Source organism: Durio zibethinus, chromosome 6, assembly GCF_047325235.1.
Source record: "Durio zibethinus cultivar Kanyao isolate XHJ-2024 chromosome 6, ASM4732523v1, whole genome shotgun sequence".
NCBI classification, from domain to species: Eukaryota; Viridiplantae; Streptophyta; class Magnoliopsida; order Malvales; family Malvaceae; genus Durio; species Durio zibethinus.
Window position 1 is genome coordinate 27,908,381 of NC_143167.1, and position 144,179 is coordinate 28,052,559.

Consider the following 144,179-nt stretch of genomic DNA (forward strand, 5'->3'; position numbering starts at 1 on the left):
TTAGGTATATATTTAGTAGTATTATGCAAGCTAAAAGAGCAATTTAACAAACAATTTAATTGGAACTTTAATTCCAATCAGTTAACATTGATCAATTCAATTATATATATACATATATATATTATATCCATTTGCTTTCATTCTGTTTGATTAATTTAATTTAAGGCTGCACCTTAATTTTGACATGTTCTTCCAATGATTATTGAACTTAAGTGCTTAAATTTGGAATTATATGAAATTAATTTACTAGTATTATCTAACTTGTACATTTTTAATTATCATTATATATATATATAATAAATATATGGAGCTTGAACAGTTCAACACTTGATTCAGGATATATTTTTATTAGTGTTAGGTTCAAACCCTCTTTCACCCAAACATTTAGATTTGATAAATGATAAGGAAATAGAGAAATTTAAATATTAATTCAAATACACTTATTAATGAATTTGTTAAAGAAGTAAAATTATGTTTCTTTGATATCTATAAAACTTATATTTATTAATTTTAATTCTTATAAAATATGTAATTTTTTTTTGCATATAAACAAGTTTTTTACTTGATGAAAACAAATATAAATTAACGAAGGCAAAAACCAAGTAAATCTTAAATTTTAAGATGTGTCGTAAAGAAAATTAATTTCCTTTAACCTAGAAGCTATGAGTTTTGGAAGATTATGAAGGTAGTTAAGAAGTAACACCTGCAAAAAAAATTAAAAAATAATAATAAAAAAGAAAACTTGGTCTCATAATTAAGATTTATGAACCAGTAATTAGTAATTAATTAACCAAGGTTATATTTAGCTTAACATGTTACTGCACAGACAAGAAATATGTGTTTCTCTGGATTTAGGTTGGAGTGTCAAACAAGCAAAACGCAACAAAAGAAATCAACGGTCTTTTAGTAGGCCACCTGTTTTGTGATTGAGAAAGAAAGTTGCCTAATTTTCTAGCTAATCTATAAATTATTATTATATATTGATAATAAATTTTTTTCAGTTTTACAAAAGGATTAAAAAAATTATATATGTTTCGCTTTTTAATTAATTTTTTATTTTTAAATTTATTTTAAAATTTAATAATCAAAATTTAAAAATCTCTCTAAATCAGATAATCTCAAGTTAAAAAAAAAAAGTGATAGGAAGATATCATTACAATCTGTTTCTCTATTTCATAAGGTTGGATTTTTTTTTGTAATATATAACTTCCACAAGAAACAAAACAAAAGCCAAGATTTTTGAGTCTAGGCAAGAAATTAGTTCTAAATATAGATAGACTTATTAAGAAGGATTAATTTTATTTCTTTTTTTTTTTTTTTCTATTTAACGAATATACAAACAATTTACTCACTGCATGCTAGTTAATTTCGTGATTGATTAAGTTTCTCTAGAGATTTTTTTGTATTATGATTAACATTGCTTAATTTTAAACAAATAGACATTCTAGTTCATGATGATGAGCTTCATAAAATTGTGGCATTTATATATTGGTTTAATTATTAGGGAATGCATATTGTTTTATTCTAATCATATGCTTAAATATTGTTATATATCTTTAATTTATGAATTTCATTTTATAATGTCTAAATTATTACCTAATTGGATATGACAACATATCTCATGTGTTTTTTATACTAGGATGAGATTAATGTTCCCTTAAAAACCACCAATAACCAGATGAATTTATGGCATCCAATGTACCATCGATTTCAAAGAGTTGGGATCAAAATTTTTTCTCTAGTATATAAGATGTAAATCTGATGTATATAATGATCTATTAATAAAATATTAAATTTTTAATTTTTATGATAAAATTAAATTATTAATAATCTTAAATAGAATTAAATGTTAGTTATAAAAAATCTTAACGAATGATGTCGACCATGACGAAAGGAAAAATCCTCAAATAAATATTCCTTTCAACTAGAGATGAGATACCATACCTATATATCAATCTATCCATCCACGTATGTTGAAAAATCACCACTTGATTTAATTTTTGAAAGGGCACACAAGCAAAGGAAACTTGAAACTTTTTTTTTTTGTTTGTTCATAAGTTCAAAACTCAGTCAAGTAATAGGGTCATTTTCCGATTATCCCACATGCTTATTGATGACCTACCAACAACTTTTCCCCTTACTTTTAATTTCCTTTCCACACGCTTTGGTTTTTTGCATTTGCATGCAAAAAAGAGTCCCATACTAGCCACCAACAAGAAATTAACTTATAGGTATGCTCTAGACAGGGTTTCTCTGCCCCCCCTTAAATGTTGCAGTTGGTGTAGTTAGCTATCTGCTATCCTCCAAACTACGCTCCAAAAAGAATAAAAAATAACGAAAAACCAGAAGGAAAACTTCAGCTTTCTTTTCCATTTCCTGGAAGCTTTCTTTATAAATCTCTATCAGGGTTTTTTCCTAAGCTTTCAAGGTCATGACTTTTGTTGAAGATCAAGCTGTTGTTTTGAAGAGGAAAAACAAAAAGATGGATCCGACCCTCGATTCCAAGCTGGTTTCTCAACCTGTTGATGTGAAAAACAGGAAGAAAGATGATGACGACCAGGGCTCGAACAAGGCTAAAAAACGTTATGTTTTGGTGTCGTTCAAGGAGCTGCCGGAGTACATGAAGGACAATGAGTTTTTACTGAATTACTACAGGGCTAATTGGTCTCTCAAGGAAGCTCTCTTTAGCATCTTTCGTTGGCATAACGAAACACTTAATGTTTGGACGTATGTATGATGAAAACCGAAAAAAAAAAAAAAAAAACAAAGTTTCATGATTTTTTTATTGTCTTTTTTTTTTTTTTTGTTTCTGTTTAGTAATTTCTTTGATTCATTTCTTCTTACAAAAATTCTAAGTACCCCGTTTTTTCTAATTCAATTATGGTTTTGTGTTGGACTATTCAGGCATTTTCTTGGGTTTGTTCTATTTTTGGGATTGACCATGACCAATTTGATGGAAGTGCCACAAATAGTGGATCTCATTACCTTCTTAACCAGGTTCGTTTAAGGTTTTAGTCTTTAATTTTAACGTATTTTACATTTTTTTTCAGTGTTACTCATTGAAGCAAATAAACTGATTTTCAGACGAAATTCTGTCTTTTATTTTCAAACTAGGATCTCATTAGTACCAAAAAATTAAAAAAAATAAACTGATTTTCCTTTTTGTTTTTTTACTGTTTTTGGTAGAAATGGTAGTAGTATATTTCTATGCTGTCTTGAATTTTTTTAAAAAACAGAAGTTTATATATAAAATCATTTTTGTTTTGTTGCTTTTAACTTTCAAAGAAACAAAATTGAGATGATCATGCTAAGTATTTGTTCACACATCTTGAAAATACTAAAATAGCTAGGTTCTGCCGATTAATTAATTGTCATGAAATATATTAATGAGGTGGGATCCAACATTTTCCTACTGCCTTACAAGTTGCAAGGTAGATAAAAGCTGTTCGATGAAAATTCTATTTACTCTGAAGAAATTACTATATTATTTATTTATTATCACAACTTCATAAATCAATCTTAGAAAACTAAATTTTAATCATTATTTCTTTTTGCAAATTTTGTTAATGTTTTGGTAATAAACAGTAATATAAATTTTATCCATTCATCTGAGTCTAGAGGACTGGAAGGTGAACTGTTGAGAGAGGGGAAATTGAGGGAGGGAACTTACCACTGACCATTTGGAGGACAAGATTTTCTTCAGCTATTGCCATGACATACCTCATTAGGAAGTAACAAAATAAAACAAGAGCCGGTTCCAAACAAGAGTTTAGTTGTTTAATTTTGTTTTATGGATTTTCAGATGAGAGTTGGATCATCACAATAAAAGCTTTGAGTGATCATCAGGCAAGTACTAATTTGATGATTCAACGAAACGAAATGAATGCAATTCATGCTAGGCTCATTACTCACAAGAGTCAAACAGGCTGTCGATTCTGACATCTGAGAAAGGGCTCACCATTTTTGTGGCTGGAATTTGGTGTTCCATTTTCACAATTATATTTGTGGTCACTTTCACTTATCTGTAAAACAGCTCCCAATATCTCAGATCACAGATATATGGCAGCCTGCCTATTTCAATATTTTAGGTTTCATTTTAAAATATTGAATTTTCAGAATTCTATTAAAAATTTGCTAAAGACAAAAGTTGATCAATTACCTTCAAAAACTTTCTTAATTTTTCACCTTTCAGTGTTAATTTTTAATACTCATACTAGCTATAGATTTTCCTTGTCGTAAATCAAGAATTTATGTTATACAATTGGTGCAGGTCTTTTCCTATTAGTGGCGACACCAATGTTTCTCAGGATTCTGAAGACCTTTTTCTGGTGAGTTTGCCCCCATGGCATTTATTCATGATTATATAACTGTTATGCCTACTATTCACTTCATTTTTTGTTAATTTAATTTTGGTTATGCCATAGAGCTGATAGTTGGAAAATTACAGGGAACAGCAAATCTCATTGATTTGAAGCGAATAACGACCCCGGAATTGGATGTTAACCTTCCTGTGACGCCTGTTACACGGTGGCCATTCTATGTATTCTTAGGCGGCTCCATGTTCTGCCTCCTATCAAGCAGCATTTGCCACCTCTTTTCTTGCCATTCGCACCATCTAAACCTTACATTGTTGCGAATCGACTATACCGGCATCACTACCATGATCATCACATCATTTTTCCCTCCAATCTACTATATTTTTCAATGTGATCCAAAATGGCACTTTGTCTACCTTGGTGGAATCACAGCTTTAGGCTTGTTCACCATTATAACACTGCTATCACCAACCTTGTCAACTAGCAAATTTCGTGCATTTCGGGCTTTAATCTTTTCTTCCATGGGGCTCTTTGGCATTGTCCCTGGAATCCATGCTGCCATTGTCAACTGGTCTAATCCACGTCGCAACATCACTCTGGCCTATGAGTCTGCCATGGCCATATTCTATTTGACAGGGACCATGTTCTATGTTAGCCGAATTCCAGAGAGGTTGAAGCCTGGATGGTTTGACTTAGCAGGGCATAGTCATCAAATATTTCACATTCTCGTAGTAATGGGTGCATTGGCTCATTATGGTGCTTCTCTTGTATTTTTGGAGTGGCGTGACCGGAATGGCTGTTAAAAGTTTATGCATCACAAGATATAAGGTTCTTCTCTGTCTCGCCAAAAGGTGGGTTTACGTTTGTTCAATTAAGTCATGTAACTGTGAGTAATATTCATTTATTTTAGTTTTTTTTTTTTTTAATCTTTTGTGAGGTTGGGGGTGTTGGGATTTATGTTTTATGATAGTTCAGGTATTTTTCTCCCAATGTATATTAATGATAAGATAGCATCGTCATCAAGGGCCGGCTATCAGTAAAGCAGCAATATGCAAAGAATCATACTTGAAATAAATTTACTTCTTTTTTTTTTGTTTCATTTATTGGGTATTGACTTCATTCAACAAATTTTTAGACTTGTTGCCTATTCATTAATGATTTTTTTTGACTGTATCATCAGTTTATCATGCAAGAGTGTTCTTCTATGAACAATGCTGTACTTTATTTTGAACTGTTAGTATCTGATTGATGTTTGAAACATCTCATAAATGCTTCAAGGAGAGTATCCTCAGTCGGTAGTTACCAGTTTCATCCCAACCACACAAGGTTTTAAAAGTCCAGAAAATAAGCCAGCCAATTGACTGACTGTCTACAATCCACGACAATGTGTTAAATTGAAGCTTTAAAACCAAAATAAAGTACATTCTGGTTCAGTTGGAGCTCATCAGAATACAGCAACTGTTTAAACAGAGCAGCATTAACTGAGTTAGAGAAGCAATATTTAAAGACCAAGAAAAAAATCAGGACCATGTTCATAGCCAAGTTGGAGGATGAGATTTGAACTTGGAATCTCATGAATAATGCAATCGAGGGGGACGTACGACGGTCTCCAAGCTGGCTATTACATAAGCCATGACTTTTTGTTGGGACAATGTTATAGAAATGGTCAAAAGTCTGCTTATCACCTGAAACGTCGACCTGTTGGCGTCCTTTATCACTAGTTTAGCCGCTCGTGAAAGAATATCGATTTTTACCCTTGAATAAACCACTTTCAACTTATCTATCAGAGTTTGCATCAATATCTGTAAACAATTACAGAGTCCATCACCTATCTGCAGGTTGGACTTTTAGTATTGACTTCAATTTCACTTAAAGGGCACAAGACTCTAGAGGTTTGAGATCCAAGACTTAATATATATATTGCTGAAATTGATGTATAGTCATATGACTGACACCGTCTTAGCCAGCGAAATATTGTGGTTGAGTAAATCAGTAAGCACTCGGGCTTAGAGCTCAGACTATTCTCCAGAATATGAATTCAAAGCTTCACCATAAATATGGGTGACTTTTAAGGCCTACACACGTGAAAAGCCTAATGAAGCTGAAAAGAATATTTGTATTAATATTCACCATGAGAGCAACATCGGTCTGCAAAAGCAAGTACACTTCAATCAACCAAGAGTCAAAATTTGAATGGGAAAATGAACTTGTCATTTTTAATAGCACTAATCTGATTGAATTCAAGATTAGTAGTCAATACTATATTACTTCTTGTAGAAAAGGTAGGAAGTCCTCGATAGGTTTTTAATTTCGGATATGAAATAATCAAATCAAGATCATTGCTGAACTAAGCCTTGCTCAAATTGCCGTGTGATTAGTCATCATATCTTACTAATGTACGGATTAAGCAAAAGAATATGTATATATACTATAAGAATATATAGCGAGCAACAATATTCTTTTCTTGCTCATTTGAATATTCGGGGGCTGTAGTCAAAGGCATTTAGCTAGAAATATCCATTTAAAAATACTATATAGCAAACTGAAAGGTTGGCAATACTTATTTCTGCAACTTTCATATATAGCAGACAATATCTTCCTACCTTTCATGTATCCAATGGAAGAAACACCATAGACAAAGTGAGAAACAGGGAAATATTTCTTTAAGGCCATGGGAACCTCAAGTTGTCACTCGTCTTCCTTGCTTTTTCCAGTTTTTTTACTTCTTCTTCTGGTTCTTTACTGTTCGTCTCCCTTTAATAGCAACCATTTTACACAACTTTTCACTTCTTTCTCACCTTTCCGTCGAGGAGAGACCAACCATACAACAGCACCACACGTTTTCCTTGATGGGTTTTTGTCAACTTCCATGTACAAAAGCAGTAAATATAATGCTGCTATGATCAGGGTGAGCAATATTATATTAATGTTTGCAGGTTTTGTTTTAAAACCTCAACGATTGATGACTGTTTTGGTCCTTTTTAATCCATCTACTTTGTAATTGTCTCTCCATTGGCAGAAAAAGAGCAACTTGGGGAGGATTGAAGAAGATTTAGCTAGAGCACGAGCAGCCATTCTTAAGGCAGTTCAATTGCAAAACTTTACAATATCAGAGAAGGAAGAGATTTTTGTTCCAAGAGGATCCATTTACAGAAATGCATATGCATTTTACCAGTTAATTACCTTTGTTTGAACTTTTCCTCTTATAGCTTATGTTTGAGAGGCCTAGTACTAATTTCCGATGGATTAACATTTTCCTTTTCCATTTTTACATAATCAGAAGCCATGCAGAAATGATAAAAAGGTTCAAGGTGTGGACATACAGGGAAGGTGAGCTACCTCTAGTCCACAACGGGCCATTGAACGATATATATGCCATAGAGGGGCAGTTCATTGATGAAATGGAGAGCAAGAATAACCCTTTTAGGGCTAGCCATCCTGATGAAGCACATGTGTTTTTCTTGCCCTTTAGTGTAACAGGAGTGATTCACTATGTTTATAAGCCTATCACCTCAGTTAAAGAGTACTCTCGTGATCGATTGCAACGATTAGTGATAGACTATATAAATACTGTGGCAACTAAATATCCATACTGGAACAGAAGCAACGGTGCTGATCATTTTATGGTTTCATGTCACGATTGGGTATGTTAAAACTTTGTTTTCCCTTCATTTTTCTCTCATTTTGTGGATGTTTTCAGCTGATCTTTATATCTACGGATAAGTAGTTGGCTTAATTGACAAGTGAATACACATATTCAATAACCTTCCCATGAAGGAAGCAAGGTCAATTGAATGCTGCATTTACATTATAAAATGCATTCAAATATATATTGCTAGTTTGATATTTCAGGCACCGGACGTTTCACATGCCAATCCTGAACTCTTCAAGTACTTCATCAGGGTCCTTTGCAATGCTAATACTTCCGAGGGGTTCAGGCCCAAAACCGACGTCTCATACTCTCATTGCCTGAACTTTACGTACCCTTTGGAAAGCTTGGTCCTCCCAATATGAGCCAGAAGCCTAATAACCGGTCCATCTTGGCATTCTTTGCGGGTTCAGCTCATGGACACATCAGGAAAATCTTACTGGATTTTTGGAAAAATAAAGACAGTGAAGTCCAAGTCCATGCTCGCCTCCCCGAGGATGTAAATTACACCCAAATGATGGGCAGAAGTAAGTTTTGCTTGTGCCCAAGTGGGTTTGAAGTGGCCAGCCCAAGAGGCCAGCCCAAGAGAGGTTGAAGCAATTTATGCAGGGTGCGTGCCAGTCATAATCTCAGACAATTATACATTGCCCTTTAGTGATGTCCTCAATTGGAGCCAATTCTCAGTACAAATTCCAGTGGGGAAAATACGAGAGATTAAGACCATTTTGCAAGGGATACCAAATAGTAAGTACTTGAAGATGCATAAAAGGGTGAAGAGAGTACGCCGGCATTTTGAGTTGAACCGGCCGGCTAAGCCATTCGATGTAATTCACATGGTGCTTCACTCGGTGTGGCTAAGAAGGCTCAACTTCAGGTTGTCATCTTGATCTAACAGGAAAGCCTTGTGAAGAACATGCTTGACTGATTGTTCCTTTGGGACGTTTAAGTACAGTTTTGGACCACATTTGGGGCCAGAAAGGCAACGGCTAACCTCAAGTTTGGGCCATTTAAGGAAATTCGCAATGAAAAATGTTCTATAAGCGCACCCTTTGATCACAAAACATAAGAATCCGTATAGTTTCATTCTTAGATTTTTTTTTTTTTTTAAATGAGTTTTAGATTCTACACACGTCAATAAATCATATAATAATATTTGAATAAATATAAATTTTTATAAATTCTTAAAATAAATACGTAAAAATTTAATTTTTTAAAAGTTAGTGTTATGAATGATTTTTAAATTATAATAAAATGTTTAATATTACACTTAATCTTAATAATTTTAATATGTTACTTGAATTATGAATTTATTAATTAATTTAATACTCATATATAATGTGGCAAATGATGGTACACAAACAACATTTCAAGTACCACATTAGTTAATAAATTTATATTTTAAATATTATATTAGAAATTTTTAAAATTTAAATACCATATTAAACATTTTATTATAGTTAAAGAGATCATTTGTAATATTAACTTTTTTCATTAGTGAGGTGATATTATTTGATTAACTGATAGTAAATAAAATTTATATACTGACAATATATCAAATATAAATTCTAAATTTATTAAGAATCCATAACTATATATATATATATTATATTTTTATACCTAATAATTTAAAACACAACATGATAATAAGACACAAAAATAATACGAATAAAATATATGAAAGTGGTACGATTTAAAATGTTGACAAAATCATATATAGGTTTAATAAAATTAAAAAACTATATATCATATTTTCATATCAATATGAATTGTAACATATAATTTTCGTGTAAAATACGATACAAATATATAAATTATCAATATTTTATACAACGTAAATTTATAAATTACTAAATTTATATTTTTTTATAAACAAAAATCATAATTTAAAAATAGAGGAAGAGATTAGAGGTGATTTATATTTCTTTTGAATTCTTCAAATAAACTTACAAATCTATACATTCTCTCAATATATTTTTTTTCTTAATGTTCATTTTATTTTCATAAAGTGATTTTCATTCGGCCGAATATTAAGGACAACGAGAAGTACTGATCGATTTCACTTTTGAAATTCTTAGATTACATTCATTTCAAGCTCAACCTGATGATAAGCGCATTTAATTAAAGGAAGCAGCTGGCTCCAGAAAGCTTGTGATCCAAGGCAGAGTACTCTAAACTTGAGACATTAGTTCATGATCATGCTTCTCTTCTAAGTTTTAAACATGTTCCTCATACATAAAATGATGCATTGGGTCAACCTAGCTAGAGTAATATACCTTACGAGTTTGTCCTTTTCTCACAAATTATCCAAACCTTCAACATGTAAATTTTCTTCACCTTCTAATGATATATAATTACTGGTATGATTATTTAAGAGTTAGGGCTAGGGCTGAGTTATTATTATTATTATTATATATATAATTTTAGCAATGGAGTTTTAGAAAAATAATTTCTCTTTTAATTATTATTACTGCGTGGCTAGTCGTGTAATTTTTTCTTTTTTTTTGTAAATGAAAATTTGAATATTTGAGTACAAAAACCTATTTTCATAGGTCTTAGGGGACTGTAAATGACACAATATTTCAAAGACCATATGCATAAATACTAAATCTAATCCCATCATATGCAAGTAGTTGAAGTCTAAGAAGCACCCACAAACCCCTCCTTTGTATCCCAATGGAGATCTTATCATAACTCATATTATCCTTCGCTTTTATGATCACGTATGTATGTCTCACTGATCTGTAATAATACAGAAGGAAAATCTTGCAACGGATGGACCAAAGAAAACTCAAGAAAACACCCCATATGATTTTTTCCTTCAGGTCTTATGGATTGTCAGAAACTTAAAACTTAAGAACGTACGTAATAATTATGACTTTACATGGTTTGGTCTCTTCAATGACACCCTCTCCTCTGATTTTTCATCCCTCTCTAATATTGATCATGCATGATAAAGACTCGTATCATTTTCAAGAATTTATAGAGACATAAATTTATATTTAGAACTTTCAGAAATTGAACTTTGATTATTGCAATTAAGATTTTTCCTATATTATTAGCAGATTACAAGGCTTGTTGACTTAACAAAACATAATTTATACATTACCATCCTTACTTTGCTTGTATTAGAAGTTTTGTGGCGTTTTATTTATTAAGGAATATGGTAATTACTTATTAATTAATTGAAAATTTAAAAAACCAACAAAATATTTCATATTAAAAAACATATATATATATATATTATTAAAAAAATTAAAGTTTCACAAAGACAGAAAGATAGGGGCCGAGAAGAAGGAGAGGAAAAGAAAAGGCTGAATGTCATTGGACGTCATCCATAAATTAAAAACATTGGTGCTTTTCATTTTTCTGGTGCTTTTCAATTTAAAAAAAATTCATCATAAGCTAATATAGTCTCTTATTGACATATTAGAAATGTGTAGCCCAAAGAAAAGAAATGATGTAATTAAGAAAGGGAGAACAAGTTGTTTTCTCCATTATATATAGCATCAGACGTGTACATAATATAACAAACCTTTTATCATTGAAAACTACAAGAATCCCATTAACCACAAAAATCCCTTTAATTTGTTTGATTAAAAATGGATTGAATTAAATAAGTAATCATAAAAAAATAAATAAGTAATAAGAGAGTTTACTCTTTTCTATCTTAATTGTCTCGACTCTCAAGTTCAAATTTGATGGAAGTTGAGTGATAATATTTTTTTATAAATTGTTAAATCATATATAAATAAATTTATTTAGATTAATTCAGGAAGAGATATGCGATAAAACCTAAAAACTTTTATTATTAAAAAAAATTCCAGTATTAATTAAAAGATTAGTGAATCTTTTCTTACCAAAAGAAAACTATTATTCCATTAAAGACAAAGCTTAGTTAGGCAACTTCTTACATACCACCAAATAAACACCCTTCCCTGATCTCGCTCCATAATATAAAACATTTAAAGTGAAGGATTTTAAGCATCACAAAAAAAAAAAAAAAATACCTGAAGAAGTAGCCATGGCAACCTTTAGCTGCTCCTCAACACTTCTGCTTTTTCCGACTTTCCTTCTTCTCATTCTCCTCTGCTTTTCTCCCACAAACCAGATCAAAAATCTCTCCATCCCTTTCCCTTCATTTTTCACAACATTCACCAATGAAAATTCCAACCCCTCACCTTCCCCTTCTATACCAAGTCACAACGTTGTTAGCAAAGTAAGCTTACATATGTCAATGAGTTTTTATCTGAACATTTTATGTTTTTTTTTGGAAAGTTGATGATTTGATCTCCATCGTCGTTTGATGCATGTCGTAATTCATTGTTCGAGTAGAAGAAGAGTAGTTCGGAGAGGGTTGAAGCAGACTTAGCCAGCGCACGAGCGGCAATCCAGAAAGCGATCCGAACAAGGAATTATACATCAGACAAGGAGGAAACTTTCATCCCCAGAGGCTGCATGTACAGAAATGCATACGCTTTTCATCAGTTAAGAAAACTCTGTGACTTTAAACAGTTTTTTTTTTAATTTTTTATTATCAACTTTAATAATCTTAATTTAAGATACTAATTATAATATTATAATACTATCATATTATATATATAGTAGAAGCCTATGGAAGGTACCTGGTTTTAATTTATTTGGTAAATGCAAATACATTTTCCTCCACTTTCTTGGAAAATGTGTAATTAATTTGTGAGTTATTTCAGTGTTATGGTTTGAAAATTGCTTTATTTAAATCCAATACTTAATATTATTAGATCATGCAATTATCATCGTAATATTTAGTATATCTTAAATTTAAATCTTAAAATCTACAATATCCCATGCAAAAAGGATTCTTTTATTCTCAAAAGTTTATATGTAAAACAGTTCCTTAATTTCTACCAAATGCATTACATCGTATCATTTTTCTTTTTTTTTTTTCCCTTATATATTTCAAAGTTCAGCCACCAAAAGCGCCCCAAATATTTCAAAGGTTTTAGTTAATTATTCTCCTTCTGCTTCATTAATCAAATAAGATCAAGATGAATTAATGTTAATGGAGATTACCAATCTTTAGACAGATTGATATGCTTTAATTTACTTTTTTTTTTTGGGAGGGGGGGGGGCTCAGAATGTTTTAGATGTGGTGAAGCATGTGGCATGCAAAAGTAAAAACTGAAAGCCAGTTTGACAGTACAATGAGTAGCAATGTTGAATGCCTACGGAACCCAACTTATTCTTTCCACCCATACCTAGGCTATCCTTATATAGCAGAGACATGATCTCGTTTTTTCCGAATTTCCCTTCCTTCTAATTATAATATTCATTAGAGTCAAAATTTTCCATTTTGGTTTGGGGTCGCCGTCGTGGTTTATGACAAGAAACTGCAATTCTTGTTTGTCTGTTTTGCTTTGAATCAGGAGTCACATAGAAATGGTGAAGAGATTCAAGATATGGGCCTACAAGGAAGGAGAAAGACCCTTACTCCATAATGGGCCCATGAAAGACATCTATGCCATCGAGGGCCAGTTTATCGACGAAATAGATAATGGTAAAAGCCCATTCATGGCCCAGCATCCTAATGAGGCCCATGTATTCTTCCTTCCGGTTAGCGTAGGACACATTGTTCACTACATCTACTTGCCTATCACCACTTATGATCGTGAGCGTTTGGTGAGGATCTTCACTGATTCCATCAAAGTTGTAGCCAACAAGTACCCATATTGGAATAGAACCAGAGGTGCTGATCATTTTATGCTCTCTTGCCATGATTGGGTATGTTAATATTAACTCCATCATTCATATTCCCTTCTTTTTTTTTTTTACATAAAAAAAAAAATTTAAGTGTTGAAGTTCAAATTTCAAATATTTTAGATGTCATATATTTAAAGCGATGTATTGATTAATTTGAGTTCACTTTTCTTTTAACACATCCCATTACCTAAAGAGGATTGCCCTTAACTTGATGTTGCTCTGTTAATGTTTTAGGTACTAAACCTTTTACTTAAACCTGGATGTTCTTTGATTGTGATCAGTTGACGAGAAAAATAATCCAAGTGCCAAAATAAGCTGAAAGGATTTTCAATCTTACATGTATCTAACATTGTTTCCGCCACAATGTTTTAGGCACCAGAAGTCTCTATGCGGGACCCTGTACTGTACAAGAATTTGATAAGGGTGCTATGCAATGCAAACAGCTCTGAAGGATTTAATCCCCAAAGAGATGTTACATTGCCAGAACTCAACTTACCTCCAAGAGGGCTCAGCCAACGGAAGTTCAGCCAAGCACCTGATAAGCGAACCATCCTTGCCTTCTTTGCTGGTGGTGCCCATGGAAACATTCGTAAAATCTTGCTCCAGCATTGGAAAGGCAAAGATGATGAAGTTCAAGTCCATGAGTACCTTCCTAAAGGCCAAGATTACAATAAATTAATGGGACGGAGCAAGTTTTGCTTGTGCCCAAGTGGGTTTGAAGTGGCTAGTCCTAGATTGGTTGAGTCATTTTATGCTGGGTGTGTTCCTGTGATAATTTCTGATAACTATGTACTACCATTCAGTGATGTTCTTGACTGGAGCAAATTCTCAATGCAGATTCCGGTGGAGAAGATACCGGAAATTAAGACGATCCTGCAAAGTATTCCGGAAAATGAATATCTGGAAATGCGGAAGAGGGTGTTGAAATTGAGAAGGCATTTTCAACTTAACAGACCAGCTAAGCCTTTTGATATCCTTCATATGGTGCTTCATTCAATATGGCTTAGAAGGCTTAACCTTAGACTAGAGGATTGATGTCAGCCTCTGTACATATCTACTACTTTTTCAGTCTTTATGTGCTCCGAGATGTTGTGTTAAATGGCATTATAAGTGTAGGATGAGGATCCAATACGTTAATAAATTACAATTCCAAATCAAAGATATAAATAGTAGAATTCAATGATCACCTTTTATTTTTTCTCTGTATGACATTGCAAACAAGTCTTAGAAGGATTATAACAAATTCTGGAAACATGTACACCTTAATTGCCCTGCTTTGCAACCATTGTTTTATGTGTGGAATTTACTTGGAAAATGCAATCCCCCCCCCCCCCCCCCCCGATCGTCATCTCCCTTCCTTTTCATGTTTTCCAAAAGAAAAAAAAAATTCTATTGAAATAAGTGCACAATTCTTGCAGTTTCTTTTTTATTTACAGATTGTTGCCATCTCTTTATGAAAAAAAAAAAAAAAGTCCACCCAATACCTGTCATCAACAAAGATTATTACTTCAAATTAAAAGGTCAAAGCAAGTTTTGCTTGTGTCCAAGCGGGTACGAAGTGCCTATTCCAAGAGTGGCCACTGCAATTTCCATAGGGTGTGTCCCTGTTATAATTTCTGGTTATTATGCATTGCCATTTAACGATGTGCTTGATTGGAGCAAGTTCACAGTACATAGATACCGGAAATCAAGACGATTTTGGAAGGGATATCAGATAAGAATGCAAAAGAGGGTGAGGTAAGTTCAAAGGCATGCACTTTGTTTTGAACCAAGCAGCACAGCTGCGATTTGGTGCTATTCACATGCTGCTTCACTCGGTGTGGTTAAGGAGGCTGAATTTTAGGTTGCCAAAACCTTGATATCCCCATTTTTCATAGCATAACAACCTATCCCAAGCAATTTTTTGATATTGCCGTAAAGTTGTAGCTCAAGTTAAAGATGTTGTTTGTTTTTGTTTATTTATCATTTTTAACATGCTAATTACATAACTAATTTATCATCAATTAAAATTTCTTTTGCCAAAAAATTTCATCACACCATAATATCATTTTATAATTAAATTTATAATCATAATGCGATAAAAAATTTTCTCACTATGCTACTGAAGTAGCTTTAAATCATGTTACATTATAGAGTGAAAAAGAAATTTGGGAGAAGCAAAAGAAAATGAAATTTCGGTTGTTAATTTTTTAAATAAAACTTTGTTATAATCATTATTTTACTTAAATGTAATAAAAAACGATTAAAATATGACAGTGGGAAAGATAAAACCAAGAAAGCATTGAGATGGACCGAGGTGAGTGAAGTGGGGTCCAGGCCCGACCCCAAAGATGCCCTAAACCCTCTCAGTTGAGTTGTTTTGTGTACTTTGTGTTGGTTTACTAGGATTCTTGTGTTGTGTCGAACAAAGCAAAGCGAAGACTGAAAACAAAAGACCATCATCAAGAGTTAAAGACATCAACCTAGGCCAAAGACCTCACTGTTTCTGTTCCACAGCATAACAAACTATTCACACATTCCCCCTCAAACAACAAAAGGAAGTGAAAACTCAAAAACCAATGGCTGATAAGTCAGTTTCAGAAGAAGCCTCCATGGACGGCCAAGCACCGAAGCTTACTTCCATTCCTTCCACCGACAACACTGTCTGGGCCGACGCTTCGCCTCTCCTTCTAGCCGCCTGTAGAGGTTCAATCTCCTCCTCCCTCTTTACGTCTTTTATCCCCTCCTTAAACCTCCGTTTGGTTGATGAGAAAAAAGAGAAAAAGAAAATTTTTTGTTATCTTTTTCTTTTTGTTTTATATTTGTTATTTTGTGCTACGTTTTTTTAATTGGAGATCTAACAGTGAATCGCTAACCACTAGGGTTTATTTATATGAGTAAAGCATTTTTTTTTTCTTTTTTTTGGTTTCCTCAGTAACTGAAGGGTGGAAAGTTATTGCTTTTGGTAGTAGAGATGATAGATAGGGAAAAGGAAAGGTATTGGCATTATGAAAGTTAAGGCTTTTTCCTTGAAAATTTTCTTCTGTGATCACATAATGCAAGAAAATTATTATTAAGTGAAAATCTTTTATTGTCGTAAGTTTTTTATTAACCATAAATCTTATCATTGCCGTGGTCATATGCAAAATATGGAGTGGAAATGTGGGTGTTTTCAAGTGATAATTACATATTGTTTTAATTTCCTTTTCTGGGTTTCGCGTTACCACTTAGCTCTTCTGCAATATTTGGTGATCACAGGTCTTGGAGATGGAGAGCTCATTCATGGGGATAATTTCAATCTTTTTGCTGCCATGTCTGCTTTAGAGGTATTGCTACATGTTGATTCTTGATCAATCTTAATGTAATTTCCTTTCTAATTTTGTTAGTGGGTTGGAAGTTATCATTTTCTTACTTAAAGATGATACTTGTGATATTTTTGTTGTCATTTCTGCTTTGATTGTTCCTTGTGGGAATACTTTCTATCAACATGTTTCCAAATGAGGGTGTGTTGCAATGGTCACTTACATGCTTGATCCTATACTGGAACCTCAAGTGAACTCGTTACTTTCATAAATCAGACATAAATAAGAAATACTCCCATTTAAAATGTATTTTAATGACTTAGTTTTTCTTGTTTAGTTATGTTAAGTACTTCCTTATATATGTTTCCTATCTTCTTTTTTTTTTTTTTTTTTCTGGTTTAAGTATAAAGTTTTTTTGCCTTCATTGACAAGTTTTTTTTTTTTTTAATTAGATAATGGATCCGAAGATGGATTCAGGTATTGTTTGTGGATACTATTCTATTGATGAGGCCATCGAGAATGGTGCTGCTTCTGTTCCTATTAGCCTTGACAGCACTATTGATGTCCAATGCACTATTGATATCATGGATCATCTTCTAGCTTGTGAGGTATTAGCTTTTTCATTCTCTGTTCAATTTATTGTTGCAAAATTTAGCATATGTATGACTGTTTTGGTTTGTCTGGGATTTGTCTCACCCATTTCAAAATGTCCTAGATACTTCCCAAATAAGCATCTTATACATGAATGAGATTTCTATCCTCATTCATTGTGTGTGTTTAAGCTTATCCTGAAAGGAAGATAATAGATGAAAAGTTAACTGTAATGATTTTGTATTTATACTTATTCTGTGTATGTATTTGTTGTGTGTGTAATGTATTTTGTGTCTGTGTCTATACCAAATAGCTCCCTACTTGATATGTTTCTCTTCTTTTATCTAAATTGTAGTCTTTTGTGGCAGGCAGCATGGCATAAGGGTCATTCCTTGGCGCAAACTGTCTTTTCATGCATCTATCTTCTGAGGCTTGATAGGACAGCTTCACATGCCTTATTGCATTCTTATTGCAGAGTTATACGAACAACTTGCAAGGCAGTTCTGTCAGTTGTTTCAGATGCACGTACACATGAAGTAAAGTATTCCAACAACTTTTTTTGCCTCTTTTCATTTTAAAGGAAAATTTTCATATGTTTCAGTTTCTCACATTATTCTGAAGCAAAATCACTGTGGATGATGTATCCATAAATTGTGTTAAACTTAAGATTAATATTAAAAAGTGTTAGAAGTTTTCTTCTAGTTCTGATATTGAAGGGATCAGACTAAACAAATTTTATTTAACAAAATAATTGGTCCTCATATCCTCCCCAACAAAAAAAAAAAGAATTTGGTGGTGTGAAGAAAAGCGTGGGGCTGGGTAGATGAGAATTAGTTGAGGGTACTTGTAAAATTTCTCTATGTTTCAAAATATAATCTCATATTCTGGTGGCAGAAGAGTTTTTATGCATTCACAGTCATTGTTCATTGGTTGTAGTTCATGTATTGTCTTTAAAAATACATGGTCAGTTGTGAACATTTTCATTTGACAGGAGGAGGATCTTTTTACAATGGCATATGGTCTTCCTTTAAATGGGGATGGAGATGAGAAGTGCTTGTCAATGTTGAATGCTGTCGAAGAGACGATATCTCGCCAATTGCGTGCATGTAAAGCTACACCTTCAAAAAGAAGGTTATCTGAGGGTAGTTATCTCATCACTTGCCTAAGCTTTTCTTTATTTCTTTACTGAGGGAAGCCTAATATCTGGAAAATTACATTGTAAATCATCATCACCTTGGTCCTAATTTGCTTCCGTCAGCATTACTCTTAACTCTTTCTTGCAATTGATATGCATCTGCTTAGAGGCAGGATGATTATTTCTTGGAGAAGTCAGCTAGATCTGAATTACAAAGAGTTTATTGCAATATTTCTTAGAGAAGTCAGCTAGATCTGAATTACAAAGAGTTCGATTATCGAACTGTTTATTAATGTAAATCTTATATTCTAATGAGAGGAATATTTGAAAAGATTCACAAGAGAAATGGTAAAATTTGTTGTCCAGGATAAGATGTCATCTTAAAGGTAGGCTCTGGAATCTAAAGATTGGACTGGACTTCAGCTTTTCTCTTTTGGATTCAAAATAGAAAGATTTATGTATTATCTATGCATTCTAGCATTAATGGGCTACTGTTCAAAAGAATTGCCTTGTAACTGTTTCTTCTCAGTTGTGCATTTTACTTGTTTCTTACCATCACTCACTGTCAACTTCTATTATGAATTATTTCTTTAGAAATAATTAAAATAATAGTTTTGTATGATTTAAGTGGCTATATTGATGCAGATTTAGAGCCATTACAGTGCAATCCCAATCTGGAAGAAGGATTCTGCAAAGCTTTATTGTGTCGCTTACGTTTTCGTAAGGTTTTGAGCTGTGTTACTGTTTTACAATATCTGTGAATAAGACAAACTGTCCATCTGTGTTTGTGCTTTTGTTTAGAAGATTTGCAGGCCTTTAGTTTATTTCTTTAATGGATCTCCTTTCCAGTAATCGACTTTTTGCTCGATTGTCAAAGCTTAGATTGTTGATTGCATGCAACTGGCGAATTTCAATAAACTACTTTTTTTCCCTAATTTGAAGATGACAGTTATTAATATAGGACAATATATTGAGGGGATCCGTCATCAAATATGGAACAGTTATGCACATTGTTTTTTAAATTTAGATCGGCAACACTCTATTTGGTGCTTTCTTCTAGCAACTATTATTTTCTCTTTGGCATTCTTATCTATCTTACCCTTTCTAACAAACATATGCGTGATTGTAATATAATTTTTGCTGGCTTTTCTTTTGCTTTCAGCACTTTTTCCACGTTCTTACGTGTATGAAACGGCCCCAGGGGAGAGGTTTGGAGTTGGCGAGAAAGCATATAGCTTCTTGCATATCGGAGCTAGAGTCCATTCTTAAATCAGCAGAGTTTCTAAGGTCTTGTTCTGGTGAATCTTCTAAAGATGATATAGATGACAAAACAACTGCTTCTGGTTGTGAACCAATTGGGTTTGATGCTACATTAAACAGTAGACTATCTGCCCCTACACCACCACGTGCAATTAAAATTCTTAGTTGGAAAATGGTTAGAATTTGTTTTATTTAATTTTAATTTCTTTAAATCTACTTTCATTATTGTAATATTTTCCCTCTTGGTGCTTTGGCAGGCTGTTGAATATTTTGTAAAACTTCTTCATGATCTAGATGTTATGTGCTCTTACTCATTGGATGCTCAATTAGAAAATCTTCTGCGTTTTGTGGTTCAGTTCCAGAAGTCTCAACCTGATTTAGTGGCACGATCTCATCTGCAGGTTGACTTTCTAGCCTTCTTTCTTTTTGTGATTTGACAACCGTCCTTGTCTTTTAATCTGACTCATTATGGTACTCTTTATTAAGACATGTAGGCTTCTGCCAGTTTATTGGGAAAAGTTTCATGCAGGTGTTTCTTCATCTGTTTTAATGAATTTATTTAGTACTAATAAAGCAGACTGAAAAGAAAGATATGTTCTTCAGGACATGCAGCAATATTTATCCCATGAGCTGCGGTAGTCAAATATACACATGATGCTTCTTGATTGTGGAGTTAGTTACCTTCTTGAGGTTCATTATTTCCCTTTTTTCCTTCATGTAATGAGGATGTCTCTGTAAATATTTTAACATAAGGCATCACTTATCTAAACAAGGGAGTTTCACTAAGCATTTTCTCTGCACTTGAGAGTAGACAGCTGAACAAAGACTAAGACATAAGTCCAGCGCATAAAGAAATTAATTTGACTAATGTACTGTGGTGTTTTATCCCCCAGTTTTTGAAGAACATAGATTTATAGATGTTTGACTACTCATTTCAGAAACGATATTTTGTACTTATTACTGGTTAACAGTCAAAAATTGAGAATAAACAGTTTGGAATTCAATGTTGGTATAATCTTGTTTCTTGCTCAATTCAATCTATTTGGTTTTTAACATCATATCTTATTGTTGAACAGCTTCTACTGGTTCAAGATGGGAAACTCTATGGACGCGATCCTATCTTTGCAGTGATAACTAAAGCTGCTGCATTGCCGGAAGCCACCAAAAACCATGATATTGAGAAGAATGAATATATTGTGCAACTAGGACAGGTTATGACAATAATCATTTATGCTATACATTTCACTGTTGTTTTCTGGTACATTTTTATAATAATATTCTCTATGAAATTGATCTTTTTGAGATGGTCTATACGTTCATGTATCTCTCTTTTTTGGAGTTAGAAGTATCAGGCTACTGTCTTGATTACAGTGCTAAGTTTGAATGTTAAAATATGTGAAATTTCTACCAAGCTTTGGAAAATGTGGATATAGTTATCTTAACCTGGATTAATTTTCATGCAGATAGGATTCTTTTGATATCCTGCTGTAAAGCCTGAATAACAGCTTTTCATATTCTTTTGTCTCTTGCTCAAGGTGCTTTCATCTAACATATGTTCAATGTGTTATTGATTGCAGTTGGTAATGAATTTGCTCAAAATACTTTGTACAAATGCAGCCTGGCAGAGGCGTAAGCTTGGGAAAATTTTGCAAGATTGGCGTGTTATCTATGTACAGGTTTGTACCATGTCAGAGTTCCAAATGCAAATCATTGCATTGTTGCTCTGTCTTCTCTTACTATCTGGTCTTCTTTGGTACATTTTAGCCTATCTGTTTAATTATGTTTTAAATTTCTTGAACCTAATTTCTTTTGCTATTTGTATTTCTTGTGACTTTAACATTGGATGCCTCCTATCTTAACCAGTGGCATAATTAAGGGCTAAGTGGTCCCGAATGTTGCATTATTTATTTATTTTGTACAAAAGAGGCCAAAACTTAGGAGGAATTAGAAAAGGGAATTTGCAATGCTAGGATCAAATTCCAACATTGTGGGAATCCACCTCCTATGAGAGGTGGATGAACCATTTGGGCTAAGCTCCAGATTCCTAAATGTTGCATTATTTGCAAACATAATTTCCTCAAGTTTTTTCTTTTTTCCTTTTAATTGTTGAATTTTTTTAAAAGTAGTAATGCATCTTCAAGAGCACTATTTTTTTACCTTCTCTTCCACTCAGGAAATAAGAAAACATGATAAAAGGAATTCTTTTTTTTTTTTCTGTGGTATCTTACCCTGCCATATGCCTGCAGACTTTCGGCTATGTAAAACTTTAGTAACTTACTGAGTAATTCTAGCTGTTTTGTTGACTTGATGAGCCACATGGCTCAATTGCTTTTAAACTGGACTTTCTTACTTTGTCGTGTCTTTTGTTTAACAGCTTGAGCTTGCTTTCGGAAACGAGTTTGGAGAAGTCTTAAGCAGTTCAAATGATGAGGTGTGTTGCTCTTTCTTTTCTTTCTTTCTTTTTTATGATTTATGATTAACATAACCACTAGTTATCAAATAAATAGTAAAATTAATGCATTCTAATGCATTAGAATTGTCACTTTTCTGTAAGTCTTCTTTCTGCAAAGTAATCTCTTAAACCTTGAAGGACCTTTGCTGGAGATAATCCCTAAAAAATTGTAATTGAATGTGAAATTTGGCTACAAGTGTAGCACTGAGTTGTCTTACAGATTTGATATATGACTCTAATGTAGTACTTGGTTTAAAATATTGGGACGTCCAGGGTAACTACTTTGAGATATTTTAGTGAGAGAAAATGCAACCATTAACAACAATTTTGTATTTCTCTAGGAAAAGCTTAACATCCATGAAATTACAACGTAAAAGAGCCACTAAGCATGATTAATCAACATCTTTGTCACTAAGCAGGTCTTGCACACAGAGAATAGATATGTTGAGTTGATAGGTTGGTCTCCATTATAAGTGGGGGTAACATTTAGCAAAGTTTAGAACTTCCACAATGAAATAAATTGTAGGCTTTTCATCAACATTTTCTTTTTCTTTGATTTCTTGAGCAAGAGTTGAAGGTTGATAACAATAATGAACCTAAATTTAATATTTGAAACTTAATATCTGGGAAGAAGTATTATTTAAGAAACACTCTTTTTTAAAGTATTCTAAGAGAAAGACCTCTTTTTAAAAATTTCTCTAGTCAAAGAAGACAGATAAATACACCCTTAATATTTGTTAAGTTGATAGGTTGGTCTTGATTAGTGTGGGGGTAAATTTTAGCAAAGTTCATGCTTTAGAACTTCTACAATGAAATAGATTGTAGGCTTTACATCAACATATATTTTTTTTTCTTTGATTTCTGGAGCAAGAGTTGAAGGTTAATAACAATAATGAACCTAAATTTAGTATTTGAAACTTAATATCTGAGAAGAAGTATTGTTTAAGAAACACTCCTTTGTTAAGGATTGTTAAAGAAAGGCCTCTTTTTTAAATTTTATTATTCAAAAAGACAAATAAATTAACCATTAATTTTTTCAGTGTGAGCAAAAGTCTTAGCATGAATAATCTCTGCTTGGCATAAGGAAGCAGGAGCAGATTTGCCTGCAAGGACAAAGGAATATAAGACATCAATCGTTTTGAGTTTCATTATTTGCGTTCGTCTGTTCCACGTTGCCATTGGATTATTAGTGGGACACTTATTATCAATTTCCTTCTGTCACCTCCTCAAGCTTCTATTTTCCACATAACACCAAAAGTTTGACAAAAATTTACTTGGTTTTCCAGAATATGTGCATGAAAATATTCCAACATATCCTCATTTGGGTGGAAGAGCAAACGTACTGGATCGCTTGTCGATTTCTCATGTTGGGTTTTGAATTGGAACTCTATTCTGCCAGCGAATACTGCATGGTATATTGGTATTCATATGCTGTCTTAAGCAAGCTTGCAGAGAAAACTCATCTTAAGATGTCTGTCAGCTATGACACTGGTAACTGTTCCTTGGTACCCTTTCTTTGCTTTGCGATTGTCTATAAGGCACATGTAGATTTGTTCAATTTTCTCATGTATATATAAATATATATATCGATTGATAAGTCTGAAATCTGGTTATATGGTTTTTTTTTTTTTTTCTTTCTATGATCTGCATATCTTTGTTTCTGTATCTCAAGCAATGACCAAGCTTATAAATTGATTTTATGTATATGATCAGGTAAAAGAAAGGGAAAGAAGAGAAGGGACTCTCCTAAGGATTTGGCTAGGGAATCTCGGATACCACCAGTGGTCTTGTTCCTTCAATGCTATATATGTCTTGCTGAAGGACTTACAATGGTAACAGTGCTTTTTTTATTTAATTTCCATGCTTTACCCTGATTGTGACTTGTGAGTGGAAACAATTTTCCTGTCTAGACCTGTGTTTTGTATTATTGTCATTTTGGTCTAAACTACAGATCTTTGAAAAGAAATTAGTTTAATTTAAAATTGTCTTGAACATGTATATATAACCAGCAGATGCTTCCCATCTCTCATTTGAATGTTTTGCTTAAATATTGTCCACTCATGCTCTCTATTAATCTGTTCGGTCTCTTTCCAGATGCTTGCTGCTTTGAGGAATGAAGTCATGATCTTACAGAGTCCAAGCCCCTTTAATACCGAGCAGGAGGTGAAGAATCAAGTTTCCTCCCTAAATGCACACATGCATGGGTGCTCGCACACATATGCATGCACATATATTAAAAAAGATTATTAGATGTAAACCATGTGGGCATTACCTGATATTTCAGTTTTGGACTGATTAACTGCCTTAAGCCATATATTTTTCTAGAAGACTTTGAATTAGAATGGTTTCAGCTTATTACCTTGAGAATGTGTTCTATCATACTCTTGTAGCTATTTTCGCTAACTGCATCATCTTATGTTCTCACATGTTAACTTCTATCCAGAAATTCTTTCAGCATTTTGAGCTTTTACAAAGAGCTTGCATTCCTGATCACAATTCGTACCCATCATTCAAGGAATCAACAACTCATGCTCGCTTTTCTGTGAGTATTTGATAAAGATCTCTGCCCCATCAACACTCCCCCCAAACCCCCAACCACCCGTGGTTCTGTTTCCCCTTATATTTCATGCATTGGATTTCAAATCTTCTCTAATTCAAAACATAACTGAGTTACTTTCTATCCAGACACTAGTTATGTATAATTACTTCAAGGATGCTCAGCGGATTGCAAAGGAGGTCAAGAATAGTTTTTCCAATGATCCAGACAGATTGGCTGAACTCCGAAGACTAGAGCTGGTTGCAGAGCACAACAGCGTTGCTCTAAATCTCATTTGTCGGTTAGGAGCTCTTGACCCATCACTTAAGGTTTCTTTTGAGTTCAACCATCATCCATTCTTTGCCACTGCTGTTGTCAGGAGATCTTGAAGGTTTCTTTTGATGATCTCTACCAATTTTGAAACATTTATACAAGCTTAAGAGGCATTTGAGTCCTGTGTAGCAATTGTAATATTAGCATGTTTTAAATCAGTGTTCTTAATTGTTTGTTATAATAATAGTATTATAATTGGAAAATAAGAGCAAAAAAAAAAATAATAATAACTACCCACCCATCCTTTCTTTTCCTCTGATTTTGTATATTACAAAGGGATGTATCTGAAAACAAAATGAGGATTGTGCATTACAATGAAGGAAAATAAATGCATGTAGTCGGAAAGTTGGGCAACCGTCCATATCATGAAAGGAATGGTATTTTCAACTCAAACCAACATTTTATTTATTTTCCGCTTTTCTGTCAAATTCAGCACTAATGATTTCTTCGATTCAAAGTTATTTGACTTCTGTCATCAAATATGGCTTCCCAACCCATTTTTTAAGTCTCTTTTTCAATTTGTTTTTCTTAACGCTTGCTATTCTTCTATCTAGTAAGCAAATTGCATCAAAAAGGTTGCTATTAAGGCCCATAGTGCTCAATAATTCTGACGGAAAGTAAGTGATGTGTTGAGCGGACCGGCTGATATTCATATTTGGTGGATGATCAGGATTCACAATATTATATTCTTGTCGGCATGTTGGTACTTCATTGCTCCTTTAGTTCAAAAATGCAGGGGATTTGTCATTTATGACACTTTGACAGACCAATGGAATAAAAAATACTTAGAGAAAGGTCGTTTCCATAACCCTTCCGCCAGCACTGTCTATGCTATCTATGATTATATAAATATATATATTTTTATATAACTCTTCTAATTTTACTTGTAAAATTTAAAAATTTTATTATAGATGTATTTTATATTTATATATATAAGTGAATAATTTGTTACATTTGACACACTTTGATATGATTTTTATATTGTTAATTTAAGTGTTAAAAATTTAATTTTATATAACAAATAAATTACATATTTAAAATTTTAAAATTAATTAAAAACTATAGTAACTTAAAATTTTAAGTGTGAGATCTAAGCTTGAAATCTATGAATCATGATTTGATGTACATGTTCTCTAATAATTGGTATAAAAGAAATTCTTTGAGCTTCTATTTTATTTTTGTAAAAGAATGCATCTCTTGCAAATTGGATTCTTTGTGGACAAAATTTCATTTCTTTCATCTAAAGAAATGCAAATATACGATCAGTTTTGTCCAGCAGATGCCGGAACTCCCAATTAACAAAACAAATCCCTTTTAAGTCCTAAAATAGTAATCGGACGGTTTGGAAATTTAGATTCGAAAGGTGGAAATTTTAGGGAAATTTTTGTGGAGCCCACCCAACCAGTATCCGTTGTGACATGAAGAGGAAGTTGAACTCCAGGACCCAGGTTGTCAGTGGGGTGCACTCTGTTTTTTGTTTTTGTTTATTACAATCAGGACAATTTTCTAAAAGACAAATCTTGCCCTTCAATTTTGCCGAATTTCTGGGATTCTTTCCCAGTTTATTCCTTTGTTTTCTTCTTGTCTTGGAAGTGGAGGATACGATCGTCTTTTGATTAACAGCTACTTTTAAGAATTCTCTCTGGTTTCCACGTGGCATCTGCTTTAATTTCCAGCTCACGACACCGAATAATTGGTTTTAATTTTCTCATTTATGGCAATTCTTATTTCTTAATATTAATTCTATAGGTAATTTGTTTTCGTTTATCATGCCCTTTTTTGGGAAAAAGATTAATATTTATTTTCATTGTACTATTCAGAGAAATGTTGCTCTAACTACAAGTAGGTTGAAATTGAAGCATGTTTTACTCAAAATCTTATAAAGAATAATATTTTTTTAAATAAAGATAAAGCTTGTGCTCTACAATTATAAAAGTATAATCAATTCTTTTAATTTGGATTGGATAAATGTTCCAAATCAAGTATTTCAAGACCTTTTATAAAAATTTTATTCATTTATTGCAAGGGATGAAATAAGGCGCAGAATCTTTGTGTATAAAATTTAGTTGGTAATGTGAGATAAAATTTTATTCTATTGTAATTTGATTTTATGATCAAATTTTTAAAAATTTAATTATAAAATGCAAGTAAATATGACGATAATTTTTTTTATCATGTTACAAAGTAAACTTTTAATTGTGAAAATGATTAAAAGGGAAGATTGAATTTTTTTTTCAATATGTCCTCTAATTCTAGAGGTTAGTTTATTATCAAAATTATGAAGAAATAATATTTGTTGATGATTTTACGTTTTTTGTTGTGTGTGAGAATATTAGTCATTACTTTTATAATTAGGACTTAATAAAAACGTGATAAAAGTATGGGTAAGGTTAATAAATGAAGAGAAAAAAATAAATATTTATCACTTTAATTAAAAAAATATTTACTTGATTCAGAATTTGTTATTCTTTTTTTCCCAATAATTTGTTGTTCATTATATTCTAAATTGTAACTATATTTTATCTATATAATAGTTATTAAAATATATAAATATTTGCGTGTAGAACAAATACTAATATAAAAAAGATAAACTCTATCCTAATTTTTTTTTTTTAAATTTCAATACAAAAGAAAGAATACGAGAGATTCATTTATATTTGGGTAAGTTTTATTTTTTTAAAATTTTTAGATCAATATTATTAAAATTAAAAATATTATTTTAATCTAAATTAATTGTAAATTTAATTTAGATTTAATGATAAAAAAGAGTAAAACTTGTACAAATGTAAATAGATTCCTACTAAAAAAATATTTAATAGATTTTTTCTTAAAAGCTAAATTTAAGACAAAAAAAAATAAAGCAATTGAAAACAAATAGTTTTATTATTGTTTCAAAGTTGAAAGTTAACATTTTTTTTTAATTTTAAACCTATGATTAATCTTCAATATTTATCTAATTAATTCATTTAACCAAAAAATTATAATTTTAAATATTATCAAATTCACCATCTCTAAAAATCTAATAAACATGCATATCTTTTTATATTTTAATTTTTTCGAACCCGGTTCTCAATTAGCGTTCACATCTTTCATCTTGAACTAAACACGTGCATGAGTAAGGTGGGTCCAATCATCTTGAACTAAAAGTTTAGCTGAAAATAATAAGGTCAATTTTGCAAATAACATAAAAAAGCAAGGGTATAATTTTAGATTAAAATTTCAAAACTGGTGTCTTTCACCAAGCTGGCAGCATTAGTTTTGCTTGCTTCAAAGCGACTTCTTGCTCTAAAACACAACTATGGCTCACCACACTCTCCTTTGGTCATAAAAGAAATCCACCAACAAAAATCCACTACATACTAAAGAAAGAAAAGTATTTAGTGGATTTTACATCATTTTTTTCCCATCATCCTTAGGAAACAAGAATCTCAATAAAAAATCTATATTCAATATTTTTATTTTTTATAATACAATTATTGATATCTCCAAAAATTTTTTAAATCTCATTTTTTGACAATCTTAAAAATATATTTATGATTTTATCTCAAAATATTTGTCATAAAGATATTTTTTTTGTTGATAAGGAAAGAAAATCCATTTTTTTTGCAAAAAAAAAATCCATCTTTTTACCACCACCACCACCACAAGCAAACCACCTTTAATGCTTATTCTAAGTCAATTATTATTATTTTTTTAATTTTAAGAGAAAGCCACTTGAATCAAACTTCTTTTTATGTAAGGATATATAAATATATTATGGAGTAAAATGTTTTGATAAAATAACTATGTTAATCTCACTAGATAAAGCTATTTAATATATTTGATTTCTCAAGATTATTATTCCATTAAAGATAAATTCAAAATTGTTTATTTAATTTTTTGTGATATTAAAGTTTTTTAAAACCTTTATGATTAATATAAATGTCAAAACAATTTAATTTTATAAGGAGTTTTCACATATACATTTGTTAAAATTTAATTTAATCAAATATTTAAAATCAAAATTAAAAAATTTTGATTAAAATATTTAAATTAAAATAATATAAGTTTTTTTTTTAGATTTAACTTGATAAGTAAGGTAAGAGTTTGAGTTCAAATTATAAATATAATTCCAAAGGGATGATAAAATATATTAAAACTAAGAATAATTGTTGCAATCATTACAAGAAAATGAAACAAAAATGGGAAACAGGCGCAGCACATGAGAATGAGAGCGAACGCAGAGTAACAAAATCCCTCATTATTTGGCTCACCAAATTCACAGTACAAGTTCTTACAAGGCCGTATTCTAACAAATAGAAAGAGAGAAACTCAAAATCTAGAAGAAAAAAAAAAGATTTAAATATTTGCAATTTACAAAAATAAATATAAAATAAAAAAAAAATTAAAAAGGAAAAAAAATAGCGTCGCCGACTGCCCCCAACAACCCACACCAGAACTCAAAAAGCTCATTATTTGTTGGACTTTTCTTTGCTCTCTCTGAAAGACCATAACTCCACCGACCAATTTCTCTCTCTCTCTGATTCAGCATCAGGTAAAACGTTTTTAAGCTGTTTGATTTCTCATTTCTTCAATATCCATGTTGAAGATTAACATCATTCTAGGATTGTTGATTTTTTTTTTTCATTTTTATTTGGTTAGATCTTTTTTTTTTTTAATCTTTTTTTCTATTAGGTGGCAAGTCAAAGGTGGGTTTTTTTTGTTTGATTGAAGTTTGAAGTTTTTCGGCTTCATTTTCGTTTTGATGGGGTTTTATTCTTCTTTTGCTTTCTTTTTTATTTTAATATTTAATTTGGTTTTGATTGTATGTTTTTATTGTGCAAATAGTTTCATTTCACGGCATCAAAAGGAAATTTTGCAGGAATTTGTTTAAATTTCTTAATTTTCATTTTGGTTACTGCCGTTTTCTTCTGCGTTGAGTTTGTGTGTCTGTTTGTTTCTGATGGGAATTCTCAAATGTGCTAACGAGAGTTAAGAGTGCTTATTGGATTAATGTAGGTAATTATGAATTATTGTTTAATTAGATCTTAATTGGTTTTCTGCAAACTTCAAGATTTGAGGTTAAGGATTTTGTTTTTAATGAGTTCAGGGAAGTAATATTTATCTTTGATGTTCAAAGATGAATTTTGTTGTATAGTTCTAGGAAAATTGAAGTTTATATAAAGGAGAGTAATGTTGTTTAAATGATGTTTTTTGTTTAGAATTTTGTGATTGAGAGGGAGAGAGAATGTCTGGCGGGGGCACGCAGAAGAGCTTGAGGAAAGCACTTGGAGCCATCAAAGATACCACCACCGTTTCATTGGCTAAAGTCAATAGTGATTATAAGGTGGATTTATCTGTGTATAATAATAACCATCGAGATGGTTATATCAAATATGGATGTTGATGATCCTTATTTTTTCTGCATTTTTGTATTTTGCAGGAATTGGATATTGCTATAGTCAAGGCCACAAATCATTACGAACATCCTGCAAAGGAAAAACACATTAGAGGTGTGTACTGGATTGTCTTTTCTAAGTTTTTATTCCCTCCCAAGGTAGATGGTAATAGTAGTATTTATTTTGAGATTTGATCTGCCCATAGGGAGAGCACTTTATGGATGAGTTATATATAAGACCTGTTTTTTACCCTTTCCACAGCAATTTTCGCTGCCATTTCAGCAACTAGGCCTCGGGCTGATGTTGCCTATTGCATCCATGCTCTTGCAAGGAGGTTATCAAGGACACATAATTGGGCGGTATGTTAAAATTGCTAATAACATATTGTGATGGGATTACTGAAGATAGGGATGTGCAATGAGTTAAATGTGTTACTGCAAAAACAAAATTCTGGCTATACTTTCACAGAGAAATTATTGATTAACGGCTTGGGTTTTTGTTATATATATATATATTAATATTTTCTGTAAGCTTTAAAAAATCTTTAAAAGTATCTATGACTGTCATTATTGAACAAATGATAGGAACCGAGACTCTGTGTCTGATTCATTATCTTTTTCATCATGTTATAACGCATAAGATTTTAAATGCGAAATTTTACTTATGCTGAAAAGAAACTGAAGACAACTGAAGCTTTTAGTTCTTAAGAATCTGAGTAGATTTTGTGCTTGATTAGAAATATATCATCTTCTGCATGTTTCCTAACTTATAGACTATTAAATCTAATTCTGATAGAATCTATATTAAGATGGATTTTAGTTTGAATAGTTCCTTCTTTGACAGTTCATAGTCTTTTATTTTTTTAATATGTTTTCCATGGTCAATGCCTTTACTATTTTAAAGAAGAAAATACTGACAAGTGAAAATTTTGGTTCTATAGTATGCCAGATTACAAATATACTGTAATTAAGATTATTTCATTTGCAAGTTTCAGCTACATCTTTTATTATGGGAGTTGTACTTTCAAAACTGGGATTTATGATAGGTTATCGTTGTGAATACTGAGAGTGAGAACATCAGAGCGATGATTTGTTAATGGATTTATAGATTCTGTGTTAACTTGATGGTGACTTGAATATGAAGAATAATTGTTTAGCTTCAATGCTGATTTATTAGTTTAATTGGGAACCTAATATCTGTAAACATTAACAATTATACTGTAATTAATGGGTGTTGCCAAATTTTGGTTGACTGAATGTTTGTTTGGCATTTAGGTTGCATTGAAAACTTTAATAGTCATTCATCGTGCTCTGAGAGAGGTGGACCCTACTTTTCATGAAGAACTCATTAACTATGGCAGAAGTAGAAGCCATATGCTTAACATGTCTCATTTCAAGGATGATTCCAGCCCAAATGGTTCCTTATCTTATCTTCTGATAATCCATGCTATTAATTTTCAGAAAAAATGATGTTCCTTGTTTATGAAATCCTTAACCATATGCTGTGCAGCATGGGATTATTCTGCCTGGGTTCGCACTTATGCCTTGTTCTTGGAGGAGAGGCTGGAATGTTTCCGTGTCTTGAAATATGATATTGAGACGGACCGCCCAGTAAGAAGCTTATGTTTTATACATAATCTTTATTCTTGATCTACACTTCTTGATTTTTTCCCTTTCAGATTTTATTTGAGAGGCATTTGGATACCATTTTTTAATGAATTTTCTGCAACATCATAGGTAGTATTTGGTATGGCATTTGCATAGAGTTTCAAATTTTTGTATGATACCAAAAAAAGGGGAAAGAAAGTAAGGGTGAAGGATAATTGATGAATCAAGTTCATTGACAAAGATTGGGATTTTTCGTTGTGTGAAATTGCTCTCATGGAGAATTCTGATAGTTAGAACTCTATTTTTCCATTTAAATAAATTAGTGATGTCTCTCCAAGTTAACTCTTGAATAATCTACTTTTGTGATGCTTCATTTCATGGCACCATATATGGTTTTTAAACCATCATTATCAAAAACTGCTTTAGGTTTTGAAACCTCCGTCCTATAGTTTTTAGTGCCTGGAAGCATGCATGCTCATCTATAACCATGGGCTTTCAGTTTAAATAAATCAAACTACCTTGCGAGGACCTTGTCTTTGTCTTACTATTGTTAGAATAGTAACTATGTCTATTACAGGCTTTTTATGTTTTATTGAAACTGAACTATCTGGAGAATTCATAGATTTAAATCTTCCTGCAGAGAACCAAAGATTTGGACACTGCAGAGTTACTTGAGCAGTTGCCAGCTTTGCAACAGCTTCTGTTTCGTGTTCTTGGCTGTCAAGTAAGTATTTAATGCCTCTTGTTATGATATACATGGATATGGCATGGAAAATGGTTTCTGGTCGTGTGAGTTGTATATCTCTTTGTACAACATGTTCTACAAAATCTTCCGTTTTTTGTTCCCTTTATTTTAGTGGGAATATTAATGGAATTTCTGTGCAGCCACAAGGTGCAGCTGTTCATAATTTTGTGATCCAGTTGGCACTTTCAATGGTATGTTAATTTCTAAACATACTACCCGTCTATGCTCTCCTTATTTGTAGAGTTTAATTGGAAATGACCTTCTCTTGTCTTGTCCTTTTGTCATTTCAAACAGGTTGCTTCTGAAAGTGTCAAAATTTATCAAGCTATAAGTAATGGTACAGTCAATCTCGTAGACAAGGTAAGCTGTGGTATTAACTTTCTAAATAAGATGCTTTTCTATTCAGTGAATTATGTATATATGATGCTCTGAACAATGACAGTTCTTTGAGATGCAACGTCCTGATGCTATGAGGGCTCTGGATATATACAGGAGATCTGGGCAACAGGTAAGTTGCTTTTCCAGTATTGCTAATATTGTCTCCTAGTGTAAATGAAGAGGATTTCAAACTCTGCGGGAATTTAACACTGTGTATTTGCAGGCAGAGAGGCTTTCAGAATTTTATGAAGTATGTAAAAGTCTTGATGTTGGGCGTGGAGAAAGGTTCATTAAGATAGAGCAGGTTAGGATTCTCCGACTTTGGTGCTTTCTGAAATGGATTTGCTTTTCCTTGAATTCTCGTGAGTTTTTTTATTTTAAAACTAATTTTCTTTTGGCATTTGTGTTGAAGCCCCCAGCATCATTTCTACAAGCAATGGAAGAGTATGTAACAGAAGCTCCTCGGGCTTCAACAGTGCACAAAGATCAGGTCTAGAAATTCTCTTGGAAATTGATTTTGGTTTGAACTGGAGGATATTTTAATTTGTATATATTTCTATGCCTTTGCATGCATGCAATTAGATATAATATACGTATGTATTTATGTTTGTAAACCTCAACCTGTTTAGGTTATGAATTTTATAAAAATAGTTTTATTTGAATGGCTTGTGGAAAATATAGCAATATGATTTTAAGTTTTTTGTTGGCAAAGTAAGTTGAGAGAGTGGTGTTTGCTCATTTTCTTTAAATGAACGATGATTCACCCATTTGTGCGGATATAGACAATTATATTTAGTTGAACTAAGATTAGTATAAAGTATAAGGATCAACACAATGTTCATTGTTGTTCCATCCATTGAGTTATTATTCATATATAATATTCTATTACCATCTCTGTGATATATGTTCTTGTAATTGTTTATAAAAGTCCTGTTTTGAATTTTACTACTTTCTGTTAATCTTACAAAAGTTTACAATGATTGCCACACATTTTATTTTTGAACAAGCAGGTTGACAAACCCAAGGAAGTGTTGGCCATCGAGTACAAGAAAACCCAAGAGGTGCAGAAGAAACGATCACCGTCACCTCCTCCACCTGAGCCAGAAAAAGTGGAGAAAGTCGAAGAGTCTATTGTTGAACCGCCTGATTTGTTGGTAATTTTGTAGTCTCTTTTTGTTCTTGTTACCTACTATATTGTTATATGAGAACTTAGCAGTTAACCTGGACTTTTTCATTATGAGCTCTTCTTTTTGTTGCTAGAGTTTAAATGATCCTGTCCCAGTTGCTTCTGAATTAGATGAGAAGAATGCCTTGGCATTGGCTATTGTTCCTGTTGGTGAGTTTGAGTCCTCTTCAGTAATTCAATGATAGACAGCACGAAACTTCAATAACTCACTTTTCTACTGGTTTTAACCACATAAAACAAATTTGAATAGTTTCAAATTTGTTTTACAACTTTGAATTTATAAGTTCCTAAGCAATTTCTCTTGGGTTGTTTTAAATTGGATCAACTCTGCTTCAATGATTTATTTCTTGTTGGGAAATTGTGTTTGTGTTTCCATGGTGGTGTTCCAGCTGAGCAAACAACTTCTGCTGCTGCTCCTGTTCAAGCAAATGGTACTACAGGCTGGGAATTGGCACTTGTCACTGCTCCAAGCTCAAATGACAGTGCCACTGCTGCTAGCAAACTGGTACTTTTACTTTCGTTGTCTCTCCTCTTGAACCTTTCAAATTGCATGCTATACTGCAAGGCTGTCGCATATTACACTGTAATGGCTTTGTCAAGGATGACAAACATGTGTGTTCCCTCATATATAGGTAACATAACATATACATGCATGTCTCACTGATGCTATTTTAATTGTATGAATTGAAAGGCTGGAGGGCTTGACAAGCTTACACTGGATAGCCTGTATGACGATGCAATCAGAAGAAGCAACGAGAATGTTAGCTATAATCCATGGGAACCAGCTCCTATGTCTGGTGCTATGATGCAACAACCAGTGCATGACCCCTTTAATGCGTCAAACATGGTTGCTGCTCCACCCTCAATCCAGATGGTGGCAATGGCCAATCAGCAGCAGGCTTTTATGTTGCAGCAGCAACAGCAGCAGCAAATGATGATGATGATGGACCCACAACAGCAGCCTTCAAATCCTTTTGGCAATCCTTATGGAGCCAGTGTCCGCCCTTACAGCTCAGGTATGCCTGTTCAAGCGTACAATCCATATACAGGCCTTATATAGATGCATTGCACGAAGAACATGTGAATTTTGAGCATGGAATATGCTTGAAGAATAGGAAATTGTGTACCATATGTTGCGACTGTGCAGTAGTTAGCTAGATTAAGATTCTTTGTTAAATAATTAGTGAGAGAGAGAGAGAGAGAGAGAGAGAGAGAGAGAGAGAGAGAGAGCATTTTGTTATTGATTATTTTCATTGATGAAGGTTGGTAATAATGCTTGTAGACTGGTAATTTTTTTTAAAACCTGTTGACACATCGATTCTGAAGCAGAAGCTTTCATCCTGTTTTCTTTCAGGACTATCCGCTTCTTTTTCAGTTTGTTCATTTTAAAAGTGTAGATAATAGAAATGATTTGTAATATTTTCAACTGTTCCCACACACTTATATAATGAGGAGGCACGAGTTTGAAATTTCTGGCTCTTGGTTGTTAATTAGTTGAGCTTTTGTTTGTCTATGACCATCAAAAGAAGGTAGAGTAATTTTTAGGTACTAACATTTATGAGTCCCTGTAACTTGGGAGGTAAGGAAATGTTGATTTGCATTTACTTATGTATGAAGCCAGTGAAGGCAGCTGTCTCTCCCCATCAACCGAAGATGGCCTGATTAGTCAATTGCTTTCCAAAATTTCTTTTGTTTTTTGTGTGTTGAACATCAACAAAAATCACAACTGCAGCTTGATATCCACCGACTGTGATATCTATTATTGTAGGAGCAGGTAGGCAATCCCATTCTACCAAATGTGGTCCACTCTTGTGTTACGTGTGTTGAATTGAAGGCATAGAAAGAGCAAAGGACCGTACGTCCAAGAACTTCAGTTTCAAAGAACTTCCAATTTATTTGATTTTTGGAGAGAATTGTTTCTCTGCCCTCATCCTCCCCAATATCTCAAAAGCATGGTGAATATTCACAATGGAAACCCAAAATTTAAAACATATAACTCTAATTTTAACCAAATGCTTTTAAATCGTTATTAATCAGCATTGCCATATATTTATTGGATTGAAATTGAAATTAATGAAACAAAAAGAAAAAGGAGAAAATGTCTTGAAATGGTGATTAAATGCGAAAGGAAAATATAAGAAAGTTTTTAGGGAGGCTTATATTGAAATTCAGGCTACTAATTATTGATGAAATGGACGTTATGTAGGTCTTTTTAATTTAAAATTGATTGGAATTCATTTTTGAATGTAAAATGATAGCGATTGACACACATCTCCACTTCAAATAATTATACAAATGGTATATCATAACAAATATATATCACCAAACAATTCAATATTTTCATTGTTGACAAATTGTCAACGTGTTTCCTTTTTTTTTTTTTTTTTTAATGTATTTGAAGTTATTAATTTTTATCACGGGAACCAAGTCCAGCATTTTATTATTGTCAAGGTGTTTTCAACGCTAAATCTTCTTAATTCTAAATTGGTTTTTTTTTTAGAGTGGTATTATTTGGATATCAAGTTGTTTTCTTCGTACCCATTATTATTAACAACTAATTTTTTATTTGACATATCTCAAATCTATAGTATAAATTTATTAAAAAAATTCAAGCACCTCATCTCCTTGCACTTCATCTTTTTAAATCGAAAACCTAATCCTTTAAAGAATTAAACTCCAAATTAAGCCTCAATTATCCATTTGATGTTAAATAATTTAGAATTAGATGTAAATTATATTTTTTTAATTTTTTCGTTTAGTTTTGTTTTTAGTTTTAAAAGATTTAGAATTTTAAGTTTTAAGGTATGATTTAAATTGTGATTCAAACATTTTGTTAAATATTTTCGAAAATGAATGTTTGAAATTGTTCAAAAACTTTTGAAAATTTATTTTTGGAATCCTTTAAAGGTTTTTAGATATTTAATTTTGAAAAATTTTTAAAAATTTTAAAAAGTGTATTTTCAAAATTTCTTAATAATTTTCGGACATTTATTTTTGAAATTTTTAAAAACTTTCGAAAATAAATTTTCGGTACATAATAACTTGACACCTTATGAAATATTGATATTGATAATGTTATCAATTAACTAATAAATCCAACAATAAGAACATTTAATCTTTCAATCAATAGGTATTGTCTGTTTAATAATATTTACAATATTTTTATAATTATAACAAATATATATTTGAGAAGAATTGTGAAGAGACTGTTATATCATATGCAATAGAACGTAACTGTTTTATTGCACATGGTCCAATAATCACTTGCATGAATTCTTCTTTGCAATTTCTCTCAAATCTACATTTGTTAGAATTGAAAAATTGTTGCCTACATTATTCAATAGAAAGTACGATTGAAAGTTTAAAAGTTTTTACTATAAGATTTAAACAAATTATATTTAAGGAAAATTATTAGGAAATTATTTCGATATCGTAATAAGAGATATCTAATATTTTTATGCCAGACATTAATAAAAAGATTATAATAAAAAAAAGTAAATAATTACTTCACAAAATTGATTTTTAGATATAATATTTTTTAAAAATGTATTTTCAGATAATTATAATGTTTTTTTGAAATACAATTTTTGATATAAGAAAGAAGTTTTTGAAAATAAATTTTTAATATATTAAAAAAGTTTTCTAAATGAATTTTTAAAAATTTATCAAAAATGAGTATGAAAGACTAAAAAAATTAATTAACAAATATTTAAATAATTTTTTTAAAAATTAATTTTTTGAGATATATTAAAAAATTTTAGAATACAAATAGCATTACTTTATTTATTTATTTATTTATTTATTTATTTATTTTGCCGATTTGGAAGTGGTGCCATGGATTTTGTTTTGAAGTTCTTGAAAAAAGAGAATCTAAAAGGAAGTCTACAAGGGTGAGAAACGGTGACGTGTGGAGCAGGTGTTAACTGCTAAAAAGAGCGACCTAAGTATATCCAAAAGCAGAGCGAAAGAAGAAACAAGTTAAAAACCTCTCCAAAATCCAAATCCATATACTTTTACCAAACAACAATGGTTAGATAATAAATCACAGCCCCTCAGCCAACCAACTCTATCACAGCCGTCGCCACCGCCAAGCTCTTCTTAATATATATATTTTTTAATTTTACTATTCTACAGAACAATACAAATTTTGCAGAAATTGCCAACAGAAAAGTGAAGACTGAAAGAACAACAACTCCATGCTATTTTTTCTCTCAAGTTTTACCTAAAACCAAAAACAAATAATACTAATACTAATACTAATACTAATACTAATATTCCATAATGTCTTGGCTGTTGAAGTCTCTCCAATCCGACGTTTCTGATTCGCCCACGTCTTCACCCGATCACAGTCCCACCAACCGAAGCGGCGGCGTCAAGGAAGATCTTTCCGTTCTTGGGGAGACTATCGGCCGCCAACTACGCGGCGTCGCTGCCTTCTTAGCACCACCTCCCTCTTCCCCGCCTTCCGGTATAGCCACCCAGCAACAAGAAGAAGAAGAAGAAGCAGAAGAAGAGGAAGAGCAGCCGTCGCTAGTGGGGATCCGCAACGATTTGGCGGAGATCGGAGGAAGCTTCAAGAGCGGGCTTTCGTTGTTGTCAAGTAACAAAGCGGTGACGGAGATCTCCAGATTCGCTTCGAGTTTCTTGCAGTTCCCAAATAATGATGATCATGCTGATCATGATGAAGATGAAGATGATGATGACGATGATGGAGTTCCTGGAATTACGGAAGAGGTGGTTGAGTTTGTTACAGAAATTTCCAACCGCCCAGAGTTCTGGATTGATTTTCCTCTCTCACTAAATAACGGTATCATTACTTTTTTGCTTTGAAATTCTTATTTCAAACTTGTTGCATTTTTCCTTAAATGCTATTAACACCAAAGTTAGGTTTTAAGTTTAGGGATTTTAATTAATTCTCCAAAGTATTAACAAAATCATATATATTATCTGTTATAGTAGCAAGCAAGATCAAATGCTGAAAATATTAGGCTTATTTGCTTTTATTTGAGGCACTTCCTCCTTCATTTACAATAGCTAAACTTTTGTGAAATTGTGGAACACTAGACCTAGAGATTTCCATTATTAAAGGGGAATTTTTATGCACTGTTTGTGGTGTTGCTTAATATGGTTTTTCTCTTATAATATCCTGTAGGATTAGTAAATGTCATTAGAGCAGATGTGCATAGGCAAGCAATGACTTTTGCTTTGATATGCATTGTTATTAGGTGAACTTTGTATATGGTGAGTGTGTATGTATATCTGATTGAGTTGTTTAAGGGTGGACAAATGTTATTGACTCTTATTGGGTGGTTGAATTGGCTCGTGTATGTTTGGCTTTCAAATGGGAATTTCGGATTTTTGGGCACTCATGAGATTAAGGTTCGCTAATTTGGACCATAGACTTAGTGTTATAGTAGCATATTATATGAGGACACTTGAAGAGAACTAACCCTTTAGCTTCTTCTTTTCTCTTTTTCCAATTCTCCATGAAAATGAATGGAATTTTATACCTTAACAAAATAATGATTTATTAATGCAGATTTCAAAATGTCTGAGACTCAGAAAGAGCATGCTGAAAATATTGAACATCTAGTCCCAAGTTTTGAAGCTCTTAAAGTTAACCTTCAGCATAACATTGGAGATGAAAGATTTTGGATGATATATTTCATATTGTTGCTTCCAAGACTGAATGACCATGATTTTGAGCTTCTCGCAACCCCTGAGGCAAGAGTATTAATATCTTTCTGTTGTTTTAATGAATTGTACTTGCATGCATAATAGTGCGTAGAAATAATATGAACTGATCAAGAATGACCATATCATCATCTGCTTCCCTTAATTCATCGATAAATGTACTTATTTGCCGTTTATTTTCCTTTCTGCATCAAAACACATGCATTTGGTGTAGGAATAAATTTGGCTAAAAAAAGATGTAGGAGTAATACTATAAACACTTTTTATATTCCTTTGCATTATTAATTAGTCAACTTTACTTTTTCTTACATGTTTGCTTTATTTAAGAAACATATTGCTTGTTCTTGTAGCCGGAAAGAGCTAATAGCCTGATGTTGTTTGATCAATTAATTATTCCTCTATACATAGTGAAATGCATTAAATATTGGGTTCCTCTTGTACTAATTATTTTCTATCTGTATATATGTCAGTAATGTCTATACATATGCTTGCTACTACTTTGAAAGCTTTATGATGATCTTTGCAACTCCTAGAGTGTCCTGCTGAAAACTCAATGAAATGGGCCCACTACCTGCATAATCTATGATCTGCAACTTCTGCAGCAAATCACACCCTCCCGAACACCATTCTATTTGTCATTCCCCTAAGAAGTGGTTCTTCTTTGTGTTTCTCCCCCACCTCATAGTGAAAAACCTGTAATGTTTGAGGCATCAGCAATCAGAGCTGAGAGACTGTTAAATTTGGTAGAAAGATCGGAACAAAGAATAGGTATTCTTGGCTGGACCTTAGTGGTGAAACAAGCAGTGGTCCTAGACTTGCTGAATTTTTTCTTTGGGGAGAGCATTGAGGTTAGGATTTTAAATGTAGTATGGAATTCACTTCTTTTCTAGTATATAAATGTTGTGAATCCCGAGAAATTGATGGTTCTACTCTCTTGCTTTAATCATAAGGCAATGACTAAGTTGGTCTTTACCAAGTTAGTAGGGACTACTCAGTTGCAAATTCATCAGAACCTAGAAAATAGAATATAATCAAATCCATTATGGGCATTTGGCAAATATATAAATGAGGTTAAGATTCAACTCTGACAACATTTTCTCCAGTAGCATATTCTCTTTTATCTCCAATGTGCACGTGTTCTCTCTATTTGCTCCATTGTAACTAATTTCTGTTTTACGTTCACTGCCTGGCTGGAATAAAGCATGCTTTGTTTTATGCATTCAAAACCATTTTCATGGAAGGTTTACTTATGTTGCAGGTTGTTGAAACTAGAGATTCACTTCTGCAGAAGCTGCAAAACAATAAGAGTGCACAGATTGAAAGTAGTAGTCCTGATGCATCTCAAGAAAGTGGCAAGGTTAGTGAGACAAAACGAGAGAATGTCTCCCCTGAGGAAAAGCTCAGTGAAATTGTAAATGCAGTAGAAGGATCAGAGATTGCCGTTGAAGAGAAGGCTGAGCAATGGTTGGAAGAAGCAGATATTTCCAGTGGAAGTTCTTTGAGTGTCAAGAAAAACCGGGTACCTGAAGAGGATGTTTCGTTCAGTGATCTGGAAGATGATGATAATTATATTTCCAATAGAGTATCAGTGCCTAAATCGACAGAGCATGTCAAAACTTCTTCACCTAGTGGTTCCAATGACTGGGTTCAGCTGAACAAGGGACCAGAAACTAGTGGTGGATTGCAGAAAGCAGGCAAATCAAATTCTCGAGATAAAGATTCTGAAGGTGAGTCGTCAAATGATTGGCTCACTGATGATGATTTCGTCAATGTGGCAGGTGGCAACTGATCTTCTGATTGCTGTAAGTTTCACAAATCCTTTCTTCACCCTAGAAATTCTGTACTTATGGAAATCAACCTATCACATAATTGTGTTTAAATTAATAATTCAGTCAAATTGCCTTACTGTTAATATTTGTACATAATTGATATTGGTTTGTAAATCGAAGCTGCCGACTTTAATGCGTTGGTTCTTTCATTTATTGCTGCATCCTCTTTTCCTCTTTTTATGCTGGTATAAATTTGTAAAATACCTGGAAACTGTAAAATACCTGGAAACTTAAAAATCAGTGTTGAAGCCCGTATCTAGTCTTCCACTTTGTTCGGAATTCCGATCCTTGTGATAACTGTAAAGAAAAAGAAAAGAAACCAAGCATGCAACTTGTGGTATATCACGAAAGATGTTAGCAAATGATACCTTTTCGTTTAATTCTCTTTCCTTAAAAAGTGTCTTCTTAGGTTTTCAAATTTTCATACTTTTTGACAGAAAAAAAAAATGTTCTGCTAGTCAGTTACAATTGTAAACTGCACGGATATAGCAACATGAGAAAAAAAAGCAACTTGAAGCATTAATGAGCTTGACTGGTAGAACAAAAGGAGGCTAACCAGAGAGAAAAATATGATCCCAATCTACCGTTAATGCACATGACTGACTAATACCATTGTTGTTCATCTCAACATCTCTTTGGGTTGAATGAAGCAACGGGCGGTGGGGCTGCAGCGTACATCAACGTCAAAGTTTTGAAGAAGGGGGAAGGCTGTCACTATCACTTCTTATACGATGTTGGATGGCATGGATCTTTCTCAGGCCATCTTCATGGATGCTTGACAATATCTCTAGTTCCTTCATTGACAGATTTTCCAGGCCATATCCATAGAGAGGAGCTTGTCTTAGCAACTCCTCCTTAAGTGAAACCTGAAGGGATCGGATGTATTGCTGCAGAAAATCCGTAGACACCAAGTTTCAGGAACCTAATTAATCTTCTATATAAAGAATATAAAGACAAAACGGAATACAAAGTCCAAATGAATGGCGATGATTAAGCGTGTATTGAAAAGTAATGGACAAAAAAGTGATGGGGGGGGGGGGGGGGGGAGACGAACACATGGAGGGGGGAGGAAGAAAACAGAGACCACGAAGAGTGTGTCAAGACACTGTTAAGATACAGTTAATGGATTGTCAAGGACCTAGGATACGAATTAACTAAAGATCATGTAGAAGGGGATTTCTAGAATCGGAGATTTTTAAGACTATCAATGCACAATAGCAATATGAAATGCATAGATGTGATAAAAGAAAATACATCAATTGTTAAAGGCCATGAGATAGAATGTCTCTGAAAAACTTTAACTACATATATAGATAGGATGATTAACCAAAAGAAAACAATAGCCATATCTCCTCGTCATTGTGAAACAAAATCTTTAGCTTTTAGGCAGGGAGCCAAGGATAAGCTTTGTCGTTGGCCAAAGAGGACAATTAATATCTAGAAATTGACATATACCATAAATTTTTTATATCATTTGGTTTGGTTGAAGGCTGATGATTTTCTTTTGAAAACCTAATAACTTAAGCTTTATTCACATTGACTTTTCAAATTATCCAAATCAATATGAAACTGAATCATGAGGTTAATTTGGTTCGGTTTGTTTTTTGTTTTTGATGAAAGCCAAACTATAATACCAACTATGACTCAACCCAAGAAAATATTAGAATGGGATGATGTTTGCTGAAATCTTGAACAAAGAAGCTCTGCAAAGTTTCTCAGGTATCCAAACTTCTAAGTTAACATACTGGCATTAAAAGAATCACATTTCCACTCATTATCGTGGAAAGAAGATTACATTTAAGCATGAAACTGCAGAAACCAGTTTACATATAGGTGATGCAAATCAGAAAGGTTTCATGAAGAGAAAGTAAGAAGAAAACCTGACAATTATTCAACTCCACTTTCAGCTCATCAATGTATGTCTTGCAGTGTGCAACCTCCTCTTCCTTCTCTTGTTTTTCTCTTTTAATCTGCCCAAGGTTTTGTTTCAACTTCTGGACTTCACCCAAAAGTGACCATTGTACAGCTTCTTGAGCTTCAACCTGTAAAGTGCATCTTCTCAATTCTTCATCAAACCTTTTCTTCTCAGCTTCTGCAGTCCTCACCCATTCAGCAAGAACATTTTTCTCTTGAACTAGTTTCTGGATCATTTTAAGTTTAACTCAGTACCAATGACTCCTTAAAGGCAGAGGACACATCGAAACATTTTACAGTAAATAGAGTCGTTCAAAAAACCAAGATAATTGAGCAAGGGCAATTGGGGTTAGATGCAAAAACTAAACTAAATGGGAAGATTCAGATTTATTGCAGTAACAATCATTATCATAACTGGGATCCAGAGTTTATTCTTCTGCATTACTTTCAACTTTCAATGACTCTCCAGGGTAGGCATCAGCTCCCTTAACTCTCTCACCCCATGTCAAAGAATGGTAGTTAAGAGATACTTTTTGCCCACATTTGTTATTTCAAATATATTTCACTTTCACCACCTCACCTCACCTTGGCATTTTCTTTTTTTCATTCCCATTTTTTAAATATTATTGGTTATCTTTATGATATCATCATTGAACTACTTGGAGAGAATTCATTTAGTAACTCACAAATTGGAAGCCTGTCTTCTAAATTCAAAGTTCACACACCAGTTCAGACTGTCAATGAGGTATATTAGCAAGATCAACTCAAGCAGTGATCAGTACGGAGTATAACAATAACCAACATAGGAAAAAAGCTTTTGTGTTAATAGGTGCCGGTCTCATCCCTCAAAAAGAGAAAAAGAAAAAACAAATGATTCCAGCCAAAATCATCTATTCAAGATTTTATCTTAGAAAACAATCTAAAACAGTTGAAAAACAAAACTTGCAAACAAGATTACCTTCAATTCTTGGTGTTTCTGGGACTTCAACTGAGAAAGCTGCGTCTCCAGGCCACGAAGATGATCTTGATAAACCTTTTTCTCATTGGAAAGCTTTTCTAATCTATCATTCTGTTTGGAGCAAGTATGTTGAAACTGACGTTTAACTTCTTCTAACTGTTCAGAAAGTTCCTTCTTTTCCCGAGTGGAATGATCCATTTCAAGCCTCATTTCAGACTGTCGCACAAAAAATCTGTTAAAAAGCAAGTACATGTGTTTCACCATCCAAATTGGTAACAAAATATGTTAAGTACCTTATAATGAAGAATAACAGCATCAGACTCATGCAGCCTTTCTAACAAAGTTAATTTCTCTATCCTCATCTTTGAAAGTTCAGTTTGCAATTCTTCCTCAGCACAGCTATATTCATCCTCTCGAGCACGTAACTGACTCTGAAGTGCAGAAAGGTCAGAATTGGCAAGTTGAATATCATCTCTGATCATGCTTAGAACTAGTCTGGCTGCTTTACACTCCTTCTGAACCAAGAAAACCAACACATCCAGACTAGTTTCAGAGCAATTATTAGCAGCACTGATGGCATGGTCAACCAATCTTCTCAGCATCTTCTTTTGATAATTCTCACCAGCAAACAGTCTATATAGTATTGAATAAAACTTTCTCAGAAACCCATGCACTCGAGAGTGTCGAGATAGGAACAATTTATCAGCAAGAACAAAAACCAATTTAAAAACTTCTTCAGTATACAAAGAACCAATACTGCCTTTTCCTGCTGTCTCAGTGTTTCCAGACTGATGTTCTTCAGAAGAAACTAAATGGACACCCAATACTGAAGCACATTTCTCCAACACCATTTCCACCAAATGATATGTGATAAATCCATTTGCAATACCTTTCTCAAAAACCTGGGTAGTTTGCACAGCAATAGAGGGTATGGCCAGCATCTCTAACAACATAAATATATCAGAAAAATGGAGAACTCCTGTATGCAAACTCTTGGTCGTTAGTCCATTTTCTCCGGATGAAGAGGGCCTGATACCATTTGTCAAGTGTTTTTGATCAAGGGAAAAGACAGAATCAATTTTTCGTAACATAGTTACCGCAAGGTCACCAGAAGTATTCAAAGTTTTTCTTAGAAGATCCAGCACACAAGGTGAAACCTCAGCTCCCTGGCTCTCTAAACTTTGATGGACGATACTTACCTACAAAGAAAGTAAAGGTAAACACATTAAAAGAGGATTGTGTTGGGAAAATAAAGAAAAACTGTGATTCAAACAGTTATTAAATCCCCATATATCAATGTTCTAATGCTCACTGCTTGAGGGATATGCTGGCACTGAGATGCAGCTTTAAATAATAAGCAAATGGCAGCACCAAGTGCTTCACCATTTAAATCAATCACAACTTCAGAGGCTTGACAGAATGCACGCTCCCAAACATCAATGCCAAGCTGCAACTGACTCATGGCCTCAAGAACCTGAAGAAGAAAAATTTTTATCATTAAAGTGGAAAAAAAAGGAACCAAAGCTGTTGCAGACTCCATAACAGTAGCATATATTTGCCATCTTGTATAGCGTTCTCTTATTTGCTTTGATTCTTAGACTGATATATTTTGGCCTGCCAGTAGGCTCTTACAAATTGAAAAGAAAGCTTTTCATTATGCCTCAGGTAATGCCATAAGAGACATAGAGAATCACAAATTGCAATGCTTTTCACATGTTCATAGCTTTCCAAAATATATATATATAAGAAATCCACAGCAGACTTGTTTCTGCAAAATCTTGCTTTACATGCTATAAATGTTGTAGAAATAAGGTTTCAAGGCCAAAACAAACCAAAGGGACAATTTATGCGTAAATCTCACAACTAAATGGAGGCTTACAAGATGAGCTCAGCCTAAAAATACTCTGAACCAAAAGTATCAACAGTGATGAACTATTAAATGGAAGAATAAATCATGAACAAGAACTGTTAAATTTAGTCTCAACTTAAATACCAAATGAACTCTGATTTAAATAGCATCTATGGGGTGAAATTTAAGAGGAAAATAGATAAGGCTGGAAAGTCGTAAAATTCCCCAGCACTCTAGTTGAAACTTCCCACAGTGGCAAGTGTGCATCATCGTAGAAGGCAGCTTTATGCAGGTTCTTCAAGAATTTATTGGCATCTGGTGGCAACTTTTTTTTTAAGAAAACTATAGTCCTTATGAGTAAATAAATTTTTTTTTGTTTTTCATCTCTATTCATTGATTTTTTTTTGTAAAATTTATTTAATTAATAAAAGAAGAAAGATAAAAAAATAAATTGGCATGTGGATACTTAAATTGACATTCTATTCTTACAAAATATATCTAATAAAAAATCCAAAACCAAAAAACATAAAAGTGAAAAAGAACAAAAATGAAAAAAAAAAAAAAAAAACGTTGCACTCACAAAGAATCTCACATGCACACTCCATTGAGTTTAAAACATTAAATTCTAAATTAAAGTATTAAATAATAATTTTATTAATATAATACATATATATATTTATATAAATATAAACTTAAATTAATAAAAAGTATATACTTTTATATATATACCGAAATGAGTCAAACAAAGTATCTTACATGTGCACTAATATTGTATCTTATAAAAAAATTCGATCAATCCCAACTTGATCCGATTTTAAAAAATCGCTTCCTATCATATCGGAATGGATTGGAACTTGTCGAATACGGATTGTTCTGGTATCTTTATCAATCGACACATTTTATTACAAAATTTATCTAATTAAAAAAATATAAAAAGGTGAAAAAGAAAAAAAAGCCAAATTGAGTACCACATAAATATCTCAATTGGCCTATTTTTAACATAATTAATTTAATAAAAAGATGTAAAAACAAAAAAAAAAAAACAAAACTTCGAAGAAAAATAAAAAAAGACAAAATAGTTCGTTAGAGTACTACACAAACAACCTAGTTGAGTTTAAAATATTATTTTTTTAAATTGAAATATTAAATAATAACTTCATTAAATAAAAAATAAACAAAAATAACAATAAAAAAAAGAAAAATAAGCAAAAAAAAAAAAGGAAAAGTAAGATCATTGAGGTGCCATGTGAACATTCAAATTAGATTTAAAATGTTAATATATTAAATTAAAGTATAAAATAATAATTTTATTAATATAATATATATAAATATAAAATTAAATAGATAATAAAAATATATACCTTGATATATATCATGAAATGGCTTTGAATAGAGCATCTTAAATCTGTTTTTGATTCGCCTCTACTTTTTATAAAAAATTGATCCAACTTGATATGGATTTTTTACAAAAATGCTTATTTTGAATCGAGATAGATAGATACCTATCGGATATTGATTATTTTATTATTTTTATCAATTGACTTATTTTGTTTAAATTTGATTTAGTTAAAAAATATAAAACCAAAAACAAAAACAAAAAAAAGCAAAATAAACAAATAGGGTGTTACATGACACCTTCGTTAACATTATTTTTTTACAAAATTTATCTAATAAAAAACTAATAAACAAAAAAAAGAAAAAAAGTGGACAATTTTTATTTGATCTGATACGAAATCCCATTTTTTACTCCCAAGTAAAAAGAAAAAAAAAAGTAAATATGGGATTCCAGTGGTACCAACTTTTTTCCAACTTCTTATCCTCCTTCCTTTATACTTTTTCATCAAATTTCCATCACATTGCATCATTTATCTTTTTTCATTTTTAAAGTGCAAAACTGAAAAAAAAAACCTGACGCAAAAACCAAAAAAAAAAAAAAAAAAGAGCATGCCACACGGTGTTTTAATGAGAGATAAATCTTGGTGTTAAAATGAGTAAAATTTATTGTATGGATTTGTATGAATTAAAAACGGAAGAAACTCAAAGATAAAGAGACAAACGATAAAAGAACCGCACAATGAGCATCAAAACCTCAATAAATCAGGCTTAAGGGCTACCATCCAACTAAAATGAGTGTCAAGCTCCTTCTAGAATGCTCTTGGGTATAAGTATCATGAACATGCTATCCACATAATTTTAGACCTGAATTTCATAGCGACTAATATAGATATCTGATTCTAAACTCTAAACTACAAACTAACTCGTATATCATTATTTTAATTAAATGGTGAAAGCCTTTTTCAAGCACCTTTAATAAATTTCATTTAGGACTATTAGGTGAAAATAGATGAAAAGTCTTACAGGTAGTCGCATTGAAGATTCTGCACCTGGCATTTCCAGCTGATCTAAAAGAGCACAAGCAACAACTTTATGATCAAGCTGACAAGCTAACTTGGGCAACAAAGAAACTAGATCTGGTAGCAGATGCCTAGGAGCTTCATTTAGTAATACCAAAATCTTCTCCACAAACTGACACCCTTGGCTTGGCTTTGAGGTATCTTGTGTAATATTGTCATCTAGAGCCTTCAATGAATTTACAATAAAGCCCAAGATCTCCTCAGATGACTTACAAGTAGAATCATGCTGTCCAAGAATAGCTTTCCTTGAAGTATTACTACAATTATCCATACAATTGTCAATCCCAAAGAATCTCTCATATGATCGAAGAAAATTTGCCAACCGACTTCGCCAATGAAATTTAGTTTGAGGGCTAGCTTCGTTGGTATCTAGGAATGGTTTTGAGCTTGCATCATGTGGATCCTCACCGGATTTTCTATTTAATCTCTGGCAACACTCGACCATTACATCTAAAAGTGCATTGTCAATTTTCTGACGCAAGAAATCAGCATCGGTGATTGAAGCAGTTAGCTTGGATAGAAATTTATCTGGATTAAGATCTATCTGCCCTGTATCAATGCAACCAGATAATTGGTGAAAAAAGTTATTTTGTTTTATAGGATTGTCGAGGTAAAGCCGCATTCCAATCAAAATTCCAGCCAATGTGAAAAGATCATTTTTAAGTTCTTCTTTCAGAATAACAAGTATCAGAGAAGTATTATCTTCAACACTAAGGTGATCCCTTGCAGTTGCAAGAAGCTGTCTGGAGATATCCACATTATATCCATTCATTACATCACAAGATTCAGAACAAGTAGTTTCTTGAAGCTCAGTTGGTGTAACATCTCCCAGAACCTGCACATAATATTCTCCACGGTAAAACATTTGTGGATTTGTAACATCAAGGGTTAAAAAAATTTCAAACATAGGAACAGAGTTAAATTAGGATTCAGGACTGTGGTAACTTGTATGACAAATAATTGTAAAACTCAGTAAGTTAAAACTGCAGTCCATGGCAAGAGAAATAATCCTGCAACCCAACTAAAAGAAATAAAAAGATATAGAGAAAATTCTGCAAAGCAGTTACTCTTCTTTGTATTTGCTTTTCTAAAAAAAAAAAAAAAAAAATCCATACGCATAGCTATGAAAATGAAAAAAAAAAAAACTTTCCAAGGATATTGCTCTGTATTCACAGGGATATGAAAAAAAAAATGATAATCATCATACATAAATACTAATTTAGAATAGATAATTAGACCACCCTAATGAAGTATTGAGCTAGAAATGGACAAACAACAAGTGGCATAATAGAGGAGTAAATAACTGGTAAAAGTTACAGAACAAAGAAGAGAAAATAATTCTAATTGCAAAGTGAAAACACACAAAAGCATGCTAACCTCTAGTTCTGAAAAATCGAACCATGGGCAGTAATCAAGGATCTCACAAACAAAAGTAACCATCTCACCCATAACAAACCCAGCATCTGCTTCGAGCATATCAGATAGTTTCATAAACTGTAGATCACAATTAGCACGAGTTTTTGTAAATAGAGAAGACTCCTTCCAGAAACTTTTGGCAGGGTGCTTTTGATTAACCAAAGTCATCCTATAACTAACCCAAAAATCCTTATCAGGATCATTCAGAACTGATGGATCACACTCCAAGTATGCATAAATGAAGTCAGAAAATACATTTACCCCTGCATTACAATATTAGAATAAGGGAAGAGCAACTTGGATGATAAAATTACCAACTATCTGCTGACACCAGGTGGCAAAAAAAAAAAAAAAAGAAAACCAACAAAAGGTACATACGGCCTTACCAATTCGAAGCTCTAATTGATCAACCTGGAAATATTTGCTATACATACTCTGGCTTGCTAATATTCTCTTGAAGGATAAGAAGTTTTCCACCTTCCAAATGATTGACCACCTTTTCTTTTCTCCATCTTTATGGGCGGGTTTATTGCTTGACTCTGGGAGGTCCTGCAGTTTGAAGGTCTCCTTCAAAATAAGAACCTGTGCACCAAAGATAACAGTATCCTGAACCACATACCCAGAATCCTTATCAAAAAGACTTGTAAGAGTCACGAATTCAGACCACCCCCATTCTTTAGTAGCTTTTGAGCAACGTGCCCGTGATTCCTTCAAAATAGAATTGTCTTTCATCTTCTGATTCACAATGGATAGCTGATAACAAGCATAACAACTCCAATCTGTGGTAGGATTTCGAGGATCCAAAACTTCAAGAAACATGGAAAGGTAGAAAGGTTTCTGAGATAGACCTGTTGTCACCAAACAATTCTATCATTTTGTCCTTCTTTCTTATTTCCATCCATTAGTCTAACAGGTAATAAGTATGATGCTTAAATAGTAAAAGTTTACATGTTTATCTGGCTGAATAAACAAGACATTTGGATTAAAATTCTCTAGAGAGAAAACCCTTGTTAATATCAACATTTTCATTCATTCTTCAAAGTTGCATGACCATCTAGATGTTGCCAAAATCTTAACAATTGATTAGTAATTATTTTCACAATCTATTATCAACTCGGAAAGCACAATGTGAATATGAAATAAAATGCTTTATATCAGTTACCTCTAGGATAAACAACGAGGCGAAACTCGTGATTCCCAATCCGAAACTTCCTGCTCTTAGCAAACACTCCTTTCATCTTTTTCTTCTTCAGAACATCCTTCAACCTCGAAAAATTTTCTATCTTCCAGGTATACTTTCCCATATATGAGTCACATTTTTTTATAACACTAAAATTTCTCAAACCAGCACTTTTGGTAAAAATTGAATCTTTGATTGCATTGAAAGATACCGTGAACACCACAGTATCATCCACAACAAACCCTTTATCGGACCCAATAAAATCCAAAATCTTCAAATAATCAGTCCAACCTAGAGTTGTATCATCCCCATTAGAATTTTCCTCATTAAACCTCCCATATGAGTCCCTATGCATATGATTGAGCCCTGGCCTTTGATTCAAAACAGATATTCGAAACAAACACCAACTACTCTTATCAGGGGTCGCACATTTGGCACACTTGTGTGCCTCAGAAGCCTCCAAAAACAAAGACAAACACCCTACTCCATTAACCTTGGTTTTGTACACTTTAATATGAACTACAACTTCCCCAACTTGAAAATCAGGGCTAACTATCTTCTGGGTCTTGATCATTTCCTTAAACAAACTAAAATTTTTAACCTTCCAAGTAAATTTCCCGTTCAAAACAAGGGAGTTACAACCTAATGAAGATACAGAATATTCCACCTCATTGTTGTTATTATCTCTTGAAAATGAAACTGACTCATCCAAAATCGAAATCTCAACAGAAACAAGCAAAGAACCATTCTTGAAAAACCCTGATTTTGGATCAAAAACTGAAGTAGCAAGTCCAAAGTCACCCCAACCAATAGTTTTTTTCTTGAAAGAGAATCTATAATAAGACTCTCTGGTCAAAGAGTTTGACTTATCTTCATGGTTCAAAATGCTTAGTTTATAACTAGCAAAGCAATCAAATTTGGAAGAGCAACGTGGATCATTGATTTCAATGTAGAGAGAAAGGTAACCAGGAGAGGCCATAGAATCGCCTTTTGGGTATAACAAGAAGCGGAAATCAAAGCCACCCACTTCAAAATAAGGACTGTTAATGGTTTTCTTGGGTTTGAGTTTTGAGTTGTAAGGGATAGCCCATTTGGTAAGACATGAATAGTTAGTGCGGTATTCTACGGTGACCGGAGATTCCGCTAGGCGGGGTGCGGAAGAAGGATTCGGCATGGATGGGGTTGAAGATGATGACGTGGCGGGTTGTTTGCTTTGGATTTTCCGTGTCTCGGTCTTGGGTTTTTGTGGGGTTTTGTGTTTAGTGGTTTGCCTTTCTGGAAGGGTTGTAAAAAAACGGGTTTTTGCAGTTTTCTTGGATTTGACGAGAATTGGGGTTCAGGATTTTCCTTTTGGGTCTTTTGTTGGCTGCGGTAACTAATAACTATGTTGATTCCTTCCTCTCTAGAATCTGTTTGTTTGGTGAGAAAGAGAGTAGACTTGGAGGGAAAACAAAAGAGAAGAAAAGAGAAAATCAGTGGGTCCGTCCGTCCTCGCGCTTTGTGAGGGGAAGGGAGTTTCATTTCACGGGCCTTCGCGTTGAGTGGTCCACAAGAAACTGATATTGAAGTGCTGCAGTTTCTTTTTCTTTATTTGTTCTATTTGGTTGGGTTGTAAAATAAATATATTATATTTACTAAATTGAAAAATAATAAAAATTCATATATGGATTTTTTGTTTTTAAGTCTCAGCTGAAATGCAAATACAAGGAGTTTTCTTTATGATTTTATATAATTTTCAAATCAAATGTTTAAAAATTAGAAAAATTCAAATTTAGCTTAAATCAATCTTTAATGCAAAGTCCTTTTAAATATATTGTTATTCAAATAAATATATAAAATTTTCTTAATTTAATTAAGTAAATCTTTGGGTATATAAATACATTTTTTTAAGAAAATATAATTACATTAATTATGCATATCTATACACGTTTACTTATACATACAAACTTTCATACTTAAAATTCAATATCTCAAATATAAAACACACACATACTTTAGTTTTCAATTTGATTTAATTTTAAAAAATTAATCCTCAAACAAAATTTAAGTTAATAATTAAGTTTTAAATATAAAATCAAACTTTTTAAGATTCAGAATTAATCAAACTAAACCATGTCAATCAATTTTTTTTTTTATTTTAGGTCAGCTAATAAACATTTTTTACCAAATAAGTTTTGTATATGTATATTATCATATTACCAAAAACCGGTGAAATTGGATGGTTATTTTTGGTATGTTGTGCTGGGTTACCATACATTAAAAGCTGTGTTTGGAAAACCAGCAGCGTGTTGAATTGATACAAACTCAAGTAGCAGCAAGCCAAAAAGGTGAAATTTTTTTTTGGAAGTTTGATTAGGATACCATACATTTTAAGTTGATTTTGGGAAGCCAAGGAGGTGACAGCCGGCAGCTTTCCAAACTCAGTTGATGGAGCGGAGATGACAGTTCTTTCTACAATTAATGACAAAAATGGTATAATGGTGATATGTTTAAAATTTTGACACTTGGATTAACATTGTTAGTAAATAGTTAATCAAAAGAGGTGAATTCACTTTCTTATAATAGAAATATAATATATGTAATGTCACGAATGAAATTAATTTTTAATTTAAAAAAAATTCAAGTTAGTATACACGCGGCTTACTATAAATTGGTCATAGTTTTGGATACCAATTATCTTTCAAAGAAAAAAAATTACATTTTTTAAAAAAGACACTATAAAAAAATATCATTGCAATTATTATATTTGTAGTAAAACACATATTTTATCATTAATTTTAATATTATTATAATAATTAATATAATAATTAATTTTATTATTATCATTATTTTTTAATTTACTAAAATTAATTTTATCGTTCCTCTAAATATATTATGTGTATAATGTAAAGTGTGAGACAATACCGTTTGAATTAGATTAGATCAATGATTTTTTTTTAATATATACTTTTGTGATTGTTAACATTACCATTCCTTCGAATTGGATCATAAGGAATCAAATTACAATATTTTTGTGACGAGATATTCATATTAGGAAGTCTACATTTAAAAAAAATGTCACGGAATATCAAATGTGATAACCAAATTTTGTTAATTAAAATTTCAAAAATATGAGCACATCCCAGTATACCAAATACAAATGTTTCTTTTACTTTTCATTGTTTTCCTGTGTACTAAGATTTGGTAGTTTGATTAAAATTTCAGTTACAAATAAGATAATAATCTAATATTAGCTATCTTGTTCATATCTAATTCCACAATTCAATTTAATTATCTAAAAATAGTATATGCATCAATTGACATTTTTTTTTTGTCATAAGAAAAATTTTGAAGCAAGTCTCATATTTATGATGATTTATGAGTAAGAAAAGTAAGAGAAGTTGACATATTTTGATAGTCATAGACTCGATCACTCCATTTAAGAAATGTCAAAGGCTTGAATATTTTAAAAAAAAAAAATTATGGACTCGAGTGAAGCTTCATATAAGATGTAGCCAAGCCAATGAAAAAAAATTTCGAGTACCAATTAAGCAAAGAGAGCAAAATTACTTCTTTAATTACACTGCTTATGAAACCAAAAAAATTCCCATAAATTTCTTCGTGATGACTGATGACTGATGACAGCCAGTAGTGAATTTCTTTTTACTTTTTAGTAGCAGTTTTTACCATGATAAAAGTAAAGTTAATTATTCGGTATGATGGAATTGAAAGAACAGCAATTCCTGCTCATGTATCCGGTTTCAGTTTCAGGGTATTAGTGATTGGAATGCAGTTTGGGACCATTTGCTCTTTGTTAGGAGATAAAGTGAAGCACTGAAAAAATGACAAAAAGATTTGGAATAATGAAGTACTTGCAGGTATTAAAAAAACATGGGGGAAAGGTTGAGCATAGGTATGTTTGGCTATACAAATGAAAATCAAAATGGACACAAAAAAATAGTAATCGTAACAAACGTATAGCTTTTTCCAATAGGATGGCAGGCAGAGTGTGCAGCTTCAGGTTAAGGATAGGCAGTCTTTCTTGTCCTTTAAGACATCTGTTCTTCTAACAACATCCTATGGGACTAATTTCAGTTTATGTTTTAATGTTTATTTCTATATAATAACCAATTTGTTTTAGGTTAATTATAATAGTATCAAAAACTTGTTTGGGGGGGTGTTGTGCTAGTGAATTTTAAGTCTGACGAAACAAACACTCATCTCCAACATCATCTGTGAGAAATCAACCAGAAACAATAAAAGGAGTGGTAGATCAATGAGGGAAAACTGAAAACATCTGGGCCTTAATATAACCAATAATTCTCTTCGTCCAAAAACTAGAAGACACCTTTTCTGGTGCCAAGTCAATATTTTTGTTATGATCTTAATTGTGGAATAATTAAAAAAAGTATTAGGAAGTCATGAATATTTAATCTGTTTCAGTACTGTTTGTTCGGTCAATCACCAAATTTGGACTTGATTTAATATTGGCATAAAGTTCTGAATGTTCATGAAAATTGCTGATATGATTGACTTCTAGTTTAATACTACCTATTTTCACAGCACAATTTGAAGAGTTGATCTCTCATTTGTCCCCATCATCACTTTCCCAGTTACAGGCTTATGGCTGTATCGTCTTGATCCTTTGATAGTTTGAATTTTTTTATATGAAGGAGGCTACAACTTGAGATAGGGAAAAAAGATTATAAATACTGAAATTTAAATTTTAGATCTGTTAGATACCAAAAACGAGATTGCATGAATTGATTGAGTTAAATTTCGCGTTAATTGATGGTTAGAATTTATAATTCTATATCTACGTCTTAAGTTGACAATTGAAATTAGTTCTTCTATGTAACTTCCTTCTTTACACGAAAGCAAGAAACTCGTGCTACAAAGTAAACAGATTGCCACCATAATGAAAGCAGCGGGACGAGGCAAAAAGGAAAACCGATGGCCTCAAGGGCTTAATATAACCAAATAGGCAAATACCAACTGCAAACATCCCAAAAACTACATGCCGCATAAGAAATAGTCAGCAATATTTTAGCTAAATTAATTAGCTTCATATACAAGAATGCATGATTTTGATAAAATCTTTATAACATTAATCAAGTTAATTTTTATATGACTACTATCCTAGTTAATCCTAGAAACATGTTCCTTTCATTTGTTCAGGTCAACTACAAAGCTAGTAGCTTCCATGATATAACATGAAATACTGATAATCACTATCAGACTCATTGAATCTGTTGAGAATAGTGACTCAAATCTTATAACAGATTTGTTTGAGATTGATAGATATTACTTAATGGACAAAAAGACATGCAGAAGAAAAATTTTAAGAGGAAAGAGATTCTTAACAGACAATTTATATGCTTATAAATAAGTGAAGTCTCTATAAGATTATGTATGAGAAAAAGATATAAGAGAGTTATATGGTTTTATGAGATAAACATCTAATGGGACTAATGAGAATTTATGTTTTATTTGGGTGTATGTTTGAATATATTTTTGAGTGAACTAGAGAAGAATGAGATGGTCAACATAGATATGCTGCAGTGAGTGGACTAGAGGAGACTGAGAGGGTTCATATAGGTATGGTGAATGGGTGCACATATGTATGTATTTTTTTGGGATGACAATACTTAATAGGACTAAAAGAGATTGAGAAGATTTATGGGTATTAATTGTGAATGATTGTTTTGATGTAATTATCTACAATTAATGATTTTTTTTTTCTCATCTGTAGATGTAAGTTAGTTAAACCAAACCATGTTGAATTGTTATATCTTATGTGATTGATTGATTGTTCGATTTTACTTTTGTTGATGTAATTAGATTGGGGTTTTTCATCTAACAAGTAGTATCAAAGTGAAGTTAAGGTTTGGGGTTAGGAAAGAGGATAGGTAGGCCTAAGAGATTATGAAGCAAATATTTCAAGATGTCTGAAGAAGGTATGTCTAGTACGTCTATGTCCAAGTTTGAGATTCTATTATTTAATGGAAAGAGTAATTTTATGTTATGGTAAAGTACGATTTCAGATTTATTAGTACAACAAAAGTTGGATCAGGCATTAAAGAATAATAAGCCTGAGGGAATATCTAATAGTAATTGGAATAAACTTTAAAAGAAAACTATTAGTACTATTAGATTAATGCTAGCCCTAGAGATAAAGTACAGTGTGTTGATTAAGAGTACTCTAAAGAATTTATGGGGTAAGTTTGAAAGTATTTACGCATCAAAGTCGTTGATTAACGGAATATATTTGAAAGTAAATCTATATTTTTGAAAGATGAAAGAAGGTACAGGTCTTCATAATTATCTGAATGAGTTTAATAAATTGATTTCTTAATTGTTGGTGATTTCTATTAATGAGTTAGAAGATGAAAAGAAGGCTTTAATTTTGTTGTCATCTTTATCCAAGTCTTATAGGCCTTTAGTTCAGACTTTGTTAGTGGATAGTTTACTTTGAAGTTGGATGATATGTCTACCTTGTCATGTAAGAACGAAAAGTTTATGGAAACATAGAACTCATTAGCTGAATGGAGTACATTAGCTGTAGAAGGTTTTGATCAAGAGAGGACTCAAAAGATGATTGATAGATTAAGAGGGAGATTCAAGTTAAGAGACATGGATTACAGTGATATTTAATGTTATTATTATGACGAAAAAAGTACATATCCAAAAATGTTGCAACAAACTGAGAAGAGATATGGCTGTTTTAAAAAACGTGAATGATGAAAAAAAATTGGATGAAAAAAAAAGTGATATTACTACTGTTATGTCTAATAATGATAATATCATTTCGATGACTTGTATGGATGAGATTTAGACTTTGAAAGGTGAGCTACTACAGTCCATGTCTGCAATAATAGGAGTTGCTTTATGAAATTGGATGAGAATGAGAAGTATAGGATATTGTGGTTGCTAACAATGAAAAAGTACAGATTCAAGGCATTGAGAGTATTTGCCTTAGATCTTAAAATGGTATTGTTAGGATGCTTCATCATATAAAGTGTGTACCGAGTTATAGCTATAGTTTGATTGCTTTGGGTGAATTAGATTCTCGGAGGTACACGTACTATGGTAGTAATGATTTGTTAAAAGTGTACAAGAATGATAATGTGATTCTACAAAGGAATACGATAAAAAATCACTTGTACATGCTTGATAGAAGCTTAGTTGCTGTGATTCTTGTGATGAAAAAAAAAAGATAAGCGTGTCAGCTTTACAGATACTGTTGAAGTGTTTGAAGATTGAAGTCAATGGAGGATTTGTTGGAATTTACCTTAAATCTTATAATTTCACATTGAAAGTTGAGTGAAGTTATAAGAGTTTGAGTTTGTCCTGTATCCCACACAAGGAGTTTAGTAAAGGTATAAAAATGTTTTGATTTTAGTTTGATAATCCCAGATGGTTAGACACAAAGATAATAGTTGAATGAGTAGGCTATTAAAAGGATGTAATTGTATTTTGGGTTAAGTTTTGAATAAGAAGTTTATGGTGATTTTTTTCATTCCAAAAGTATCACAGTTGTAAAGATTTATTTGTTAGTGAATTAGATTTGAAATAGACCATTTTGAATTAGACTGAAACAAATATATTTGTGTTTTTATTTGTTTTGAGCTTGCTATTTTGTATGTGGGTGCTACATATGCGTGTTGATTTTCCAACAAGTGATATCAGACCTGTGGTGATACCTAACAAGTGGTATTAGGCTTGGTTTCGGTGTAGGCAGTAGAATATGATAACAAGTGATATTAGAGCATGAATCGAGCCACAAGAAGAGATAAAGCCAGAAGAGTTCGACTCAATGAAAAAGTTCAATTTCGTATTTTGAAGATTGATTTACGTGAAATGTAAAAACACATAAGAGAAGATAATTATGAGACTTTCATTGTAGGTGGAGCCAAGTATATCTAGCATGAAGACAGATGATTTGATGAAATTTAAGTCAAGATAAAGATTATTGAGAATAGTGATCCAAATCTCATAACAGATTTGTTTGGGATTGTTAGATATTACTTGATGGATAAGAAAACTTACAGAAGAAAAATTTTAAGAGACAAAAGATTATTAACAAGTAAGTTTGTATGTTTATAAATAGGTGAAGTCTTTAAGGATTTAATATGAAAAAAAGATGTAAATGAGTTGTAGTACTTTATAGGATGACATCCCATAGGACTATGAGAATTTACGTCTTATGGAAGTGTATATTTGAATGTATGATTGAGTAAACTAGAGAAGAATAAGATGGTCCACATATGTATATTGCAGTGAGTGACTAGAAGAGATTAAAAGGGTCCATATAGGTATGGTGAATGGGTGCACATCAGTATGTATTTGTTTGAATTGACAATACTTTATAGGACTAAAGGAGATTGAGAGGGTCTATGAGTATTATTTATGATGGTTGTTTTGATGTAATTCTCTACAACTAATGCATTTTTTCTCATCCATAGATATAAGTCAGTTAGACCGAACCACGTTAAATTATTATTTTTTATGTGATTAATTGATTATTCAATTTAATTTCTGTTGGTGTGATTAGATTGAGGCTTTTCGTCTAACAGAATCAACCTTAAATTACCTGTAGACAAATTTGTTTTAATGTCGGTATACCTCATCCTCATTATTATTTTTATTAGTTTAACTTACAAATTATACTTTCTTGTGTAAGATTGATAAAATTTCATATTTCTAACCCACGGATTGTCAATTATAACTGGTGCTGACTTTTCCAAAAATTAGACTACAAATATAAATTACGCTCAATAAGAATCAAAGGCCTTAAGTGGCCTCGATTGTTAATTTATTTTACCAATTGGCCTGAAGGCATGATGATCAGCTCCTATATATATTTGAGTAATTAGGAATATTTTCTCATAAGCGATGCACAGAAAATGTTGTTTAATGCATTTTATGCGAAAATTAATACTTAGACTAAGGGGAGTTTATTCTAGCTGTATGGTCACAAACCGCACCTGAGTTTAATGCATCGGATCTTGTTCTAAAGTAGCCTTAGCCTTCCTATTACAGTGTGCAATTCTATGCGTTCCATAAGATCATTTATAGGTCTTTAATTTATGTTGTCAGAACAATTACAACTATATGCATTATAGTGATTAAATCCATGTAATTGGCTAGCTAGGCTTTCTCTCCCTATAGTAATATTAGATGTTATGATGTTTTGTTTATAAACAAAGCCGTAGTCTAGAAATAGATGAAAGGGTTGCATGTATCTCAAATCTGTTAAATACCAATTTTTAATTAAAAATAACTATATGAACTAACTAAATTTAACTTCTAGTTCATGTTATGATCGTTCTTCGATCTTGTCTTATAGTACTGTTCATAACTTATTAATCTGTATGATATACTTCTTGCTCAAATTAACTTCCTTTCATAATTCAGTTAAGAAGGTGCGTTTTAATTCAGTCCTGGACTGGTTAACTCCGAAGATATACAGTTCAGATTGTTTTTTCAGATATATATAATTGTCATTAGCAAATGGACGAGACAAATTGGAAAATGGAAACAGCACCCATGAAAACACCAAAGCTGGCAACTTACAAAACAACAGTACCCTGCTAGACAATCAAAGCAAAAATGCTTGAATCATTCAGATGAAGTAGTCCAATGCCCTAATTACTACTAGTTCTTCTGTATGATTCCAAGAAATCAATCTAAATTGAAATTTTCCTGGGGATGGTAAGATTGTCTAATATAATACTTAATAGGAATTAATTTAGTAGTACTCTTGGCAAACAATGAAAGTTGTTGAGACATTGGAATGGTATGTCCATGACAGAAAGGAAGAAATGCAGCACGCTAGGCAGAGGAGAGCTCTGTCATTAGATCACACATCTCGTAGGTTCGATTTTGGATGTTAACGTCAAAGGATTTATCATGTGAAAAACAATTTGGGCTTGTAAGTCGTGTATACAAGAGAAAGTATTTTTAGCGGAAAACAAATTTGTTACTAAAAGTATCAAATTTAGTCACTACAATTTATAATGATCAATTTTAAAATATTCATCTGTCAGTCATATATAATTCTGTGTTTATTTTATTAGTGATAAGTTTTATTAAGTTGCCACAGTAGATCATTTTTGTTATGACAAAATTTTTGACATTAAAAATATTAAAATATATGATTAAAATAAGTTGTCACAATAACTAACTTTATTGTGACAATTTTTTCGATTCTAAAAAATTTAAAATAGTGATAAAAAAGTTATCACAATAATATAGTTTTCTTGTGATGATAAAATAGACTCCAAAAATATTACAATAGTTACAATAAATTATTGTCACTTATATTTTTTATTAATGATAAAATTTTTTTCACTAGTTTTCATTAAAATAGTGTCGCATGAATTGTGTACAAGTAAAACAATTATTTCTTACAATAATTCTTGTCACTAATAAATTAGTTATTACCATAATTAAATTTGGTAATTTATAAAAAATTATCATTAGTGATTATAAAAAAAATTGTCACAAAACTAAAATTGCACTTGTATTTATAAAATTGTCACTAGTAGGATTTTAGTGACATAAAAATGTGATCACCTCATTTATTTTTATAAATAAAAGAAAATGATAACAATAATTATTAATAAAATACCAAAATATATAACTTGTTCTTAATTTCCAAAATCCAATGACAAAAGTAATATTAAAATAAAATTACAATTAAAACCATACTAATATCTTTCTACCAAAAAACTAAATAATTACTAAAAAAGAGTTTTTAATCTATTAATATAATAATGTGTCTAAGTGAAAATTCAAACTAAAAGTCCATAGATGATACGAATAAAATTTACTCTTTGTTATTTTCTTACAAAATAAACAAAAATAAATAAATAAGTCAATGATTAATAAAAAAATTATCTTATATAATTGTTATTATAATACTAAAAAATGACATTAATTATTTTACTATTGTACTTACATCATCACTTGAGGAATTGAAGGTAGATGCATTGGGTATAAAATTATTTATCAAACACAAATATTTAGCCAATGAAACATGGAAGCTACTTCAGTTCTTGAAACAAATATTTAACAACGAGCAGTTAGTAGGGCTATATATAATATAAAATAAGAATATGGTATTCGATAGGTAACAAAGCTTTCTTTTAAAACACAAAAATTCATAAACTGTTGTAACAATTAACAAGTCATCAATTCTCCAAAGATCAATATAAATATAGATTAATATATTTTAATTGAATTAAATATTAAAAACAAAAAAAATAATTAAAAAAATATTTACCTTCAAAGAAAATGATTGAGAAAGTACTCTTTGAGAAGATAAAAAAAACGGCAGGGAAGTTTTTTTTTTTTTACTAAACTTTGCTAGGGTTTTTGTTTTATTCTATGTAAATATTCTTCCCCAGTTCTTTTTATTTGTAGGGTGCATAAGATAAATGTTGAATTATCATTTAAAACTGTCATTATTGTTGCCGCTCAATTGAAAATTTTATTTTATTTTATATTTTTCTTGAATTGGTTTGTCGCCCAATTGAAAATTACATTTGCAACATTTTATTTTCTACTTTTCTTTAAATTAAAAAAAGGGTCATTTCACTAGTTTTGAGATGAAATTGTTAAAATAAGATACTGGAAAAACAAATGTCAAGCCTAGCTAGCTAGCACACGCTACAAACTAGAATGAAGTGTAAAGCAATTGCATTTTAATTTACGCTGCAAACTAATGTCAAGTCTAGCTAATTATTAGTTCACATTGCAACTGCCTTTTAGAGATCCACTTATACTTATCATTACACTTGCTTATGGCTCATGTCAAATTGAATTCAGACTGATTATTAGATGTTTGCTCCGATGAAACTCGGATCGAATTTAGGTATAATATTAATAAGTTTTATGCTTCCTCATATTTGGTTTTATTCGAAATATGAACTTGATTTTATTATTCAAATCTTACTCATTTTTAAAAGGAGCCGTTTAAGTCTATTTAAGCCCGTCGATATTTCAATTAAAAAAGTAAAAATAATTTTATAATAAATATTAATTATGAAAAAATAAATAATTAATAAAATAAAATATAAAAAAATGATTTTGTTAATTTAATTTGATGTTTGGATAAAATTGATACATATTTATGAGTATATACATATATTATTTAATTATTTATATCTAAATATTATTAATATATGAGTATTAATGTGAATACATATATTATTTATTTATTTATTTATTTTTATATAATATAATTATAAATATAAAAATTATATAAAAATTATTCGAGTCGGACTTTGATCTAAGCCTTAAATGTCATGTATAAGGCTGAACATGTTTTTTAAACTAGCTGAAATTAAAGCCCATGTCCATTTATTGACCCTAGACCTGTTTAATGAGCCTACAATTTATGTTCAAACTCTTCTAAATTTTGGATAAATTTTTTTTAAACTCGGGTCGATAACTTAATTTTGGACAAATCTATTTATCATTACTTCTTTTACTTGGTTTTTATTATAAGTCTTACGTACTAATCTCATTTTATGTATAACTCCCTCTAATCTCCTCTATATAGATTCAAATTTGAGACTTCTCTACATCTTAAAGTATCTTATGACCTTGAGGATGCGGAAATTAAATTTTATAACAAAGTGAAATTTTTTATGTATAAAAGTGTGAATTTTTAAAATATTTAAAATGAAATTAAATATATTTTGATCTTGGAGATTCTTGACTTAACTTGCAATTATCTCAATGATCCTAAAATTGACTTTACAATTGTTATTATAATTAAAAATAAATAGATTTATTCATATACAAATTGTTGTTGTAATAAAAATATTAATTTTTTAAATTTGCCAATATAAATAATGACAAATCAATTTTTAGTCATTATAATTTTTTTCAACAGTGATGATTTCAATTGATATATTGATAAATTTGTTATTGTGACGATATATAATTGTCATTAATATGTTATGTTTAATTGTAATAAAATTTTTGAAACAAAAAATAAAGTATGATGTGATAAACAATTTTTCTTGTCACAATAATGTCCAATAGTGGTGATCACTTTATATTTCATTACTAGTGTCATAACGTCTAGATCCGGGGATCTATCGCTAGACATTGACTTGAAGGAATCATCATCAATCTTTTTTATCTAGGTGCGATTGACCACCTAAAGAATCTATCCTTTCAGGGAACACCTAAGTTTAAGGGTCCTTAAAAGAATAGGTTAGGGTCTACTAACCAGAACAAAGTTCGGGAGTTCGGTTATGTGTGAGGAAGGTTATAATACCCTCACAACGCCCATTAAAAGATGGTACTAGCTTAATTTTGTGTTATCTAATAAGTCTTAAAATTTTACCAAGTAATTAATTATTGAAAATTATTTTCAATTGACTCTAATACTTTTAGCAAAAAATTGAAAAAATTCCTTCACCTCAAGAGTATGCAAGAAAACTACTGTTTCGCTTTTAGAAGCTCTATCGTCAGATTGTTTAACATTAAAAAAAATTCAAGAAAATAAAAAGAAAAAAATGATTGCTTTTATGCAGGAAAAATTGATACTTTCAACTTTTCCTAAAAAAAAAAACCTCCTTTAAAAAAAATTTTATTTTTAAGAAAAATTGATGCATTCAACTTTTTTCCAAAATATATTTAGAAACTTTAATTTCGAAAAAAATTGATACTTTCAACTTTTTCTCGAAAATATTTTTAGAAAAAAACTTATTTTCAAGGAAAATTGATACTTTCAACTTCTTCTCAAAAATATTTTTTAGAAAGCTTATTTTTAAGGAAAATTGACACTTTCAACTTTTTCTCAAAAATATTTTTTTTATCTTTTTATCTTCAAGGGTCATTTAAAATATGCCCGACAAATCAAAATTTCTTGTGAAACAGTTTAAACTTACTTGGTGTCCAACACAAAAACAAATGAATAGCTTCCTAGAAAAAACTTATTTTCAAGAAAAATTGATACTTTCAACTTTTTCTCAAAAATATTTTTTAGAAAACTTATTTTCAAGAAAAATTGACACTTTCAACCTTTTCTCAAAAATATTTTTTTAATCTTTTTATCTTCAAGGATCATTTAAAAGATGTTCGACAAATCAAAATTCCCTATGAAACAGTTTAAACTTATTTGGTGTCTAACACGAAAACAAATGAACAGCTTCCTGCATCACATTTGCTTACGAGATGATGACGGATTTAGGTGCATCGATTCTTGGCCCTTTGCTCCCTTTTGGCTTGTTACATTGCCTGACTGGTTTTCCTTCTTTCACTTTCTAGTTAGCGCTCTGTCCCACAGCTTCTACCAGTGCTTGATAGAGGACTGGTTACGTAAATACTAAGATCGAGGAACATCTAATCGGGAAGTTAAGAAGTATCCTCCCTTATCTGAAGTAAGAAAAGAGGCGACGGTAGTAAACAAAGGCAGGAAAGCTATCCTAATCAAACTAGCTGGCAACAGGATCGAAATACATATATAATGTTCCAACAGAGTCGCCCATCTCCTTCTCAACAGCAAACCTAGTCACTTCAACCACTAGACGAGGCGTAGCATGGGCAATCTCCTAGAAACCTTTCAGTACTATTATTGTTGAAGCTACTCTATCTGTAATCAAGTTGCTTGAATGCAGTGCTAAAGCACTCAAAGCATCAACAGCTGCCTTCCACGTCGTGTTGCTGTTTTCTGTTGGTTGGTTTGTATTGCTTGATGAAAAAAGTGCCTCATCTTCATTCTTTTCTTTTTGGTGCACGAAGGGAAGGGCTAAACCTTTTTCTTGGTTAAAAGTGATCTATTTCCTTCAGAGTTCCTTCAGAGTGGGAGATTTTACCTTTAAAGTTTCGGGCTAGAAGTAGTCATCTTACTTGCCTCCGATGCTCTATAGATCCTTAATACAAATCAAGTTTTTTACTGAGACCAACCAATTACTAAATTCAAATAGAACCAGGGTCCATCTAGACTAGATAATCAGCCTCTTCATCTAACTCTTGAAAGTTAGATTCTTTTATCAAATGAGGGAAGATAACAATCACCCAGATTGTACCGCTTCAAACAGCATCTTTAGTGAATAGGTTTTCGACTTTCATAAAGCAACCCACGCCTTCTCGATACTACTCTAGGAGGTAAAGTTGCTAACAGCAGACTGAACACCTTTTGACACTACTTTTTCTCACTATCCTATTCGAATTCTTATTCTATATATTTTTCCCTGTTTTTCTTCTCTCTTCCCTTTGCCTTCTCATTCTAAAACAGTCTCTAAAAATCTTTCTTGAACTGCTGCTCACTACTGTAACCAGGCCTCTCGCCACCATTATAATTTCAAACTTTCTCCACTATTACCACTACTCAAAATAGTCTTCTTGACTTCGCTTCTTATCTTCATTCTCTAACTAAGCCTTACCAAGTAGATTTAGAGATGGAAGACTAAGAACCCAAAAAATATTTTCCTAATTGCTTTGTGACCTCCCACTGTGTGCTGGGCTTAAGTTTGCTAATTTCGGGAGGTATCGATTTTTTGAAGATCCGATGATGGGGGCAGCAAGGCAGTTGAAGTGACTCTAGTAACCAAAGCAGGTGAATGGCTTGATAGTGTCTGGATATGAATTTTTTGAGTTTTATGTTTGGTTGCTGGATTATTTGGTGCTTCTTTTGCGCTGTTTGGTTCACCAGGATTCTTCGTCTCTTTTGGGGTTGATTCTAGGCTGCTGGCCTCTTGGGGATTGATTCGACTGACAGTAGATTAGTAGAAATTGATTTATGCTTGCTATGATTTCACTATGTTCGATTTTTCCTCTATTTTTTGCATCTGATTTTCTATTTAATCTTTGTGTATTCTCGGATTTGTTGGCTCAAAATAGGGCTCCATTAGGGTATGAGTATGATGGCTGAAAATTGATGGAAGACTGGGTATTGTAATTTGTATATGGTTGATTGGTGATGGCAATGACAGAGGAGTTGAAATTTAGTGATACAGCTATGGTGTTGACGGCACTGGCAAAGAAAGTCTGCTCAAGCTCTTTTCTGGCGATCCCTCGTATTTCTGTGTATTCATTGTTGATATATAGATCCATGTTGATAGAGTTTCAATTCAATTTTAATTAGCATCCAAATCAAAAGATTAGCACCAATCCTAATCTCATTTTTTCAGTTTTTTTTTTTTTTTAAATTAATCAGATAATGGAGAAATAAAAAGAAATTAAAAAATAGATAGACCATAAAAAAAATAAAAATGATAAATACAAAAATAAAAAAATCTAAAATAAAAATGAATAAAAATTCTTACACCCGAGTTTAGATTAATTTCAATTGATAAAGGACTTCGGACAAAATGGGATGTCTACAGTTGTCTCTCTTTGCACATTTTGTGTGAAACAAAAATTGTGTAAAGACGTAAACATCCATTCAAGACTCAAATAGATTTTTTTTTGTTTTTTTTTTTTTAAATTTTGATCAAAGCTTCTCTAAATAGAGGCTCAACGACTTTGAAAAACATAAACAAAGCTCCTCTAAATAGAGGCAACTTATTTTTTTATTTTTTATTTTTTTTTCAAAATTTTGATCAAAGTTCCTCTAAGTAGAGACTTAACGACAGAGACTCAACAACTTTGAAAAAATAAACAAAGGTTCCTCTAAGCAGAGGCTCAATGACTTTGAAAAAATAAATTGCTCCTCTAAACAAAGACTCAATGACTTTTAAAAAATAAATTGCTCCTCTAAACAGAGGCTCAACGACTTTGAAAAAATAAATGGCTCCTCTAATCAGAGGCTCAATGACTTTGAAAAATAAATTAATTCTCTAGGAAAAAGCAACATGACTTCAAAAATAAATGCTCTTCTAAACAGAGGCACCACAACATTAAAAAGTAAATTGCTCCTCTAAACAGAAGTAACGAAACTTTGAAAAAATAAATTGCTCCTTAATAATCATGTCCAAAGGAGTTATAGATCGTGATTAAAGAAATTTTGTAATGGAAACTCAAAGATTCACAATTTGAGTTCAACATTCAGAGGTTCAGATTCGCAAGAACCTTTCAACTTCGTAAGAATTTACTAAAATTTGATTATCAAAATTTCAGTTTCATTCAAATTTACAAGATCGCAAGATTTGCATTTGTAACTTGCAAGACTCACATTAAAGATCCTCATTTGAATTTTTGAGGTTCACATCCAAAAGTTTAAGGCTTTTTAAAGGTTCACATTTGGCAAGCTTGGGATTCACATCCAAAAATTCAAAGCTTTTCATTTGAATTTTGGAGATTCATATCCAAAAATTCAAAGCTTCTCATTTAAGTTCAGAAGCTTACATGCAATAAAACTTAGAGTTTCGCATCTAAGTTCAAAGGTTCTCATTTAAAACATTAGAAATTCATATCCAAAATGTTGAAGCTTTGTATTTTGGAGATTCACATCCAAAAGTTCAAAACTTTTCATTTGTTCGAAGATTCACATTGGACGAACTTTAGGGTTTCACTCCTCAAATCATTTTGAAACTCAAAGATTCTCATTGGATTTAAAAAAATTCTCATCAAAATATTCATAATTTTATTTTTTAAGTGACTCAAAAATTTGTATGAATGAATATTATAACCAAAAATGCAAATGCCTTCTTAATGATGTAAATGCAGCAACCTAGATTCTCATAGTGCCATGCATGTCCAAACATCAAATTATGTGAATGTACTATTTAACCAACGATGCCAACATGTTGCATGTAATGCGAATATCAATAATGTCATGAAATCTTAAATAATTGTGGAATATGGTCCTCAAGACCCTACCATCTCACATTCTCCCCTTATTTAGCTTCTCAACATTTTGGAACAAGCTTCATCAACTAATTATCATTATTTTCATTACTTGATCATCATCCAGAGGTTTCTCAGCACCAATAAATTTTACCTATTACCCTACATGCCAGGCTTATCAGCATTAACCATCTTAAAATAAATTTCATGTTCTGTTACTTGGTCATCGTTCATAAGCTTCTCAATACTAGCTATTTCAAAACAAATTTCATCATCTGTCACTTGGTCATCATTCATAAGCTTCTCATCACTAGTTTCGTCTATTGCTCCATATCATTTTAATCACTTAACCATAACTCATAAGTTATATCAACCAATACATCCCCATATTCATCACTTGACTATACCACTTTTCAAGATTTATCCCATCTTTATTTTATTGTTCAATCCATCATCATATTCTCTATTTGGTCACATCATATGTCTTTTTCAAATCATCTCTTTTAGGTTTTTACCATTTTTTCATTTTGTTACCACCATCATCTTAGATTTCTCTTTAAAGGAATGCAAGATTTTTTTATGCATATTGTCATTCATTCATCATCATTTCAATTCTTGACAACTATAATGTACTCATACATTTTCTTGATTTATTCTAGGGATGTAAAAATAAGAGAACACAAGGTGAATTATGGTAAAGATAATCAATGAAGATCTATTTTGGTACAAAATAAATGAGAAATGAAATAAATTGGATACATGTCATTGGGATGAATGATATGTCCGAATGATGAATATTCAGATAATTTTTCACATTAATCTAGGATTCTTTTTTTAAAAACTGATTTCATTTACTATTGAAGTCATTTTGAGCTTGGTGAACTTCGCCCTAGTATTTAAGAGATCTTCAGATGTCTTTGATCTTCCATCCATGTGAACCATTTAACCTAGATCTTTTTCTACCCAAATCACCTTTTCAGGTTTTCAATTTGAAAATTTTTTTCATTTTCTCATTTTTTTTTTCATTTTTTTTTCTCTATTTTTTCATTTTTTCATTTTTCATCATCTTCTTTTCTTTTTTCTCATTTTTTATCCATTGTTGATATCTTTTCACATATCAAACTTTAAAGCAATGTAGCATGATTCCATTATTTCATCATGAGCATGCCTTCACTCAATATATAATTATTCAAGTTGAGCATTCACACTTGATCCAAATGGATTTTTCAATGTTGTAATGTAGGTCAAGGTAAGGGGTCATAAAAGAAATGGATATAATAGGCTCAAAACATGTATTAAAAATGTTCAAGACCAAAAGATCATTTGATGCAACTTGGCATTTTACCCCCACATCATTTCACTACTTTTTTCTTTTTTCACACAAAAGATTCTCATTATTTTACCCCAAATTATGTGTGACATTTATTTTATCTTTTGCTTTTCTTTCTCTTTCCATCTTTGAGACCTTTTGTGATATTTTTTTTAAAATTATCCCCCAGTATAGAGGGTGATCCTTGGTTGAGGTTCTTTAGAAAAAGAAATCATAATAGGCTCAAAAAGGTAACAATAAATGGTTTTTCAAATGGTAAAAGAAAAATGACCATTTTTTATCTCAATTGTGAGTACCTTTCTTAAACATCATCTATTGAACAAAGCTCCTAAACTTGTATAAAAGATTGCACATCTTCAAGATATATCTATTTCACTTCTGGTAACAGCTTACTTTTTTACTCAAATCATCTCTTCATATTAATGCGGATTAGTTCTCAAAATTAAATATCAGAATTATTATTATCATTGTCTAAATATTCATCATCTAAAATTTGATAATGAGAATGTAAATTTATGAAAGATAACAGAGCATGGAGTAATGATCGAGTGAAAGAGAAAATGTAATGAAATGCATTAACTTGCCTTTATTAAAATGATAACAAGTGAAATCATATTGCAAAAAAGAAATCCTAACATTACTTTAAAAAAACTCTTAGAATGACAAGTAGCATTCAACCAATTTTAACATCCTTCTTTAAAATCATGCCCTTGTGCAATCAGATGAAAGATTTTTATCTCGCCCCATTGATTTATTGCGACTCTTCAGGCCTTTTTGAATTAACATATTCTTGATTCTCATTTGGAGCATTGACATTATGATTAGGCAATGGATTACCACTAACATTAGGTGTTGTTACTCTTCTTTGATCAAAACTTACCATTTCATCTTTGATTAACCGTTGCACCTTATGCTTTAGAGTAGTGTAATTTTTAGTGAAATAACCAATAATTCTATAGTGGTAGTCACAGTAAGCTGTAGGATCATACCACTTAGGATAAAGTGGTTTGAGTGGGTTCACACGGCTTGGGGGCAATCAAGTGGCTATTATAGAGCTCTCGATATAACTTCGTATAAATCATAGGGATTGGATCAAATACAAGCTTTTCTCGAATAGTCTGTTGCTCTCGTGAACCACTTATCAGGCTAACAGGATGAATTTGAGGTATTGCAGGAGTTTTAAATGTTAAGACTCTATGTGAGGGCTTGAGGGATAAAAATAGGCTGGTATGTGGATGAATTAGGTGGTTGTGGGGCTGGTTGGTATGGATAAGATGAAACATTATTCACAGCAAGATAGTATGGAGAGTAACCTTAGGTTGAATAGGGTTGATATCCCCTGAACTGTCTATCAAAGCTTACAGCTTGAACTTCAGTCTCTTTCTTCTCGAGTGCCTTCTTGGTTTCTCCTTCTTTCAACTTACCATTTTTATGGCACTTTTAATAATTTCTCCAGAGATCACCATGTCGATAAAATTTTTTGTTGCATTCCCTATCATCTTTTCATAATAGAGAGATTTCAAAGTGCTGACAAACAACACTATAATTTTTTTCAGTCAGAGGAGACTGTACTTGAAAAGCGATATCCCTCCACCTCTGGGCATATTCTTTGAATGATTTAGTTACTTTTTTTTTTCATATTCTGTAAAAAAAGATAATCAGGGGCCAAGTCTATTATATATCGGTATTGACTAATGAAAGCATGAGCCATATCGCTTCAAAAATAAATATAGGTCATGTCCAATTGAACATACCATCTAGCAACAGAGCCAGTGAGATTATCTTGAAAGACGTGCATCAAGAGCTTTTCATTATTGGCATGGGCAACCATTTTTTGACAGTATATAATAATGTGAGTTTTTAGACACCTTGTACCATCGTATTTCTCAAACTCTGGCACTTTAAACTTCGAAGGGATAACCATATCCGGGACTAAACAGAATCTATCAGCATCGACAGAACCATAAAAACCCACTTCTTTCACTACTCGTAGCCTTTCCACTAATAAGTTTATCTTTTATTCAGCTTTTAAGGCTTCTACAAGCTCTTTTTCTTTGGGCCTCAATTTTTTTTATTCTTTTAGATCATCTAAATTAGGGACTGATATTGGTTCTACTGCCTTTTCAGTAAAGACAAAATTTATATAACTTTGGTACTATCCTTGATTTGAATCTCATGACATTCTGAGATATGTGTACCCTACAAGATAGATGAACTGCTGTAATGGTGAACCTTGTGCAGGTTGAACTTAATATGGCTTGAAACCATGAGGGTATAGTGGGTCATCCTCCTCTTGTAGGGGATGATCTTGTTGGCTAGCATTCTCCTCTATTGCCTTCCTCTTGTTTAACTTGTTCAAAGCCTCTAAAATCTTATTCAACTCCCCTTCTAACTTCTCCTGAGCTTTTTTTATTCTCTCGAGATGATTGAAATTTTCTTGCTCCATTAGTCTGGCTTGAGCTCTTGTATTGTATTGGTGAGTAAGATTGCTTGGTGGAGCTATCCTTAAACTTTTAGCACCACAATTATGATTAAAAATGCTATGCTATGCTTTATGTATGATACGTTGATGCACGAATGAAATGTACATTTTTATGGATGAAATCTAATATGAAATGGATGCAAATGATTGTATTAAAACATAATCATGAAAATAATACAGATGCATAAAATCAGACAAATAACATAGTTAGTTTCATAGATGAAATGAAAGTGATACCGATGCATAATGTTACATATGATAATGAAAATAATGTACAAAGTCAGATAATCAAAATGATTAGATAAACATTCTTCTTGTGTCCTAGTTTCAGGGTATACCTATCATTGGGTAGAAAGTGCTCTATCTTAGGTTTAGGCACTTCTAAGGTTCATTATATGTGGTTCAAGGTTAAAGTCTAAAGGTTTTCAAATTGTTCCTTATATTATTGTCCATCACAGACTAGTAAGGCACTCTAATCCTCACCTATTATAGGCTACAAGCGAAAAATGTTCAATTTGAATAGAAGCATTTTGCTAGTCATTACGGAGGCATTAAACCTCACGAAAGCAATAGGTACTTTACTCCCTCTTAGAGGGACAGAGCTCTGGTATAGAGCTCATGTTATATATATGCATATGAATGACATAATTAATAAAGTAAATAAACATGAATGAATAAAAAATCTATACAAAAGGTTCAATTTTATTAGGCTTTTGGATAGCATAAATTTATTTGCTGGCTTGACTCTCGGATGTTCCCAGCGGAGTCGCCAAGCTGTAATAACGTCTAGATCTGGAGATCTATCGCTAAACATTGACTTAAAGGAGTCGCCACCAATCTTTTTTATCTAAGAGCGATTGGTCACCTAAGGAATCTATCCTTTCAGGAAACACCTAAGTTTAAGGGTCCCTAAAAGAATAAGTTCGGGTCTACTAACCAGAACAAGGTTCGGGAGTTCAGTTACGTGTGAAAAAGGTTATAGCACCCTCACAACGCCCATCAAAATATGGTACCAGCTTAATTTTGTGTTATCCAATGAGCTTTAAAAATTTATTAAGTAATTAATTGTTGAAAATTATTCTCAATTGACTCTAATACTTTTAGCAGAAAATTGAAAAAATTTCCTCACCTCAAGAGTATGCAAGAAAACTACTGTTTCACTTTTAGAGGCTCTATCGTCAGATTATTTAATATTAAAAAAAATTTAAGAAAATAAAAAAAAATGATTGCTTTTGTGCAGAAAAAATTGATGCTTTCAACCTTTCCCCAAAAATATTTTTTTTAATTTTAATTTCGAGACAAATTGATACTTTCAACTTTTTCTCAAAAAAAAAAACCTCTTTTAAAAAAAAAAAACTTATTTTTAAGAAAAATTGATACTTTCAACTTTTTTTCAAAATATTTTTAGAAACTTTAATCTCGAGAAAAATTGATACTTTCAACTTTTCCTAAAAAAAACCTCCCTTTTTTTTAAAAAACTTATTTTTAAGGAAAATTGATACTTTCAATTTTTTTAAAAAAATATTTTTTAGAAAGCTTATTTTTAAGAAAAATTGACACTTTTAACTTTTTTTCAAAATATTTTTTTAATTTTTTTATCTTCAAGGGTCATTTAAAAGATGCCTGACAAATCAAAATTTCTTATGAAATAGTTTAAACTTACTTGGTGTCCAACACGAAAACAAATGAACAGCTTTCTAGAAAAAATTTATTTTCAAGAAAAATTGATACTTTCAACATTTCTTCAAAAAATTTTTTAGAAAGCTTATTTTTAAGAAAAATTGACACTTTCAACTTTTTTTCAAAAATATTTTTTTAATCTTTTTATCTTCAAAGATCATTTAAAAAATGTCCGACAAATCAAAATTCTATGTGAAATAGTTTAAACTTATTTGATGTCTAACACGAAAACAAATGAATAGCTTCCTGCATCGCATTTGCTTACGAGATGGTGACGGATTTAAGTGCATCGATTCTTGATCCTTTGCTCCCTTTTGGCTTGTTACATTGCCTGACTGGTTTTCTTTCTTTCACTTTCTAGTTAGCGCTCTATCCCATAGCTTCTACCAGTGATTGATAGAGGACTGGTTATGCAAACACCAAGACCGAGGAACATCTAATCGGGAAGTTAAAAAATATCTTCCACTATCCGAGGCAAGAAAAGAGGCGACGGTAGTAAACAAAGGCAGGAAAGCTATCCTAATCAAACTAGTTGGCAACAGGATCGAAATACATATATAATGTTCCAACAGAGTCACCCATCTCCTTCTCAACAACAAACCTAGTCACTTTAACCACTAGACGAGGTGTAGCATGGGCAATCTCCTGGCAACCTTTCAGTACTGTTATCATTGAAGCTACTCTATCTGCAATCAAGTTACTTGAATGCAGTGCCAAAGCACTCAAAGCATCAACAGCTGCCTTTCGCGTCGTGTTGCTCTTTTCTGTTGGTTGGTTTGTATTGCTTGACGAAGGAAGTGCCTCATCTTCATTCTTTTCTTTCTGGTGTATAAAGGGGAGGGCTAAACCTTTTTCTTAGTTAAAAGTGATCTATTTCCTTCAGAGTGGAAGATTTTACCTTTAAAGTTTCAGGCTAGAAGTAGTCATCTTACTCGCCTCCGATGCTCTATAGATCCTTAATACAAATCGAGTCTTTGACTGAGACCAACCAATTGCTAGATTCAAATGGAACCAGAGTCCATCTAGACTAGATAATCAGCCTCTTCATCTTACTCTTGAAAGTTGGATTCTTTTATCGAATGAGGGAAGATAACAATCACCCAGACTGTACCATTTCAAACAGCATCTTCAACGAGCAGGTTTTCGACTTTCATAAAACAGCCCATGCCTTCTCGATACTACTCTAGGCGGTAAAATTACTAACAGCAGACTGAACACCTTTTGACACTATTTTTTCCCACTCTCCTATTCGGATTCTTATTCTATATATTTTTTCCTTGTTTTTCTTCTCTTCTTTCTTTGGCTTCTTATTCTAAAACAGCCTCTAAAAATCCTTCTTGAACTACTGCTCGTTACTGCAACCAGGCCTCTTGCCACCACTATAATTTCAAACTTCCTCCACTGTTACCACTACTCAAAATAGCCTTCTTGACTTCGCTTCTTGTCTCCCCTCTCTAACTAAGCCTTACCAAGTAGATTTAGAAATGGAAGACCAAAAACCTAAAAAATATTTTTCTAACTGCTTTGTGACCTCCACTGTGTGCAGGGCCCAAGTTTGCTGATTTCGAGAGGTGTCAATTTTGTGAAGATCCAATGATGGGGGCAGCAAGGTAGTTGAAGTGACTCTAGTGACCAGAGTAGGTGAATGGCTGGCTAGTGTCTGGATATGAATTTTCTGGGTTTTGTGTTTGGTTGCTGGATTATTTGGTGCTTCCTTTGCGTTGTTTGGTTCGCCAGGATTCTTCATCTCTTTTGGGGTTGATTCTAGGCTGCTGGCCTCTTGGGGATTGATTCGGCTGACAGTAGATGAGTAGAAACTGATTTATGCTTGCTATGATTTCACTATGTTCGATTTTTCCTCTATTTTTTGCATCTGATTTTCTGTTTAATCTTTATGTATTCTTGGATTTGTTGGCTCAAAATGGGGCTCCATTAGGGTATGAGTATGATGGCTAGAAATTGATGGAAGACTAGGTATTGTAATTTGTATCTGGTTGATTGGTGATGGCAATGATAGAGGAGTTGAAATTTAGTGATACAGCTGTGGTGTTGACGGCACTGGCAAAGAAAGTTTGCTCAAGCTCTTTTATGGTGATCCCCCTATTTCTGTGTATTCATTGTTGATATATAGATCCATGCTGATAGAATTTCAATTCAATTTTAATTAGCATCCAAATCAAAAAATTAGCACCAATTCTAATCTTATTTTTTCAACTTTTTTTTTTTAAATTAATCAGATAATGAAGAAAGAAAAAGAAATTAAACAATAAATAGATCATAAAAAAAATAAAAATGATAAATACAAAAATAGAAAAATCTAAAATAAAAATGAATAAAAATTTTTATGTTCCGAGTTTGGATTAATCTCAATTGATAAAAGATTTCGGATAAAATAAGATGTCTACAATTAGTATATTACTTCTCCTAAAAAATCATTTGCCAGCAAATTTTGTATTTTATCAACGATGGTTCTATAGTTACAAACTATTTTGAGTCCCAAGAACACACTTGTGATGATTTAATTGTGAAGAAGTTTAGACCGTCACAATTATTATTATAATAGTGATCAAATAATAATATAATATAATTACTTATTACAATAGTGTCACATGAATATTTCGGCACAATAAACATGATAATTGTGATGAAATTATTCATGATAATAAAAAAATTGTCACTAAAAGTTTAAAGTTTTAATTGTTGTAGACAAATGCGTCAGAACCAAATTTTTTTGGATTGGATTAAAATATTTTATAGTTTGGCTAAAGATATTGATGAATTATATTTTTTTAAGTCGTTGAAATTTGTCTTTGAAATGCTAGATGAATATCATAATGCTATTCTATTTACTAAACTAGCTAGATATCTGATAAGGGGGGCCGCTTCGTGCGTCTATGCAAATAAATTGGAGAGGAAGCTCTATGAAGCAGCGGTAGAAGGAAGTGTCATTACTTTGCTTAATTTGCTTCAAGGGCCGCGATGTATTGCTTGTTGACGGATTTATCACTGACTGTTACCCTGAAACAAATTCGCATATATCTTCTATGCTTGGACTTGCAGAATTTGTCGAAGAAATTGTTATTCAAAAGCCTGAATTAACTAGCTAAAGGACTTACGAATATCGTCACCACTTTACTTATCAACTGCAAAAGGACACCTCAATATAGTGAAAAGATAGCTCCAGGCCAACCAAGGGCCAAGTGAATGTTTTGAGAGTTTTGGTTCAAGCTAGAACGAATGCAGCTGGAATGCAGATGGATGGTGAAGGGACCATTTTGCATGCATGCCTGAGATATAACCAGCTGTAGGCAATGAAGTTCTTTGGAACTATTGCCGATCATGAATTTGTGAATTTCTGGAATTTTTGTGAAAAACTATCTGGCATCCAGCTGTGGCTGACAAACAAATTGAGGTACACTAGAAAATAACTTAAGAAGCCATGACAATTAAAAAAGTTTAATTCAAACTTGATAACTTTAGATTTTCAAAGGTAATTACCTTAAAAAATCAGTTTGGCATGAAACTTGTTTAACCTATCTCCAGAGTCTTTATTTAGACGCGGGGATGTGGTGGGGTGCTCCGCAACGACAAATGTATGGTGGTCGCTATTTTTCAGGCCCATGCGGTATTCAAGAGCCATACATGGCAGAACTACTTGCGATCAAAACGGCACTGGAAGTCTTCTTCAAACAGACGGAATGGAAGCACAGAACTAAACTTATTACAGAGTCAGACTCAAAGGTTGCGATTGGTTGGGTGCTTAATGGGGTGGCACGTCCGTGGAGATTTTGGAATATTTTTTCGGTGATTGACTCCTTAAATTTAAAAATATTATAAAAAATAGTTTAACAAAAAGTCAGGTTCAATATTAAAAAAACAGGTTGATTGGACCATGATATTTTTGGTTTTTTTTTTTTTTTTAATTTTAACAATGAGATCGTTTTATATTTAATCGGTGTTAACAAAATTAGCTGACAAGTAAAAAAACGGAAGGGGAAATGGTGATTGCAAATGGGTTAATTTTCAATGAAGATATCAAAAATTGATATAGAATGATTTTTAGAGGTTAAAAAAAATTTCTTGAAAAAGGCAGAAATCATTTGGATGGTGAAAAAATAATTAGGGGACGTTTGATTCGTAAAATTTTAGATTTTAAAAAAAAATATGATATTTAAAAAAATTTGATATCCGAGTTTAGGTTGATTTTTAAGGTATCTCGTAATCAAATTTATTCATTTAGTTAGGAGAAATCATGATTTATTAATTTCTATATAATTACCATAATTTATTTGATAAATTGTAGATAATATTTCTTTTTTTTTAATTACAAAAAAAAATTCAAACGAGAAATGATATCTTTAGTAGCAAAAAAAAATTTTAATTTTTTTTATTAAATATCCCTAATTACGATAGTTAACTAAACATTAAGCCATGATTATTATATTAAAATATAAAAAAATCAATTATGACGTTTAGAAGAGCTAAACACTTTATTTGCTTTTGTAAATATATTAGAAAAAGTATCAAATAATGCATTTGTTCAAAGAAACATCTTATTTGCTTTTGTAAAGATTTTGAAAAATTATTTATCAAATAAGACATTTGTAAGAAGAAACGTTTTAATTGATATCAAATAAGGCATTTATAAGAACAAAGCCTTAATTGATATCAAATAAGGTGTTTGTAGGAACAAAGCCTTAAATGATATCAAATAAGATGTTTGTAGGAAGAAATGTATTAAATAATACCAATTAAGTCACTTGTAAGAATAAACACAGTAATTGATACCAAATAAAGTGCTTGTAAGAGCAAATGTCTTAATTGATATCAAATAAAACGTTTGTAGGAACAAACCTTAATTGATATCAAATAAGACTCTTGTAGGAACAAATCCCTTAATTGATATCAATCAATTAAGTTTTTTTTTTTTACAAAATTTTTAATTGTCATATATTAAAATTAAATTAAAAAATAAGACAAATTAAAAAAAAATTAAAATTGAATTTCAAACTTACTTTTTAAAAAAATAATGAATATATAATAAATTTTTTATTTAAGTCAAATTTAAAAATAAAATAATTTTTTTTTCAAAATTCTAAAATACTACAGAATAAGGTGAGTTTATGATTGTAAGATTTTAGTTACTGTTAAAAATTTAATATTTTTTTACGTAATCGAATTATTTTAAATCAAACGTAAAAAATAAATACTCATTATCAAAATTTTTAAAAAAAAATTATAATTTTTTTTTGAATCAAACACACTGTTAAAAATTTTTACAACTAACAATAAAAAGAGATTATTTTTTTAAGAAGATGTGAGTTTTTAATAGTGAGATTTTAGATACTATTAAAATCATAATATTTTTTATATAATTAAATTATTTTAAATCAAACGTACAAAATAAATACTTATTAGTAAAATTTAAAAAAAATTATGAATTTTTTTCAATCAAATACACTGTTAAAAGTTTTTACAACTGGTAATAAAAAGAGATTAAAAGATTCTAGAGATGGTAAAAAATCATTAGACTAGAACAACAATTTTTATAGGGAATGCAAAGCTCTCAATTTTTTTTAATTTTTTTTCTAGTGGAATCATTTCTAAGTGCAAAATAAATGTTATTTTGGGATAATAATTTTGTTGATTGTTAGATGAATTAATGTTGTTTATGGATTTTTCTTTCTGGGAAGAAAAATAAAAATAATGTCTTGGCGTATGAGAGGAGCTGTTGATGGCGTGAACCGTCAGGTGGTGACTGATAGTTTATTTGGAATTTTATTTTTGTCATTTTTTTTAGCCTTTATCCTGCGGACAGTAGATGATCAGGTTAGGGACAATGATTTTTGCACGAGACCTACATGATCTCCGTATTATCCAGTAGCTTTAACTCCTTAATAATTTTTTTATAGTTTTCGGTTTTCCACGATGATAAAGCATATAGAATGTTACATTTATTTTATTAAAATTATTTTATTAAGATAATTTTCAGTCAAATCAATTATTTTATGCTTCGCAGACCCCATCTTGATGTTTAAGATCCAACCCCAATTTTGACGATACTTGGAGCAAAAGACCCGTCCAGGTCTACTTTTACTCGCACTTTGTTCCCCGGGCCCTACAATTGTTGAAAACTACAAAAAAAAATTATTAATGACTTCAAGCCAGTGGAAAATGGGTCCCGCACGATCATTCACCTGTCACCGTCATCCAGCAGAGATTTTTTTATATTAGTATAATTTTTATAATTTTTTAAAATTTTAAATATAATATTTAAATAATAAATTTTAAGTTCAATTTAAAAATTAAAAATACGTTTAAATTACAAAATTCTATTCTAGTTTTGTAAGCCACAAACTACACTCCAAAATTAAGGTTACTAGCCCAACTCGAAATTGGTGAATTTTAATCTTATTTGATTTTATAAATCGATTTTTTTTAAATTGAATTTCGAAACGGATATTATTTTAAAAAAATTAAAATTGATTCAAATTTTAATTTTAAATAAATTTAATTAGATCCGATATTATATAAAAAATTATTTTTTAATTTTATATATTTATATTTAAAAAATAATATTTTATTAATTTCGAATTAGATCGGATATTATTTATATAATATCAAATTTAGATTGGATTCAAATATAAAAAAATAAAAAAAAATTTTGATCAAATATAAATATGAATTTTATGATTATAAAATCAAATCAATTTAAAATAAACAAAAATTCGTTCCAGTTATCAACACTGTCCAAAACTATCAACCTTCCTCAATTATTATTATTTAAAAAAAAAAAACTTTCCTCAGTTATTGTTGACCTGAAGTCAACAATAATGGTCAACCCCTATTTTATATATACACACACCTGAGTAATTAGGAATATCTCATCTTTTTTTTCATGCATAGCAAACGCAAATTAATTAGAAAAATGGAGAGGAAGCTCTATGATGCAGCTTTGGAAGGAAGTGTGATTTCCTTGCGCAATTTGCTTAAAGAGGATGCACTGCTTCTTGACAGATTTATCACTGGTCATTACCCGGAAACACCTTTGCACGTAGCTTCCATGCTTGGCCATTTAGAATTTGTTGATGAAGTTCTTGCTCGGAAGCCAGAGCTAGCCAAAGAACTTGATTCCCGACAGTCATCACCCCTACACTTAGCAACAGCAAAAGGGTACTTGGATATTGTGAAAAGATTACTACAGGTTAACCCCAATATGTGCCTTGTTTGTAACCTTGATGGGAGGAACCCTCTTCATATTGCTGCCATCAAGGGGAAACTTGATGTCTTGAGAGAGTTGGTCCACGCCAGACCCTGGGCAGCTCGGCTGCTGATGGACGAAGGTGAGACTATTTTACATGCGTGCGTGAGGTACAACCAGTTGGAGGCAATGAAGTTCTTGGTGGAAAGAGTTTCCGATCATGACTTTGTAAATTGTAAGAATTATGATGGCAACACCATCTTGCATCTGGCAACAGCTGCAAAGCAAATAGAGGTATGTACTCTCCCTTGTCAATTTCTCTCATTTTTAGCTTTAGTTACTCTCTTTCTTGCGACCGTCGCTTTTGTTTGAAAAAGATAAAGAATTTAGGCTAGGTAACCTAGGCTTTAAAAAGAAATATCTGGGGTTAAGACTTGAGTTTTAAGTTGGTTCACAGCCCGCAAGATGAGTCATCTGTATTTCCAAATTCCAAGTATCTTTAACATTTATCCTAGGCTCGCAGATTTTTTTCTCTTGGTTAAACAAAAAAAGTGAAATTTATTAGCAATTTTTTGAATTTATGGTCATGGCCGATGTGTCCCAACTTAAGTTGTAAACGAGAATCAAGCTATTCAAGTTTGATTAAGAAAAGAATTCAAGCTCTAGTTACTCTAGTAGTAAAGTAAATTGAGATAGAATTTGAATAATTTAATATTTGATTAGAGAGATTTATAAGTTTTATCAAATTTAATGAACCTACTATCTGATTATATATTTAATATATAAGTAAATAATAAAAATATAATATTTAATGTGAATATTTATAATTTTATCAAATCTACTAAGTCGAGTTTAAGCTACTCAATTAAATTATAAATCAAGTTTGAAAATGAAAAATAAAGCTTGAGTCTAATTTTGAGCTTCAAAATTTTGAGTGGAACAAATACGAATTTGCTATGTATTAGGTTCGGCTTGATTACACCTTAGAACCGACAATCCAAAACTTCCAATTAACTCAAATTGAGGTGGCTTGTCAGTTTAAGTTAGCTAAGTTTCAAAAGAGGCTTGCACTCTTTAACCCTTAGGCCTTTTTTCTTTTTTACTTTGAATTTCCAAAGCTATATATTGTGCAATTGATAATTTGATATAAACATTCATGCAGGCCATAAACTTTTTGATTTCTAGCACTACAGTAGACGTGAATTGTCAGAACGCAGATGGTTTCACGGCACTAGATCTTTTATCAAAAAACCAGAGGGATGTGCTAGATAAGGAGATTGTTGAGTCTCTTGGAAGAATGGGAGCTGTACATGCAAAACATAAGCCTTTGTCAAATCGTCAACTTAAATCTGCAAGGACCAAGATCTTAACCTCACCATCTACATCAAATACCGTATCAAAACCTATGAAAAGTAAAGATCGCAGGTTTGTTAATAGGAATGCTGATTGGATTGAAAGAAAACGCAATACCTTAATGCTGGTGGCTTCCCTGCTAGCTACCATGGCTTTCCAAGCGGGCGTCAATCCTCCTAGTGGCGTTTGGCAGGACAGTTGCCCTAGTGGTTCTTCATCGACGGCATCAAATGATTCAAATGAATCACATCACGAGGCAGGGCTTTCCATATTGGCAGATAATGATCCATATGGATATACCGTATTCCTCGTTTCTAACACAACGGGTTTCTTGGCATCTCTTAGCATCATCCTGTTGCTTATAAGTGGATTGCCAATAAGGCATAGGTTCTTTATGTGGGTTTTAATGGTCATTATGTGGGTTGCCATTACTGCAATGGCACTTACATATGTGGCATCTGTCTTAGCTTTCTCTCCTAAACAAGCAAGCCTTGTGCCACTCAGGATTGCAGTGGCGGTTTGGTCAGGCTGGATGCTCCTGCTTCTTCTTGGACACACAATTCGACTGATAATCAGACTGATACTTTATCTTCGAAAATTAGTGATCAGATTGATAAACTTTATCTCCACACGCGGCCCCGGAGCTTAATGTGTGCAATCTTGTGGATTTAAAGAAGCCTTCTTACTCCCTCATTCCACAAACTGAGTTAGATATGAGAAATTCTTCGGGTAGCTTTTATTATAAAGGCAGGGCATATGAATCCAAAATCTGTGGTGTATTTTATCGGTAGGGTAAATTACATGTGCGACGATCTAGATGTATCCTCCTCAGAAATAAATTCTTGTTTTAAGACAATTTATCACAGCCCTCTTTTTTTAATCCATCAAAATTTCCGTCTTTTCCATTAAGAAAATTAATGGAAGGAATTGGTTTTTCTTATAAATTTTCCATCGATCCCTCGCAGTTTTTTTTTTTTTTTTTTATCAAACCGACGTATAGACTTCAAAATTGCCAAAATATGTATCTTATCGCAGAAACATAGCTGACAGCTTTGATAAACGTGAAAATTTGACGGTCAAATTGTCCATGAATAGCGTCATCAATATCACTTATCAAATATGAATTCGAAAAGTATCAATAGAAATCGATTTAAATATTTTTATAAAATTTTAAATTAATAAATTTATCTTTAAATGTATAATTTTTATTAATTTATTTAAATTTAATTTAAATTAATTAAAATTAAAAATAGAGTTTATTTAAAATTAAACTATTTAAAATTTTAATTTCAAAAATGTTAAAAGTGATTAGTTAAAATATCTTTAGTGAATATTTTTATAAAATTTAATTTAAATGAATTGTTTATTATCAATTTTTTTTAATTAGACTAAAAAATGTTAAAAGCAATTGACTAAAATACCCTTATAAAAATTTTAATTTTAAAAATATTAAAAATGATTATTAAAATACCATTAGTAATTTTTTATAAATTTTAGTTTAAATAATTTTTTTTATAAGTAGAATGATTTTTCACGTCAAATTAAAATACATACAAAACGATATTAAAGCTTAAAGTGTATACTAATAAAATAATTATATTTATTTGTTAGATCAAAATGTGCCATAGATCCCTGTATTTTTTTATGTTTATAAATTTAGTCTCTCTAGTATTATTTAAAGAAATTTAATCATTGTAGTATTATTTTTTAAGGATTTCAGTTCAATCATTACAAAATTCCTTAAAAAATAATACTATAAGGGCTAAATTTATTAAAAATAATATTACAAGGACTAAATTTATTTAAATAATATTATAAGGACTAAATTACTAAAAATCGAAGAGTAAGAGACCTATCACACATTTTAACCATTTTGTTTATTTAGTTGTTGTAAAAATAATTGTATATGTAATATATATTGATAAATAAATTCATTAAAAATAATCATAATTAAGTCATTAAAGCATTTTTTTCTATTTCTTGTCTTACAATTTTTTTTTTGTTTTAATATATTCACTATTTATGTATATCAATTATTTTATTATTTATATATTTTATGAGTTGATAATTGATGATATAATTAAATCTTTTTAGTCACCTGAAATAATTATTTAATATATCATTATTACAGTTTAATCTAACCTCTATAATTAATTTTTCTTTTGTAGTTTTTTCCTCTAAAATTTAATAATTGTTATTCTCATGAACAAAAACTAATATCAAATCAAATGTAAATCAATTACATCCCTTCTACCACTGTATAATTCATTAAACACTTAATTAGAATTTTCATTTGTAGAATTAGATGATTCATAAGTTAGTGAAACTACCAGTAGCTTAAGATTAGGTCATGTTAAATTATCATAAAAATTGTTCACCTCGATTGAATAATAATTGATTTAATTTTTTTAACTTTTATCTTAATATGTATATATATGATTAATTTATATCTCATTATTATTTAATCTTTCTTAATTGTATGAAATTGCTTTCTTTTTTTGTCATCTAGGTGATTAAACAACCTAACATGAATCATTCTAACTAAAAAATTGTCAAGTAAAATAATTATTTTTGGTAAATTCTTTCAAGGTGTTATAAAATTTATTGGAACTATTTTTTGAATGTATTTATACCAAAATTACATTCATTCATGAAAATTTATATTATTAATGCTGAAAATAAAATCATTATAATTTGTGTAAGTATTATATAATAAGTTTGTTATTCGTAGAATCTGAATTTTTTCTTTTAAAAAAAACATGATAAGTGCCAAGGTTAGAATTCTATTTTATTTTATTTTTTAAAATTATGTATTTTAATAGTTTATGTAATAAAAATTTATGAATAATAAAATTTTTTAAATAAAATAAAAATTAAGCTTTCAATTAATTTAACGTATAATTACATTCAATTGATGAAAGTTTTAATGAAAGGTTATTCTAAACAAAAAATTTAGACAAAAGATTGATTGATTATGCATAATTTTATCTTCTCCATATGACAAAAAAGGTTAGAGTTATATGATATTTCAATTAAAAATATACAAACGTTTTGATTTCAAATTTCTTGAAGATTAATATGAAACTCTTTTATTTAGAGAAACATTGCATACTTGTTCAACTTCTCCTTTATATCAATTGAAGAATATTCACTGTTGTATTTATTCAAAAGAATTGAAATTTATCAAATTAAATATTACTTTAAATCTAAAATAAAAATATTATTATAAATTCTAATTTAACTAAATTTAAAAGTGATTTAAAGTTATTCATTAGTAAAATTTATTTGATAAATCTTTATTTAATTCTATATTTAGTATTTTAATTGTTTTGAATTTTGAATTTTTATAATTTTGAGTTAAATTTTAAACTTAAGATGAGCAACCAATTAACTTGAGTCAAATTTTATCATCTACTTTTATTTATAGTATATTCAATTATTCACTTTTGTACCTGAGCAAATCTGATTCAATAATTGGTGTATATTCTCTTTGTTTAAAAAACTATATTTGAATCATCCTAAATTCAAATAAAAAAGAAATATACTCAATTACTTATAGTTGCAAATTCACTTTAGCAATATTTTAAAAATTAATTAACTAATTCAATTACAAAGACAATAAAAATAAAACATTGAAGATGAAAGAAAAAAGCTTAAAGGAGGAACTTTTAAATTGTTATGCAGAATAACTAATATTAGATTTTGATTGGGTTACTTATTTAAATTTGAATTTTTGTTATGTTCAATTATTTCAGGTTTTAAATAACTACTAAGTTGTTAGTTTTTTAAAATCAATTAAAATCGAATCAAGTTAGTTTGTTTTTATAATTATGGGTATTATATTATTTTTAAGTAAATTAAAACTTAAAATAAATAAAAATTTTATTTACACTCAATTTGAGTTTTAAATTATTTCAAGTTTGATTGATTAATTCATGTTATTTTAGCTATATTTTTATAACGGCAATAAATTTCAAAATTAAATGAGAAAACAACACAATGAAAGTTTAAGTGCAAAAAGTAATGGAGATAGTAGTGACAATTTTATAAAAAATTCATTATACCCAAGTCTTGCAAAGATTAAAGAATATATCTTCTTTTAAAGATTTTAAAATTTGTATTATAGAAATGTTAATCCAAATCAACTAGTTTATAGTCATTTGTTTATTAATCAAGCTATTACTATTGGATTAAGGGAAATAATTCAAACATTTCATTTGAAATAGATCATATCATAGTTTATACTCATTCATGAAGACAATACAAAATTAAATATTATTTGGATTGTTATGACTCCTTACAATATTCTTTACTCTTTTCAAATAAAGAAGTTGACTGGCATCAAAATATCAAAAAAGTAATCTTGAATTATGGTAATAAGAATGAAGCAACCATTAAACATATATCATTTTTTTTTGTTTAATAGAAGAAATTTTTATGAAGAATGCAAAGTTAATTGTTGTAAATTTAATTTTTTTTTTAAATTTTTGTCTGTTTAATTTTTATTCAGTAAATTTGTTCTTATTACTTTTATCATATATATATAACAAAATTTTTATCCATAATTATATACTTAAAAATAGAAATATAAGACAAAGTTTATTACTTCAATTAGTGACAAAACATTTCAAAATTTTTAATTTTTTATATGTAATTGTACTTTGTTAATGTTAGCCTTTAATTAATCCTTATTTTGAAATGACAAAACATTAAACTAAATAAGCTTGATCAAGATTTTAAAAAAGATTTATTTAGTACATGTTCTTAAGTTTTATATTTTGGTACTAAATAAATAATATGATTTTCAAAGTTTAAACAAACCTTTCTTGGTTTCATATTTCTCAAACTAAATCTATCTTTAAAGATTATTTATTTGAGTTTAAATGAAAGTTCAATTGTTGTTTTTAAAGTGAATTTATTCATTTTGGACTTAATACAATTTTGATCATATTGGTTTTGAGAAATAGATTAACTTAAGAAAGTTGTTTTACAAGAACAAAGTTTTTCCAACATTGAAATTGTTTTATTTTTCTGTATTAGTTCACAAGGTTTTAATATTTAAAATTTATATGGTTGGAAAGTTCTTTGAGTCTACTTTCTAATGGATCAAACAAAATCTAAATCTAAATTTTCTAAAAAAAGATTTTGAATTTTTACTAGACACTTTGTAGTTGTCTAAAAATTGTATAGATGGTAGATTTGAAAATTTACTATAATTTGTACACAATGATTTAGATGATGAATTTTATATGGATAGAAAGCCCTTTAAGTCTAGTTTCTAAATCTTCAAACGGTTTATGATTTGGATTTTTATAACTCAAAATATGATCAAATTAGTGAGTATAGTATAAAATAAGAGACAATCACCTAGCTTGGACAAGATTGATCCCTTCAGGGTAGGGATCGATTTCTTTTTTACCTAGAAGCGAATTTTCTATTGAAATGACAAGAAGGGATCAATCACCCTGTGTAGTGGATTGATCACCCTCTGATCCAATTGATACCCTATATAAAAAGATCGATCGGGTCATGATTTTCAAAGGTAAATTGGTTCTAAAACATTAACCAATCGATGCCCTCATGAAAAGGATCGATCGGGCCATGCCCAAGATATGTCCAATGGCTATTTTTTCATGCTTTCAATGACTATTTTCTTCTTTCAAGTATCTCTAATGGCTAGCTCTTCATTTTCTCTATATATTAGCCATTCCAACATACCAAGAAGGTTGATGAAGCAAGAGAGCAAATACTAACAAGTTATATTTTTATTTTATCTTAGAATCAAGAGATTTTAGAGCTTAAATTCAATATCCTTTGTATTTCTTGTATCCAAAATATTGTTTTGTTTCATTCATCATTTTTTTTGTATTTCATTAGGGAAACACTCAACTTTGAGAGGTATTTTAGATTGTAAAAATTATTTTGGTTATCTTGTAAGTAAGAGGTAATGTATCCTCTTGATATCGTAAGAGTAGAAGTTGCTATCTAAGCTTTGAGAAAAAGATAGAGATTTAGTACAATATATATTTGTATCTTGTAAGAGTTTTTCTTTAATAGTAGATTGAAGTCTTGGTGTGGACAACCAAAAAGAGAGGACGTAGGTGCTTTGTGGAGAAAGACCGAACATCTATAAATCATTGTGTTTGATTTCTCTATCTCTATCCCTATCTCCTTACAATTTATTTTTATTTATATTTGATTTTAAGTTCATTAATTGTTATTATTTGCATTATAATTTCATCAAAAGTGCTTATTGTTTTAATTTTCATTCAATTATATTGAAATCATTTGTTTGGAAAGAATTTGAAGAAATCCAATTCACCCCCTCTTAAATCACTATCTCACCTAAAAAGCTAACAATTGATATTATAGCTTTGGCCTCTTTTTGTAGGTTCAACCATATTGGGTAAAAATCCTATGGCTCAATTTTGGTTTAACACACACACACAAACGTTTTCAAAAACTTTATGGGGGTCAAGGCCCCTCAAGTTTAAACGATAGTCTACCTCTGTTTAGTTTCAATACTTATATTAGTATAAAAAGTTATGATTTTAACTTATTATTATGTGTTAAATTATGGATAGTAAATTAAAAGCATTTACTTATGCTTTTTAGTCATTTAAACTTGAATTTTTCCTCCTTGCTTTCTTTGCATTGTAAATTACATCATCTCACATACATTGTGGTTACTTTCTTTTTAAATATACATAAATCAATAACAACATAGTAGTAAATAATTAATAACTTAGTAATTAATAATTGAAAACTTAAATGTAATCGATATAACTTAGTAGTAACCATTGATAACTTAGTAATAAATTAGTAATAACTTGATAATAAATGAATTGTAATTTAATAGTCAATAATTGACAACATTTTGGGAAAAATCAATAATAATATAATAATATATGTATAATACCTTAATGGCAAGTCAATTATAATATAGTTGTAAATGCATAGTAATATAGTACTAAATTAAGGATAACAAAAAATAAATGATAATTTAGTAGTTAATTATTGATAACTTACTAATAAATTAATGACAACTTAATAATAAATTAATGATAATTTAATAGTAAATCAGTTTCAGTTTAATAGTAATTAATTAATAGTAGTAAATTTTAAATAACTTACTAGTAAATCAATGATAAATTAGTAATAAATAATTAATAATTTTGTAGTTAATAATTGAAAACTTAAAAGTAAATCAATATAACTTAGTAGTAAATTATCAATTATATAATAATTAATTAGTGATAACTTTCTAATAAATCATGCATAATTTAATATAAATTAGTAATAATTTGGTAGAAAGTCATAAATAATTTAGTTGTATAGGTGATAATTTTTTAGTAAATAATAAAAATTAAGTAACAAATCAATTATAACATAATAATAAATATATAAAAAATATTAGTAAATCATTAATAATTTAATAGTAAATTGATAATTTAGCAGTAAATTACTAATAATATAATTATAAATCACTAATAACTTAGTTATTAATCAGTGATAATTTATAGTAAATTAGTTAATCATTAATAATTTTTTAGTAAATCATCGAAAAATTAGTAGTAAATTAGTTATAATTTTATAATAAATTATCAATAACTTAGTGGTAAAGTACCAATAATTTAATTAAAATTATTCATAAATTAGAAGTAAATTATTGATAATTTAATAGTAAAATCATTGATAACTTGATAGTAAATTACTAATAACTTAGTTGTCATTTGTTAATAACACTTTTTATATTTGAAGTTGCTAGGAATTAAACCTGTTTATTAGCAAAAACGAAGTCAAAACTTTTGTATTAAAGGTTAGGATAAACATAATATAGACACCTTAATTGGTTCGGACTCAAACCCATTAGGCATGGTTCAACAAGGTCCAAGTCTAAGCTCATTGAGCTCAGTTTAATGGGATCCAAATAGTTAGGCCCAACTGTTTATAATTTTATTATTATTATTATATTATTATTATTATTATTATTATTATTATAATTATTTATTCATTTTATTTTTCTTTTCATTTTTAGTTGATTTATCTTCAGTCTTTTTTTTAGATAATAGGATAATAGTTTTAAAAAAGGGGAAAAGTGCAAATTTTGCCATGTATAGGCACTAGCAAAATTGCAATTTGTTTTAATCTCTCCAGAATAAAATTTAGAGTTTCTAATACTGTGGAAATCCAATTGAAGAGGGATTCCTAATTGATTAGAAACTCTATTGAGTGTTCTCTATAAATACAGCCCTGAAATAGACAGAATCATAGCAAGCAAAAAGTAATAAAAAAATTTCAAAGATTTTTGGGTTTAGGAAAAAATGGGTTTTACCGAAAAAATCTAGAAATTTTTTAGTTTTTGATAAATTTTTCGATGCCGATTGAATTTTTGGTAACTTTTTCGACATCGATTGAATTTTTTGATATGTTTTCCAGAATCTTCTTAAAGATTTTCGCACCGGTTGAATTTTTTGACATGCTTCCCAAAATTCAGTTGAAGTTTTCGGTGTCGGTTGAATTTTTTGACGAACTTTTGGTGAACCAACCAAGATTTTGGTGACTTTTTTAAGAATCCGATGAAGATTTAATCGAAGTTCTTCTATTTCCAGAGAGAGAGAAAGAAAAAAGAAATGGAAGAAAGAAAATGGGAAAGGGACATCTGAGGCAAAAGGCTTGAACTTGAGCTTTTACAATCTTATCAAAACAACGTCATTTGGGCATTTAAGAAAACCCAAAATCCACTCGTTTTTCATTTGGGCAACCCAACTCGAAATGCAACCCGCCTTTGACTCGCATACCAACCGTTCTGCAGCAGCTGAGCCGAGCCACACTGAGCCACCAAGCTGCATCCCCCCAAGGGACATTTTGTGCCTTAAGCTGAGCCGTTTCGTAGCTACCAAGCCAAGCCGTTTTTATTTTTTAGTATTTTTTATTTATTTAGTATTTTATTTATGTATATTTAGTATTTTTGCATAATTAAATTTAGGAAAAAATTAAATTAAATAATAATTTTTTTTTAGAATAAGTATTAATTATCCAATGATGGAATTTATAGAAATTTCAAATGGTAAATTTCTATAAAATTCCTAGGTGAGAAATTTTATCTAAATTTGTTTCAAATGGTGGAATAATTTAGATAAAGTTTCAATAACAATAATTAATATTTATTTTCAAACAAAAAATATAAAAAATTTTAAAAAAATTTGGTTGAAAATATTTGATAATTATCCAACGATGAGATTCTTAGAAATTTTAAATAATAAATTTTCTAAGAAATCTCTAGGTGAAAATTTTCTTTAAATTTGTCTCAAATGGTGGAAGAATTTAAATGAAATTTCAATAAAAAAATAATTGTCATATTATTTTCTTTTCAAAAATAAAAAAAAAGAAAAAAATTCTAAATAGGCCCAATTTGTGAAAATTTTAAAAATTCAAAAAAAAAAAATTCTAGATTGACCCAAATGGTGAAAAATTTAGAGATCCAATAAAAAAAAGAAATAAAAAGAATTTCTAAATAGACCCAATGTCGTAACGATTTTGTGTCCGCCCGACAAATTTGAAAATGAAATAAAAAATAACGGAGTCACCACCAATCTTTTTTTTGGCTAGATGCGATTGGTCACCTACTAAAATATATCCTTTTAATAAAGTTTTAAAATTAATTAAAATTTATTAAAAAGATAATTTTACGATATGCGAAACAGTCTGGGTTCGGGAGTCAGTTACGCATGGGGAATGATTAGCACTCCCACAATGCCCATTAAAAAATGGTTTCAATTAACAACGTGTTATCCTTTGGTTTTGATAAAAATAGTCCATTTTTCGATGTTCGAAAAATAATTTTTTTGATCTTTTATTTATTAGAAAAAAATTTTATTCTCAAGAAAAATAAATTAAAACCTTTTTATTGAAATAATTCTTAAAATGTTCTAGTACGTTGGTAACATTAGAAGAATTTTTTCTTACCTAGAGATTTCTTAGGCATCGCTTCACAGAATACCTTAGAATCTCATCCTCGGATGCTCAAATTTACTTTTCATAAAAAATATCATGCATGCAGTGCAGAATGTTATCATGTTGATGCACACATTTTATTCTTTTTAGAAATTTTATTAATTATTAATATTTTATTTAAAATTTTAAAGAAAAATGAAAATTTCATTATATGAAAGATTTTTTATAAATATTTCAATACACTGGTAGTATTTAAAAAAAAATCTTCTCACATAGAGATTTCTTAAAGTATCTCTACTCGGAATACTTTTAGAATCTCATCATCGAATAAAATTTCTTTCCTTCTCATTTTTATTACTTATTCTTTATTATATTATTTTCAATTTTTATTTATTACTATTTTATAAACAAATTTTTTTTATTTTATTGAAAATTTTTTATAAATACTCCAATACACTGATAATATTTAAAAACAATCTTCTCGCCTAGAGATTTCGTAGGTATCACTACTCGGAGTACCTTTGAATCTTATCGTCGAATAAAAATTTTTTTCCTACATTTTTTATTAGTTTAGTGTTATTATTAAACTTATTTTTATTATCTTTAAAGTTTATTTTTAAAAAAAATTAACAAAATTATAAAAAAAATTAACCACATATTTTATCATTTAATCTAACAAATATAAATATTTTAATATGCATAAATATTAATAAAATAATATAAAAAATTCAAAAAATTTTTTTTTTATCTGAACCGGATCGATCAACGCGGATCCAATCGGCTCAATGATTTAGGTGCGATTCGACTCGATCTGGGCACAGTCTGGTTGGTTCAGCAGTTCGGTACCAATTCGGCTCAGTCTAGGCGCGATCTGGCTGGATCGGTCTAGGTCTAAGGGTAAGTTGGGTCACGGGTCAGTTGTGTGGACCTCGGGTCAGTTCGGTGGGTTGACGCGCGAATCCTGGGTCCTTAAAAAGGTATCGTTTTGGGCATTTATTAAAACGACGTCGTTTTAGCTATTGATAACTTATATAAAAGTCTAAAAAAAAAATTTCGATCATTTCTCCCCCCTTCTCCCAAAAAAAATGCCCTCTCTCCCTCTTTTTTTTTTCAGGTCGACCTAGGGCCAGTGGCCATCCGTCGCGACAATCGTCGTGGTCCTGCTGGCAACGAGCTCCGGCCGCTATCGTCGATGTTAAAAAATTCTAAAAAATACCTACAAACTTTTTTCAACATCCTAAACATAGATCCAACCTCCTTTTCATCAAAAAGAGTCCCCACTTCCCTAGATCTATTTTCAAAGTTTCCATGAAACTATATATTTTTTTGTATTCTGACTCTTTTTTTCTTTGTGTAGGAAGCTAGGTGCTGGGTTCCTCCCTGCAAGGAGGACTGTGTTTTTTTTTTATTTTTTTTACAAAATTTTTTTTTGCAATGTCCCTCCTTCATTTTTCTTTTTTTTTTTGTTTTTCGATCAGGAGCTCTATTTATAGAGCTCTGACAGTGCCCTATGCCTAAGGGCAGTGCCCTGTCCTTAAGGGAATGGTATAGGACTAGATATGGGGGTGCAAGCACAAGCTTCATGCCTCTTTTATTTGTTTTTGGCAACATCTGACAGTGGTAGGGTTAGGCGACGGGATGGGTGGTAGAGCATGGGTGGTAGGGTAAGGTGAAGGGTGGGTGGTAGGGCATGGTGGTCAGAAGGGTGGAGGGTAAGGCATGGTGGCAGTGGTGCCAGGGAAGGCACCACTGTCATCCCCCATTTTTGCTGTTCTGGTTTTTTTTTTTTCAGTATTTTGTATTTTTTTGATATTTTGTATTTTATATTTTTTTGATATTTTGTATTTAATAATATTATTATTATTTTATTTATTATTTGTCAGATAAATTTAATGTCCACAGCTACCTCTCTTTGCACATTGCTGATAATCAGTAATAGGGCAAAGACAAAGATAACAATTTTATCCGAAATCTAAATGGATTTTTTTTTACCTTTTTTTTTTAACATAGACTACTCAAAAAGTTTTTTTTTTTCAAATCGAAAATGCTCATCTTACTTGAGGCTGGACAACTTTTGAAAATTTAAAATTTGAAAAAAACTCATATCAGCAAAGGCTAAACAACTTTAAAAATTTCATCTTAAAAAGGGCTTCTTTCAGCAAAGGCTCAACAACTTTAAAAATCTCATCTTGAAAAGGGCTCATCTTAGCAGAGGCTTAACAACTTTAAAAATTTCATCTAAAAAAACTCCTCTCAGCAGAAGCTTAACAATTTTTGAAATCTTCTCTTGCAAAAGCTCATCTTAGCAGAGACTCAACAACTTTAAAATCTTATCTGAAAAAGCTCCTCTCAGCAGAGGCTCAACAACTTTAAAAAATTTTATCTTGGAAAAGCTCCTCTCAGCAAAGGTTCAACAACTTTAAAATCTCATCTTGGAAAAGCTCCTCTCAGCAGAGGCTCAAAAACTTTAAAAATCATCTTGAAAAAGCTCTTCTTAGTAGAGGCTTAATAACTTTAAAATCTCATCTGAAAAAGCTCATCTCAGCGGAGGCTCAACAACTTTAAAATCTTATCTTGAAAAAGCTCCTATCAGCAGAGGCTCAACAACTTTAAAAATTCTCTTGAAAAAGCTCATCTCAGTAGAGGCTCAACAACTTAAAAATTTCATCTTGAAAAAGCTCCTCTCAACAGAGGCTCAACAACTTTAAAAATTCTCTTGAAAAAGCTCCTTTCAACAGAGGCTTAACAACTTTAAAATCTCATCTGAAAAAGCTCCTCTCATTAGAGGCTCAACAACTTTAAAATTTTATCTTGAAAAAGCTCCTCTCAACAGAGACTTAATAACTTTAAAAATTTCATCTTGAAAAGGGCTCCTCTCAGCAGAGGCTTAACAACTTTAAAATTAAATCTTGAAAAAGCTTATCTCAGCAGAGGCTCAACAACTTTAAAAATTAAATCTTAAAAAAGCTTATCTCAACAAAGACTCAACAACTTTAAAAATTTTATCTTGAAAAAGCTCCTCTCAGTAGAGGCTCAACAACTTTTAAAATCTCATATATTCTCAAAACCGAGTTCTTATCTTTTAACAAGTAAATTTCTCTCTTTTGAAATCTTTTGTTTGATCAGGAAATGGAAAGTCTCTATCCTTATTATTCATGGATGCATGTACTGAGTGCTCTAAATGCAATGCATGTAATGTAATCAAAATTATTCATTGTGGTAAAAAAGTTCAAAATTCTCAACAATTGCCATATGACAATTTGTTCTTAACATCTGACCATTGTATTCTTCCCTACCAATACTTTTCTTCAAAAGTCTGCAACATCAATGTCTTGTCATGCTTTTTTCATCTTTTTTATTTACCTTTGTCAACTTTTCAAAAAGTAATGCTAAGATCTTTCATGTTTATTTTTCTTTCATTATTTTAAGTCCAAGACCAATAAAATGCGATCACACATTTCTCTTATTCGTATGACGATCAAAAAATGAGAATAAAAGAATGGATATGTGTTATTTCCAAAGGAAGGATAGCATATTTTATTAGACTGGTAACAAGTGCATAGCAAAATATTTGAGTTGAAACAAATGTGCCCAAATAATGATCATAAGATAATCATGAACAAAATATTTTCAGATTCTTTTTCTAAAACTAAATTAGATGACTTCCTTGATCCTTCAGAGTTTATCAAACTACACTTGCCCTTGTATTATGGAATGATGCTTTTTCTTCGCATCTAAGTCACATTTTTCAGGTTTTCAGCTTAGATGTGTCATTATTTTTCATTTTTCATTTTTTTTCTTTCAAGCAAAATATTTCTTCATAGCATTTGAGTTTATCAGAGTAGGTAAATCACTTTCATCCATCTCTACCAAAATCAATGCTCCACCAGAAAAGGCCTTTTCATCACATACGGGCCTTCCTAATTTAGTATCCATTTTTCTCGATTATCATGTTGATTTTGAAGGACTTTTTTAGCACTAAATCTCTTTCCTTAAAGCAACGGGGATGGATTTTCTTGTCATGTGCTCTCATCATCTTTTTTTTATATAATTGACTATGACAAGGTGCTGTAAGTCTTTTTTCTTCGATAAGGTTCAACTGCTCGTAGTGATTTTGAATCCATTCTACTTCTTTTAATTTTACCTTCATCAGGACTCTCAGCGAGGGAATTTCCATTTCGACTGGTAGCACAGCTTCCATTTCATATACCAAAGATAATGGAATGGCCCCGGTAAATATTCGAACTGATGTTCTATAAGCATGCAAAGCAAAAGGTAACTTCTCATGTCAATCTTTATAAGAATCAATCATTTTTTTTAGGATTTTTTTTTTATATTCTTGTTTGCAGCCTCTACTGCCCCATTCATCTTTGGACGATAAGGTGACGAATTAAGGTGATGAATCTTGAACTGAGTGTAAATTTTGTTCATCATTTTACTATTTAAATTTTTGGCATTATCAAAAATAATTATCTTTAGAAGCCCATATCTGTATATTATCTCCCTTTTCATGAATTTACATACCACAGATCGGGTCACGCTAGCATATGATGCTACTTCTACTAACTTGGTGAATCAATCATCACAAAGATGAATCTATGGTCGTTTGAAGCTTTTGAAGTAGTAAGACCGATGATATCCATGCTTCACAAAGAGAATGGCCATGGATGAGCCAAAAAATGCAATGTTGTTGGAAAAGTATAGATCTTGTTAGCATAGATCTGACACTTATGATATTTTTTGGCATAATCAATATAGTCACTCTCCATTGTCAACCAATAGTATCCAACTCTCATAATTTGTCTAGCCATCATATGACCATTTACATGTGCCCTACAAACTCCATCATGCACTTCTTCAATAATCCTCTTTGCTTCAACTGCATTCATACACTTTAAGAGTATTTGATCTCGATCCCTTTTATAGAAAATATCTCCATCAAGAAATAAACTTATAGCCAACCTTCTGATAGTTCTTTTATCATTTTCTGTTACATGTTTTGGGTATTACTGGCTTTTAATGTATTACATGATGTCATGATACCATGGCTTCCCATCAACTTCTTCTTCAACACCTGAACAATGTGTTGGTTCATCCTTCACATCCAGCTTGATAAGTTAGATTTTAGTATTTTCATCTATTTTAATCATTGCAGCTAGAGTAGCCAGTGCATCAGTAATTTAGTTTTCTTTTCTAGGCAAATACTCAAATTAAACTTCTTTAAATTGTTTGACCAATTGAGAGATATGCTTATGGTACCGTATCAACTTAGAATCTCTGGTTTCCCATTCTCTTCACAATTGATAGATAACTAGAGCTGAATCTCCAAACACATCTAATACTTTAATTTTCTTTTCAATTACTACTTGCAGACCCATAACACAAGCCTCATACTCAGCCACATTATTTGTGCTATTAAAATTTAACCTGGCTGTAATGGGATAATAGTGCCTATCAAGAGATATTAAAATTAACCCAATACCATGACCCAAAATATTAGCAGCTCCATCAAAATGCATCCTCAAAGACTCTTCAATAGGTTCATTTTCTTCAATGGCCATCACATCTTCATCACGAAACTCCAGGTTCATTGGTTCATAATTTTTGACAGCACGATCAGCAAGGAACTCGATGACGGTACTTTTTTTATAGCTTTTTGAATCACATAAATGATATCATATTCTGAAAGCATAACTTGCCACCACACTATTCTTTCTATCAATGAGGGCTTTTTGAAGATATATTTAATAGTATCTAGCTTTGCTATAAGCCAAGTAGTGTGACAAAGCATGTAATGTCTAAGCCTTCGAGTTATCCAGGCTAATGCACAACATATCTTTTCTAATGGTGAATACTTTGACTCATAATCAGTGAATTTTTTGTTCAAGTAATATATTGCTCATTCTTTTCTGTCAGTTTCATCTTTTTGTCCCAGCGCACATACCATGAAATTTTTATATACCGTTAAGTATAAGATCAAAGGCTTTCTTGGAACAGGTGGTACCAATATGAGCGAATTTGATAAGTATTCTTTGATTTTGTCAAAAGCTTCTTGGCATTCATCATTCCATTCTCTTATATCATGTTTTCTAAGAAGCTTGAAAATAAGATCGCACTTGTAGGTAAGCTGAGAGATGAAACGAGCAATATAGTTCAGTTTTCCTAGAAAACCTTACACTTTTTTTGGGGAAGAGAAGGAGATAAGTTCTAGATGACTTGTACCTTATCCAGGTCCACTTCAATTCTTCTTTCACTGACCACAAAGCTCAATAGTTTTTCTGATTTGACATTAAATATACATTTAGCAGGATTCAACTTCAGCTAAAATCTTCTTAATCTGTCAAACAGCTTTTTGAGATTGATTACATAATCTTCTTTTTCATGAGATTTCGTAATCATATCATCCAAATATACCTCTATTTCTTTATGCATCATGTCATGAAAGAGAGTCACCATGGCTCTTTGATAAGTAGCATAAGTATTTTTTAACCAAAAAAGTATGACTTTGTAATAGAATGTCCCTGACATGATCATAAATGTAGTTTTCTCTATATCATCTTAACCTATCTTGATCTGATTATACCTTAAGAAGCCATCCATAAAGGAAACTATGGAATGCCTAGCAGTATTATCCACTAAAATATCGATGTGAAGTAGAGGAAAGTTATCCTTAGGGCTTGCCCTATTCAGATTTCGATAGTCGACACACATTCTCACTTTTCCATCACTCTTAGGAATTGGCACTATATTGGCTAACTATTCAAGATATTTTACCACCTCCAAAAATTCAGCATCAAATTGCTTCTTCACTTTCTCTTTAATTTTTAGCAGCATCTCTGGTTTTATACGCCTTAGCTTTTGCTGCATCGACTTACATCCTAGTTTTAAAGGTAATTTACGCTCTACAATATCAATGCTGAGTGCTGACATATCCTGGTAAGTCCATGCGAACACATCTACATATTCTCGAAGCAGCTCTTCTAGCTTCTGTCTTTCAGTTGGTAAAAGAGATATACCAACTTTAACATTTTTTTTATTTTCACCATCTCTCAAATTCACTAATTCGATAATTTTCTGGTGGGGTTCAATTGGCTTATCTTCATGTTCTATTAATTTTAACAAATCAAGAGACAGTGTGTAGTTATCTGAATCTTTCTCATTATCAAGCTTATCAACATGAATTAAGTTTTTAAAATCAAATATGAGATTATTGTCATGATTATCTTCGTGTTCATTGTTTGAGACCCTGCAAAGGGTAAGATGAAAAGAATAATGGCACACAAAAATAGAATGGCAAGAAAATGATGGAAAGAAAAGAATGGAAAGTAAAATGAAAATAAAAACAATAGAAGAAATACGAATGCATCTTCTAAGTCTTTTATTAATATGATAAATATAAACATACCATAAAAGATCTCTTAATACTCGTAGAAAGTAATTAGGGATTTAAAGTTTCACAGTACATTACTTTTTCAAAGTTTTAAAGACAACAGGCAACTTTATAATTTTTCAATTATTCAGCTTAAAATTTGAAGGACAAGGGTACACGAACAGTTCTTCACTTCGACTCTTCTTTTTTTCATCATCCACCATTTGAATGGCCAACTTTGAAAATTTTTCCATGAATCCTGCACTTAGAGCTTCAAGCAATTCTGGGTAAATATATCCTCCTGAATGAAATGAATCATAAAAGTATGGAATGACCATCGGCTCTGACTCTGACTCATATCCCCTAAGATTAGCTATCCTTTTATCTTTTTTCTCATTCACTATTCTTATTCTGTCTCCTCTTGATGGTTTATATCCCAAGCCAAATTTGTCTATCTTTTCATATATGATCGATGGCTTTATAATTCATTGCAGGTTCTTTCCAAGTCCGGCTTCAAGTCACCATCCCATCTTGGTAAGCTATTTGACTATCATTTTAATTGTCATAGATAAGTGTGATGAATATAATTTAAATCATTCAACTATATATGTTGCATTGGCAATCTCGAAAGATCTATAAGAGCATTTCGAAGCTTCATCTGCTGATTTCACATAAGGAGTATTTATCGATTGAGTTACCAATAAATCTTCTTCTCCTGTCACACATGTTAGCTTTCATTTAACAATGAATTTAACTTTTTGATGTAATAAGGATGGAACAGCACCTGTTATATGGATCCACGACCTGCCCAATAAATAACTTTATGAATGAGAGATGTCCATAACTTGAAATTTCACGTTAAAAGTGCATGGACCAATCTATAATGGCACTTTCATATCTCTCAACACCTCTCTTCTGGTTTTATCAAAGGCTCACACTATCATATGAATAAGCTTCATATAAGATCCATCAACATAAAGTTTTTTCAAAGTAGTCACAGGTATAACATTGATGGATGAGCCATTATCAATCAAAACCTTAGCCATTATATGACCTTTACATTTTACAATAATGTGAAGAGCCTTGATACTTTTTCGACCTTTAGAAAAAAAATTTTCATCATTAAAAGAGATATAATTTGAAATTATCAGATTGCTAACAAGCTATTTCACATATTCAACAGAAGCATTGTGAGACACATATACTTGATTTAGTACCTTCAGTAAAGCATTATGGTGTGATTCTGAACTAAGTAATAACGACAATAACAAAATTCTAGTTGGCATCTTGTTAAGCTGTTCTACCACACTATACTCGCTATGTTCTATTAACTTTAGAAATTCACATGCTTCATTTTCAGAGACTGGCTTCTGACATTCTTTTTTTGGGGTTGTATCAAGACTACTCTGATTTTCTTTTTCTTCTTTCACCTTAGCTTTCTCCTTTCTAGCTTTTTCTAGAGCCTCTGAGGTATAACACCTCCCACTTCAAGTTATGCCTCTTACACCCTTTATGTTGGTAGTATCTGAGTTGACTACGACATCATAATCATACTTTTAAGGTACTACTTTATTATTCTGATATCAAAAAAGGTTAAAAACTTTAATTGTCACTACTAATAAAGAGAATGACTTTTCTAACTTCGATGTTGGCTTTTCATCATAATAAATAGTTACCGATCTATGCATAAACTTATTCTTTGAATTAATGGTAGACACTTTAGCTTTTACCAACTTTTTTCTCTCTTGATAAAATTCTATTCGACCCATATCCATCAATTTTTAGACCTCTTGACGAAATTGGTGACAATTTTTGATAGAATACTTCAGAACACCTCTATGATAATTACAGCTTTCAGTTAAGTTAATCACTTCAGAGTAATTTTGAGGTTTTATTGGCTTCAACATGTCAGCTTTGACCAAAACTTTGAACACTTTAGCCATCGGAGTTTTAACTCTATTTATTTTTTTTTCTCGTGGCTTCTTTGCCTATCAATTAAGGCATTTATTAATGGTCTGATATGATTTGGTAAAAGATTTTCATTAACATTTAAAGTCCCTTATTGGTTGGTATCAAAGTTTAATACCCCTTCATTGATTAACCCTTGCACTTTACGCTTTAAAACAGTATAGTTCTCAGTGGAATAACCTGGATTCTTATAGTGATAATCACAATGTGTATTGAGGTCATACCATTTGAGAAACGAAGGTTTCAAGAGTTCAACGATAATAGAAGCAAGCAGATATTTTTTAACAAGTTGAGGATACAAATTTATGTATGTCATGGGAATGGGATCGAAAGTGATTTTTTCTTGGGTATTTCTCAGGGCTCTCAAACCACTATTAAGATTATGTCTCCATTCTGGTTTGATGGATGTAGTAGGACAGTTGTAGGTGGGTGTCTGAAAAGATGACTGAAAATGGAATGGATAAGTTGGTTGTGGTAATGACTGGTATGGATAAGAAGTGGATGTAACATTATTTATGAAAGGGTAATGGGTTTGGTAGACTGGTGTAGGATAGGGTGTGAAACCTTTGAATTGTTACCCTATATAGTTCACTGCTTAAGCTTCATTTTCTTTTTTTTAAGAGCTTCACTTTTTCTTACTCCACTTATCTCTCTTGCATCGAGCTTACCATTTTTTATGACATTTTTAATGATCTTACCTGATTTCACCATATCTATAAAGTTCTTAGTTGCATTGCCTATCAATCTCTCATAGTACGGTACTTTCAAGGTGTTCACAAATAAAACAGTTATTTTTTTCTCAGTGAGAGAAGGTTAAACTTATGCAGTCACGTCTCTCCATCTTTATGTATATTCTTTGAAGCTTTCAGTTATTTTTTTTCTTACCTTGTAAAGATAGACGATCTGAAGCTAAATCTCTGACATGCTAATATTATGTAAGAAATGCCCTTGTGAGCTCTTGCTAGGAATGAAAACGAGTGATGTCTAGTTGGACATACCATCTAGCTATAGATCTCGTAAGGCTATCTTGAAAGATGTGCATCAATAACTTCTCGTCACGAGTATGTGTTACCATCTTATGACAATACATAGTGATATGAGTTATTGGACATTTCGTGCCATCGTATTTTTCAAATTCAGAGACCTTAAATTTTAGTGGAATGGCCATATTTGGAACTAAACAAAGGTCAGCCGCATCTGTAGAGCCATAAAAATTTATTCCCTTTACAACCTTAAGCCTTTTTTCTAATAACTTCATCTTCTTTCGGGTATTAGTATCTTTCACTTTCTCAAGTGTCTATATCCCTAACTTTTCTCTTTTCTTGGGATCATCCAAATCAAGAACTAAGATTGGCTCAGGTAGTTTTTCTATCATAACAGAATTAACAAAATTTTGAAATTATCCTGGGCTAGTGTGTGGATGTCATTCTTGGATAAAGATTGAGATTTCCACTGGGAGTAAGAATTAGCATTCTAGTTCCTTGAGAAGGTTGGGTCGATCGTGGTTCAAACCCTGAAGGGTAGACAAGATCTACTATATCTGACGATTGCTCTTAAAAACTAAAATTTTCTTCCACTGCTTTTCCCTTATCAAGTTTTTTGAGCATATTCATTATTATATTAAGATCCTTTCTTAATTTTTCTTGAACTTTTTCTATTCTTTCAAATCGACTGGCCTGTTCTCGCTTCATGATTCTTATCTGAGTCCTAGTATTGTATGAATGACGAGTAGGTTAGGTTAAATTTTTTTATAGATGAGCTATTCTTGAACCTTTATGGCCACAAAGTTTTTTTTTTTATTTTGAAAAAAAAATTAGAATGCTATGTGTTAAAAATTTTATTTTCACTTATTTTATGAAAAATGATGTACATGATGCATGAATGCAAGTGAGAGATATTTGCTCTTGGACGAATTTCAACATTAAAAATTTTTATTGATTCCATATAACTTTTATTACATGAGATTTACCATCCTAAAGTTATATCCATAGAAGCGTTTGACTTGTCATAATAGTCTTTTGTCTCGTCTAGAAAGTTCATTAGGCATTGTCTACATTCTTTTATGAGATTGACTTCTCTTCTTAATGTTTCTACCTTTTCAACCATCTCTCATGCTTTCTTCACTGTCTTGCAAACTTGATTAGTCAAGTGCTCTATGTATTATTACCTCCCTAAGCTTTCTGCCTTCCATCTTATGTGAGCATCCTTTTCTGAATCACATACGAAGATTTAATCTTTTTTCCTTCTATGCCACTCATCTATTATTGTTGAAATATGGCTCTTGTGGTCTTATAGTTTATCTCTAACCCTTGGATCACCTGGTGAAGTGATTCTTTTTCATTTAATACTTCGAAGTACTTTCTTCTCTCTTTTACGAGCATGACTTTCAACCTTTCCTTTTCGTTTTGGGATTCCATCAATCTTGCTGAGGTTGTAGAATAAAATCCCTTCCAATTTTGACATTTTTGAGAAATTCTGGTGATCTTCTCTTGCTTTTCTTGAGCTTTGCCTTTTAATTGGTTCATTTCCTCTCGGAGCTCATCCATTTTACGTTACCGACTAAGGTAAGACTTGGTGACTTTTTCAGTTTTGAATTGGACTCGTAACCTTTTATTTTTTTAGTGTAGATTTTTCAATTCACTATTAACCAGATCTCATTCTTTTATGACTTTTTCTAATATACTTCATTGTATCTTTACTTCATATTTCAATTACCCTACTTTCTCACGAAGTCTCAAATTTTCTCTTCTTATTTTTTCTTTTTCAACTTCTAGTTCTTTCTTGATAAGCTCAACTTCTGATAATTGTACCTTTTTTGAAAGATTAACCAATTGATATGAGCTGTCATCAGAGGGAGTACTATGTTTCTAGGCCGCCTTGCTTTCCAAATCTGGTAATCAGAAGTGACTTTATCGATGAGAGGCCCTAACCTCATTCTTTGTGTTCTCTTTCATGCTTGGATCAACTGCTCTGAGGTTCTTGATGGATTCAATTCCTCATAAATGAATTTTACTTAGACCAGGCCATGAGTAGTAGGAACAAACTGCTTTACATCAAATTGCTTAAACACCATTAATAGAGCATAACTTATTACGCCCCATAGCCCTAATAACGGTATCCATGGCTCATTTTCTCCATGATACAATAAAGGCACTCGAGGCATCTAAGGCGGCATCCATTCAATTTCATCTCCGGTAAGCCTTCGCAAGAAAAAGACTCTCTCTTTTTTAGTATTTAATGTTGGCCATTGACTTTTGTAAAACTCTTTAATTTGTACTTTATTTTGTATATACAGCTTTGAAAATGCACTCTTTTCACACTTGAAATGACTTCTAACCCATACATATAATAAAGATGCACATCCTATGAATCATCATTTTTCATTTCATCGATAAAAATTCAATGACCTGATGGTTTCAGCTAGGACTACTGGAGCAGGATTAATTGCTTGAGTTTCAATTTGCTCAAAAAAATCTACCACAATTATCCCAATGTAACCCAAAGTTTTTAGAAAGATTACCATGCCATACAATGCTAAAGTAAACACAGCCATACTTTGATCATCATTTAAATACCCCTGAATGAAGTTTCAAAAAAAATCTCAATGAACATCGAGATGTTCACCTTTAGGCTTCACAAAGAAATCAATGGTTTCTACTTTAAAACCCCATAAGCTTAGCTAACTCTTTATGATAACTTGATTTTGGCTTTCGAGTAAATACTTTATCTGAACATTGTAGTTTTATTCCAAGCAAAATCGAATACTCTTCAATAGTTGACACCAAATCTTCCTAATTAAAAGTGAAGCATCTATAAGATGGATCTCAAAACTGTATAGCTACCTTGACCAGCTGTTCATTGATTACTACTGAAATGAGAGATGCAATTTGTCCATACTTTTTGTAAAAGCTTTTTTTTTTTTTATTTAACTGACCCCAGACAGCAGCTAACTCTTTTAAATCATTTTGTGTGAGATCTAAATGCACTTTCTCAGGTAATTTAGACACATAATCGGTAAGTAAACAATCTTCATTCTTTTGTTGAGCTTCTTTCGATCAAACATGTACTTCATTATACGACTTACATGGCTTACTGACTGAGAATGAACAAATCTGTAGTTTTATGAGATCCATGAAAACTTCTTGGAAGAAATATGTCATAGAGCAAATATCTCGATGCAAAATTGTATGATATGATTAATGCAAAAAGGAAAAAGAAAATGAAACAAAATTGAGTTAGTGTGAGAATGTGGTTTAAGAAAAAACATTTTTTATTTTTTACTGTTTTTTTTGTTTTGAGATTTTTTTGTTTGTTTTGTTTTATTTTGTATTATACACAACTTTTAATTTTAGGTATTTCTTACAAGAAGGTGGACAAAGCTCTACATAAGGCTAGTTTTTTATGCTTATTATATGCTGAGTTTGGATTGATAGTGTCTAAAGGTTCCCAAATTGTTTCTCACTGTCGTCCATGTTGGACTAGTAAGGTACCTCGATCTTCACCCATTACAGGCTATGAACGAAAAGGGTTTAATTCGAGTGAAAGTATTTCGTTTGCCATTGCGGAAGTTATCACCTCACAAGGGTATAGGTACTTTACTTTCTCATATAAAGGATGGAGCCCGGGTATAGAGCTCATGCATGAGATGCATCGTGCCATTGTGTGCAAATATATCCTAATTTATTGAGAGTAATATATACAAAAAAATAAAACATAAGAGGCATAGTAAAAGAAATGTGTGTGAATTTTTTACTTTTTATTTTCGATTTGTTTTTTTTTTACCTTTTTTTATTGAAAATGAAAAATAAAAATCTAAGAAATTGATTAAGACTGTTTAAATTAAAATTTGAGGATAACAAGTAGTTAATTTTGGCTTGACTCTCGAAAACAAAAGGCGTTCCCAGTGGAGTCGCCAAGCTGTCGTAACGGTTTTGTGTCCGTCCGACGAATTTGAAAACGAAATAACAAATAACGGAGTCGTCACCAATCTTTTTTTGGGCTAGGTGCAATTGGCCACGTACTAAAACATATCCTTTTAATAAAGTTTTAAAATTAATTAAAATTTATTAAAAAGATAATTTTACGGTCTGCGAAACAGTCTGAGTTCGAGAGTCAGTTACGCGTAGGGAAGGATTAGCACCCCCACAGCGTTCGTTAAAAAATGGTACCAATTAACAACGTGTTATCCTTTGATTTTGATAAAAATAGTCCATTTTTCAGTGTTCAAAAAATAAGTTCTTTGATTTTTTATTTATTAAAAAAAATTTTATTTTCAAGAAAATAAATTAAAACCTTTTTATTGAAATAATTCTTAAAATTTCTAATACGTTGGTAACATTAGAATAATTTTTCTCACCTAGAGATTTCTTAGGTATCGTTTCTCGGAATACTTTAGAATCTCATCCTTGGAGGCTCAAATTTACTTTTCATAAAAAATATCATGCATGCAATGCAGAATGTTATCATGTTGATGCACGTATTTTATTCTCTTTAGAAATTTTATTAATTATTAATATTTTATTTAAAATTTTGAAAAAAAATAAAAATTTCATTATATTGAAGATTTTCTATAAATATTCCAATACACTAGTAGTATTTAAAAAAAATCTTCTCACCTAGAGATTTCTTAAAGCATCTTTACTTAGAATACTTTTAGAATCTCATCATCAGATAAAATTTCTTTCCTTCTCATTTTTATTACTTATTCTTAATTTATTAATCAATTTTTATTTATTACTATTTTATAACCAAAAAAAAAGAAAAATTTTTATTTTATTCAAAATTTTTTATAAATACTCCAATACACTGGTAATATTTTAAAAAAATCTTTTCACCTAGAGATTTCGTAGGTATCACTACTCGGGTACCTTTGAATCTCATCATCGAATAAAAATTTCATTTTCTTATATTTTTTATTAGTTTAGTGTTATTATTAAACTTATTTTTATTATCTTTAAAGTTTATTTTTTAAAAAAATTATAAAAAAATTAACCACATATTTCATCATTTAATCTAAAAAATATAAATATTTTAATATACATAAATATTAATAAAATAATTTTAAAAAATTTTAAAAAAATTTTTTTTACCTGAACCGGACCAGTCAACAATCCGGTTGACTCGACTGTTTAGGTGCGATTCGACGGTTCGGGTGCAGTTCGACTTGATCTGAGCGCGGTCTGGTTGGTTCAGCGATTCAGTATAGGTTCAGCTCGGTCTGGATGCGGTCTGGCTGGACCAGTCTGGGTCTAAGGGTAAGTCAGGTCACAGGTCGATTGCACGAACCTCAAGTAGGGTCGGCGGGTTGACGCATGGATCTCGAGTCCTCAAAACGGCGTCATTTTGGGCGTTTATTGAAACGACGTCGTTTTGACTATTGACAGTTTATATAAAAGCCCAAAAAAAATTTTTTGATCATTTCTTCCCCATTCTCCCAAAAAAAATGCCCTCTCTCCCTTTTTTTTTCAGGCCAACCTAAGGTCGGTGGTCGTCCGTCGCGACGACGACCGTGGTCCTGCAGGTGGTAAGCTTCAGCCGCCATCGTCGATGCCAAAAAATTCTAAAAAACACCCACAAACTCCTTTCGACCTCCTGAACACATATTCGACCTCTTTTTCACCAAAAAGAGTCCCCACTTTCCTATATTTCTTTCAAAATTTCAGTGAAACTATATTTTTTTGTATTATGACTCTTTTTTTTAAAATTAACTTTTTTTTCTTTGTATAGGAAGCTCGACGTTGGGTTCCTCCCTACGAAAAGAACTGTGTTTTTTTTGTTTATTTTTTTACAAAATTTTTTTTATTTTTTTATAGCATCCCTTCTTCGTTTTTTTTTTTTTGTCCGACCAGAAGCTCTAATTATAGAGCTCTGGCAGTGCCCTGTGCCTAAGGGAATGGCACAGGGCTAGGCATGGGGGTGCAAGCACGAGCTCCATGCCTCTTTTATTTGTTTTTGGCAACATCTGACAGTGGTAGAATTAGGCAGCGGGATGGGTGGTAGAGCATGAGTGGTAGGGTAAGGTGAGGGGTGGCTGGTAGGGCATGGTGGCAGTGGTGCAAGGGAAGGCGCACTGCCATCCCTCATTTTTTTTGTTCTGTTTGTTTATTTTTTCGGTATTTTGTATTTTTTTGGTATTTTGTATTTTATATTTTTTTTGTATTTTGTATTTTATATTTTTTTTGTATTTTGTATTTAATAATAATATTATTATTATTTTATTTATTATTTGCCAAACAAATTTGATGTCCACACCCAAATGATGGAGAATTTAGAAATTTAAAAAGAGAATATTTTTAATTTGGTCCAAATGGTAGAATGATTAGATATATTTTTGTCAAAAATAAAACTAACAAAAAATAATCTTTCTAATGACAGAACCTCTTCAATTAAACAAATAAGATCCTTAAATACTCTTGAGGTAATGAAATATTTTTGAGAATTCTCCAAGATTGATGGAAGAATCTTAAGAATTATTTTCAATATTTCAACATAAAAATTTGAAAACCATTAAAATCAAAACCTTAGGATAAATTTAAAATAATATAGTACCATCTTTCGAATAGGCATGTGGGGGTGCTATAACCTTCCTCACATATAATCGACTCTCAAACTCTGTTTTAGTTTACAGACCCAAATCTATTCTTTTAAGGACCCTTAATCAAGCTTAAGAGCTCCTTAAGATGATAGATTTCTTAGGTGGCTAATCACACCTAGTTAAAAAGATTGGTGGTGACTCTATTCATTTGTTTAAGTTTAGCTATAAATTTTTGGATCTACATGTTATGACACATAATATGAATCGATTAAAAAAATAACAAAAGATTCTAAACTTGAATAAAATAATAATGTTATTATCTAAAAAAAATTATCTTATATATTATTAGTAAACTTTTTGAATTTCATATTTCATAATTGTAAATGTATTAACAACATATTAATAAATTAATTATAGGTTAATAAAAAACACGCGATAACTTAGTAGTTAATTATTGATAATGTCATAATATATAATCTATAAACCTATCACTAGACACTATAAGAGGAGTCACCAATAATTTTTTTTATCTAAGTGTGATTGTCACTAAATAAATTTATCATTTTAAAAATATCTTAAACTTGACTAAAAATTCTTAAAGGAATAGGTTCTAATCTATGTTTTAGAACTAAATTCACGAGTACAATTATGTATTTGGAAGGTTATAGCACCACTATAACACTCATCCTAAGATTGTACTAATTAATTCCAAATTATCCTTAGGTATCGACTAGATGATTTTTTTTTGTTTAAGTTTTATTAATTAAATATCAAAAAGAATTTTAAGTTTTTTCCACCGTTTTATAAATTTCCTTAAATTTTTATCACCTTAGAATAATGTAAAGAAACTATTCATTCACTTAAAAAGACTCCATAGTCAAATTTATTTTATTTTTTTAGTTTATTTTAATTCTTGTTTTATTGAAAAAAGATATAATATTTCCACCATCCTAGAATTATTTAAAAATATTATCTCACCTTAAAATTTTTAAGAAAATCAATCATTTTTTATTTCATAAAATTTCATTATTGAATTTACTTTATTCTTATTTCCAAAATTTATTTTTTAACATTTCTAAAACTTATCATTCCTATTTTTACTGTTTACTATGCTTAAAAATATTATTATTGAAATTTTATCTAATTGTACTACCATTCTAGCAAAATTTAGAAATAAATTCCTCATTTAGAAATTTTTAGAAAATCAACCATTCTTAATCTCTTAAATTTTCAAAATCAAAATAAATTTTTATTTATTTTAAGAATTATATTCTTGTTATTTTTATTCTTATTTTTTTGTAAATTATTTTTTATTAAAATTTTGTCTAAATTTTTCAACATTTTGGAAAATTTAAAAGAAAGCTTCTCACTTAAAAGTGTTAAAAAATCATTTTTAATTCTATCAATTTTACCATTGGATAATTATCATTTATTCTTAGTAATTTCAAATTTCTTATTTTATTTCTTATTTATTTTTTTAAAATAAATAAAAATTATTTTTTTTGAAATTTAATACAAGACTTTTCACTATTCTAAAAAATTTAGAAGGAAAAAACTAGTTAATTTTCATTCATTTCCAAAATTTTTAAGAAATAGGAAAAAAAATTGTCCAAATTATTAGTATTTTAACCATGTACTTTTTTATTTTTTATCAAATAATTAAAACGTATTCTAAATTAATAAATTTAAATATGCATGTAAATGAAAATGAATAAACATATAAAATGCAATAAAGATATGGGCCGAATGTATCCTTTTAGCAATAATATCAATATGCACCAAGTGGGCCATGCTACAAAGATATCATTAGTAAATGGCTTTGTGCATCAAGTGGGCCATGCGACAAACATATCATTCATAAATGGCTTTGTGCATCAAGTGGCCCATGCAACAAAACTATCATCCATAAATGACTTTGCTCACTAACCAGGCTTGTCCACAACAAGGTAGCCAACTTGTTCCCTTACATCATTCTGGCAGCTCCAAACACTGCATATTTTTACAGTCCCTGGAAACTTGACATTCCACTGTTAGCTCCGATCTTCAACACATAAATCAGGAAATTATTCCAGTTTTCACTTCCTCTAAGTTCTGACCGACACCAAGCGCCAAACAATAAGCTCTGAAACCTGTAAACAAGTCCCCCCAATTTCCTCTGTGGTTTTCGGCTTTGAATCCCTTATGGTTGATTTTTTATGCTGGGTTATACTGAATTGTGGTTTTGCTGTCTATATTTGCTTTGATTGCTTCCTGTTCTTAATTGTTGATTGAGGTTTTCGGCCCTGTGCTTCTGGGTTCTAGCTTTGCTCAGTATTGGAGGACTGTGTGAGGCTGTGTTGGGTATTGACTGAGTAATTGGTTGTTTTCTGCTGTGTTGTGACAAAGGTGGCAGTGAGATTCCTGAAGGTTTTGACTGCCAGAATGATTCTTTGGCCTCCTCTTTGAGTCTTTGGACAATGGTGGTCTCCGGAAGGATAGTATATTTGTGTGTTGGTTCCTGGGTATTGTTTGAGGGACGGCTCAGTGTGGTTGTAAGCTATCGATGGATTTTGGCTAAGGATCGGCTCCTAATTGCAATGAGAGCTGAAGCTGTTCTCTTCTTCCCTAGACTGTAGAAAATTGTTGTTTAAATAAAGAAGCTCGATTGAAATAGAGTTTAAGATTAAAACAAACTCTCGGTTGTAAAAGGATTTACTTTTCATTTGAAAAATTTATCCCAAGATTGAATCTAAAATTTTATCTCCAGAAGCAACTCCATTTAAATCTTTTTTGAAAATTTTGAATTAATTTTTCTTTAAAACAAAAAAAAAAATGGAAAGAACTAAAATAAATAAGTACGTAAAACCAAATCAAACCCAAAACAAATTTAAAAGCTTAAATTTCGACTAATAGTCTAAACATTTAAAAAATTTTAAAAAAAATCTTAAATAAAATAAGATGTTTATAAATAACTTAATAATAAATCAATAATAATTTAATAATAAATTAGTAATTACTTAATAGTAAATCAATTTCAATGTAATAGTAATTTATTTATTTATTTATTAATAAATTATTAATAATTTAGTAGTAAATTAATGATAATTAGTAGTTAATCTTTAAAAATTTAAAAATAAATCAATATAACTTAATAGTACGTAGTTAATCATTACTAATTTAATAATTTAATAATAAATCATGAAAATTTTAATATAAATTGATGATAATTTAATAATGAATTATAATTAATTTAACAATAAATCTTTAATAATTTTATAATAAATAATCAAAAATTAAGAAGTAAATCATTGATAATATAGATGTAAATTATTGATAACTTATATAATAATAAATTACTAACAATTTAATTGAAATTAGTGATAATTTAATAGTAAATTGTTAATCATTTATAATTTTATAATAAATTATCGATAAATTAATAGTAAATTAGTTATAATTTTATAACAAATTATAAGTAACCTAGTAATAAAATATCAAAAATTTAGTAGTAAATAATTTATAATTTATTATTAAATTATTCATAAATTAGTGATAAATAATGTTAATTTAGTAGTAAATCATATATAATTTAATAGTATATCATCGATACCATCGTACTATATCGTTGATAATATAATAATAAATCAATAATAATTTAATTGTTAATTATTGATAAATTTTTTATATTTAAAATTGTTAGGAATTGAATCTTGGTTACTAATAGGAATGAATATAGAAAGTTTATCTTGAGTGACTAGGATAAACTTATCATGAACCTATTTAATAAAAAATTTAATAAAAAAATTTTAAATTTGAATGAAATAGTAATATTATTATATAAAAAAATTATCTTATATTAGAACTAAACATGCACTTTCTTATGGAAATTCATTGTTAAATATATGATAAACAAATTTTATCAATAATTACTAAAAGCATATTATAAGTTACCACAAAATTAGTTACTAAAATTACATCAAGAAATTAAAAAAAAAATCAATGATTATAAAAATTATATCATAAGTTATCAAACTAATATCAAAGGTGATCAAAGTTATATAAAAATTTATCAAAATCAAAATTATATAAAAAATTATCAAATATTACTTACATTATACCAAAATCAAATTTGATTTATTAATATTTATCATTATTATCATATTATCAAAAAAAACTATTTATTAAAATAAAGTTTTAGAAATAAAAATTAACCTGCATCACGGATGTACAAAAAACTAATATAAAAAATATGATAAACCATGAAAACCGTTGGCGTTCTACTTTAAGCAAGATGACAAGAGTCCAATACAATTACAAACAAATGTGAGCAGAATATAACGGATGATCAACAAAAGCAGTGGTATCAATGTCGCTCTGAAAGAAAAGAAAAACTATTCATAATTGAAATTACTGAAACTGAATTGGAATCAAACCAACCCCCCAATAATCAAACTAATGCATGATTCAAATACTGTTAAGTGTAGACTATGTTTAGTATACTTACGTGAACTTATAATATCTCCACCACATAGCATTCTTGTAAGGACGAGCTTGCCTGTTGAACCGATCGAAGTGAATTCCCCTGCATTTTACAAGTTTTTCAACGAGAAACGCCAAGCTGTCGCCTCTTTCCAAAACTTTCTCAGTATTGTCAATCATTACGCTCCGCACCTATACGTATAAAATTATGAAAATGGCAGGAGAACGAAGGTCGAAGAAAGGAAAGCAACAGATTAAAATTTCAAGGAGATCGGATGGCGGGAAGAAGGTGAAACAATGGTGTGAAATTTTCGATTCAAAATCCCAGATCTATGGCTTTAGAGCCATTTTAAGGAAAACCACTTGGAGAATGGGAAAAAGGAGGTGAAAAGGAGGCTTTTGGTGAAATTTGGGCCTAAAAGGACATGGGCCAGCGATGGTGGTCAGTACTCGGTAGCGCCGAAACTTTAGAGAGCGGGGAGAGTATTTTGAGTTTAGTGGGAGAAAGAACTGGTGAAAATGAAGGGATTTAAAAAAACTGTTGTAGATATGAAAAGGATAAAAAAAGTTCTACTTATTATAATCTTTTATTAAAAATTTTCATTTAATCATTTATTTAACACAAAAAATGATTTATTTATAAGAAGATGCAAAGATTTTTAACTTTCATGTTGTAAACTTTTATAATACTAAAATTCAAAGTTTCATTCTATAATAATTTATGATTAACATTATTATTTATATTTTAAAAATTAAAATAAATAATTAACATTAATTCAAATAAAAATATTAAAAAAAGAAAGCTTAAGCAATAAGTATTAGTCATACAAATAACTCATATTTTTTAATAGTTGATTTTATAATCATTTTAATTTCAAAAAGAATAAAAAATGTTTTGAGTACGAAAAGTTTCAAATTTGTAGTAAATAACGTAATGCTCAAAAATATTATTTTTTATTTGTTTTAAAGACTCTATAAAATATGTTACATTTAAAAGAGTTATAATTAAAATACTTTCTCTTTTTTTATGTTTAATGTAACATATTATTAGAAAATAAATATTTTGTGAAAGATGAAGAAATAATAGTATTTTTTATTATTTAATATTTACTCATCATTTTATTGAATTTCACTAAATTTCTATTTTTCATATAAATATATTAAAATATTAATAGAAATAAATAATATTGGAGCTGAAAGGATATTTAAGTAAATATTTCTAAAAGTTTTCATTAGGAACTCTTTCATTACACATTCATAATATATGTAAATGATTGTTTGATATAATTATATGAATTTGAATAATGAGTTTTTCCCATTTTTATTTTTTTTATTCAAGTAGATTGGTTTATTAAAATCTTTTTTGTTAAATTTTGTTTCCACATTATGAAATAAAATAATAAAAAAAAAAGTTTCAATAAATGAATTGTGTAGTGTTTGGTTACATAAAATTTTATATGAAATCTGTTATAACGATTTTGGGATCGTCGATGTAAATAATTTTTTTTAAATCGAGAAAAAATGAAATAGTCGCTATCAATCTTTTTTTAGGATATGATTGGTAACCTAAAAGTTTATCCTTTTAATAAAATTATAAAAACGGATTTAAAATTTATCAAAAAGATTAAATTTCAATATACAAAAAATCAGGTTGAGCTCGAAAGTCGATTATGTATGAAGAAGGATTAGCACCCTCATAATGCCCTTAAATTGGTACCAATTAATCATGCGCTATTTTTGGTGTTAGATGAATTTTTTTTTTTTGAAATTTAATACTAATTTTTTCATTAAAAAAATAAATTTAACTTTTTATTTAGAAATATTGAGCAAATCTTTAAGTTAAAGAATTATATTAAAATTCTTCAACATTTAGAAAAAATTTAAAATAACTCTTTTCGCTTAAGATTTAACACAACAATCTTTAAAATGAAATAACACTCTTTATATAAGATAATTGTTGGTGACTCTTCAATATTTAGGTAGAGTATTAAGAATTATTTTATTTGAAATGTTATTTTTTTTATTTTATAAATTCATGTTTTTAAAGTAAAAAATTTGTGTGAAAAAGTAAATGATGAAACTATCAGGTAGTGAACAAAAATTAACGGCATAAATATGCAAGGCAAGTGCAAACATTAGAAAATAGATATGTGTACGCCAACAAATGTTATGCAAGATAAATGTTATGCAATATGGTGAAATACAATTTAAAAATGGATTCTTAAATATAATGAGACCACATTAACTCTTCAATATCTAAGCAAAACTTAAATGCGACTATTTATATTTAAGATCTCATTTTATTTGTATACTTTTATTATTAATTAGTTATTAACCCCATTATTTAAGCGAATTAAGGACCTGTCTGAAAAACTTAATGGATTAAAGTTTCCTAAATACCCCATCATTTATGCGACATTCGGGAATAAATTACTCTACTTCAGACCTATTTGAATGATTCATAATCCATATCATTACTCATACTGAAATTTACAAAGTCTTCCTTTAAAGATCCAAGAAATTCCCCTTTTAATTTAATACTTTTTCGTTTTTTTTTTTTTGTTTTCATTTTTAAGTGACATAGACCCAAGTCATCTAGTATTATGAGGATAATGCGTCGGTAATGGTCGGGATAGCTCAGTTGGTAGAGCAGAGGATTGAAAATCCTCGTGTCACCAGTTCAAATCTGGTTCTTGGCGTATGATTAATTTGTATGAGTATCTACTCTACAAATTAATTGATATAGATCGACATAATACATACTTATCTAGCTAGCTATCTGGAAGTAAACCCTTACTCTACTTCAGATTTTTATACGTATCTTTAAAGTTTTGGAATGGTTTTGAATCTGTGTATAGGTCGAGGTTTTAAAGTTTGATGAGTTTTGAGTGATGATTCAAGGTTATACGTACCAAATTGGGGTTTAGGATTTTAGGGTTTGGGATTTTGAATTTTTGAATTTTTGAAATTTTGGGTTTTTGTTTTAATTTTTTTTAAATTAAAAAACATGAATATTTTTAAAAATTTCTAACATCTAGGCAGATTTTCGGAATAAGTTCGATTTTTATGATTTTTTAAAATTAATTTTTCATATATTTTCTTTTTCTTATGAAAATTTATTATTATTATTATTATTATTATTATTATTATTATTATTATTAGTAGTAGTAGTAGTAGTAGCAGCAGCAGCAACAGCAGTAGTAGTAGTAGTAGTAGCAGCATTTTATGTTTCAAATACAAAAGAATTCAAGCTGTTGGGTGAAATTACATTCGGATCAAGTCTGAATACTGAACAGCAATCGCCAGTCGGGTCTTCTTCACGCGAGTAACTGGTCAAAGTGCAAGCCAATCCTTCATCTTTCTCCCTAAATGGATTCTCTCTCCTGTTTCTTGATTGCGAACACTGAGTTCTGAGCGAATGACTGATTGTTGTTAATTACGAAACCCAAAAACAGCTGCACCAAACTAAACAATAACGCTGTCAGAAAATTTTATTGTGATTCTTAGTTTACACCATTACCAGTATCCTTTGTGCGCTTCTCTCTATGATTCCTTCTTTATTTTTTTTGTCTATTTCTGATCTCTAGATCTTTCCTTCTGTCGCTACTCCTTAGCTTCCTGTAATTTTTGTAAAAGAGTGATCAGCAATACAAGAGGAGGAACTAAAAGATCAACTAAACAATGTTCACAGTTACATTCCAGCAATAAATCAGATGTAAAATTATATTCAATACCCTCGTCAACAAGATAATCAAAAGATAAAGTAAACTGCAGGTTTTCTTTGGACCCAAGGCCAGTGATAAAGTAGTTTGAACATTGGCAAGAATTGAGTGGAAGAGGCCAGAAGTCCAACCACATACTGGCCAATATGCAAGAGCTGATGCAACAAGTTGGCAGACAACTTCAAAACCAATGGCAGAATCAGGATAGGGAGAGGATAAATCAGTTGCACAAGCTGCAAGCTTTGGGCTTACTTCTCGATGCAATCGTAACAATGCATTCCGATTTTTCTTTTTTCCTTTTTTGTGTATTCATTGTTGATATATAGATCCATGCTGATAGAGTTTCAATTCAATTCTAATTAGCATCCAAATCAAAAGATTAGCACCAATCCTAATCTTATTCTTTCAGCTTTTCTTTTTTTAAAAAAATTAATCAGATAATGGAGAAAAAAAAATTAAACAATAGATAGACCATAAAAAAACTAAAATGATAAATAAAAAAATATAAAAATCTAAAATAAAAATGAATAAAAATCCCTACACCCGAGCTTAGATTAGTCTCGATTGACAAAGAATCCCAGACAAAATAGGGTGTCTACAGCTGCCCCTCTTTACACATTTTCTGTGAAACAGGTATTGTGCAAAGATGTAAACACCCATTTAAGACTCAACTTGACTTTTTTTTCTTTTTTTTTGTCAAAATTTTGATCAAAGCTCCTCTAAGTAAAGGCTCAACAACAAAGACTTAACAACTTCGAAAAAAAAAATAAACAAAGGCTCCTCTAAGCAGAGGCTTAACAACTTTGAAAAAATAAATAAAGCTCCTCTAAATAGAGGCTCAACAACTTTGGAAAAATAAACAAAAGCTCCTCTAAGTAGAAGCTCACGACTTTGAAAAAATAAATAAAGCTCCTCTAAATAGAGGCTCAACAACTTTGGAAAAATAAATAAAAGCTCCTTTAAGCAGAGGCTCACGAGTTTGAAAAAATAAATAAAGGCTCCTCTAAGCAGAAGCTCAATGACTTTGAAAAAATAAATAAAGCTTCTCTAAATAGAGGCTCAATAACTTTGAAAAAATAAACAAAAGATCCTCTAAGCAGATGCTCATGACTTTGAAAAAATAAATAAAGCTCCTCTAAATAGAGGCTCAACAACTTTGAAAAAATAAACAGAAGCTCTTCTAAGCAGAGGCTCACGACTTTGGAAAAATAAATAAAGGCTCCTCTAAACAGAGGCTCAACGACTTTGAAAAATAAATGGCTCCTTGACAATCATGTCCAAAGAAGTTAAAAATCGTGTTTAAAGGAATTTTGTAATGGGAACTCAAGGATTCACAATTTGAGTTCAATATTCAGAGGTTCAGATTCGCAAGAATCTTTCAACTTCATAAGAATTTACTGAAATTTGATTCTCAAAATTTTAGTTTCATTCAAATTTGTAATATCTTGATATTTGCATTTGCAACTTGTAAGACTCGCATCCAATATTTAAAGATTTTTATTTGCATTTGGGAGATTCACATCCAAAAGTTCAAGGCTTTTCAAAGGTTCTCGTTTGGCAAACTTGGAATTCATATCCAAAAATCTAAAGCTTTTCATTTGAATTTTGGATATTCACATCAAAAAATTCAAAGCTTTTCATTTGAGTTCAAAAGCTCACATGCAATAAAACTTAGAGTTTCACATCTAAGTTCAAAGGTAGAAATTCATATCCAAAAAGTTGAAGCTTTGTATTTTGGAGATTCACATCCAAAAGTTCAAAACTTTTCATTTGTTCGAAGATTTACATTGGATGAACTTTAGGGTTTCACTCCTCAAAGATTCTCATTTTGAAACTCAAAGATTCTCATTTGAGTTCTCAAAAATTTTCATCAAAATATTCACAATTTGTTTCTCAAGTGACTCAAAAAATTTGCATGAATGAATGTTATGACTAAAAATACAAATGCCTTCTTAATGATGCAAATGCAACAACCTAGATTCTCATAGTGCCATGCATGTCCAAACATCAAATTATGTGAATGTACTATTTAAGCAACGATGCCAACATATTGCATGTAATGCCAATGTCAATAATGTCATAAAATCCTAAATAATTATGGAATACGGTCCTCAAGACCCTACAATCTCACATTTTCCCCTTATTTAGCTTCTCAACATTTTGGAACAAGCTTCATCAACTGATCATCATTGTTTCCATTACTTGATCACCATCCGGAGGTTTCTCAGTGCTAACAAATTTTACCTATTACCCTACATGCCAGGTTTATCAGCACTAACCATTTCAAAATAAATTTCATGTTTTATCACTTGGTCATCATTCATAAGCTTCTCAATACTAGCCATTTCAAAACAAATTTCATCATTTGTCACTTGGTCATCATTCATAAGCTTCTCGACACCAGTTTCGTCTATTGCTCCATATCATTTTCGTCACTTAACCATAACTTATAGGTTATATCAACCAATATATCCCCATATTCATCACTTGATTATACCACTTTTCAAGATTTACCCCATCTTCATTTTATTGTCTAATCCATCATCATATTCTCCATTTGGTCGCATCGTATGTCCTTTCAAATCATCTCTTTCAGGTTTCTACCATTTCTTCATTTTGTTACCACCATCATCTTAGATTTCTCTTTAAAGGAATGTAAAATTTTTTTATGCACATTGTCATTCATTTATCATCATTTCAATTCTTGACAATTATAATGCACTTATACATTTTCTTGATTTATTCTAGGGATGTAACAATAAGAGAACACAAGGTGAATTATGGTAAAGATAATCAATGAAAATCTATTTTGGTACAAAACAAATGAGAAAGGAAATAAATTGGATACATGTCATTGGGATGAATGGTATGTCCAAACGATGAATATTCAGACAATTCTCAACATTAATCTAGGATTTTTTTTCAAAAATTTATTCCATTTACTGTTGAAGTCATTTTGAGCTTGGCAAACTTTACCTTAATCTTTTAGGGGTCTTCAGATATCTTTAATCTTCCATCTATGTGAACCATTTGACCTAGATCTTTTTCTACCCAAATTACTTTTTCAGGTTTTCAATTTGAATCTTTTTTTTTTCATTTTTTCATTTTTTTCCTTTCTTTTTTTTCATTTTTTTAATTTTTTTTCATCATCTTTTTTTTTTCTCATTTTTCATCCATTGTTGATATCTTTCACACATCAAACTTTAAAGCAATGTAGCATGATTCCATTGTTTCATCATGAACATATCTTTACCCAATATATGATCATTCAATTTGAGCATTCACACTTGATCCAAATGAACTTTTCAAGGTTGTAATGTAGGTCAAAGTGAGCGGTCATAAAAGAAATGGATATAATAAGCTCAAAACATGTATTAAAAAAGTTCAAGACCAAAGGATCATTTGATGCAACTTGGCATTTTACCCCCATATCATTTCACTATTTTTTCTTTTCTCACACAAAATATTCTCATTATTTTACCCCAAATCATGTGTGACATTTATTTTTTCTTTTGTTTTTCTTTCTCTTTCCATCTTTGAGACCTTTTGTGATTTTTTTTTTCAAAAATTACCCTCAGTGTAGAGGGTGATCCTTGGTTTGTGTTCTTTAAAAAAATAAATCATAATAGGCTTAAAGGGGTAGCAATAAATGGTTTTTCGAATGGTAAAAGAAATATGACCATTTTTTATCTCAATTGTGAATACTTTTCTTGAACATCATCTATTGAACAAAGCTCATGAACCTGTATAAAAGATTGCACATCTTCAAGATATATCTATCTCACTTCCGGTAACAGCTTACTTTTTTGCTTAAATCCTCTCATCATATTAATATGGATGAGTTCTCAAAATTAAATCTCAGAATTATTGTTATCATTGTCTAAATATTCATCATCTGAAATTTGAGAATGGGAATGAAAAGTTATGAATTGTGACAAAGCATGGAATAAAGGTTGAGTGAAAAAAAAAAGATGTAATGAAACGCATTGAATTGCCTTTTATTGAAATGATAACAAATGAAATCCTACTGCCTAAAAGAAACCTAACGTTACTCTAAAAGAAATCTTAAAATAATAAAAAAAAAAACTTTCAACCAGCCTTATCTCCATTCTTCAAAATTATCCCCCTATGCAATCAAGTGAAGAATCTTTATTGACATCTTGCCCCTCAATTCATTGTGACTCTCCGAACCCTTTCTGACCAATGTGTTTTTGATTTTTACTCAGAACATTAACATTTTGATTTGGTAATGAATTGCCACTAACATTAGGTGTTGTTGTTTTTCCTTAATCAGAACTTACCATTCCATCCTTGATTAATCGTTGCACCTTATGCTTTAAAGCAGTATAATTTTTAGTAAAATGGTCAGTAATTCTATAGTGGTAATCGCAGTGGGCTGTAGGATCATACCACTTAGGATATGGTGGTTTAAGTGACTCCACATGGCTAGGGGCAATCAAATGGCTATTATAGAGTTTTCGATATAACTCCGTATAAGTCATGGGGATTGGATCAAATACAAGTTTTTTTTTAGTAATCCATTGCTCTCGTGAACCACTTGCTGGGTTAGTAGGGTGAATTTGGGCTCTTGCAGGAGTTTGAATGTTAAGGCTATATGTAAGATCTTGAGGGCTAAAAATTAATCGGTATGTGGATGAATAAGGTGGTTGTAGAGCTAGCTGGTATGGGTAGGATAAGGCATTATTCACAGCAAGATAGTATGAAAAGTAACCTTAGGGTGGATAAGGTTGATAACCCTTAAATTGTTACCTATCAAAGCTCACAGCTTGAGCTTCAGTTTCTTTCTTTTCTGATGCCTTCTTGGTTTCTCCTCCTTTCAACTTGCCATTCTTGATGGCACTTTCAATAATTTCTCCAGAGATCACCATATCGGTGAAATTTTTTGTTGCATTCCCTATCATCTATTCATAATAGAGAGATTTCAAATTGCTGACAAATAGCACTGTAGTTTCTTTCTCAATCAGAGGAGGCTGTACTTGAGAAGTAATATCCCTCTACATCGGGCATACTCCATAAAACATGGGCTGTCATCTTTCAACAATACATGGTAATATGAGTTTTTGGGCACTTTGTGCCATCATATTTTTCAAATTTTGGTACTTTAAACTTAGGAAGAATGACCACATCAGGGACTAAGCAAAGCCCAGTAGCATCAACTGGACCATAAAAACCAATTCCTTCCACAGCCGTAACCTTTGTTGTAGCATACTAATTTTGGAATTTTCCTAAGCTTTCACTTTTATCTTTTCCTTGTCTTTTCCTTTCAGTTCATCCAGATTAGGGATTTGAATTGGTTCAACTGTCTTTTCAGTAAAGATAGGATTCACATAGCTATGGTAATGCCCTGGATTAGAGGTTGATGGTATTTCAAGATATGTAAGATATGTGAAGTGTTGTGGTGAAACCTCTTGTGTAGACTGGACTTAAATGGACCAAAACCAGGTGGATATAGAGGGTCAGTCATTTCTTGCGATATAGAACCTTAATGACTTGTGTTCTCTTCTATTCTTTTCCCTTTATTTAATTTGTTGAGAGCATCCAAAATTTTACTTAACTCATTCTCATTCTTTTCTTGAGCTTTTTCTAATTTTTCAAATCAATGAGAATTTTTTTATTCCATTTGTTTGGCTCTGGCTCTTGTATTATATCGGTGGATGGGGTTTCTGTTGGATGGAGCTATCCTTGAACCTTTAGCATCACAATTACAATTAGAAACTATGTATGATGCAAATGTCTGCATGAAATGTATTAATGTTTGCCACATCATCAATATTGATAAAAGAAATCTCTATTTGAAACTTTATTAAATAAAATTTCAAAATTACATCCTAATAAAGTCAAAGCAATATTCTAAAATCCTAAACATCATTCTTTATTTCTAATGCCTCCTTATAAACTTTCCAGCTTGTTAGTAATGATTTTGTACCTCATCTAGAAAATCAAGTAAATATCGTCCATACACTCCTACTAGTTGCACCATAGCCTTCAAACTTTACACTTTTTCTTTCATTTCTGATGCTTTGATTGCAACAATGCATATCTGATCAAACAAATACCTTAGATGCCTTTGTTTTTTTTTACATGTCTTTCCATAACTCACTTTGTTGAGCTTATTTTTTGCATTCATCAAACAAAGCTTCTACTTGTGCTGTGAGTTGATCCACTATCTCTTGTAGCATTTAGCTATGTCTATGTGCCATAGCAGTAGCCTTTTGTTCTTTTTCCACCCTCGTTTTTAACAATTCATTTTCTTTTAAAAATCGAGCAAGCTCGGGTGTGATTGATGAATGTGTCATATCTAAATCATTAAATAAGACTCTCCATTGATCTTTTTGCTTTGTAAGGCTCTGTATTTTTAGTTCTTGAAGTCGTGAACACTCTTCCATCTCTATCTTTAATCGTTTGTTTTCTTGTTCTAACTCATCTTTCTTAGACTGAAGTTTTCTCTTAACTGTTTCCATTTTAAGCAAAAGATATTGATAAATGGGTCCTGAGAAATGCCCTAACTGTTCACTGAAAATCACAATGTCTTTTTCCCTTCTCACATATCATATACTATATTATGGAGTGACGTTATAAGTAAACCTCCCTTGGTTAACCCTGGTGGTTTGCTTCCATGCTTTCTTGATCTTTTCAACCATTCCATATGCCCTTTTATCAGTGAATGAGAACTCCTCTTAGTTAAGTCCATAGGTTTCTGGAATAAATTGCTCACACCCAGATTATCTTCTTACTAAAGCTGAAGCATAAGTAACAGCACCCTATAGGCCTAATAAAAACACCCATGGTTGATTTTCACAACTGTATAACATCGTATCATGACACATCCAGGGTGCTCTCCAAACTATCCCTTGACTATTAAGGGCTCAAAAATAGAAAATTCATTCCTCTTTTGACTTTGTTTGAAGCCATGTGCTATAACAGAATGCTTTGATGGGGATACTGGAACGAAGGTATGGCTTGTGAAATTGACTTTTTTTATATTTCATGTGACTCTTGATCCATACATAAAGCAACTGTAAACATCCATTAAATCGACCTTTACTGTTTCTGTGATAAAAGTTTAGAGATCAAATAGTTTCTGCCAAAATGGTTGGTGCTGCATTGACCTGATATGCTAACTGATCAACAAAATCCACCACTGCAACATCAACATATCCGATGACTTTCGAAAAGATCACCAATCCATATAAAGCTATAGCCATAGCTACTAATCCGTGATCATCATCTATGTGCCCCTGGATGAAATCTCGTAAAAAATTTCATGGAATAGCCTTACTTTCACCTTTTATCTTGACACATGAATCGACTTGAAGCAAACTAAGTCCAAGCATTTGCACTAGTTTTTTACGATAGCCCACCTTGTTGGCCCAGTAAATCTTATCTGGGTTTGCTAGATCGAAACGAAATAAGACCATATACTCTTTAATTATGGGCACCATGTCTGCTTCATTGAAAATAAAACATCTATATGAAGGATCCCAAAATTGAATGATGCCCTAATCAAATTATTATCCACTTGCATCTGTAGTAGTGAAGCTATGTCTCTATATCTATTTTCAAATTTCTCCTATCTTATTCTATCCATGCATCCCCATATACTGCTTAAGTCGAATAGATCATTTTACTGTAGCTCTAGATGAACTCTTTCGAATAATGATGAAATAAAATCCTTAGACAAGCAATCTCTTTATTTTCTTTGACCCTCTTCTGACTTAATCTTCAATTAATGAGCAAATTCATAGTGGCCTGATGTGGACTTTGGTTGCATTTGGCTTTCCATGGATGTAAGTGTGAGATCTGATTTATCAATAACTGATATGCAGTAAATATTTTCTATATGAAAATGATGCAAACAATAGTGTTAAATATGATCATGATATGATAATGCTAGAACATGAGAATAGAGATGATGCACAGAATGAAATGCTAGAATATGACAAACAAATTACATATAGATGCACAAAATCAAGCAGACAAAATGGTTAGATAACAAATTGTTCCTTCTTGTGTCCTAATTTTGGGTTGTATCTATTGATGGATAGGAAGGGCTTAAATTGGTTTCTTAAAGGTGAACTATATGCAGGGTTAGAAAATTTTGAACACTAAAAGGTTTCCAAATTATTTCTTACATCATTGTCCATCACAGACTAGTAAGGTAGTCCAATCCTCACCCATCACAGGTTACCTATAGAAAGGATTCAATTTGAGTGGGAGTATTTCGCTAGCCATTACGAAGATTATCATCTCACGAGAGCGTAGGTACTTTACTTCCTCTTAAGAGGGACTAAGCCTAGGTATAAAGCTCATGTAATGCAAATGCATGTGATAGTGTGTGTGAAGGAACACAAAATTATCAATCCCATAAATCAAATGAGAAACCAAAAAGGAAAAATGTTAGTAAACAAATAACTTAAAGCCATTAGTTCAAAGGATAGGATAAATTCAAAAATTATGGCTTGACTCTCTAATGTCCCCAGCGGAGTCGCCAAGCTATCATAACATCTAGATCCGGGGATCTATCGCAAGACATTGACTTGAAGGAGTCACCACCAATTTTTTTTATCTAGGTGCGATTGGCCACCTAAAAAATCTATCCTTTTAAGGAACTCTTAAGCTTGACTAAAGGTCCCTAAAAGAATAAGTTCGGGTCTATTAACCAGAACAGGGTTCGGGAGTTCGGTTACATATGGAGAAGGTTATAGCACCCCCACATGTCCATCCAAAGGATGGTACTATATTATTTCAAATTTATCCTAAGGTTTAGAATCTAATGGCTTCAAATTTTATGTTAAATATTGGAAACAATTTTTAAAATTCTCCATCAATCTGGTAGTACTCTAAAAAAATTTTTTCTCTCCTCAAAAGTATTCAAGAATCCCATTTGATTTCTTGAAGAGGCTCCATCGTCGAAAAAATATTTATTATTATTTTTTATTATTACCATTTTTATTGAAAATAAAATCTAATTATTCCACCATTTGGGCCAAATTAAAAATATTTTCTCTTTTAAATTTCTAAAATTTTCACCATTTGGGTCTATTTAGAAATTTCCTTTTTCTCTTTTTTTTTCTTAGAAAGAAAATAATATGACAATTATTTTTGTTAAAATTTCATCTAAATTATTCCACCATTTGGGTCAAATTTAGAGAAAATTTTTCACCTAAAGATTTCTTAAAAATTTACCATTTGAAATTTTTAAGAATCTCATCTTTGGATAATTATCAAATATTTTCAATCCAAATTTTTATTTGGAAAAGAACACAATTACTTGTATTGAAATTTTATCTAAATCATTTCACCATTTGGGCCAAATTTAGATAAATTTCTCACTTAAAAATTTTATAAAATTTTACTATTTTTTCGTATCTAATCTTAAAAATATAAATATGCACATAATAGAATAAATTATTAACAAATAAAAAATATATAAGAAAAACACCAGACTTTAAACCTTGAATTTTAGCCCAAAAATGTTGGAAGGCTCGTAGAAGTGGGCTCACACTGCATTCAGCTTTCATAAGCTTAACCTGGAGAATAATTTAGAAAACCCCTATGGATTTGCAATTACATACCCTTGTTCATGATTTGATGCCATGTCGCCATCATTAGGATTAATTTGTAAATGTGGCTCAAATACAAAAGAATTCAAGCTGTTGGGTGAAATTGCATTCGGATCAAGTCTGAATACTGAATAGCAGTCGCCAGTCGGGTCTTCTTCACGCGAATAACTGGTCAAAGTGCAAGCCAATCCTTCGTAAATGGATTCTCTCTCCTGTTTCTTGATTGCGAACGTTGAGTTCCGAGCGAATGACTGATTGTTGTTAATTACTAAACCTAAAAACAGCTGCACCAAACTAAACAATAACGCTGCCAAAAAATTTTATTGTGATTTTTAGTTTACACCGTTGCCAGTAACCTTTGTGCGCTTCTCTCTATGATTCCTTCTTTATTTTTTTTTGTCTGTTTCTGATCACTAGATCTTTTCTCTTATCGTTGCTCCTTAGCTTCCTATAATTTTTGCAAAAGAGTGATCAGCAATATAAGAGGAGGAACTAAAAGATCAACCAAACACTGTTCACGATTACGTTCCAGCAATAAATCAGATGTAGAATTGCATTCAGTACCCTCGTCAACAAGATAATCAAAAGACAAAGTAAACTGCAGGTCTTCTTTGAACCCAAGGCCAGTGATAAAGTAGTTTGAACACTGGCAAGAATTGAGTGGAAGAGGCCAGGAGTCCAACCATATACTGGCCAATAAGCAAGAGCTGATGCAACAAGTTGGCAGACAATTTCAAAACCAAGGGCAGAATTAGGATAGGGAGAGGATAAATCAACTACACAAGCTGCAAGCTTTGGGCTTACTTCTCGATGCAATCGTAACAATGCATTCCGATTTTTCTTTTTTCTTTTTTTGTGTATTCATTGTTGATATATAGATCCATGCTGATAGAGTTTCAATTTAATTCTAATTAGCATCCAAATCAAAATATTAGCATCAATTCTAATCTCATTCTTTCAGCTTTTTTTTTTTAAAAAAATTAATCAGATAATGGAGAAAGAAAAAGAAAATAAACAATAGATAAACCATAAAAAAAATAAAAATGATAAATACAAAAATAGAAAAATCTAAAATAAAAATGAATAAAAATTCTTACACCCGAGCTTAAATTAATCTTGATTGATAAAGAACCCCTTACAAAATAGGGTGTCTACGAATATGATTGATTTACTAAAATTTTTTTTGTTAAATTTGTTTCCACATTATGAAATAAAATAATAAAAATAATTTTTTTAATAAATAAATTGTGTAGTGTTTGGTTACATAAAATTTCACATGAAACTTAAATCTCTTAACTTTATTACATAAAATGCAACCATTTAACTTATCATTTTTTAGACTTTTGATTGACTTACATTTATATAAGTTTTTTACTTTTGATATTTTTTGCATTTATAATTTTTTTTAATTATTTTTGTTAAAAGGTTTGTAAACTTTTCATTTTCTTCGTAACTTATGCTTTTCTTTTCATTTTCCTTGATTACATAAGTGACATTTCATTTATCATTGGTTATACAATTTTTAAATGATAATTGCTTTCTCTCTTTAAATATATTTGTTTGTTGTTATTTGCATTTGCTATTAATGGTTTGAGTAGCGATGTCAAAAATACAAGTAATTTAGTTTTTAACAACATTTATTAACTAGATATTTTAGTTTTATATAAAAATTAAATATTAGTCTAATTTGCATATTTTTAATTATTACTAAGTCATATTATAAAAACCTATAGTATGTAACTTACCAAACCATTTATATTAAAATATATATCGTATAAGATAATAAAATTTTAATTGTATTTGTCAAATTCCATGTAAATTTAAAAATAAGCAAAATGATCCATTTATTTGTAATTTTTAATAAAAAATTTCATTTATTCATTTAAATTTTTAATATTTTTAAATTTAATAATTTCAAATTAAATGGGATGTTTACAAATAATTTAGTAATAAATCAATAATAACTTCATAGTAAATTAATAATAACTTAATAATAAATCAATTTCAGTTTAATTGTAATTAATTGATAAATCTATTAGTAAATCATAAATAATTTAGTAGTGAATCAATGATAATTAGTAATTAATCATTGAAATTTTAAAAATAAATCAATGTAACTTAATAGTACATAATTAATCATTAATAACTTAATAATTAAATAATTTAATAGTAAATCAGTGATAACTTGATATTGAATTATAGTTAATTTAATAATAAATCTTTGATAATTTTGCAATAAATAATCAAAAATTAAGTAGTAAATCATTGATAATGTAGATTTAAATTATTGATAACTTATATAATAGTAAATTACTAATAATTTAGTTGTAAATTGATGATAATTTAATAGTAAATTAGTTAATCATTTATAATTTTGTAATAAATAATTGATAAATTAATAGTAAATTAGTTATAATTTTATAACAAATTATCAGTAACTTAGTAGTAAAGTATAAAAAATTTAGTAATAAATCATTTATAACTTAGTCTTAAATTATTCATAAATTAGTGGTAAATCAATTCTAATTTAGTTATAAATCATTAATAATTTAATAGTATATCATTGATACCTTAGCATTAAATCGTTGATAATATAACAACAAATTAATAATTATTTAAATGTTAATCATTGATAAAATTTTTATGTTTAAAGTTGTTTAAAGTTGAATCTTGGTTACTAACAGAAATGAATATAGAAATTTCATCTTGAGAGATTATGATAAACTTATCATGACCTTATTCAATAAAAAATTTAATAAAAAAATAAATTTGAATGAAATAATAATATTATTATATAAAAAAATTATCTTATACTAAAATTGAACACGCACTTTCCTATGAAAATTCATTACTAAATATATGATAAAATAAATTTTATCAATAATTACTAAAAATATCTCATAAGTTATCACAAAATTAATTACTAAAATTATATCAAGAAGTTACTAAAATTTTGTTAATAATTATAAACAATATATCATAAATTATCAAACTAATATCGAAAGTGATCAAAATTATATAAAAAATTATTAAAATCAAAATTATATCAAAAGTTATCAGATTTTACTTATATTATACCAAAATCAAATTAATTTATTAATATTTATCATTATTATCATATTATCAAAAAAAAAATTTATTAAAATAAATTTTTAGAAATAAAAATTAACCTGCATCACGGATGTACAAAAGACTAATATAAAAAATGTGATAAACCATGAAAGCCATTGGCGTTCCATTTCAAGCAGGATGACAAGAGTCCAATACAGTTACAAACAAATGTGAGCAGAATATAAAGGATGATCAACAAAAGCAGTACTATCAATGTCGCTCTGAAAGACAAGAAAAACTATTCATAATTGAAATTACTGGAACTGAATTGGAATCAAACCAACCCCCTAATAATCTCTCAAATGCATGATTCAAATACTGTTAAGAGTAGACTACGGTTAGCATACTTACGTGAACTTATAATATCTCCACCACATAGCATTCTTGTAACGATGAGCTTGCCTGTTGAACCGATCGAAGTGAATTCCCCTGCATTTTACAAGTTTTTCAACGAGAAACGCCAAGCCGTCGCCTTTCTCCAAAACTTTCTCAATATTGTCGATCATTACGCTCCGTGTTGCGCCTGAAGCAATAATCACAACAATATAGAAATAATAGACAACAATCAATAATCAAATACGCAGGAAAAATAAAGCACACCAAGATTTACGTGAAAAACCCTCCAGTGTAGAGAAAAAAAACCATGGGCCACCAGAAAAATCTTCACTATCAAATAATAATTATACAAAGTTCTTCTCTAGCTAAAACTAGAGCTAATCAACAACTAGAGAAATAATTGAAGAAATCTCACCAAATAAGTGACTCAACAAATACACCATGGATTTGTTCCTAGAGAGCTTCAAACCCGATCTTCACCGTTCAGAATGTAAAACTCTGAATCATAAACCTCCTGACAAGGTTCTAACTCAATCGGACCATAGATCGACTTTCGTTCAATCAACTCTCCCTTCTCTTTTTTCTCTCTCTGCTTTTCCTGGCTTTTCTTCTTTCTCTGCTTAGTTTTCGACACACACCTAAAACAACCCCACCTCTTTTTTATTAAGTAGCTAGGGCTCTGTGTAAAATAAAATATCAAAGCCCATGGTTTTTACTTGGTCCAAAACCACTTACATGGGACTGGACCCCATTTTTCTAACAATCTCCCCCTTCAGCCCCATTAGGAGGAGATTCATCACCATAGCAGTTTCATTTGGAACTTACCTTGGCCAAGGAAGTCATTCCGACCAAGTTACTGCAAAGCTCAAGCTTTTCCCTGAGAAGTTTAACAAGATCATAAGTACCATTCTTTTGCAATGACTCAATCTCTTCTTTCATTGCTTTTAACCAGTGCTCTCTATCCGGAGTAGCTTGCACATCTTCAAAGCTTTCTGGCTCCCCTTCACTGGTAACTAAAATAAAATCTGAACTTGGATACCTGGTAGATGGTCTGCGCTCTCTAGTAGATCTCCTGGGCTGAGACTCTACATCACTTGATGTCGAAGGTAACTCCCCCTGCTCAACACTCTTAGGTAGAGATGATTGTTCCCCTTGCTTAAAACTAATAGCATCTGGCTCATCACCAACTATAGCTGGCTCATTCATATCCCCAATTTCTGTTTCTTGTTTATTTTCACCATCTGTGGCTCTTTCCTGTGGAATCCCTGTCGGTGTTGAAACATCACACTCAACAGTAACCTGTATAGTCTTCTCATTTTTCTCAAAGTCTGCTATGGTTTCTTTTTCATGAAAGACCATATCCCTGCTTCTGACTGTCTTTCTCTTTACTGGATCCCATACCCTGTAGCCAAATTCCTCATCACCATATCCTACAAACACACACTGTGTAGCTTTACTATCAAGCTTTGATCTCTGCTCTTTCGGCACATGCATGAATGCTTTACACCCAAAAACTTTCAAGTGAAAGTATGAAGTATCTTTCCCTGTCCACACTCTTTCTGGAATGTCAAAGCCCAAAGGAACTGATGGTGACCTGTTAAGTAAATAACAAGCTATGTTGATTGTTTCATCCCAGAATGGCTTTGGTAATTTTGCCATCCTCAACATACATCTAACTTTTTCCACAATGGTGCGATTTATTCTTTCAACTATACCATTATGCTGTGGTGTTCCAGGTTCTGTCCTCTCATGCCCGATCCCATGCTTTAAGCAATACTCTTCAAAGCCTTTAGATGTGTATTCCCCACCATTATCAGTTCGAATACACTTCAAGGGTAACTCTGTCATCCTTTCAATCATGGCATGAAATTTTTGAAAATACTACAGTACCTGACTTTTGTATTTCAACATATACACCCAAGTCTTACATGAAGCATCATCAATAAAAGTAACAAAATATCTGCTACCACCTAATGACTCAACCTTAATGGGACCACATACGTCAGAATAAATTAATTCCAATCTATTTTCTTTTTTCTGAGAACTTTTACGAAAAGAAACTCTATGATGCTTACCAAACAAACAATAATCACATGAATCGAGAGACATACCTTTGGTCAAGGGAATGAGAGAGTGCCTTACCAAAACCTGTAACCCTTTTTCACTCATGTGTGCCAGCCTCCTGTGCCATAAGTTTGCTGAAGCATCATTTTCAACAGTATTTACCTGGTTACTGTTCAATTGCATCCATGTCTTATATATTGTGCAGCATAGTTTTCCCCTTGCAACTACCATAGATCCTTTGAGAAGCTTCCATTGTCCATTCTTTTGTCGACTTTCATATCCCTCCTTATCAAGGACATTAATAGTAAGCAAGTTCATTCTCATATCTGGAATGTGTCTGACATCCCTCAAAGTCAACATGCAACCTGTACTAGTTTGTACAATAATATCATCAATCCCAACAATCTACGACACACTCTTATTTTCCATCTTGGTACAACCAAAGTCTCCTGCTTTATAAGTTGTAAACAACTTTTTCTTAGGAACACAATGATATGCCACTCCTGTGTCAACTATCTACTCAATACCGAGATCACTAACATGATTGCAATCATCATGTGTACAAATCAAAGTAACTGAATCACTATCTAAATTCACTGCTGCAACATTGCTATCATCTGAACTCTTACATTTCTCATCTTTTCGCTCTTGCTTCAAGATTTTACAGTTTCATTTTATATGACCCGCCTTACCACAATGGAAACACTTCACTTTACCTCTAGACTTGGATCTATGTTTAGACTTACCACGATCTTTTGAGTCCTGACCTCTGTCGATGTTTCTACCCCTGTTTTCTGTAACCATAGCTTGATTCCCAGGGTCTACATCTTTTCGCCTTGCTTCTTCATTAAGCATACTGTCCTTTGCCATTTCTAATGTCACCTTATAATCAGGAGCTGAATGAAGAACAGTCACAACTAGAGTATTCCAACTGTCTGGCAATGAACCCAAAAGAAATAATACCTTCATTTCATCATCCATTTTAAGCTCCATAATAGTCATTCGATTAAATATATCTTGAAAATCACTCAAATGCTCTGTAACAGATCGTCCATCCCTGTACTGTAAAGTTGTAAGCTTTTTAACAAGCATAACTTTATTCATACCTATTTTTCTCTCATACAATGCTACCAATTTTTTTTAAACAATGTGAGCATTTGACTCCTACGTTACATGATGAAACACGCTGATATCAACCCATTTTTTGATTACAGCCAGCGTCTTTCTACCTAGCTTCTTCCAGCTTTCATCTTTCATATCTGTTGGTTTAGTCGAATCACCTAATACTGCCTCATACAAATCTTTGCAGTATAGATGATCCTCCATCATAGGCTTCCAAATTAATCCGATGCTGTCAATTTTATCATGGAACCTGTATCACCCTCCATGATCTCAAACAGAATTTACTTCTATCTTGGGTTACTTCCGTATCGATGTCTCAAAATAACCCTCGCTCTGATACCACTTGTTGTGCCTGAAGCAATAATCACAACAATACAGAAGCAATAGACAACAATCAATAATCAAATATGCAGAAAAAATAAAGCACACCAAGATTTACGTGAAAAATCCTCCAGTGTAGAGAAAAAAAACCACGGGCCACCAAAAAAATTTTCACTATCAAATAATAGTTATACAAAGTTCTTCTCTAACTAAAACTAGAGCTAATTAACAACAAGAGAAACAATTGAAGAAATCTCACCAAATAAGTGACTCAATAAATACAACCTGGATTTGTTCCTAGAGAGCTTCAAACCTGATCTTCACCGTTCAGAATGTAGAACTCTAAATCATAAACCTCCTGACAAGGTTCTAACTCAATCAGACCACGGATCGACTTCCGTTCAACCAACTCTCCCTTTTCTTTTTTCTCTCTCTACTTTTCTGGCTTTTTTTCTTTCTCTGCTTGATTTTCGACACACACCTAAAACAACCCCACCTCTTTTTTATTAAGTAGCTAGGGTTCTATGTAAAATAAAATATCAAGGCCCATGGCATTTACTTGGTCCAAAACTACTTACATGGGATTGGACCTCATTTTTCTAACATTCTGCACCTTCACATATAAAACTATAAAAATGGCAAGAGATCTAAACAGTAAAAACGAAGGTCGAAGAAAGGAAAGCAACATATTAAAATTTCAAAGAGATCGGATAACTGGAAGAAGGAGAAACAATGGTGTGAAGTTTCGGTTCAAAATACCATATCTATGGCTTTAGAGTCATTTTAAAAAAAAACCACATGGAGAACAGGAAAGAGAAGGTGAAAAGGAGGCTCTTGGTGAAATTTGGACCTAAAAGGACATGGGCCAGCGATGGTGGTCGGTAGGACCAAAGCTTTAGAGAGTGGGGAGAGCATTTTGAGTTTAGTGAGAGAAAGAATTGGTGAAAATAAAGGGATTTAAAAAAACTATTGTAGATATGAAAAAGAGAAAAAAAAAAGTTCTACTTATTATAATTTTTTATAAAAATTTTCATTTAATCATTTATTTAACACAAAAAATGATTTATTTATAAGAAGATGCAAAGATTTTTAACTTTATATCACAAACTTTTATAGTACTAAAATTCAAAGTTTTGTTCTATATTAATTTATGATTAATATTATTATTTATATTTTAAAAAATTAAAATAAATAATTAACATTGATTCAAATAAAACTATTAAAAAAGAAAGCTTAAGCAATAAGTGTTACTCATACAAATAACTAGTGATTTTTTTATAGTTGATTTTATATTCATTTTAATTACAAAAAAGAAAAAAAAATTTTGATTACGAGAAGATTCAAATTGGTAGTAAATAACATAACACTTAAAAATATTATTTTTTATTTGCTTTAAAGACTCTACAAAATACGTTACATTTAGACAACGAGTTATAATTAAAATCCTTTCTCTTTTTTTTTTTTTATGTTTAATGTAGCCAATTATTAGAAAATAAATATTTTGTGAAAGATGAAGAAATAATAGTATTTTTTTATTATTTAATATTTACTCATCATTTTATTGAGTTTCACTAAATTTTTATTTTTCATATAAATATATTAAAATATTAATAGAAATAAATAATATTGGAGTTGAAAAGATATTTTAATAAATATTTCTAAAAGTTTTCATTAGGAACTCTTTCATTACATATTCATATTATATTTAAATAATTGTTTGATGACAATTATATGAATTTGAATAATGAGTTTTTCCCATTTTTATAATTTTTAATTCAAGTACAATTGATTTACTAAAATCTTTTTTATTAAATTTGTTTCCACATTATGAAATAAAATAATAAAAATAATTTTTTCAATAAATGAATCGTGTAATGTTTGGTTACATAAAATTTCACATGAAGGTTAAATCTCTTAATTTTATTACATAAAATGCAACCACTTAACTTATCATTTTTTAGACTTTTGATATTTTTGCATTTATAATATCCTTTTCAATTGTTTTTGTTAAAATGTTTGTAAACTTTTGATTGTCTTCATAACTTATGCTTTTCTTTTTGATTTCTTTGATTATATAAGTTACATTTCATTTATCATTGGTTATACAATATTTAAATGATAATTGTTTTCACTTTTTAAATATATTTGTTTGTTGTTATTTACATTTGTTATTGCTAGTTGGAGTAGTGATGTCGAAAATATATGTAATTTGATTTTTAACCACATTTATTAACTAGATATTTTAGTTTTATATAAAAATTAAATATTAGTTTAATTTGTATATTTTTTAATATTACTTAATCATATTATAAAAACCTATAATATGTAACTTACCGAACCATTTATATTAAAATATATCGTATAAGATAATAATTTTTAATTCTATTCATGAAATTCTATGTAAATTTAAAACTAAGCAAAAGGATCCATTTATCGTAATTTTTAATTAAAATTTTTATTTATTCATTTATTTGACGCAAAAGAAATTGATGTATTTTAAAGAATATGTAAAAACTTTTCAATTTAATGTTGAAAAGTTTTTATAATGTTAAAAGAAAGGGCTTTAATATCTTAATAATTTATGGTTAACATTATTTATTCTTTTAAAAAAATTAAAGTAAATATTTATTCATTCAAATAAATCTTGATTTTTCAATAGTTAATATTGTTACCTCATTTTAATTAAAAATGTTGAGCACTGAGTAGTTTTCGAATTGATAACAAATAACCTAGCAGTAACAAATTTTTTTATTTACTTTCTACTTCTAGGTTCATACATTCACAAAGAGAATTAGTATTAGGGGTTTAATATAAAATTAATAAAGCTCATGGCTATCTAATATATTTATTTATTTAGGTTTACTTATCAAAATAATTTTTGTTAAAACGACACCTTCATTTAGTTAATGAAAATAATTCCTTTAATTTTTTTTATCATCAGTCTTTTAAAAGACAAAATTTTAATGATATCATACGATTTAGAAAATACAAACATAAACAACAAACAAAGCAAAAATATTATTATTTATTTGATTTAATATATTAAAGATAATTTATTCTCCATTTATTTCTATGTAATGTTAGGTTTCCATACAATAAATACAAAATGTTAAATATTTATATCTTTTTTAAGTATAAATTAGATTAAATAAAAATAATAATATGAAAGTCAACATATTAATTTCAATATTTGTAAGTATTAATTTTTTTGTATAAATTAACATAAAAAAATAAAAAATGAAGGGTTAGCATATTTATCTATATATATAATTAGATTCCAAATAATAAATATGTTAATTAATGATGCATATATATTACATAATAAGTTGTTAGGTTATGTTTGATATACAAGATTATGACATGATAGAATAAGATGATATTATAAATAAAATTAAATTAAATAATGTCATCATATCTTATATTTAATACATGCAAAGATTAAAATATGATAATTTATTTGTTAGTTAAAATTATCATTTCTTAAAGTTTATGCAATTTAAATTATTGATTAATTTATAAGGGTATAATAGAATATGTAAGTTCAATCTTATAATTTAAAAATAATCTTCCCCATTTTGAAATGATTAAATTATCCCATGTCAAGAAAAAAAAAAAGATAATCATTCTATTTTATTTATTATCCTATACACTAAATATGACCTTAATTCATTATTTATTTGAAATAAAAAATAATATATGAAATGTTAGAATACTGTTTTTTTATGTTTTCATATTTTTGTAATTAACGATTTTAAACTAAAAAAGAGAGAAAAATATGTGAATTAACTTTTCAAACTTTCATTATTTTTTACCAACAAAACAAATTAAAATAATAAGATAAAGAAAATCTATAACTATTATCATATTAATTTCAATATTTTCATAATCAATTTATTTTAAAAACTTTTCATATTTTACTATCAGTTGAAATTTAAAAAAATGATAGAGATATGAAAAGCCACATAAAATATTATATTAATTTCAATAAAGGGATCAAATCATACAATTGTAAAATTAATTTATTTTACACTCTTTATGACTTCATAAATGATAAATATTTTTACAAATCAACCATTAGATTTAACAACCTATTTGTATCTATCATTCACATAAAATTTCAAGTCAATTCAATATTTTTATCATTTCGAATGAAAGTAATATCATTTTTAATATATATTAATGATTAAAATTTTATTATTATCACATAAATAGATTAACAGATATTTTAAATTTACTAGACATTTGGCAATATGTGATTTACTTAAATAAAGCACAAAATTCAATGGTTGGTTTAACGAATATAAATTGTATAAAAAGATATAAGACTGTTCAAAACTAATTTAGTTTTACATATGCCTAAATAGATCTCTCTACATTTTTGGTTTTCATATTTATTTATTTAATGATCTAAAAATAAATATTTGAAAAGAAAAAGAAATATAAATTATCCTTATTTAAAAAGATTTTCATATTTTGCTAATTACTTAAATTTAATTAATAGTAAAGAGACAAAAAGTGACGAATCATTATTATATGGACTTTAATTTATAGATATTTCATGAATTAATAATATGAAAATAAATTTTAAAAAAATAAAGAATATAAATAAATTTTATTAAATTTTCACTTTTAATTTTTTACAGGTTTCACTATTTTATTTATCTTTAATAATATTTTTTAAATATGATTATTATTTTTATTATTTATTAATTTTTTATTAATTTAATTTTTATTTTTAAAAGATTAATAGTACGAAACATAAAAAAAACTAATATAATTATATAAATTAACTTGATTAAATTTCAAATTCGTCATTTCTGTCTTTTATACTGTTTAAATAAGATTTTCATAAACCATAATGCACATTTGCAATGATTAATTGCTTCAAGTGTCTTCACGATTTGGAGTTGGACCTTAAACATCAAAATTCATATTTATCATAAACTTTCATATAAAAGAATCTAGATGAGGGGACTGAGAAGACTCAGTCCATGCCAACATTTACTGGATCGTCGGTCCGCGGGCCCTGTCGTTATCATTATTATTAAGGAGATGTAATTTCTTTTTTCAACATTTGTACGAAAAAATATTTATTTGTGTAAAATTTTAAAAAAATTTATTCATGTAATTAATTATATGAAAAAATTATTATACTTGCTTTTTTAAAAAAGTTTTCATAAAAAAAATATATAAACATTTTAATAATATGAGGTTAAATTATATATTATTCATCTTTTAAATGAATACTTAAAAAATTAATTTCTGAGTCGCTAATGATATATGCGATCATTCACCTATTGTCATCTTTCATAAATATATATAAGAAGAAATTTTCTTATATTAATATAATTTTTATAATCTTTTTAGATTTTTAATTTAAAATTATTAATTTTAAAAATATTATAAAAATGGTTTAAAAAAAGTCAGGTTCAATATAAAAAAAAAAGAAAAAACAGATTGATTGGACCGTGATTTTTTTGTTATTTTTTTAATTTTAACAATGAAATCATTCTATATTTAATCTACATTTAATTGGTGTTAGAAAAATTAGCGGACAAGTAAAAAAATTGGAAGGGCAAATGGTGATTGCAAATGGGTTAATTTTCAATGAAGATTTCAAGAATTGATATAGAATGATTTTTAGAGGTTACAAAGAGAAAACTTCTTGAAAAAAGCAAATACCATTTGGATAGTTGAGAAACAATTAGGAATTTCTATAATTGGTAATAAAAAAAGATTTTTAAAAAATTATAAATGATGAAAGAGATGGTGAAAAATCATTAGAATAAAAACAACTGCTATACGTAATGCAAAGCTCTCAATTTTTTCTTTTTTTTTTCAAGTGGAATGATTGCTAAGTGAAAAATAAATGTTATTTTGGGATAATGATTTTGTTTATTATTAGGTGAATTAATGGTGTTTTTAGATTTTTTTTGGGAAGAAAAATAAAAATAATGTCTTGGTATATTAGAGTAGTTGTTGGCGGGGTAAATCGTGATGATTAAATGTGTAAATGATACATTAGTATTCGCAAGTTATTCGAATTTGATTCGAATAAAATTTGAATTCGGTTCAATTATTATTGAGTTGAATTCGAGCTTGAAATAGTTTAACTCATTGATTGAGTCGAGTTTAAGTATTTTTATATCCGATTCGAGTAATTCATAAATCTAATCTAACTTTTATATTTAAATATATTTTTATTATTTTAATTAATAAAATATCTTGAATTTGAACACAAAAAATCAAATTCTTATTAAGTATAAGAATCAAATTTATTTTTACATATTAATCAAATAATTTTAAATAATACTATTTCGATTACAAATCAAACTTGAATTAAAAAAATAAAATTCGATCAAATTTAAATTAAATATTAAATCACGAGTTAAAAATTGGGTTCAAATTTTTTATTATATCTATTCAATTCCATCTAATTATAACCTTAGCGGTGATTGATAGTTTATTTAGAATTTTATTTTTATCTTTTTTGTTGAGCTTTTATCATGCGGATGGTAGATCATCAGGTTAGGGGAAATGGTTTTTTGCACGAGACCTATACAATCTTCGTATTTTCCGCTGGGTTTTAACTCCTTAATAATTTTTTTTATAGTTTTCGGTTTTCCACAACGGTAGGCCCAGGGTGCAAAGATCGGGGAAAAGTTGACATGCATGTGTCATGAACCGTACGCAAAACCTAGATTAAGAGGATAATTAGGTTGTAGCTTTCGCCCCGTAACTCACGGGTCTTCTCAGTCATCTGATCTATATTATTTTATTTGAAATTTTATGATAAATATGAATTTTGATGTTAAAAGGTCCAACTCCAATTGCGGCGACACTTGAAAAGCAATCAAACATTGCAAACGTGTAATATGGTTTATGAAAATCTAATTTAAATAGTATTAAAGACATAAATGATGAATTTTAAATGATATAAAAGACATAAATTATGAATTTAAATTTAATTAATTTATATAATTATATTTAAAATAACATTTAATAAATATAAAATTTTAATTTTAATATTTACAATTTTTTTATTTCAAACTATAACTTTTAATAATAATAATAATACATATATATTAAATATTATTTTTAATATAATTATATAAATTAACTTGATTAAATTTCAAATCCATCATTTTTGTCTTTTGTATTATTTCAAGTTCATCATTTTTGTCTTTTACAAGTTAAATGCTCAATTTAAAATTAAATGTTTAGATAATTTCTCAATTCAAAATAAAATATTTTAATTTATACAAATAAAAATTAAACATTATTAATTTATAATAATATAATTTTTTTAATGAAAATTTGATTATGAAACACACATGCCATTAAAATTAGCATATTAAAATGATAAATCATTGGTCAAGTTTTAAAAATATTTGGCGACTTCTTTTAATTTTTTCGTTTTGTCTCTCTTCCATCACCTTTTCCTTCTTCCCATATTTTAAAATTTCAAATAAAAAAAAAACAAAAACATTAATTTGAATCATATAAAAAACTTTTATATTTAAAACATCAAACACTGGATGTTAATTGTTTAAAGAAAAATAAGTTTTAAGGAGCAGTTCACAAAAACCAAGAACTCTTATATCCAAATTATCAAACACTTGGTATATATCTTTTGAAGAAGAATATGTTAAGTTTCAATGAGCTATTTGCAAAAGCAAAGTGCAAATCACATCAGGTGTCTTGGCAAAGTCGTAGGAATCCCATCAGATAATAAAAAAATAAACAGAAACTTTTGCTTGTTCATGAACTTGTGTTACAAATTACAATAATAATAAATGAAGATTACTTTCTTTGATATATATTTCCTGCAAATGGCTCTCTGGCAAGACAACAATTTTTTTCACTTTTCCTTCCAGTGTTATCATTAAAAAGAGATATTGTTGACACATGGCAAACAACAAAAGTCAGCAAATCGACTGTCGCCGCTCACGAAGAACAAAAAACGCTGAGAATGAATTTGAGTGAAAAGATGCAGAAAAGAATTAGAGTTTTAAAGATGGGCTGAGAATGAATTTTAAAAAGAGAAAAGAATAATTGATTGTTTTTTTAGAGGAAAAAAAAAGAAAAACTGATTGCTTTTTTTATAAATATATTTTTGCAATAGTGTCTTTTTATTTCTACGGTAATTTTAGGGTTTTATCACTTCCCTCGTTCCGAATTTGGTTTTAATGATAGAAATGTGTAGTCTTATCCCCTTTCAGGATCAGAAAAAGAAGGCAAAAAGATGTGAGCTTATTCAAGGGCTGCTGCTGTCCATAATTCTTGATGATATTTTATAAGGAGCATTCTGCTTTTGTTGCAATTGTGAAATCCAATTCCTTAATGGATATTGGGGTTACGACGAAGATCACTGTAATCTAAATTTGTTGCGCTTTTTGTAATGCATATTTGGATGTAGAATTTGGTTGTAAAGATGCATGGATTGAGGTTCAAAGATGTTGATGAAAATTTGAGTTTTAAGAATGAAATTGAAAATAAATTTTTAAAATGAAAAAAAAATCTGATTGCTCCTTTAAAAAAAATGAAAAATTGATAATTAAAATTGAATAAAAAATGAGTCTTATTATGTCTATCGTTCCATTCTCTTATTTAAAAGTCAATTCAACCTCGAATTTATTTTGTTATGCATAATAATGGAAGTATCTGTTTCACAGTTAAGTTTTTATTAAAAAAAATTATATTATTATAAATTGATAATATTTAATATTTTTTATATAAATTAAAATATTTAATTTTAAATTAAATAATTATTCAAACGTTTAATTACAATTTAAGCATTTAACCGTCTTTTATGCTATTTAAATAAGATTTTCATTAACCAAAGTACACGTTTGCAACGACCGATTGCCTCAAGTGTCTTCACAATTCGGAGTTGAACGGTAAACATCAAAATTCATATTTATCATAAAATTTAAAATAAAATATAGATGAGATGACTGAGAAGACCCGTCCACGTCAACTTTTACTGGATCTTTGTTCCCCGGGTTTACCGTTGTGGA

General features: G+C 30.4%; 7 protein-coding genes and 1 pseudogene across 12 annotated transcripts; 7 read left to right on the plus strand and 1 right to left on the minus strand.

Annotated features, from left to right (window-relative positions):
* Positions 1–2,295: 2,295 nt before the first annotated feature.
* On the plus strand, positions 2,296–5,415 carry LOC111285212 (heptahelical transmembrane protein 1-like). Its single transcript, XM_022874531.2, has 4 exons — positions 2,296–2,727; positions 2,905–2,997; positions 4,271–4,328; positions 4,448–5,415. Exons 1-4 carry the CDS (start codon positions 2,432–2,434, stop codon positions 5,117–5,119), a joined length of 1,119 nt encoding a protein of 372 aa, XP_022730266.2. The 5' UTR covers positions 2,296–2,431; the 3' UTR covers positions 5,120–5,415.
* Positions 5,416–7,326: 1,911 nt separating this feature from the next.
* LOC111285708 (xylogalacturonan beta-1,3-xylosyltransferase-like) lies at positions 7,327–9,170 on the plus strand (annotated as a pseudogene). Its single transcript, XR_016343347.1, has 3 exons — positions 7,327–7,490; positions 7,597–7,960; positions 8,169–9,170. The product of XR_016343347.1 is annotated as a xylogalacturonan beta-1,3-xylosyltransferase-like (transcript).
* Positions 9,171–13,301: 4,131 nt separating this feature from the next.
* LOC111285878 (putative glycosyltransferase At5g20260) lies at positions 13,302–14,920 on the plus strand. The gene is made up of 2 exons (XM_022875524.2): positions 13,302–13,722; positions 14,074–14,920. The coding sequence occupies exons 1-2, from the start codon at positions 13,381–13,383 to the stop codon at positions 14,734–14,736; spliced, it is 1,005 nt and encodes a 334-aa protein (XP_022731259.2). The 5' UTR covers positions 13,302–13,380; the 3' UTR covers positions 14,737–14,920.
* Positions 14,921–16,057: 1,137 nt separating this feature from the next.
* Positions 16,058–25,681, plus strand: LOC111285881 (uncharacterized). The gene is made up of 16 exons (XM_022875526.2): positions 16,058–16,386; positions 16,939–17,006; positions 17,435–17,590; positions 17,942–18,109; positions 18,565–18,715; positions 19,354–19,433; positions 19,871–20,143; positions 20,226–20,369; positions 21,045–21,179; positions 21,546–21,644; positions 22,343–22,399; positions 23,707–23,911; positions 24,134–24,252; positions 24,515–24,583; positions 24,864–24,962; positions 25,106–25,681. The coding sequence occupies exons 1-16, from the start codon at positions 16,260–16,262 to the stop codon at positions 25,343–25,345; spliced, it is 2,190 nt and encodes a 729-aa protein (XP_022731261.2). The 5' UTR covers positions 16,058–16,259; the 3' UTR covers positions 25,346–25,681.
* A 3,971-nt stretch (positions 25,682–29,652) lies between these two features.
* LOC111284925 (putative clathrin assembly protein At5g35200) lies at positions 29,653–36,052 on the plus strand. Of its 2 annotated transcripts, none has more exons than XM_022874033.2 (16): positions 29,653–29,823; positions 30,491–30,615; positions 30,712–30,781; positions 30,929–31,026; positions 31,942–32,083; positions 32,177–32,277; positions 32,915–32,998; positions 33,160–33,210; positions 33,314–33,379; positions 33,462–33,527; positions 33,621–33,701; positions 33,810–33,887; positions 34,408–34,551; positions 34,658–34,733; positions 34,973–35,088; positions 35,275–36,052. In XM_022874033.2, the coding sequence occupies exons 2-16, from the start codon at positions 30,517–30,519 to the stop codon at positions 35,641–35,643; spliced, it is 1,641 nt and encodes a 546-aa protein (XP_022729768.2). In that variant the 5' UTR covers positions 29,653–29,823; positions 30,491–30,516; the 3' UTR covers positions 35,644–36,052. The 2 variants fall into 2 exon arrangements, with proteins under 2 accessions (XP_022729768.2, XP_022729769.2); XM_022874034.2 differs by lacking the exon at positions 29,653–29,823 and adding an exon at positions 29,863–29,977.
* A 2,483-nt stretch (positions 36,053–38,535) lies between these two features.
* Positions 38,536–42,255, plus strand: LOC111284648 (BSD domain-containing protein). Its single transcript, XM_022873442.2, has 3 exons — positions 38,536–39,390; positions 40,123–40,307; positions 41,536–42,255. Exons 1-3 carry the CDS (start codon positions 38,865–38,867, stop codon positions 42,064–42,066), a joined length of 1,242 nt encoding a protein of 413 aa, XP_022729177.2. The 5' UTR covers positions 38,536–38,864; the 3' UTR covers positions 42,067–42,255.
* LOC111284647 (uncharacterized) lies at positions 42,184–53,441 on the minus strand. Of its 4 annotated transcripts, none has more exons than XR_016342979.1 (10): positions 51,820–53,441; positions 51,044–51,505; positions 50,619–50,920; positions 49,186–50,076; positions 46,291–46,452; positions 45,272–46,177; positions 44,979–45,194; positions 43,987–44,247; positions 42,663–42,993; positions 42,319–42,403 (listed from the first exon to the last, which is right to left on the minus strand). XR_016342979.1 is itself a non-coding variant. In XM_022873438.2 (9 exons), the coding sequence occupies exons 1-9, from the start codon at positions 53,009–53,011 to the stop codon at positions 42,790–42,792; spliced, it is 4,596 nt and encodes a 1,531-aa protein (XP_022729173.2). In that variant the 5' UTR covers positions 53,012–53,441; the 3' UTR covers positions 42,184–42,789. The 4 variants fall into 4 exon arrangements, 2 of the variants coding, with proteins under 2 accessions (XP_022729173.2, XP_022729176.1); XR_016342978.1 differs by having other exon boundaries at positions 42,325–42,532; XM_022873438.2 differs by having other exon boundaries at positions 42,184–42,993.
* Positions 53,442–81,860: 28,419 nt separating this feature from the next.
* LOC111286622 (uncharacterized) lies at positions 81,861–84,467 on the plus strand. Its single transcript, XM_022876682.2, has 2 exons — positions 81,861–82,554; positions 83,423–84,467. Exons 1-2 carry the CDS (start codon positions 81,958–81,960, stop codon positions 84,260–84,262), a joined length of 1,437 nt encoding a protein of 478 aa, XP_022732417.2. The 5' UTR covers positions 81,861–81,957; the 3' UTR covers positions 84,263–84,467.
* Positions 84,468–144,179: the final 59,712 nt, after the last annotated feature.

Bases quoted from the DNA above. Each gene is read 5' to 3' on its own strand.
- LOC111285212 (XM_022874531.2), top strand. From the start codon at position 2,432: ATGACTTTTGTTGAAGATCAAGCTGTTGTTTTGAAGAGGAAAAACAAA. The intron at 2,998-4,270 runs GTTCGTTTAAGG...CAATTGGTGCAG, and splicing joins CTCATTACCTTCTTAACCAG to GTCTTTTCCTATTAGTGGCG. The intron at 4,329-4,447 runs GTGAGTTTGCCC...GGAAAATTACAG, and splicing joins ATTCTGAAGACCTTTTTCTG to GGAACAGCAAATCTCATTGA.
- LOC111285878 (XM_022875524.2), top strand. From the start codon at position 13,381: ATGGTGAAGAGATTCAAGATATGGGCCTACAAGGAAGGAGAAAGACCC. The intron at 13,723-14,073 runs GTATGTTAATAT...ACAATGTTTTAG, and splicing joins TGCTCTCTTGCCATGATTGG to GCACCAGAAGTCTCTATGCG.
- LOC111285881 (XM_022875526.2), top strand. From the start codon at position 16,260: ATGGCTGATAAGTCAGTTTCAGAAGAAGCCTCCATGGACGGCCAAGCA. The intron at 23,912-24,133 runs GTAACTGTTCCT...GTATATGATCAG, and splicing joins GTCTGTCAGCTATGACACTG to GTAAAAGAAAGGGAAAGAAG. The intron at 24,584-24,863 runs GTGAAGAATCAA...ACTTCTATCCAG, and splicing joins CCTTTAATACCGAGCAGGAG to AAATTCTTTCAGCATTTTGA.
- LOC111284925 (XM_022874033.2), top strand. From the start codon at position 30,517: ATGTCTGGCGGGGGCACGCAGAAGAGCTTGAGGAAAGCACTTGGAGCC. The intron at 30,616-30,711 runs GTGGATTTATCT...TGTATTTTGCAG, and splicing joins AAGTCAATAGTGATTATAAG to GAATTGGATATTGCTATAGT. The intron at 31,027-31,941 runs GTATGTTAAAAT...TTTGGCATTTAG, and splicing joins CAAGGACACATAATTGGGCG to GTTGCATTGAAAACTTTAAT.
- LOC111284648 (XM_022873442.2), top strand. From the start codon at position 38,865: ATGTCTTGGCTGTTGAAGTCTCTCCAATCCGACGTTTCTGATTCGCCC. The intron at 39,391-40,122 runs GTATCATTACTT...TTATTAATGCAG, and splicing joins TCCTCTCTCACTAAATAACG to ATTTCAAAATGTCTGAGACT. The intron at 40,308-41,535 runs GCAAGAGTATTA...CTTATGTTGCAG, and splicing joins AGCTTCTCGCAACCCCTGAG to GTTGTTGAAACTAGAGATTC.
- LOC111284647 (XM_022873438.2), bottom strand. From the start codon at position 53,011: ATGCCGAATCCTTCTTCCGCACCCCGCCTAGCGGAATCTCCGGTCACC. The intron at 51,506-51,819 runs GTAACTGATATA...TGGTGACAACAG, and splicing joins CCTCGTTGTTTATCCTAGAG to GTCTATCTCAGAAACCTTTC. The intron at 46,178-46,290 runs GTGAGCATTAGA...CTTTCTTTGTAG, and splicing joins GCCAGCATATCCCTCAAGCA to GTAAGTATCGTCCATCAAAG.
- LOC111286622 (XM_022876682.2), top strand. From the start codon at position 81,958: ATGCATAGCAAACGCAAATTAATTAGAAAAATGGAGAGGAAGCTCTAT. The intron at 82,555-83,422 runs GTATGTACTCTC...ACATTCATGCAG, and splicing joins CAGCTGCAAAGCAAATAGAG to GCCATAAACTTTTTGATTTC.